Here is a 144,179-nt window from a genome sequence, read left to right as displayed (position 1 = left end):
ATTTATCGCTATCCAACATCAGCATAATAAGTAAACAACTTATATCATTACTTCATGATCTGTTAACTGAAAATAGACAATACAATATAAAGACTAATGAAGAACTGTGAGACAGTGTCACCTAAAATCAAGTGGCTGTGTAAAGACCTAAGTGTGATCAGAGATGTTCCAGCAGAGGGGTACAAATTAGGCTGGGTAAAAGAGAGGTAGACAGTGGTGATGGTCACAACAGGAATTCAAACAAATGACTTTCCAGTTAGAAAAAAAAGTGTGAAGAAAGGGAAAGTCAGAGTTTCATGAAATGAAGGATATTTTCCTCAAATCAGAAGGGTCAAGAATTTTGGGTGGAGATCTGTTTGTATTGATTGCTCTCGTGAGCCGAGTCCACATTCAGTAGGCTAAGATGAATCAAATCCTGGGGAACTCAGAGGCTGGCAAAAGGACACACTGGGGAGAAAGCGGGGGAGCCATGGCATTGCATGGGAAGGCAAGAGAGGCAGGACCCTGTTTTGTTCACTCTGAGAAACTCTTGGGTTTATTTCTTATATTTATCCCTCGGTTTTATTTTTTAGTAAATGATAAACAGAATCTCAATAAAAAGTTGAGAATTCAGAAAGGTTGTTCAAGTCTGAAGCTAGATGTTGTCATTTAACAAGGCTGATCATCCCACAGGTGATAATGTTTTTGCACATGGAAATAAATATGTATTTGGTACTGATGAATAAGATGAGTAGATTGCTCAGAAAATGAGAGATCTTTTGGTGCATAACAACAATTTTTCTTGGGAATCTGTTTATCAGATAATACCACCACTATCAACATCCTCACAAAGAACTAATTAGTTATCACTTCCTGGCTTTGTTGTTTTCTTGTCAACAAACTGCCTAAAGCAATTCCTCACATAAATTGATTACAGTAATAAATAAATATAAGATTATTCTGAAAGTTTCATCACATTGCAATTGCTTGTAATGTTCTCTGTTTCTGAGCACATTTCCTGGTTCTTGCTTTATTGTTTTGTACCCAGAATAAAGCTATGATCAGACCTGGTCTGTTTCTGCTACAACCTAGTCCTAGTTTCTGTCCCTCTACACGGGGACAGGTGCTCCATCACCTTACACTTCCAGCTAGTCTGACTTGGTCCATCCTGTTCATAGGCCACACCAAATCCAAGACCAAAACACATTTGGAATTAAATTATCTATCAATGACTGATCCATAACTGCCACGATCTTAGCCACAGTTCTCACCATCTAAGATTGCTAAGATACACTTCTACTGCATTTCTCTAATTTAACCCTGGCTTTGTAGAGACCCCAAAAGAGTCTTTAAATCCTCAGTGCAATAATACCCTTATTTATCACAGTGCAGAAGCTCCTTGCTTTCATAGTAAAATCTAAGATCCCTGCACCATGCTTATGAAAGACCCTACAGACCCCCTCCTCAAAACCTGCAGCAGCCAGCCTGCTCTCGTAAGAACATCCCATGTGCTTGAGAGAGCAGGATGAGATAGGAAGACTGCAAGGCAGGATATCAATTACATAGGACATCAACAAAGCAGGTTGACTGCCAAACAGGATATCTATAAGATAGGAACAGGATGACTTTTGCTGACACCCATGCTGAGAGAGGAAACCATTCATGCCCCCGCCTCATTTCAATAACCATGCTTTTGCTTCTGTAAACTTGCTTTTTGCTCTTCCCTATAAAAAACCCACCCTCCAGTTGGCAGGCGCGCAAGTCCTCCGAAAGACTTTGCTGCCCGCAGGTACCTGTGTTTACCCAATAAACCTCTTGTGATTTGCATCCGTATGGTCTCAGCCTGTTCCTTGGCAGCGGGGAGGTCTCCTCCTGAGAGAAAGTCCTCTTCGAGGGTCTTTCACTTAAAATCCTGTTTTCCTACTGTTATTAAACACTGTCCTCGGAGCATAAAAGCCACCATGTTCATCAGAGCAGCTGTGACTATATACAAAAGAACCCTGAAATGGGGCCTGTTGACTTATGACATTCCCTTACAGCCTGGGATGGTTGGAAGAGTCATTGGACCCTCCCTTGAGAGTCTAAGCCACTCTCCACTATACCTCTCAGCCAGTGTATGTAATTCTCTGCTAATTTTGAGTAGTCCTGTGGTCCCAGGAGATGCTAACGTATATAGAGTGATGAAGATTAATGAAAAGGAACACTCCTGCATTGCTGGTGGGAATGCAAGCTGGTACAGCCCCTTTGGATGTCAGTGTGGTGATTTCTCAGAAAATTAGGAAACAACCTTCCTCAAGACCCGGTAATACCACTTTTGGGTATATACCCAAAGGATGCTCAATTGTGCCACAAGAACATGTGCTCAACTATGTTCATAGAAGCTTTGTTTGTCATAGCAAGAACCTGGGGACAACCTAAATGCCCTTCAACCAAAGAATGGATAAGGAAAATGTAGTACATTTACACAGTGGAGTATTATACAGCAGAAAAAACAACAACAGCTTGAATTTTGCAGGAAGACAGGAGCTAGAAAACATTATTTTGAGTGAGGTAACCCAGACACTGAAGGACAATTATCACATATACTCACTCATAGGTGGTTTTTAAACATAAAGCAACAAAACAAGCCTTCAAACCACAATCCCAGAGAACTTAGACAACAATGAGGGCACTAAGGGAGACTGACATAGATCTAATCTACATGGGAAGTAGAAAAAAATAAGATCTCCTGAGTAAATTGGGAGCATGGGGACCTTGGGGAAGGATTGAAGAGGGGAGGGGAGAGGTACGGAAGGGAGAAAAAAATTTAGAGCTCAATAAAATCAATTAAAAAAAAGAAAAGGAAAATTCATTTAATACAGCTATATGGAAGTTAACATCCACCCAGTGATGAGAGTGTTTTGTGGGGTAACTGGTTAAGGGTCACCCACTATAGGCAGATGTTTCTTTCCCAATGCCAGACACCAGTGCCAAATAACCAAAAGAGATGTAATATTACTTATAAATGCTCAGATGATATTTCAGGCTTGCTACTACCTAACTCTTACAATTTAACCCATTTCTACTAATCTGTGTGCTGCCCCAAGGTATGTGGCTTTTACCTCTTTCCCATTTTGTGTGTCTGATTTGTTTTCTTGTTCGCTGGTGACTCCTGACTCTGCTCTATTTCATCCCATCATTCTCAATTTGGCTTTCTTGCCTAACTTTATCCCATTAAGCTTTTAACCAATCAACTTATTTATTAAACCTGTAATAGCTACATATCTTCACACAGTGTACAGAAGGATTATTCCACAGCAACCCACGGTACTGCAAGTCACTTCTTCACTTAATTTCGATAAGTAACTTGAATAGCCTCAGCGGTTTTCCAGATTGGACTTCGGCTGTAATTCTGCTTTCATTTGTCGTTGGTACTTTCTAAGCATGATACTCTGCTTGCCTCCCAATTTTCTTGCAAAACCTTCTGTCCTCTGTACATTTGATAATATAACCATTTATGCTCAGAGTTCTCTCTGCCTCGACGATCCACATTTATTCCACCCAATGCCCTCATGCTTATGAAGCTTGCTCTGAGCTCTGTCTTGTTCTCCATGTCACATTCTAAGGCACTATGCTCTCACCAATTTACTGTGTTTGGTTTCCATGTTCCTTCTAGAAGTTCAAGTCTGTGATAACAAGGTTTCTGTGCTGCTCCTGTTCTGTCCGTTGCCATGCCCTAGCACGCATTCTCAGGGAAGAAGTCTGAGATTAATAAGCATTTCTTGAATTAATAAATTAATTTATATTTACTCTGTGGAATAACTTTGTAATAAGATTGAAAAGGACTTCTTTGGGCAATATGATATTTCCCCATATAGAAAATTCAGCTATACAGCTTGTTTAATTTGGACACATGTTTTGGTGATATTAATATTAAGCATATAATTAGACCCCAGGGCTCTAAAATATTTTCATTTGTAAAGTGTTGTGATTCTAATCAATCAGGAGAATCAATCACAAGATCATCAATAGAATGAAATATTAAATATGTATTCAGTAGCTACTATATGCTGCTCAGATTTTCAGAACTGAGCTGTAGAAAGAGGAGACAAATTCTACTTATGTCTAGTTGAAACCAGAGACAAGGCGGGCAATAGGCAAATAAAAGAATACGATCGTGTTAGAGAGAGACAGAGAATCTCTATTGATGGAGTGAAAGTGTAAGGTATCAGAGAGCACACCAACTTTAACACAACTAGTTGGGCAAAGAACAAAATCTGGGATTCTATGAGTAGCCATAGCCAGTTCTTAGGGAGAGGTAAGGGGAAGGAAGGGCAAGTACATAAAGGGAGGATAGCTTGGTGTCTCTGAGGTAAAGGAAGAACCCCTGTGGTTAGAATGAGGAATGTTGAGGGAATTCAAGAAGGTCTCTAATCTTTTTCCTTTTAGGTAGCTGATTGTTTGGAGGGGGTGTTTAGTATGAAAGAGAGCAAAACAATGCAAAATACATTGTGTGTATGCCTGTGTTTTAATGGTACACTGGTCACTATGAAGTCAAGACATAGTGAATAGCATAATTAATAGTTTCAAGTTAAGATTTTTATTTTTGACACATGGTTTTATTCATATCTGAAATAAAACGGCTCTTTCAATTTTTTTCCTAAGCTAGATTTACTTTTCTGGTGCGAAAATATTCTCCCTTATTTGATATTTTTTTAGTCAAATGTGCAAAAACCAATCGTCTACTGTATGTAACTATTTTTTCTGAGCTTTCCAAAGAAGGCATTATTCTCATATATCCTGAATATTTATTTGTAAAAGTTCTATACGGAAGGAAGGAAAACCACAGAAAATTTTGAAGCGAGAGATGAAAGGTAAACACAGTAGCTTGTTGAAACATGGTTAACAAATGACGAGGACAACTGCAGAAAAGGTACTGAGAATTCTCTTTGGACATGGAAAAATTTTGAAGTTGAGACCCACAGATTGATAAATTAGGGAGGGAATGTTTAAGTTACTGTAAAATAAATAGTTTTCAAGAGAAAAGAGAAATTGTGAATCTATTCCAATTTTGACTTTCAAAACCAGACAGACCTCTTCATTCCTCACATAACTCAAATTAGACATTTTGAAATACATTTACAAATGCCTTTTAGCCTTCAATATTACTAAATTATACAAGACAATAAAATGTTTAAATTATTTTTTCGATATTCATTATTTTCTCGAAATAGTATCTTGCATTATAAAACAGTTTTTCCTAAAAGAATAAGAGAATTGGGGCTCGCAGTAGTTTAAATGTCATTGGCTCTGATAATCTCATAAAGACTATTAGGAGGCTTGGCTTTGTTGAAGTGGGTGTGGACTTTGAGGATTCCTATGCCCAGTGTCTCAGTCAACTTCCTACTGCCAATAAAATGAAGGACTCTCAGCTACTCAGCACCACAGCTGCCTGCATCCTCCCATACGTTGGTGTACAAAAGAGTTTCACAACAGCCCAGAATGGAGTATAACAAAGGTTCATTTGTTTGGGGATAAACTTGTAAAAAGACTGTCTATCCTCAGTCCTCTGTGTGTGCTGGGAAATGGAATGAAACCCAGCAACCAAGACGCCCACACATGCTTTTCATCTGCATTTATAGTACATGAGACTATTCCCAACGTGGGCCAGTATCTTAAAGGCCATTAGCTAAAGGAGTTCCAACAGTACCCATGCTCCCTGCCATGATGATACTGAACTAAACCTCTAAAATTGTAAGCAAAGTCCCTCAATTAAATATCCTTCTTATAAGAGTTGCCATGGTCAGGGTGTCTTTTTCACAACAATAAAGCCTTAAAACTAAGACAGGACTTTTAAAGAAAAGGACAATATGTTAGCAATAAAATGTTTAAAATCAATAAATTTGCTTTAAAAATAAAGATAGCACAATTAAATTTTCACTAAGAACAGTATAAGTATAAAAACTTTTAGTCTCAAAAATCTTATGCACTTAGTATTTTTCTTAGACATAACTTTACAATTCAGAATAGACAAGCTACTCATACCTAGACAATAGAGTTTCACAATCCATATATTTGTCTAAATCTATATGGTATTTTACTAAATTCTATAAATTTCTATGTTTCCTTCCTGATTTCTTCCTTTTCTCAATTTTGGTAAAGTAGTAAGATGGTGAGCACCATGATTTTGTAGACTTTCTGCTATTTCTCTTATTGTTAATATCCAGATTAAATTCATAGTAGTCTGGTTTCAGGTCATAGAATTCAAGATGTAACTTCAAATTTCCTGTTTGCCGAAACTTGGTTTTTCTTCTAATATGTGGTCTGTTTTAGATAAAAGCCCATAGATGGCTGAAAAGAATGTGTATTCTTTAGTGTTTGGGTGAAATATTCTATAGAAGCCTGCTAGGTTTGCTAGATTTATGATGTTATTTAACTCCAGAGTTTCCTAATTGCTTGTTTTTTTCCTAGGTGACCTCCTCACTCAACTGTCTAAGAGTTGATCTCTGGCTTTAAATCAGTGGGGGTTTTTGTTTGTTTTTTGTTTTTTGTTTGGTTTGTTTTTGGCTTATTTGTTTGGTTTGATTTTTAAATTTGATGATTAGTATTAAGTGTATATATGTTTAGTATTGTTACATTCTGTTTTGAGAAGTGCTTTTACTTTTAATGACTATAAGGCATAGCTCTTCTGAATACACTAACTAAATATCAATTAATTTTTATTTTAAAAAGTATAAAAATGATATAAATAAACAAAGTAAATGCCAAGGAACAGAATCTTACCATGGACATTTATCATGCTTTTTTATTAATTCCCCAAACTTGAAAGTAACCAAGATATTCTTCAGAAAGTGAATATCTGAATAAACTATACTAGATCCAAACAACAAAATGTGATTTGATCTAAAATATTATAAACAACTAAACCATGAAAGACATGGAAGAGCTTTAAATACATTTTGCTAAGTGAAATAGGACATGTATAATTCCAACTCTAGACGATACGAAAAATATTAACATCAATAGACTTTATGAAGAGAGTTAGGATAAGAAGAAAATGGAAATTTAGTACATGAAAGTGCTCTGTGTAATATTCTAATAATGTATGCCATTTTACATTTGTTTAAACCCAAATATATAAGCATGAAGGATTACTCTAGACATTGTATGATAATACATTGTCAAAGCAGATTCACCAATTGTAACAACATGCCATTGGGTGAGAATTGTGATTATGGAGAAGGCCAGGCTTGTGTCCCCTCAAGTTTGTTATGACGTGATAGAGATAATAAAATGCTTATTCTTCTGCCCACATAAGTATTACTCTAATCCCTCATGAAAGACGCTTTTTTTTTTTGGCAACAAATGGAGAGTATGTCAGAGAGCCACAACTGTCTAAATGCAGGGATTGACTACATGTTGCCTGGCCCAACTGTTACAACTGCCATGCAACCCCTAGACACAAGAATCAGGGAAAACTGCCGACTAGGAAGCAGAAGGAAGGTAAAATCCAGAGTATCGTCCCCACTGCAACTAGGTAATATCCTCCAGATATGACTAGGAAATCACAGCCATAAAATCTCAACAACAAGGTTACTTGAACAAGACCTACATTTTGACATCAGTTGAAATGCCAATGTAGACAGAAAGAAATCCACAAGGTCCCTCACCTAGATTTAGAACTACAGTTGGCAAATGTCTGCTGAGAACAGAAGAATCAGTTTCTCCAGGATCCTCAACTCAATCCTGTACACCTGTACATATGAGCAATGCCCAGGAGTATCAATGGGTTGTACACCCCCCCATACATAGACACATACACACAAGAATGGTAACTAAAGAAGGGACCATGAATTTTGGAGGAGTCAGAGTTGGGGAGGAAAGGACAGCTGTGATATATAGTGTATAAAGTTCTCAAAAAATAAAATTTTATATATGGTTCTAAGGTGACTTAAGATCACTTTTAATATTTTACTGTTAACTTAATGATATTTTTAAAAGCAATCTAATTTGAAGAGAAACTCAGAATGTAGTGATTCATACCCTCTCAACCCACTCAGTGAATAAGTTCCCAAAGAACAGAGACCTCCTTACCAAGATTAAGTCTTTTTGAAATTTGTATAGGTGCATTATAAGGACTTTATGGATATTTTTGACATTAATTATGGGAAAAACCAAATGAATCTGTTTAATAAAACATACAGTAGATCTGGCTCCTGTACAGTAATATGTACCTCAGCCATTTACAACCCCAAAGGCTTATTATTTTAAGACATAGAATTAGACCTTGACATACAACCATGGCTGATACAATGGACTCTAAATACAATTTTGTTTTTATAGTCATGGAAAATATTCATAATTGATTTAGAATGCTTCTTTGCTACAAGCTGCAACATTATACAGTAACTGTTCAGCCATCTTTTCATGAGCGATTTATCAGAACTAAGGGATCTGATAAAAAGGCTAAACCAAAAAACAAAGGGTTTTTTGGTGTTATTGCTTTGTGAATCAAGTGGGTTGTCCTCTGCTGTAGATTTTTCACTCTAGCTGACTTCCCTTCTGTTACATATTTGAGAATTAATTCCCACAGTTCAGAACTGTTTCCTATGCCTTTGAGCTCTTTGTGGAAACAGTCTCTCACTGCCAGGCCTCAGTTTCTCTTTCCTAGGAAAACTGAGATCTGCCTTCCTGCAATTATCTTTATCAGCTGGCATTTGGTCAGTGCTTAGGGTCCAGGCAGAGAGCATCCATTTAAGATATTCACAGATCTCCAAGTACCTAGAATTGTCTCACTTAAGAGATTCTTAACCCCTTATGCTCACCTTCACCTCAGTTTACTGATGATTTGAATTCAGGAAATTCATGGCTTGTCCTTTACAATCAAACACAGCAGAAGAGAGAATTAACTGCAACCTAGAGAATGACCCACAACACCCATGATCAGAATGGCCGATAAAAGCAAAGCCTGGAACAGATAATTTAGAGGCCTGGGTCTCTTCTTTGCTTAGAGCAGTAAGTCTAAGTCCAGACCTAGTCCTGTAGAAACTACAGCACCTGGTGTACGTGCTAACTGATCAAGAGCCATCAGCTTCCCCCTGACTTATTACATATGTTGACTGATGCATACTGATTTAAACAATCCATGCCCAATTCGTAATATTACTGAAAATAAACCTTTCTAACCACCTAAAAATGTAGTGTAGTGCACTAACCTTCCCCCAATAGAATAAATATCCTGATTATTTAATTCCTTTCTTAACTAACGTTCTCCATTAAGGAGTTCTCCACTAGCCACTCCCACACCTCTCTCTCTCTCTCTCTCTCTCTCTCTCTCTCTCTCTCTCTCTCTCTCTCTGTGTGTGTGTGTGTGTGTGTGTGTGTGTATGTGTGTGTGTGTGTGTGTGTGTGTGTGTGTGTGTGTAAACCCTTTTCTGATTTTCTATGAGGCAAAAGAATTCTGGCCCTGGAACCTACTAGGGCTGGAGAATTGCTGGTTTTGAAGGTATATACGGCTGGAAGCATTTTAATGGGTAGAATAAGGCAGAACAAGAAGGAACAATGAGAAATGGTCGATGGAAGAGGAAAGAATAAAGAAACATGCACAGATGATTCCTGGTGTGAGTAGACTTCTTACCCCTTAAATCTTTACCCTCACATTTTTAGCCACTCTTTAGCTCATCCTGGTGTCTTTCATTGAACTCTGAATGGAAGCCTTGAAGGCTAGAAATTTAAGGCTTCTGTAACTTCTTATATATTTATATAGTGGTTTTAAAACTGCTTATTCTTGTTCTGCACTTAAATGCTCTTAAACTTTCAATTCAGAGTAACCTTTCTGAAGAGGCAGGCATTGTACTTCAGCTTTCTAACTTAGTTTAACAAGTTGAAGGAAGACTGAAAATTCTTTACTGCTATTATCATCTAGCATTCTTTAAATACCTGTGAGTTAGAACAACAGTACATATCATATAGTTCCATTCCTATGCTTATCAGCCAGTCTTCTTTCTATACAGTTCTTATATTCTTGTCTTCATGGGAAAAAATGGAATAAAATAACCACACAACACACAGAAAAGTTAAGAAGAATTTCCCATGAGCCAGTATAAGACTGCTTCTTCTCATCAGATTCTTCTTGGATCACTTGGAGAATCTTAGGAAACCTGAAACTTATCTAATTAGAAAGTCTTGGATCCATATACAGGCAAATGTTCAGACTTGTACTTCTCCTTTCTTTGAAGGCATGGTAGATTGAAAGGGATGGAAGAAATATTTAAAACACTGTTTTGAAGGAAAAAAACTGATTTAAAAAAATTATGTGAAAAATTGACATTACTTATGAGTGCTATCTAGAATGCTGAAAGGCTAAGATTTTACAAATATTATTTCAGATCTGAGCAAGGAAGAAAACAACTGGCTGGGTTGTTCTGTGGATATAAAGACATCAGAGTACACAAGCCGGCATCCTTTAGGAGAGTCACTGAATGAATCCCTGTGGTCATCAGCATACAAGACAATAGAATTTAGAGACAAGGTTACTCAGTGTAGGTGTGATCTAGTCTATTTGTATTTGTGAATATTCATTCATTTGCTCAATATCTGTCAAGTAAACAGAACACCGATAATACAATAACTAGGGCAGCTGTGGTGTATGCCTACAAAGTTTAGACTGTGAGTCTATAGGACTAGGTCAATAATATCATCTTGATAAAATGTGATTTTAGGTCACATTTTAGATATTCATTTTCAGGATTCTGGATTAAGTTCTGCTCATTAGTAAAGGGAAACCTTCACAGAAGGTAGCATACAAGATAGAAGATGTTGTTAGGAAATGTCAATACAAGTTTCTTTCATCTCCCAGAAGCTGTCCTCAGTTCATAAGGGTAGTGCCTGGTCATTGCCACGATATAGGAAACAACCCTGGTTATCAATGAAAGAGACGATTATAATTAAAATATAGGCTTACCTCTTACTCCAGATTTTCCTAGTGATGTGATGGCCTATTTTATTTAAATGAAGTTTGCCTAGGAAGTAATCTCTCATTGAAAGCAATTTTCAATTCTTTAAAGTCCAAGTTCTGTCAAATTTCTATGCCAAACTTTATGGCTGAGCCTCTGCATGGGAACGTGGAGCAATTTGTTCCCTGCCTAGCATTGGTGGAAGAGGCCCAAAAGGATGAGCAGCTTGTAGATTTTACAGAAATGACTGTGGTCCTGTTATTCACAGCTCTCTTGAACATGGATGGAAAAGAGGAGCTTAGAACATACTTGTTTTCTTACTTGAGCGTCCCAAAAGATGCTTGACTCTCCACGTGTCCCTTAGACTAGACTTATACCTTCAGTAAATGAGATTAGGAACAAGCTATTAATTTCTTATCACTTTTATTGAGCTATACCACTAATTAATTATAGCAAAAATTGCCAATGCAATGGATCAAGGTCTACTTTCTCATATGAAAGACATTGGTGTCCCATTCGAAGTCAGAACGAATAAGAACAGTGTGAGCGTCCTGTAATTTACTCTCTGTATTTCTTACTTACAACTTGATTCTTTTATAAGCAGCTGAAATTCTTATCTAAAATTCAGAAAGCTCCTGGAAATAAAAAGGTTAAGGAAAATCTCTGTAGGAAAAGTCACATCTTCCTCCTACAAGGATCTGATCTCTTCTGGGTTCAAAGTAAATAAACAAAAACAAGCCTGTTAATACTTTCTTTGCTCTCAGAAACAAATGTAAGATCAGCTCAAGCTCAATTCTGTGCCACCATCTCCTCTTATTGGGTTACCTCACTCAATCTTGATATGCAGGTTTGTGTCTAGTCTTAACAAAATTATGTCATGTTCTGCTGGTATGTTTGGGAGACCTGATCTTTCCTGAGGGAAAACAGAAGAGGTGTGGATGGGAAGAGATGGGACTGGGAGGAGAGGAAGGACAGAAGGCTGTGGTCAGTTGTAAACTATGAGAGAAGATAAGTAAATAATAAGATTAGCAAAATTCTAATTACTTATTTTTGTGTTTTGATTTACATTTTACTATCTAAATATATCATATAACTATATAATTCATATAAATATAAATATTATATAATTCTATATTACATATAATGTATTAAATTTTATTTTGAAATTTATTTAAAATACTAAATTAAAACTATATACTATTCAAAATAGAACGATCAATCAAAGGCATTCTTATTTTTAGGGTTTTTCGATTGAGAAGTAAAATCGTAACTATGTGGAATCTAAAATAACTAGTGTTTAATTATCTCTTTGCCAAAGACCTCCAAAAAAATGGCAATAAATGCACACCATTCTCCTAGGTATTTAGCGTATCTTATGACAAGATTAGTCAAAATATTATAAACATATCCAACAAGAGCAAATAAAACATTTCATTTGATGAACTGGTTTATATGGACCAATACTAAGTAGCCAAAAGTTATTTGAATACCTGAAATTTATTTTGTATGAAACAGACCTCAAAATAGTAATATAGCTTCATGTGATGTCTTCCTCAGGTGCTTCAAATATTCTGGTTGTAGAACCAATTGTGGCGCAGGCCTTTTATCCCAGCATTCAAAAAGCAGAGGCGGGTAGAGCCCTGTTCTTGAGAGGCCAACCTGTCTCTACAATAAGTTCCATATCAGCAATGGCTACACGGTAGAGCCTACATAACAAGAATAATAATAGCAATAACAGAACAATATGTTTTGGAAAATGTGAGCAGAAGTCCCTTGGATGCAAACACCATGCTCTCACTCCGTCTAACAGACCTGGCTCAGAACACAGACACATTTGCAACTCTCCGTTTTTCCACATAGCATTGTATTGATTCTCTGGGAGGTTCACATCATGCACCTGCAAGATCCTTTCCCTATCCTTGCGTGTCTGCACTCCCTTCCGGTTTCCCCCACCAGAAGAAGCGAAAATAAGAAGGAAAATGCCCACTTTCTAATATCTATAAAGTCACTGGAGCATAGTCGAATTCTCAATGGCCTGCCCCTTAAATAGAACTGAGTCCTTCCCTTCCCACAGCCCTTCCAGAGGCCATCAGTTGTGGAGAGCTACTATCTATCATCTCTTTTACATTTTTTAAGCTCTCTTTGGTGGCTTCCCATCTGAGCTTTTACTTTGGGGTGGAAGAGGGAGTTGGAGTAGGGTAGGGGTTGTCTCAGAAGCCTCGTATTTGCAATCTGTTTTGTGGGCAGAAACCGCATGGAGGCCACTGATCAGAGTTCCCACTGACTGTGAAGGGAAAGGAGACTACTTTTGCTGTGATATCAATGACCACAGATCTGCAATTCGTTAAAACCCATTGAGAGGTCTTGTGCTTTAAGAAGCCTGAGTTTATGCTTGGGGCTCTTTGATTTTCTTGAGACTCAAGTTTCCCCTGAACTTTCCAGAAGAGCATTGTTTTCCCTGTTCAAGAACACGGGACATATCTCTATATTTATATATCCCATAAAGCTCAATTTATCTGGTTAGAAAAGCAAAGGCAACGTGAATCAGTTTCCCTAGAGCCTGGTAATACACATCTAATGACAGCACACAGTAGAGTTTTCATAGGTCTCCTATCCATGAAGAAACAACATACACATCTAATAACAACACACAGTAGAGATTTCATAGATTCCTTATCAATGAAGAAACAACATTTCCAAAGCACTTAGAAGTTTCCAGATTGGACCAACTACTGTGAAAAGTAGTTAGGAAGTGAGGAAAGTGACTGCTGAAGGAACAAAGCAGCCTCACAAAATTACAGAAGTGATTTGAAATGCAGGTTTGCACAGAAGTTCCCAGGGTGCCGTGGCGCAGAGTCCTGGCCTGTACCGCGGGCTGTCCTCGATCGCTCTGTTTCAGCTGTCTTCGGTCTCCAGCCTCCCTGCCATCCAGACACTATGCACGAACAGTTTAAGGAACATGATTCTCTAAAGCATGCAAATATTGATAACTGTTCTACAACTCGAAGAGTAACTGGCCCAGCAGAAGCACACAACCAGGTTTTCCTGCACATCTATTGTTAGTGGAGTCATTTTCAAAGTGTGGTTTACACATCAGCTACCTTGAAAGTCCAATAACAATGGGGGGATTAGACACCTTTTATCTATTAAGTGGATTATAAGAAATAAATCTTTTTTTATTTAGATGTTTCGGTACTATGGAAATTATTTGTTATAAAATTAAATATTTGAACACACACTTAAAGAAATGTTGCACAAGCAATGTTATATAAGACAAATACCAGCATAAATATTGACAATGCATTTTGCCACTCTGACTTTTCACTATTTTTATATTAAGCCCTTTAATTATTTTTGTAATTTTTACAAGTTAATTTTTTTCCTAGTAAAGAGATGCCTTTATTGGAATGAAGAGTCACACACATAGCACATACACACACCGAAAGACGTTCTGCAAAGCAGAGGGGAGCAGGGACTCACAAAAAACCCAGAAGCCCTCTTCTTGAGGGCGGAGGATTTCTCAGTCTCGGAAGGGTCTTCCTCCCCTAATTTAGTGTTGGTCATTTTGAAGAAAGACAGGATGGCTGATTGGCCCACTATCGTGTAAACCTGTCCTGACCAACCTTGAACATGTTGAGACAGTCCCGTCAGCAAGGGAACCTATTAGAAGGAGAAAAGTCCTGCGATTCTTTTGTTCCAAGTGGCCAAGATTTTGTCTCCGAACAGGAGGATGAAGAAGCAGCCAGTTATGTCTGAAGTTCTCCGTTACCTGGTCATGCATGTCTCCTCCTAACTGTCTGCCTACAAAGGAATCTGGTTATTTACTGGTCGCCGGTCCCCCCTCTCAGAGGTCACCCCAACTGTTGTTAGGAACTTGGAGACACTGGCCTGACAACTCGAGCAGTCAGAATCGCTCAGAAGAGGACTCGTCTGGGGGCTAAAAGAAAACTGGAGGCAAAGATGAAGACCGTAAGACAGCTACTCGGTGGTAGAGTATGCTCTTAGGCCTTTATACGTCAGTGGGTAGGACCTCGATACAAAACGTGAGCCGGCTAGTTCACTTATAATTGCTTCTCAGAGAGTAGTTAGGGAGATTTCTCACCTTTCAACAAAGGCTGCTTAAAATGAGAGCAAAAGGAGGCACTAATGAGAAGGCTGAATGCTCCCCCTAGTGGCCGATACACGTTTAGCGTCCCAATGAAGGGATTTTTTTTTTTTTTTCCACCTTATCTTTAGTGGTGCCTGGCACCAGACTACTGAGCTCAACTGGTCCTACTAAGAATTTCAGTTTAGGAGAACAAGTTACTTGTGCTTTTCTTGGGGGGGGGGGATTTTAAAATTATGTCAAATATCTGTTTTCATATGGATGCTCAACAATATTGAAAAGTCGTCTTTTTTTCCTTTTATTTATTTTTTTTTTTTGCCTGCCTCTGCCTTTCCAGGTTACTAACTGGTAATTAAACCAAGTTTTTAGTCTGCTTAGTGGCACTTTCCTGCAGTACCAACTGCTTGTTAAGCTGAAGGAGAAGGTTTACATGAATCCAAGAATTCCATCCAGACCAAGCTGAGCAACTTAATGAGACTCTGCCTCCTGAGCAACAAAAGAAGTTCAGTATGGTTGCGTCTCTGGGGTATGGTTGTATAACGAGAGCGTCTTTGAATGTTCAAGGAGCATACGCACATGTTGTGATTAAACAGTATATTTGGAAAGTAAATGATATATAGAAAGAAACTAACAAAGTAAAACTTTAAGTGTGATTTTAAAACATATGATTTAAGACAAATTAAGGACGGGGGAGGCTAGAGGGATGGCGTGGTTGTTAACAGCAATATCTGCTCTTCCAGAGGTCCTGAGCTCAATTCGCTGCAACCGCACTGTGGCTCACGACCATCTATAATGAGATTTGATACCCTCCTTTGCCTTGCAGACATACATAATAAGTATCTTTAAAAAAAAAATTAGGAGGTAGGGAAAAGGTGAACTCCACTGTTCAAATGACTGTATTCAAATCTTGTGTAGCGGAAGCTACGATAAACGTCGGTCTTAATTCATACATATGGATGAACATGAGTCACTAATCCCTCCGCAGCCCCCTTCCCAGTTGCTGCGGCCTCTCAATCACAGCTGTAATCGCTCCTGCGGAGTCAAGCAGAAGAAAACTGGTTGCCTTTAGGGTACGTCAATTGCACACACCTCATTTGTTTCAACTGTAAATATTGCTTCATGTTTGAAACTAATAACCAACTCATCATAGTGTGATTTATTGTTTTGGTTTCCCTTGCAGAGTTAAGAGGTTTAGAATACGGAGTCCACATTTCTACGTGGGAAAGACGTGGACAGCACTTCCTCTACCCCAGCCACGCTCTCCCTCCTTCAGTGCTGCTTCGCCCACTTAAGCCGACGACCTGACTTCTTAAACGCAGTGCAATTTCTTGGTTGGGCGTCACACAACGTGAGGAACTGTATTAAACAGTCGCCGCGTTTGGAAGGTTGAGAGACGCTACTTTAAATGATTGTGTTGGCATCTAAAAACGGTCTGGAGTCACTCCAGTCTGTCGGTCCTTTGAACCAAGTGTGATCGCGTCACACTCTTGGGTATCAGCGAAGCCAACAGCCCTGTCTCTTTTCCTCCCTCATCACTTTTCTCTTGGACAGTCTGCACTTTACCTGACGCTCTTTCTTCCATTGCTCTTTTTCTACATTCCAAACGCACATCTCCTGTTCCACAGACCTAGGCTGGCATGTGTGCCAGTGTCTCTGGATCATTGCTTATAGGCTGAAAGACCCGAAGATGCGTGGATTGCCCTAAGAAGGGGAAACAGATGAGATCTCCTGGGTAAACTGGGGCGGGGTTGAAAGGAGGTGATAGGAACACAAGGGAACAGTTTGATTGAATTCCGGGAGGGAAGGAGAGGGAGAGTAATGAAAGAGATATCTTGATAGAGGGAGCTATTATAGGATTAGGGAGAAACGTGGGGCTAGGGAAACGCCCAGGAATCCGCAAGGATGACCCCAGCTAAGACTCCTAGCAATAGTGGAAAGGGTGCCTGAACTGGCCTTTTTTAAAAATGTTTATTAAATTAAAAAAAATACCAATACAAATTTCCTTGCACTCCCCTTCTCCCATTTCCTCCACACACCCTCCCACCCCAACCCATCCCTCTAATTCTAAGAGAAGGTAAGGCACTTTGCTTTGTGGAAAGTCCAAGGCCCTCCCTACTATATCTAGGCTGAGCAAGGTAAACATCCAAAGAGAATAGAATCCCAGAAAGCCAGTATATGCAGTGCAGATAAATCCCAGTGCCACTCCCAGTGACCCCTCCGTCTGCTCCAGCCATACAACTGTCAGCCACATTCAGAGGAACTAGTTTGGTCCTATGCTTGTTCCTTCCCAGTACAGCTGGAGTTAGTGAGCTCCCATTAGTTCAGCTGAACTGTTTCAGTGGATGAACCTCTCATGGTCTTGACCTTTTTGCTCATATTCTCATTCCTTCTATTACAGTCCAGTGCTCCAATGTGGGTCTCTGCCTCTGTTTTCATCTGTTGTTGGACGAAGGTTCTATATATATATATATATAGATATATAGATATATATATCTATATATATATATATTTAATATAGTCATCAATCTGACTACACACACAATGAACTGGCCTTCTTTAATCAAATCGTGACTACCCAAACTGCCATCATATAACCTTCACCAGTAATCGATGGAAACAGATGCAGAGAATCACAGTCAAACACAGCACCGAGTTCCGTGAGTCCTGTCAAAAAGAGGGAGTAGTGGTTATATGAGCAAGGGGGGTTAAGTTTCATGATGGGAAACCCACAGAGACAGCTGACCTGAGCTCTTGGGACTCTGGACCAACAGCTGGGGAGCCTGCATGGGGTCAAACTAGGCCCTTTGCATGTGGGTAACAGTTGTGTGGCTTGGTCTGTGTGTGGGGTCCCTGGAAATGGGACCAGGATCTATCCCTGGTGCATTAACTATCTTTTTTAAGTCCATTCCCTATTGTGGGATGCCTTGCTCAGCCTAGATTCTATGGGGAGGGGCTTGGTTCTGCCTCAATTTTATGTGCCAGGCTTTGTTAACTCCCCATGGGAGGTCTAACCCTTTCAGAGGAGTAGATGGGGAGTGGGGTTGAAGGAGATGGGGGAGCAGGAGGAGAGGAAGGAGGGAGAACTGTGGTTGGCATGTAAAATGAATAAAATAAATAAAGAAAAAATTCAATTACTAATTACAACTCAGCTGGTATTATTGTTGGGAATATGCCACTTGGGAAATCCTAATAACTTTGCTCAAAGAGAGTAAGTCAAATGGAGGGATATGAAATTGTTTAAGAGTTGTTGACAATGAACCAAAATATGAATTCACTCTATTCAAAATATATATTGACCTTTTTGAGTAATAACTAATCCAATAAACCTTAAGTGTAGCTCACAATGGAAACTATAAAAGAGAAGCCATAACTGGATATATTTTCAATATGTTTCATTACAGATGCATACAATGTGATATGCTGACATTAATATTCTTTTAACAAACAGCCAGGCTCCTGAGTCTTCAGTCCCTCTTTCTGTGTGCTTTCCTATAAATCCCTACATTAGTGAGACCCCCCTACCTTAGCTTAGTGAGGATCCTATTTCTCTGATACCCAGTAGCCCTTATTATCTTGTCAAATTCTTCACCCATCTGGCAGTGTCTAAACTCTCTAGGCTGAGTGCATCAAGAATCCTGTTAAGGAAATTACCCTTTCTCTTGATGTCTCCCCTTATCAATGTCCGTGCGCTCAGCATTCCTCCCCTTAGCTATGGATTCCCACTGTCCGTGCTGCATTTGTACTTCTGCCCAATCTCTCTTCCCCCACCACAAATCCTTTCACTATATTCTGCATCACTATTAACGTAGTCCTAAATAAAACTGTATTCTCTCTCTTTTAGCAATTTCCATTTAGTATTTCCAATAAAATGTTACTTCTAACAATCTGCACTATAAACACAAATACAGTATAAGTATCTATCCAATTTGGAAATTCCAGAAGCCCATAATGAGTTCATAGACGGCACAAGCAGCATCACTGGAATCCGCTCTGTTCTTTCAGACATAGCCATAGAATGGACTGGAGCAGATTGGGTGGTAATACGTTCTGCAGCGCCACCTGCTGTTTCATTGTACTATTGCATGCTGCTTTTATTTTTTTCCCTTATTTATTTATTTATTTATTTATTTAAGATTTGTCTCTTCCCCACCACCGCCTCCCCTTTCCCTCCCCCTCCCCCAATCAAGTGCCCCTCCCTCGTCAGCCCAAAGAGCAATCAGGGTTCCCTGCCCTGTGGGAAGTCCAAGGACCACCCACCTCCATCCAGGTCTAGTAAGGTGAGCATCCAGACTGCCTAGGCTCCCACGAAACCAATAGGTACAGTAGGATCAAAAACCCATTGCCATTGTTCTTGAGGTCTCAGTAGTCCTCATTGTCCGCTATGTTCAGCGAGACCGGTTTTAACCCAGGCTTTTTCAGACCCAGGCCAGCTGGCCTTGGTGAGTTCCCGATAGAACATCCCCATTGTCTCAGTGTGTGGGTGCATCCCTCGTGGTCCTGAGTTCCTTGCTTGTGCTCTCTCTCCTTCTGCTCCTGATTTGGACCTTGAGATTTCAGTCCGGTGCTCCAATGTGGGTCTCTGTCTCTGTCTCCTTTCATCGCCAGATGAAGGTTAATATTCAGGAGGATGCCTATATGATTTTCTTTGGGTTCTCCTTCTTATTTAGCTTCTCTAAGAACCCGAATTATAGGCTCAATGTCCTTTATTTATGGCTAGAAACCAAATATGAGTGAGTACATCCCATGTTCCTGTTTTTGGGTCTGACTTACCTCACTCAGGATGGTGTTTTCTATTTCCATCCATTTGCCTGCAAACTTCAAGAAGTCCTTGTTTTTTACTGCTGAGTAGTACTCTAATATGTATATATTCCATACTTTCTTCATCCATTCTTCAATTGAAGGGCATCTAGGTTGTTTCCAGGTTCTGGCTATTACAAACAATGCTGCTATAAACATAGTAGAGCATATACTTTTGTTGTATGATAAGGCCTCTCTTGGGTATATTCCCAAGAGTGGTATTGCTGGGTCCATGGGTAGGTTGATCCCGAATTTCCTGAGGAACCTCCACACTGCTTTCCAGAGTGGTTGCACAAGTTTGCATTCCCACCAGCAATGGATGAGTGTACCCCTTTCTCCACAACCTCTCCAGCAAAGGCTATCATTGGTGTTTTTGATTTTAGCCATTCTGACAGGTGTAAGATGGTATCTTAAAGTTGTCTTGATTTGCATTTCCCTGATCGCTAAGGAAGTTGAGCATGACCTTAAGTGTCTTTTGGCCATTTGAACTTCTTCTGTTGAGAGATCTCTGTTCAGCTCAGTGCTCCATTTTATAATTGGGTTGATTAGCCTTTTACGGTCTAGTTTCTTGAGTTCTTTATATATTTTGGAGATCAGACTTTTGTCAGTTGCGGGGTTGGTGAAGATTTTCTCCCAGTCAGTGGGTTGCCTTTCTGTCTTAGCAACAGTGTCCTTTGCTTTACAGAAGCTTCTCAGTCTCAGTAGGTCCCATTTATTCAATGAGGCCCTTACTGTCTGTGCTGCTGGGGTTATACGTAGGAAGTGGTCTCCTGTGCCCACATGTTGTAGAGTACTTCCCATTTTCTCTTCGATCAGGCTCAGTGTGTTTGGACTGATATTGAGGTCTTTAATCCACTTGGACTTGAGTTTTGTGCATGGTGATAGATATGGGTCTATTTTCATTCTTCTACAGATTGACATCCAGTTTTGCCAGCACAATTTGTTGAAGATGCTCTCTTTTTTCCATTGTATACTTTTAGCTCCTTTATCGAAAATCAGGTGCTCATAGGTTTGTGGGTTAAAGTCAGGGTCTTCTATTCGATTCCATTGGTCGACTTCTCTGTTTTTATGCCAATACCAAGCTGTTTTCAATACTGTAGCTCTGTAATAGAGTTTGAAGTCGGGGATGGTAATGCCTCCAGATGTTCCTTTTTTGTATAAGATTGTTTTGGCTATCCTGGGATTTTTGTTTTTCCATATAAAGTTGATTGTTGTCTTCTCCAGATCTGTGAAGAATTTTGATGGGATTTTGATGGGGATTGCATTGAATCTATAGATTGCTTTTGGTAGAATTGCCATTTTTACTATGTTGATCCTCCCAATCCAAGAGCAAGGGAGATCCTTCCATTTTCTGGTGTCCTCTTCTATTTCTTTCTTCAAAGACTTAAATTTCTTGTCAAATAGATCTTTCACTTTCTTGGTCAGGGTTACCCCAAGATATTTTATGCTCTTTGTGGCTATCGTGAAAGGTGATGCTTCTGTGATTTCCCTCTCTGTTTCTTTATCCTTAGTGTATAGGAAGGCAACTGATTTTTTGGAGTTGATCTTGTATCCAGCCACGCTACTAAAGGTGTTTATCAGCTGTGGGAGTTCTTTGTTAGAGTTTTTGGGGTCGCTTATGTATACTATCATATCATCTGCAAATAACGAAAGCTTAACTTCTTCCTTTCCAATACAAATCCCCTTGATCTCCTTATGTTGTCTTATTGCTATTGCTAGAACTTCAAGCACTATATTGAAGAGGTATGGAGAGAGTGGACATCCTTGTCTTGTTCCTGATTTTAGTGGGATGGCTTTGAGTTTTTCTCCATTTAATTTAATGTTAGCTGTCGGTTTGCTGTAGATAGCTTTTATTATATTTAGGTATGACCCTTGTATCCCTAGTCTCTCCAAGACCTTTATCATAAAGGGGTGTTGAATTTTGTCGAATGCTTTTTCAGCATCTAATGAAATGATCATATGGTTTTTTTCTTTCAGTCTATTTATATGGTGGATTACATTGATAGATTTGCGTATGTTGAACCAATTGCATGCTGCTTTTAGTAAATACTGAATTTAATAAAATGCTGATTGATATTTCAAAACCTAACTTTGCTAAATAGAGTTACAGTTAACACTGTACAAAACATATAAACATCCTATCTTTATTTGCAAAAACCCTTTTCAATCTCAAGCAACGGTAAGCCATTCTCCACCTAACAGCTCAAAGAAAGAAAAGTCTAGGATTTCATTTTCAATATTCTTTTTGAGAACAAACTTATCCAAGGCAAAAAAAATTAAGTGAAATGCCATTAAATCCAAATTGGTTAATTAAATTGTAGAAAATTTCTTCAGCAAGAGGCATATACAGCATCTAAGCAAGAATGTGTTTCAAAAAGAGAAACACATGCGAGACCACACATATCTGAGGGTCCGGCATTTCTAACCACACGTCACTGTCTTCAGCTGAGCCCCGTATATGGTACAATTTTGATGTGGGGTCTCTGGAAAGAGCACATCCAGTCTTCTGGGCTATCAACGGAATAAAAAGTGAATTTTAAGATCTAAGTGAGTGGAGGTGACAATGGTCAAAACGGGGAAGTGCAGAACGCTGTAAATGTAAGAATTGTTCTGCATGGGGGGGGGGGGTTCCTGCGATCTTTGGCAAAACCACCTCACTTTCCCAGGTAGTGTGTCATGTGTTCCTCCTCTTTACAGCAAGCATTACTTCACACTGTGGTTGTTGGCGGGGAATGGAGCAGCGGGAGCAGTGTGTGCGGCTCTGAGCCGCCGGTGCCTGGAACGCAGCTCATTCCATCTTCTGGAGTGTGCCTGTGCGACCGGGACAGAGCAGGCCTGGATTTCTATCCTAGCTGAACACACACGGTCTGGGATTTTCCCGAGGTGAGTTCCTTGTGCACAGAAGACTTGTTATCCTCCATCTGTCCCCTAATCTCTCAGAGCTTCTGATCTGGCCTGTCACTAAATGCTCCCAGGCCCCACCTTTGCCATGTTTTGTAACTAGTCTGTTCTCTGTATTCTCCACAGAAACTTCACTCAGGATTCTTTCCCTTATCCTGTGACAATCCTTTCTTTTTGTGCATGCATTATTCTTACTTACATTTGTGAATTTATGGTTAGAATAACATCTGCTCCTCAAAATAAGAATATATGCCTTTTATTATGAATGGGCTAATCATTATCTTATAACTGGTACAAATGTCATATAAAATTCAAATTATTTATCTTAATAAATATTAAATTATTTATCTTTTCATAATGTACAAGTTTGACAGTGAGCCTTCCTTTAGCTCACTTCCCTTTTCTCTGTCTTACTTTTTCCTTCATCCCTTGAAAAAGGATGCTAAAAAAATAAATCCCACACTAGCTCAGAATTTAGTATAATAATAGGTTATTTATTTAATGGCAGACTCACAGATCACAGTCCTCTGCTGGAATGGGTGAAAGCAACTGAATCCCACAGCCAGGAAAGAGGCCAGACACATGCTTTACATTGGCATATATAGTATAAGAGGCCACGCCCAAGTGGGCAGGTAACTCAAAGGCTACTGGCGGTAGGAATTCCTATTGCACCAGTGATGCGGGATTTCCCCTCTGTGTGCTGTGATTACCATTGGTTAATAAAGAAACTGTATTGACCTTTGCAGGGAATAGAAGTAGGATGGGAGAACTAAACTGAGTGCTGGGAGAAAAGGAGGCCGACTCAGGGAGAAGCCATGTAATCCCCACTGGAGACAGATGTCAGAACTTTAGCCAGTAAGCCACAGCCACATGGTGATACAAACTACTAGAAATGGGTTAAATTAAGATGCAAGAGTTAGCCAATAAGAAGCTAGAGCTGATGGGCCAAGAAGTGACTTAATTAAACGGTTTCTGTGTGATTATTTTGGTTCTGAGCAGCTGGGACAAACAAGCAACCTCCTTGCAACAATCCTTCTCTCCTCTCTCTCTCTCTCTCTCTCTCTCTCTCTCTCTCTCTCTCTCTCTCTGCCTTTCTTGCTTTTTTTGTTGTCTTCTGTTGTCATTTATACTGGGGATTGAACGCAGACCCTCATGCATGAGCCTAGGTAAACCTCTCAATCCCTAGCCCTTGTGTTTTTAAGTTTTATTTTTGAATAAAATCTTTATAAGTTGTCCAGGCTTTTTTAACACATTTTATATTCCGGGTCATCTTGGAATATATGATCCTTTTTCTTCAACCACCAAAGTAGTTGGGATCACAGGCTTCTTCTCCGCAGGCCCAGACAACTCTCCATGGTTTTTAGATCCTTTTCAAAATAGACACACGTTAGTCTCTCCTGCCTGTGCCGTTTCTAACAACAAACAGACCCACCAGACTTAAAGTCTGCTCGCTAGCTGCAGCCTCCCCCCCCCCCATTACAAACCATCCTTAAAAAGCAGCAAACACCTCTGGATTTTTTTCTTCTTAATTCCCCTTTCATTTCTGTTTACAAATGTTACAATCACTTTGTACTATTATGCCCAGATAGCAGGGTCCCCCAAAAGCTATCACAGAGGAGTCTGCACTCGTACCCAGAAGCAAAGAGACTTTATTCCATCTCGAGGTTGGACCCTTCGTCCATGTGACTTAGTGGTGAGTTCTGAGAGCCATGAGCCTAGTTAGGGTGGGGTCTTTAAGGTTCAGGAGCCCTGATTGGCTGATATGTGTCTGGTGTGTCTTGGTGAAAGGAGATGGGTGTACAATGAGCTAAGAGACATCAGGTGATCCTATCTTTAATGATTAGAATGTTAATTAATTCTTCTTGGGTGATCTGTTCCAGAGTGGCACCTAGGTGGTCTCTATCGAGACTGTAGAACTAGGCCCTACAGTACCAATGACTTGGATGTTCTAATAAGGAAAAGGCCTTTTCCTCCTTGATTTTTGAAACTTCCTAGCTTCAATCTCTCATCCTGTGAAGTAACTGGTCTCTAACATTCCTGTTTCTTATCCTACATTTCAAATTTGAAAGATAAGTTAAATTAATCATAATTGAATGTTTTACAAATTTCAGTCAGATATAATGGATGCACGAATCCTTTGATTTTGAGCTTTTATTACCTGACTAGTTTTAAGATTATTTGAATGCATGTCTCCAAACAATTTGGATTTCACCTCAGGGTATACTGGAACACTACAAAGACAGTGCAGTAACTGAGCTGAACACAGCCAACTCCATTTTTCAGGCATCACTATCCTATGCTGCTTGTGAAAGTGTCATTCAGTAATTGAGTCCTGAGTCTAAAAACACTAAGAAATGTATATATTGTTTCCAAACAGCAAAATATATTACCATGGATAATCAACTGATTAACTGTGATTTGGGATTTTTGTTCTAAAAAACATTTATAAAAAATTAACCCTGTTACAGTAATTCTCCTAAACTGTTACAGACTGGGCTACAGACCCAGTGAGTATCCTGGGTGTATTATGTACTATAATTCACAACGACATGTATGGTCAGCACTCAAGCAAAAGTAAAAAAATAAAACCCCATCAAAACCTCAAAGAGAGGGTAAAATTAGAGAGACTTTTCCATATACCATGTATCATTGTGATATTAGATAGTCACCAACATTAATGAGGCCTAACCACTTTTGAGCGGGGTGAAGTACAATTCCTATCTCAAGGTTGTCCGAATGTTCCCTGAAAGCCTAGGTGCTCTTAACCAGGAAATCTCACTTCAGGGTTGGAGCAGTGTACCCCTGCTAAATCTGATTAGGATGATAATTGGTGAAAGAGGCCCTGACTTTTTGTGCCCTTGATCTTAGTAAACTCAGCATACAGGGTTGTCTTCCCCAAGTCAATGATCCCCACCTTTTCAATTTGAAGAAATATTTTGTCATTTTCAGTGCCAGAAGCAACACTTTTATGTCTTTTCCTATTAAGAACACCATAATTTTCTTAAACAAAGCACTATGATACTGGGAAGATCCACTGCTGTCAATGGAGAAACTGTAACTTACAGACAGGGAACATAAACTACATGGACGTGTTTGACCAGGGTATTTCTGACTAACTCTTATCTTAAATAAACCCATCTTCATTAATCTGTGAATCGCCATGAAGCTGTGTCTTACCGGGTGAAGTTCAGGTGTCTGTCTCCTGCAGGGCTACATGGCTTCTCGCTGACTCTGCCTTCTTCTCCATTCAGTTTAGTTTTCCCCGCCTACCTCTATTCTTCCCTGTGCAGGCCTAGGACAGTTTATTAACCAATGGTATTTACAACATACACAAGGGATCCCAAATCACCTGCCTTTTTTGTTTAAGCAAAAAGGAAGGTTTTAACTTTAACATAGTGAAATTATATATAACAAAATAGTTATCAAGCAAGAATTACAGTGACAATATTTATATCTACTTTATCTTATATCATAACTAAGGAAAACTATAACTATCTATTCTTTAACTTCATCAAAGACTCCAGAAGGATATAATATTACCTAAGTTAACAGGTAGTGCATTATAAGCAATTTCCAAAACTCTAGAACTGACAGAGACATCTTGCTATCTGGACAGTCACCCAAAGTTGTTTTTTTTTTGTTTGTTTGTTTGTTTTGTATTGTTGGAGCATCCATCTTTAGCCTACAAGCCCATAATATCCATCAGACTTTTTCATAAAGCAGGAAATTTTAAAGACAATTTTGCCTAAGTTGGCAGTTTGTCAGTAACATTTTTTGTGTTTCCTGCAGAATGTCTAGCAGACTCTTTTATAAAGTAGGAACCCCAAATGATCATCTCACCTTTAAGCAAGTTTCACAGTCATTTTTCTGTGGGTTCTGCATGTCTGCTTCATACGGCATAGCATCATACAGTCCAGGCAAGAGCAGTTTCTTGCCCAAATGGCTAACAAATTCCATAAAGAGCCTCTTCAATGCCCATCTTTCTCTTGAAGTAGATTGGTGCTGCCAGGAACAGATGTATCTAATTGTCATGATTAGTTCTAAATTCTTTTTTTTAATTTATTTTTTTATTTATTAAAGATTTCTGTCTCTTCCCCACCGCTGCCTTCCCTTTCCCTACCCCTCCCCCAATCAAGTCCCCCTCCCCCGTCAGCCCCAAGAGCCCTTCTTTGCCCTGTGGGAAGTCCAAGGACCACCCTCCTCCATCCAGGTCTAGTAAGGTGAGCATCCAAACTGCCTAGGCTCCCACAAAGCCAATACATGCAGTAGGATCAAAAACCCATTGCCATTGTTCTTGAGGTCTAAATTCTTAAAGTATTTTAAATGCCATATTCTGAAGGTCTCTGAAAGATTTGAAAAATACCTATATAACTGAAATATATCTCTATATAATTAGAAAACCTAACTAAAAGGACTACAAACTTGACTACTATAGATAAATATGTGTTAACCTATATTTCTTAATTATACATTACATTTTTAAATAAGCTGCATAAACACAATACCTCAATCAAGAGCAGAAATATACACATGTAACTAAATTGACCTTAAATTTGTATCAATAAAGCAAGATTCATACCAATGCAAATCCCTATAGCATATTACCCATTAAATGTAAACAAACATTTATAAACAATATCCTCTTGATGCCCTGCGTCATGGAGCTCTTGCAACTTTGGATCTGAAAGATTGGCACCGTATTACATGCTTCTACAGATCATAGATGAAGTGGGCCAATTCATAGCCCTTGTTCAGAGCCTGGCTGGTAGCTATGTTGTCCAGCCCACCGGTTCTCTCTCATCCTTGTCACTGGCATGAGCTCTCCAGCACTGCCCCAGCTAGCTCGCCCTATGCAGCAAGCAGCAAGAGGTGGGGCCAGTTCTCCCGTATTCACACCCTTGAGCTTGCTCGCTGGCACCTACACCATCAAGTCCAGCTCTACTGTGTTGCCTAGATAAGAGGCAGGGGCCGCTTTCCCATGTGCTGCAGCTGGTGAGGGGCAGAGCCAACTTTCCTTCTACCACAGGTGGCTAGGGGAGCTGAATGGGATGGGATCTTTCCCTCACCAATGCCACTGCCTGGCAGATGAGAAGTGAGGCCACAGTTCTTTCGCCCTCAGCTCACGCCCTCAGTGTCAGCTCACCCATGCCCTACCAGTACAATCAGTTCCACTGTGCCTTTCAGGCAAGGTTCAGTTTCTGGACCATGAGAGATAGGGCAAATTCTATTCTCATGACTTCAGGGCCAGCTCTCCTGCCTGCCACAAATGGTGATGGGTAAAAAGCAGGGGAGGGGGGAGGGGAGGGGGCATCAATTCCCTGACCATGCAACCATATATCAGATAAGGAATGGCACCAGGTCTCCCTCCTCGTGTCCTTGGACTGGCTCATCCCTGCCTCCATCAGCAGGGTCAGCTCTAACATACTGCTCTGGCAATGTGCAGGGATTACGCTCCCAAATGCTATAGTTGGCGAGGGACTGGGTCAGCTCTCCCACCTGCTGCAGGGGCAAGGGGCTGAAGATTTGATCTAAATCTCAACCATTTGATTTTACCAACAAAGACTTGGGAACCAGATGCTGGAGTGGAACTCTGATAGCACAGAGGAACAGAGAAACCAACCGGCTGAACTTCCTCCTCCACTGATGTCTCAGAAAGACCTTCTCCTATGCCGTCTTCAACAGTACTCAAACTGAGTGCCCCTCCCTTCTACTTACTGTTGTCTCTCTACCCATTCTCCTGACTCTCTGTTACTTTCTGCAGCTTCTTCCTGTCAGCTGGTTGTTTGTTCTGCCTCTTAGCCTGTGTTTGACTTTATTTAGTCCTGGTTGCAGTATCCAAGCAGAAAACTCTTGTATTAAAGGTGTGTTCTAGGCCTGAGCCACATCACAACTAAAAACAAGCTTTTCCAGAAAGTAATGCGATCTCAGGCTTCACAGTGGGATCAAATATCCTGTAGCAAAGGTGTACTCAGAGGCTGCTCATTTGTTCCCGGCTTCCCAGACCCAAATTAACCACACAGAAATCTATATCAATTGCAATACGGTTTGACCAATAACAAGCGTATTTCTGTCTAACTCTCATATTTTAAATTAACCCATTTCTATTAATCTGTGTATCTCCACATGACTGTGACTTACTGGCCAGGTTCTGGTGGGCTCCAGAGGAGGTTTCTGTCTCTGGCGGCAGCTACATGACTCCGCTTTCTTTCTCCCAGCATTCAGTTTACCTTTCCTTGCCTAACTCTATTCTGCCCTATCACAGGCCAAAGCAGCTTGTTTATTCATTAACCAATAAAAGCAACATATATACAGAAGGACTTCCCACCTCACAAGGGGAAAGGACACATTGTGGAGTTTTCAATATAAAACCCTGTATCAAGCACATTGCAGAGTCACTATTGCAGAGACAAAGATCAGAGAATGACAGAACAATGAGAAGAGGGCAACGTGTTATAAAACAAGGAAATAATCTATTACAGGGGAATAATTATTGAACTGAACTTGCAACTCTCTTTGTGGTTGAGAGGCATCAAAAGTTTCAGTCCTCCTAGATCTCCAAAAATTGTACTAACAAGGAGAAAGACACCAGCAACCTGCAGGAACCTTAACGGTAGGCTACTGCTTTGTGGTAATGCATGGATAAATAAAATAATAATTTAAGATATAAGAGCTAGACAGAAAGGTGCCTAAGCTACTGGCCAAGCAGTATTGTAGTTAATATAGATTCTGTGTGATTATTCAGATCTGGACAGCTGGAAACCGAACAAGCTGTTTCCACCTACAAAATGGCTCCTATACATTTGGGGATCACCCACGTGGAAAGCCACACAGTTCGAGTCTGGGCGCTTGTATGTCTGCTCAGGGGGAAAATAGTTGAGAGCATGCCTGCCGCACAGTACCTGCACCTGGGAAAGCAGCTGGGTCTTGTCAGCTAGTCGTACAGAGCAGAAAAACATGGCAGATTCCCACCGCCATACATGGAGACATTTCCAGGCCACGCAGCACACTGCATGACAGATTTGGGTTTTACTCAGACTAAAAGGGTTTATGTGCTGCACAGTGCTTCCCAGGGTAGAGATGGTGAGCACCCAGAAGTCCCAAAGCTGGTGGTAAATGTACCTCTGCCATATTGAAAGGCCAAGAGAGGTGCAGCCAGCATCCAGGGCTGTCACAACAACATTTCAAATGTTTTAAGGACTTCAACTTTTCTTGACAGTGAGACATGTCTGTTTCTGAAAACACAAATTACTTCAAGAGGAAGTTGGGCATTGAAGAGTCCCCTCATGGAGGTTGTTAGCATTTGGGCAAGAAATTGTTCTTGCCTGGACTATTTGATGGTATGCTGTATGAACTGGACAGGTAGGACCTACAGAAAATGATTTCTGAACTTGCCTAAAAAAGGTAAGACAAACTTTCAGGTTTCCTGCTTCATAGAAAAAAACCGTCAGACATTTTACAAGATACAGAAGAAAACAAGTGATGAACTTTGCCATTACAAGGCAGAACAGACCTTCAAATTTCCTGCTTCATAGAAAAGTCTGTCAGATACTATGGGCCTATAGGATGGATCCCCTAATGTTCCAGAAGAACTTTGGGTGACTGTCCAGACAGCAAGATGTCTCTGTCAATTCTAAAGCTTTGGAAGTTGCTTAAAATGTGCTTCCTATTTACTTAGGTAATATTGTATTCTCCTGGGGTCTTTGAAGAATTGAAGACAAATAGTTATATTTATAGTTATCCTTAGTTATGATAAAAGATAAATTAGATATGAAACTTTAGACTCACAAAGATAGGATAGATGATAGAATATTTTCCCACAGTTTATCAAATGTAAATGAGCTAAATATTGAAACTATGATTTTTGCTTGACAACTGTTTTGTATAGTGTAATTTTACTATATTAAGGTTAAAACCTTTCTTTTATTTACACAGAAAAGGGGAGATGATGTGAGAGTCTCCTCTGTAGGCTTGAATATGTTTTATTACTATTGGTTAATAAAGAAGCTGCTTCAGCCAATGGATTAGCAGAGTAAAGCCAGAAATAAGAAAAGAGAGAGAGATTAGGTGGAGTCAAGAGACGATGAAGGAGACAGTCGCCAGAACCTTGCCAGAACCTTAGCAGTGGGCCACAGCCTCATGGCAATACAAAGATTGGTAGAAATGGGTTCATTTAAGAGGTAAGAGCTATCTAGAAAGATGTCTAAGATATTGGCCGAGTAGTGTTGTAATTAATATAATTTCTGCATGATTATTTGGGTCGAGGCAGCTGGGAAATGAACGAGCAGTTTCTGCATAGAGTCAAGGCAGGCTTTGAGGCTTTGTATGCCCACAATATTTCCCGGTATCTCAGTCAACTTCATGTCGCCTGCAAGACTGGCACTCTCAGCTACTCTTCCAGCACCATATCTGCTGCATGTTGCCGTGCTCCCTGCCATTATGATATTGGACTGAACCTCTGAAACTATATGTAAACTGTCCCAATTAAATGTTTTCATTTATAATGGTTGCTATGGTCACGGTGTCTCTTCACAGCAATAAAAACCCTAAGTAAGACAACAACCATAATATTTATGCAGAGAGCCTAGGTCAGTCCCATGCAGGCTCCCTGGTTGTCAATTCAGTCTTTGTGAACTCCTAAGAGCCCATGTTAGTTGATTCTGTGGGTTTTCTTGTGTTGTCCTTGACCCCTCTGGCTCCTACGGTTCTTCTTCCCCTTTTCTGGAGGATCCCCTGAGATCAGCCTAATGTTTGACTGTGAGTCTCTGCATCTATTCCCACCAGTTGTTTCATGAAGCCTATCAGACAGCCTTTGGGCTAGGTACCAATTGATGAGTATAGAATATCACTAAATATTACATTGACATTCCTTTTTCTCCAGTGGCATCAGTGCTTGCTGGGGGCCATGTCAGAGAAGCAGTAAGTGGCAATTTATATCCCATAGGCCAGACGGATTTTAAGTCAAAAGTTATGTGGCTGGATTTAAGTCCCATTTCCTCCACTGGTAGTCTTACCTGTCAAGAAACTAGACACCGAAAACTAAATAATCTAATTTAAAAGGGGGAAACAGATATAAATGGAGAATTCTCAACAGAAGAATCTCAAATGACTGAGATGCACTCACAGAAATGCTCAACATTCTTAGCCATCGGGGAAATGTAAATCAAAACAACTCTGAGATTCCACCTTACACCTATAAGAATGGCTAAAATCAAAAACATACTTGTGTCAGCTCATGCTGGAGAGGATGGGGAGCAAAGGCAACATTCCTCCATTGCTTGCGGGAGTGCAAAGTTCTGTACCCACTCAGGGAGTCAATATGATGTTGCTCCTAAAATTGAGAATCAATCTACCTCAATACCCAGCAATACCACTCTTGGGCATATTTGCTCAGCACATGTTTAGGTACTCATCTTGGTAAGACTTTATAGGTGTAGTTATTGACATCCTAAAAAAACACAGTCTCCCAGAAAACTCCCTGATCCTCTGGCTCTTATAATTCTTCATATCCCTACAGCCAGTGTTCTGTAGATGTATCCATTGTGACTAGTACAACTCTGCATTTTGTTGTGGTTTTCTGTAACAGTTGGAATTAAAGTTTTCTTCATTCCAGGTAAGGACCACACTTACGTGTGGATATAATGACAAATATTTAGAGTGTAATTAGGGATTGTGTTCCTTGGAGAAGCATAGAGGGAACCCAAGAGGCCTTAATGCTACAAAGCCAACCACAGGCAGCCAAGAAACGCTAAGAGCAGTAAAAATTGTCTGGACAAGGGAAGAGAAGTTTGTTATCAGTTATCAGATGGTCAACCTTGAAAACTAAGTAACATACAGACAGAGTAGGTTGTACTTATGTATTTAGGATGTGTATGTGTGTGTTTCACACAAGAATTGATGATAAAATATGAAATTAATATTAAAAAGAGAAGAGTATTCATGAGAGGCTTTGGATTAAAGAAAAGGAAGGAGAAGATTATATAATTGTAATCTTAAAATAAAAGAATTTATTTAAGATTATCCATAAAACATTGTCTGCTGCCACTAGATGGCAGAAAAGAGCTGAGATCTCATATTAAAGTGTTCTTAATTCACTGTATACCAAAAATCTCAAAATATTGCTAATTAAAATAACACATATATATATATATATATATATTTATAAATTCAAAACAAATATTTTAAATACAGAAAAATAAAATGCAAAAACATCAACACTGTGACCTGATCCTGTCTACAATATTCTTTCTGGCATATTCAGTGGCTTCCCCACATGGTGCTCAATAAATACACAGTAATAAATAAAAGCAAAAAGATATATTTTTTTCTCTCCTACATACCAAATGTATGCACTCAGTAGATTCCGTTTTTTTCCTAATTGTATCATTTTTAAAATGGTAGCAGAATTTAGTTTCTTAAAACTGGCAGATTAGGCAACAATTATTCTCAAATTGAAATAAAATTGGATAGTAATAATATAGATTATTTCTATATTGAGTTAAAATAAAGAGGGTTCATTTCATTCATAGATAATTTTCTATCCTCTCTTTTAATTTGGGTACATTTTATTTGTTTTTCTTATCTGATTCTCCTGGACAGTATTTCTAGTACTACACTAGATAGTAAGATCAGGTGACCTTATTTTCTTCCAAATCTTAGAGTAAAAATTTTTGGATTTTACCCTTCAAATACTATTCTGCCTGTGCTTCTTATTATGCTGAGGTAAATTCCTCCTACATCCAGTTGTAAAGAACACTTTTTTTTTGAAATTCAAAACTTATGATATTTATTCTTCTGTAAAGAATCAACTTTAAAGTGTTCATTAAACTACTGACATTCATGAGCTTTATAAACAGATTCAGGCATAGATATTGTCTGTAAAAGAATCTATGTTAAAAGCATTTTTTAGTTGGAGGGTATTTTTTAAATTATTACCATTTTCAAATGTTTCCTTACTTTTTTTTCCAGGTTGACAAAATTATGTGCATTTCAGTTATGGACAGGACAAAGTTTGGGAGAGTTGCTATTCATTGTGAGATCCACATTTCATGAGTAGTGATAGACCCTTGGTGATGTTACTGATCACCAATGGGAAAAAAGACACATTTAAAATATAAATATTTACTCTGAAATTTATCAAAATTTTACAAAATATAATAATTTTTAACTATTTCTTGAATACATATCTTCAGATAATACATACACTTGTAGGAATACATGTGTGCACCTACAAATGTTTATGTTTTCAAAAAGTTTAAGAGAAATCAAAGTTTCAAAGGAAATGAAACTCTTGATGCTAATAACAACCCACACCAAAAAAAAAAAATAAAAAAGCATCAAAAATCCCACTAGGCAGAAAGGACATAGCCAAACTGTCTTAAAATTGGATTATCTCCTTGGAGGCCACAAAAGTTAATTTGCCACAAGATGAAACCTCTTCAATAAAACATTTTTAATTAAACTAGATATTATAGCATCCCATTACCCTATTCAAAGAACTAGATGCAATATTTACAGATACTTAAGAACTTGAAAAATAGATGCCAATAGTCATTAAATTCCATGCTCAAACAAAACTTCTGAGATCCAATGCATTAAGGGGAGTTATTGTAAGAAGGGACTTCTGACATGTTAGTCATTTTTCAGTGGTTACACTGAGTGACCCTTCAAGCGCCATGAGAAGACAAAGCAAAGACATTTGGAGCATTCTTTTGCCAGAATTATGCCTCTGTTGGTTGCCACAAACCATTCGTTTAAAACCAGAACTTCACATAGTGATTGCAACAGTAACCTGAGGCTTGACTCTTAAAGAACACTTTTTTCAAGCAGTAGATTACCTTCTTCTTCAGCACCTCTTCAGATGAGCCTGACATTATCATCTGCAGCTGTTAGTGTGATTCATTTTGTTAATTGGTTTATATATGCTGAACATTCCTTGCATCATGCTAAATCCCATTTTCTTTAAATGTATAGTTCTTTTTATATGTTGCTTATTTCTGCTTTCTATCATTTTGTTGAAGATTTAAAGATTTATTAATTTGTGTGTGTGTGTTTGCAGTGTAGGTGGCATATATATATATATATATGTGTGTGTGTGTGTGTGTGTATACACATAGATGTGTAGTTTTATAAGGTAGAAGGGGGCTTTGGTGTCCTCTTTATCAGTCTTCATCAATTATTTTATGTAACTGGAGACCATGTGCTCCTGACCTCCCAGACCCAGATAATCACACAGAAACTATGTTAATTACAATACTGCTCAGCTTTCTTATTAACATCTTAAATTAACTCATTTCTACTAATCCACCATGAGGCTATGGCCTACTGATAAAATTTTCGCATCTATCTTCTTCAACAGCTACTTGGTGTCTCCCTGACTCTGCCTACTCTCTCTCTCTCTCTCTCTCTCTCTCTATAANTATCTTTTCCAGCCTGACTGAAGTCTGCCCTCCCATAGGCCAAAACAGCTTCTTTATTAACCAATGGTAATAAGATATATTCACAGCATTATCTGATTCTGGCTCTTTTGGGAGTCTCCAAAATGTCACCCAACATCTGAAACATGGATCCACATAAGACCTTTTTAAAAGCTTTTTAAAAAGGGTTTTTAGACCCACAAAAGCAAGAGCCAAGCACAGATTCTTGGTAGCCGCATTTCTTTTTAGATAGCTTCTGTTTTGCTGATGGTGAACAGAGGTGTAGCTCCTTTAAGAGAAGGCTTCCCAACTCAGCATTAGCAGCAAAAACTACATGACTTCTTAAAGAAATGGTGGCTTCCTGGTTCATGCTGACCACACAAACATTGGCTCTTTGGGGAGGCCCTTCACTTAAATAGGGTCAATGAGCAATGTACTACAAGTTCCTTAATGGCAACATAGACCTGCTGCATCCCTGGAGCTGGGGTGGTGAGTATGGCTAGCAGAGGCAGTGAGGTAGCTTCACCATGTTGGATGGGATGGGGCCAACAGGCAGAGTCATAGAGTTGGTCCTAGCCTCGCCCACTTCACCAAAAAAAAAAAAAAAAAAAAAAAAAGAAAGACACTCCTGGACAGAAAATAATTACAGATACACAATAAGACAGATTCAGACAAAATTTTGGATGAATGTACATGGACTTATGAGAGAGAAGAAAGAGTATAGAAAGTCATAGTTTAAAGGAGTAAAGTTATTTAAATATTACAAAGTAATAAGTTTTTTAAAAGCCATGTAAAGATGAAAGATACACAGAATCTGGATTATGCATATTGTGATGTTTTCTTTGAATTTTTTAGATGCAGAGAGACATTTGATTCTGGGGGCTGCTAAGTTAAACTGACATATATATTTTAAATGAACCTTGACTTCAAAATTTGAACCTAAGGATATGTTACTTTGGAAAAGATGTTCTGCTTTTGTTTCCACAGAAGATGAGAACCTATGGATTCCTTCCAGGCTAATGTAGTTTGATGGAACAAGATTCCCCCTCCCCTGAAAGGTCTCCATGAACCCTAAAATTACTTTGCCCAACAAACAGCAGTAAGTAGTTTGGAGAAAACTACAGCCAAATTTCCAAAATTATTGTTTATAAATGTTTGTTTCAATTTAAAGGCATATGGTGTGGAAATGAACATTTTACATTGGTAAGGATCTTGGTCTATTGATACAAATTTAAGGTAAATTTTGTTACATGGTGCATGTGTATTTTTGCTCTTGTTTAAAGTATTGTTTTTGTGCAGCTCATTTAAAAATTTAATGGATAATTAAATACAGATTAATAGATAGTCATCATGTTAATTAGGTTTTCTAGATATACACAGACATATTTCAGTTTGGTAGATAACTTTGAAAGACTTCAAAGACCTACAGAATATGGCACTTAAAATTTTTAAGAATTTAGACTTTTCTCTACTGGGAGACATGTACTTTTCTGACAGCACCAAACCAATTACTTTAGAGAGTTTGATGGGCGTTGAAGAAACTTGTTATGGAATTTGCGTTCAATGTGACACGGCTAGCCATTCAGACAAGAAACCGGTCTTTGCCAAGACTGCTTGACTATATGCTGTTTGAACTGGATACGCAGGACCTATAGAAAAATGACTGTTGACCTTGCCTAAACAAGGTGAGACATTCCCTCAGGGTCCTGCTCCATGAAAGTGTCTACATCCTGCAGGACCCAGAGTAAAGTAACTGACAAACTGCAAATATAGGCAAAATAGTCTTTCAAATTTCCTGCATCATGGAAAAGTTTGCCGGATACTATAGGCCTGTAGGCTAAATATGGGTGCCACAATGTTATATAAGAACTTTGGGTGACTGTCCAGGCAGAAAGATGTCTCATGAATTCTAGAGTTTCAAAAGTTGCTAACAATGCACTTCCTTTTTACTTAGGTAATATTGTATCCTTCTGGAGTCTTTGATAGAGCTGAAGATATATAGTTATAGTTATAGATTTCCTTAGCTATGATAAAAAATAATTTAGATATGAAACTTTAGACTCACAAAGAAATATTGTAACTATAATTCTTGCTTGATACCTGTTTTGTTATATGTAATTTTATTATGTTAAATTTAAAACCTTCCTTTTTATTTAGACAAAACAGGGCAGATAATGTGGGATTCCCCTCTGTAAGCTGTGAATATGTTTTACTACCATTGACCAATAAAGAAATTTTGGCCTATGGCAGGACAGAATATAGCCAATATAGGGAGAGAATACATGGAGTCAGGGAGACATTATGTAGCTGCCAAAGGAGACAGATGCCGGAACCTTACCAGCAGGCCACAGCTTCATTGTGATACATAGATTAATAGAAATGGGTTAATTTAAGATGTAAGCATTAGTTAATAAGAAACCTAACCTAATCAGTGTTGTAATTAATACAGTTTCTGTGCAATTATTCAGGTGTGGGAGGCTGGGAATGAACAAGCAATCTCTAGTTACAATTCTAAGGTAGGGTCTACCCTTAAATCTGGGACTCTGATTTACTAGTTTAAGCTGCAAACTAGTGAGCCTCAGCTATATTTCTATCTCTTTCTCTCTTAGAGCTGAGGATCCATATGTACAAGGCACGCCAGGCCTGTCTCTCTTAGAGCTGGGGGTCCATTTGAATGTGGGATGCCAGGCCTGTTTGATGGGTCCTGGAGTCTGAATAGTTAGTCCTCATGGTTACACAGTACATGCTTTTAATCACTGAAACAACCTTCTTGTCCCTATTGAGGATTTTTGCATAAACTTTGTCATGGATCAACCTAGGGTTTTCACATATCATGATGTCTTTGAGAAGCTTCAGAATCAATGCAATGCTGCACTCAGAACTCTAAGAAGTGCCCTCATCAATGTTTTCAAAGAGTTTGGAAAGGAATGATATTAATTCTTTAAGTGTTTGGTAGAATTCAGCAGTAAACCATTTGATCACTGGTTGTTCTTTGATAAGTTGTTTTGTTTGTCTTCTGATCAAATCTACTTGATACTGAACAGCATAGGTTTTCATTTTATGACTACAAATCGTAGTAGATTTTATGTTTCTGGGAATTTACCCATTTCTTCTAAGTTACATAATCTGTGGTAATTGTTTATGATTTCCGACAATGCTTTTGGCTTTTATCAGTAGCAATGTCTTCTTTTCCATTTTTGAATTTACATGCACTTTCTCTCCAGTTTTCTTTATCAGACTAAAGATTTGTCAATTTTACTTACCCTTCAGAAAAAACAGCTGTTGGTTTTGTTTATCTGTGTGCTGATTTCAAATGCCATGATCATTAAGAACATGTCCTAAAGATAACAAGACTCCAGAAAGCTGTTGTTAAAAGTAAACCAGTTTAATAAAAGTTCAAGTCAGAAAATTAACACAAAAAGTCCATTGCGTTTCTTTTCACAGAACTACCAAATAAGGAAATAAAGAAAGACACATTACAACTAATAGGAGCAACAGAAAAAATGGAAAGCCTGCATTTAACTTCTTTTCTTCCAATCTGATTACTACATCTTTTCTTTCTTATATTATTTCTCAGGATAAAATTCTAGTACAGTTACAGTAGAGTGGACTCTACCTCTAGGTGGAGACATGTTTTTGCTAGACCTTAGGGTAAGATTGGCTGGTACCTGACTAAGGTACTGTCCCAAGAAGGCAATTTCATCCTTGAGATAATGCACTTTTTCTCCTGCCCCTCACCCCTCAGTGCTCCTGAGAGCTACCCTGGTGGCCAGCTGTGTCTGCCTGCCTTCCTAAGTCCTAACTCATGTATGTGTACCTATTATCTATTTTCCTCTTTTGTCCTCTTCATTCAGAAGGTAGCCAAATCCCCAGTATGTGTTTCCTACCTAGTCTTTGGGCTTCCTTACTGTTCCTCTAACTCTCCCCTTGATATCATGTGGCCTGCTTGTCTGCCATGTAACTGATTCCATGCTGACTTAACTCAAGCAAATTAACTTCTTTCTCTTTCTTTCTTTCTTTCTTTCTTTCTTTCTTTCTTTCTTTCTTTCTTATCTCCATTCTCCTCTAGGCAACTGCCAAGATTTACAGCTTATATTCGCTAAGGCTTTTCTTTTGAATACTAATTGTCTTTGAGTTTCTCAGCCCATTCTTAAATTCTTTTACATTTTTATAGATTTATTTATTTTTATTTTATATGTGTGGGTGTTTTGCTGCATGCATGTCTGTGTAGCATCTGTATGCATGATACCCACTAAAGCCTGATGAGGGTGTTGGATCCCCTGAAGCTGGAGTTACTGAAGATTGTTATCCACTGCATGGGGGGCTGAGAATTGAACCTGGAACCCTTCGAAAATCAGCAAGGGCTCTCTGTCTTCCCAGCTCCTTAAATTCTTTTTTTTTAATTAGACTAATTATCCAAGAGCAGATCCCAGTTTTTCTGGTATTGTTTGGCACTCTGCTGAGACTCCCCAAAATTTCTAGTTTTGTGTATTCATACCCAAAACACATAAGGTTACAGTAAGAAATAGATCTGGGCTTGGTGGGACACACCTTTAATTCCAACACCTGGGAGAAAGATTCAAATGAAATTCTGTGAGTTCAAGGCCAGTCCGGTGCAAATAACTCTTTTCAGAATAGCCAGTGGTATACAGTGATGTCATGTCAAGAATGATAATAAAATAAAGCAAAAATGTATAAACAGAACTACATCAAACTAAAACATTCTGTACAGCAATAAACAGAGCAAAGTGAAAGGTCAACCTACAGACTGAGGGGGAAAGGAGTGAACCATTATCCCTAAGACAACTGCAAAGCACCTACAACCCAAATGCAAAACACAATGATTGACTACAATAGGCATTCCTCCAAAGAGAAACGTGTTACTATCTGGAAATCAACTATTGAAAAGCAGTTACTTGGGTACTAACCAACAAGAAATCTTCCTGAATATTGATGTTAAATGAATCTATTTCCTACAGAATAGCACAAGTGAAAAACCACTGTGTCTTCAAGGGAACTGTCTCAATAATGATTCCTGGAGTACATGCCTGCGGGAAGGAGGCATTCTCGTCCTCCCTGACAGCCTGAGACATGTACAGAGAGCGATGAAAGACAGCAGGAAGGAAGCTGGGGCCTGCATTTCTTTGAGCCTTGAGCTCTCATCTCTAGCCTTTAAAGGCCAGGAAAAAAACAAGCTGGCTCTGCACATAACTCTGGGGTGTGGGGTTCCAGTAAAACCTCAGTTCTCAGCTGTGGCAAATCTCTTCTACCAAGGTCAAGACCTTATTTGGAAAGAAGTGAAACTTGGAATCAAGACATCTAGAAGGCATTCCGCTTGAAACGCAGTCTTTTCTGAACCCCTTAGCCCTGTGGAAATGGCCCAACCCACTCTGGAAATAAGTAGTCTTCTCCATTAACTCGAAGGCAATGCCTTGAAATTTACTTCGCAGGTAAGTGACAACTGACTTTCACGTTCTCGCCTGGTTACCAGACTATTAACTAAAGTCCAGTGGACATACATCCTCATGGGGGTAGAGTTGATTTTGCCATGGAAGAAGAAATGTATTTTAGTCAAGTTGCAAAATGGAGCAAGCACAGACTACTAGGAGCTTCAAGGGGACACATGAGATTAACTCCTGAGGATGCTGAGCTTGACAGATTTACAGTTCTGTTACAAAAAAACTGCTAAGGGACTTCATCAGTGTGAGAGTAGAAACTACGAACCTCGCACAAATCACAAGGGATAACATTTTACAACTAAATTTCCCTTTAAGATGGAAAAATAAAAGGGCCTCATGAACTTAAGTAAAAATGGAATTTTTTCACAGAAAATAGACAAAAGCAACAAAATGATTTTTAAAAATGTGATTATAAATAAAAAAATATATTTAAAAAAAACAAGTTATCTGTTGCCCATGCTCTATAAGGGAACCCAAAATACTACATTATTCAATATATCAGTAGAGAATTCCTAATGTTCCGTGTCCCTGCTGAGAATCCCAGGGGGAGCTGCCTTCTGCAAGCCAACGGTGGCAGCACACATTTGCCAGACTCATCACAATTGCATTGGGGATGAAAGCATGCTAATAAGACAGAAACCATGCACATGAAGAGGCAAGATCTAGAACAAGCCATTAGAAGCAGTGTGGTGACATTGAAGGCTAGGAAAGTCTGTCCCGATGCAGGGTGAGGATTCTCACTAGGGTAAGATTCTCTGCTCCACACAGCAGTTTGCGGCCTGCCCAACTGTGCTACTTCTACAGTGAAATAAATTAAAGATCTCTCAACCTGAAGTTTAAAGCAGATACTCGGATAAGAACTCAAGCGCTCATGCCCAGGACCCGTAACTGAGGTAATTTGCAAAATTTATCACTAGAAGAGCAGCTCAGTTCTTAGCAGAAGGAAACTGGCTTCAGTAGTACCTCTGCACAGGCCTTTCTTCAAGGGGAAAATCAGATCTTTTTTATTTGTTTTTGTTTCTTTCCTGCAAGTGATGATTTTAAGTGAGGGAAATGAGTCACTCTATCACTGTACACAAGGTTTAAGCTGAATTTAGTTTACAGACTTGGTGGCATCACCCTGACTTCAGAAATCTGGTCCTGGAGGTCAGGTGAAATAAACAGCCTCTGGCCAAGTCAAGCTTAGCCCCAGTCCAAGGCAATGGTGAGTAGTTCATTTCCACTTGCTGAACATGTCTAACACCCAGACCCATAATCACATAGAATGTGAGTTGTTAAGCACAAAACAGTGTTAGTATTCTAGTCTGTAACAAAGGTAAAAAGCTTTGAAGCTACCCACTCCATGACAAGACAGCGTATTAAAGACGTCACAATTTGCAGATAGATGAACCATGACCTAGATTAGTGCTACTCAACATACTTAGAGGGTGGTGTGGGTACCATTATAAGACTTTTCACTACGAAAATCAGAATGAGAGGAAATAACCTCAAACTCTATGCAGAAATAGCCACACTATCAACAGCTGGGCAGAGTACAGCAGTTGTACTAGGGAGAGCATCTTTGCCCTAGGTGCGTATCGTGAGAATGATGAGTTGAACAGTGTTCATTATGCCCATCTGAGAAAAGGTTCCTGATCCAAAGAAGACAATGGGTGGGGTCAGGATCTGTCCCTGGTGCTTGAACTGGCTTTTTGCAATCTACTATCCATGCTGGATTGCTTTGCCTAGCCTTGTAAGGGGAGGAGCTTGGTCCCGGTTATCGGAACTTGATGTGCCATAGGGAGAAGTTTGGTCCTGCCTCCACTTGATCTGCCATGTTTTGTTGACTCCCCAGAAAGGCCTGCCCCTTCCCGAACAGAGAAGGAAGAGGAGTGGAGTAGATGGGGAGGGGCTAGATGGGAAGTGGGGAGGGAGGAAAAGGAGGAGGGGAGGAAGGGGTCAGTATGGAAAATAAATGAAAAAAATAATTAATAAAAAAGAAAGAAAAAATACAGAAAATAGTAAATGTTTGTGGTCCCATATTTCTGTCATAGTAAGTCCAAGGGAACCATGGCTGTTGGGATATAGAGGCACGCTCTCCCATTGTATCTGCAGTGGCACGCTGATCATGCAGTTATATAAGGTAAGTAAGTTACAGGGCTTGATAAAATATATACACAATATCTCGGGAAGAGTAAAATCCACACACTTCTGAGAACAGTTACCTCAGGTGCAGTTTTGACTCCATGCATTTTGATATATTATGATGCTACCTTAAAATAGACAAGGAAAATTATTTCACTTGGTACTCCCCAGTCAACAAGAAAATAAACAAGCAAACAAAAATCCAGCACCTTTAACTATTAGGCTGACTTATTTTTTAGGTGCGTTCATAGGGCTGAATTGCAGATCCAAACTGTCTTCAGTAGAGAGTCCTACAACATTTAAAATGCAAAAGAAAAAAAAAGCCAGAAAACAGAACAAACATGCTATTTCTAAAGAGATAATAATAAAGTATCCATATGTGAAATTTATTAAATGGCTATGTGGCCATATCATGCTAGTTCTCACAGGCCAAATAAGACAAAAACTGGGTGATGTTGACAACAACACATAGCAGACAAAAAGTATAAATATGTCTACATCAGCCATGTTAGTGTCAGAGGACCCAAGTGAGCCCCAGGCTTTGGTGTGTCCACAGCCTGTACACTATGTACTAATAGTCTATATTCAGTTACATAGGTGTCCTGGGTATAAGAGAAGAGAAAAGTCTAAGTCTGTTTATTGGCTGATCTTTCTTGGTATGTGGATGCCAACAGAAAGCGGAGCATTGCTGGCACAGCTGGTCAGAAAGCCACAACAGCCACTTGCTATTTCTCTTTCTATTTTTTGTTGTTTTTTTTGGTTTTTTTATATTTTTTTAATTTATTTATTAATTAATTAAAGATTTCTGTCTCTTCCCCACCGCCGCCTCCCCTTTCCCTCCCCCTCCCTCGTCAGCCCAAAGAGCAATCAGGGTTCCCTGCCCTGTGGGAAGTCCAAGGACCACCCACCTCCATCCAGGTCTAGTAAGGTGAGCATCCAAACTGCCTAGGCTCCCACGAAACCAATAGGTACAGTAGGATCAAAAACCCATTGCCATTGTTCTTGGGGTCTCAGTAGTCCTCATTGTCCACTATGTTCAGCGAGACCAGTTTTAACCAAGGCTTTTTCAGACCCAGGCCAGCAGGCCTTGGTGTGTTCCCGATAGAACATCCCCATTGTCTTAGTGTGTGGGTGCACCCCTCGCGGTCCTGAGTTCCTTGCTTGTGCTCTCTCTCCTTCTGTTCCTGATTTGGACCTTGAGATTTCAGTCCGGTGCTCCAATGTGGGTCTCTGTCTCTGCCTCCTTTCATCGCCTGATGAAGGTTAACATTCAGGAGGATGCCTATATGTTTTTCTTTGGGTTCTCCTTATTTAGCTTCTCTAAGAACCCGAATTATTGGCTCAATGTCCTTTATTTATGGCTAGAAACCAAAGTATATGCTCTACTACGTTCATAGCAGCATTGTTTGTAAAAGCCAGAACCTGGAAACAACCCAGATGCCCTTCAATTGAAGAATGGATGAAGAAAGTATGGAATATATACATATTAGAGTACTACTCAGCAGTAAAAAAACAAGGACTTCTTGAAGTTTGCAGGCAAATGGATGGAAATAGAAAACACTATCCTGAGTGAGGTAAGCCAGACCCAAAAAGAGGAACATGGGATGTACTCACTCATATTTGGTTTCTAGCTATTTCTCTTTCTTGATACCCATTTTGCATTATTTTTTCTCTTGGACAGAAGCTCTATGGCAACTCTGAAAGTTCTGCTTTCATCCAGTCATTCTCTCTGTTTTCAATATTTATCTGTTTTCAATATTTATCTAAATTAATATTTATCCTCCAAGTACCAGTCAGTAAGCAATGAATATATGCTAAAGAATTGTAATTTTCCATCTATTGCAGGAGAAAGCTTCTCTGATCATGGCTGAGCAAGGCATTGATCTATGAGTATAGCAGAATGTTCTTAGGGGTCATTTTATTGCTATGTCCCTATAACAGAATAATAGTATTTGGTTTTCTCGTAGCCCTAAAGTTCATGCAGTCTAAGGTTCATGTCAGGTATGGGTTCCTATTCATGGAATGTGTGTCTCTGCTTGCTAGTTTTTGTTTGTTTGTTTGTTTTCTTGTTTTTTTTTAATTCTGGTGTTTTGATTTGTTTCACTTTGTTTGCCTATTGTTTAAGAGAGAGAGAATAAGGTTGGTGGGTTGGGAGGTAAGAAGGTCTGGAAAGAGTTAAGGGAAAGGAAATAACAATCAGAAAGTAATATTTGATATTTTTAAATAAGGAAAAATTAAAAAAGAATTGAATTTTCAGAATATTTGACCTAGGATAATCCTATTTGACTTAAGATATGCCTATTTATACAAAACCCAAGTAAATGAAAATTACCTTTCCTTGCATTGCAGCTGGTAATAAAAGCAGAAATTTTCAGAATACCAAAGATATTGAAGTTTGTTAGTATGTAGGACTACATAGTCCCCATGGAAGAGTTCTCAAATAGGGGCTGGAAAGATGTCTAAAGAGTTAAGAGAACTTGCTGATTGATCTTGTTGAGGACCCAGATTTTTCTTCTTATCACCCAAACCAGGTGGCTCACAACTGTCTGTAACTCTAGTTCCAGGTAATGGAACACTCTCTCCTTCAGTGCTAAAGGCACTTGTACACACACGGTTAACATATAGACAAGGAGACAACACCCATACACACAAGTAAAAACAAGTTTATCAGGAAAGTGGACTGTTGACAGATAAGAAATTGTCACACACGTTTGACCTTGTCTTTCAAAAATAAACATTTCCTAGAGGCCTAATGAAGAATTTAGTATTATAACATATATTTTATTTTCTAAATTAATTCATGCAATGATCACCATTTTTAATTACATTTAAACAGTTATTGAGATATCATTATAATCTGAGTACAATTTCAGTCTATTTTTTGCCTGCTTATTAGGGTATCACAGTAACTTTCTTAAAGGCACACAAGCAGATCTTTATGACATATAAACCTTAGCACAGATGCAGCAGTAAAATTCAGATGCATCAAATCATGTGACAGGCTACACAGGTACTTGGATATGTTGAAAACCCTGGTGCTGTTTTATTGTGAAAAAGCTGTGTTTTCAAAGACCTTTTCAAATAGAGCAAGTGACATGAGGATATAGTGACCTTTCTTCTAGTTAAAGTCAAAATGTCTTCTGTTAAAATTATTTTCTCTTCTTAATAGTTCAACATCTTGACATCCCCGGTCTGGCCGTTGAATAGATATTACATTCCTGTCACTGACGAAAAGAAAAACACTAGATTAAAACCTTAGTAAAAATTTGAATATTAAGTATTAAAATACAGCTTGGTTAATAAAAATAATGCCAATGAAATATTGAACAATATTAAGATTATTGTTATTGCTACTATTGCCACATATGTTTTAAAACTTATTAATTATAGTGAAAATGATAGTGCACCCCATGATACCAGGTTCACCAATAATTAACCAAATAATCTCAACTGCATGTTCATGGGATTATGTATAATGTATGAGAAAGAATAAAGATGAGGGATTTAGATTAAATTAAATTGCCTTAAAATCATAATAAGCACATATTTGTTTCTTCTTATCATTGCATTCTGCCAATGAAATTCCTTCACTCTCTCTTAGTAAACTGCATGGGGCCACTTGAACCCTTCAGGAACCCTCTTCTCCACTATCACTAACATGGTACTGACTCCATTTGTCTAGGTCCTGAAGAGCATTCTCATTGGGAGACTAACAATGAATATTAACAACACAGTATTTGACCATAACCATTCTAAGTGACCATAACCATTGTTGGAGCTCACAACTGAAGTGAATAATATGCCTGAAAGTCACTTAAGATTTAAGACTGCCAGCCTACAGTGTAATCGAAATATTTGCTTAGCCTGCCTTTAAGGGAACATTGTAACAGCCAACTTTACTTGCTTTGAACATCCCATGTATCAACTTTCCCAACCTAATCTAAGATAAAGCTGCAATCTTTAATTCTATACTGCTCCATGCCCTGACCCAGAGTAATGTGTATCATTTCCTAAAAACAGCAGGTACAGAAGTTTAAAGTAACTTCCCAAACTCTAGCATAAGAGTTAAATGCAGCCATTCATAGCTGTCAACGGATAAACAGCATTATTTGTTATCTGGGCCAGTGAGGACCAGTTGGAGTGACTTAATCCCTTGCAAGAATATGTTAAAGGTTTCTGTAGGGCATTCATTTCTTCTCCCATATGATGTTTCCTATGCTCTTCAATAAGTATAGATTGAAGATCTTTGTCAGGGACAGATAAACACAGCACACACACACACACACACACACAGTCTATACAACAGATAGACACACATAGAAATAGCCATACATAGACAGGGACAAACAATTTCACAAAACAGGTAGGCACAGATTGAAACTCAGGTAACAGAGAACCAAAGACTCAGGGAGCAAGAAGTAAAAGTAGGGAATTCAAATCTGAATTCACACTGCTTAAACAACTCCCGAAGGAAGTGCTTTTATCTTTTTTCTTCTTCGATGTGACATAGATGCACTATTGATGACCTGGAGTTAACTGCTAAAGTGTTACAAAAATCTGGGGTGGGTTAGGGGGAAAGGTGGAGGGAGCGGGAGATGGGGAGGGAGTGGGAACAGGGACTGGTATGTAAAATGAGAAAAGAAGAGAGTGTTTCTAAAAATTAAATAAATAAAATTTTTAAAAATCCACCCAGAGAAGCAATCCACAAGATAATATGCATTGTATATATGGTAGGTATATACATATTCAAGCCCTAATGAAACATTCAAAATAGTCTAACCCCAAGCCACTCATTAAACCAAAATACTGTAATTTAAACACTTTGTGAGGGATTTGGGAGTGGAAATGAAGACTCTGATACCAAACTACTCAGATGTGAAACCTGTTTCCATATTTGTCAGTTGTGAATCTTATATAGGGTTTTTAAAAATGACTCTCTCTCTCTCTCTCTCTCTCTCTCTCTCTCTCTCTCTCTCTCTCTCTCTCTCTCTGTCTGTCTGTCTTTCATTCATGTATGTGAATTGGTATTTGTCTGCATGCACATCTGTATAAAGGTGTCAGAACCCCTGGAACTGGAGTTATAGACAGTTATGAGCTGCCGCGCACCGCGCCCCCTTATCTGCACTCTGTGCGCTGACACCCAGTTAGCGAGCTTCGGGCAATGAGGCTAAAATACACAAACACACACAGACAGAGAGACAGCGACACGGGTCATACTTGAATTCCCCAGGAATGCCCCCTTCATTGTGTTCAGGGGCAGATTATATAGAGATAACCACGCCCCAGCCAAACCCACCAGAAACCACTCTCCTGCCATCAGGAACTCCTGAAGGTCTCGTGCTCAGAGCAGCTGTAGGCACTCAGATGAGGGAATTACAAGAAATTCAGGATCTGGGGTCTTACTGCTCCCAACAACGAGCTGCCATATAAGTGCTGAGAATTGAATCCTGGTCCTCTGGAAGAGCAACCAGTGCTCTTAACCACTGAGTGTCTCTCCAGCTCCCCTCCCCATATAAGTTTCTTGTCTTTTTTCTGTATCCTATCTTCAAAGCAGAACTGGTAAAGCAGCACCTAGCTCCTAGGATGGCTGGAACTTAACGAGTTTATGCATGTATGCCTTTATATAAATTCCTGAAAACTCTGGGGATTCTTATAGGTAATTCCTGATAGAATGGTAGGAAGTTCTCTCTTCTTGTTCTCTCTCATGATGAATTTAGAATACAGTGTGTGAAGTGCAGTCCTAGAATCAACAGCCTTTACATAGTTATCAAATAAACACTACATGAGGTTAGGGTTGAGGGGACTCAGCTGCCACATGAAATGTTCTTTGGGATTCATTATCAGACATTGCTTTTATTCCTATCGTAAAGAGGCCATTAGTTTAGCTGTGCTGATAGTTTTGGAACTCACTGGTCAATCATTGGTAAACTATTGTATTTTGACCAAAGGGTGACTTTCCAAGTCCTCTAAAACGGCTTCACAAATTCACTTTGGTGTATAACATTGGGGTCCTTGTCAATAATACACATTCACTTAGGACTTCATATGTTTCTTACACATGTACTCAGGACTTCCTTCATTCTGCAAATATTCATATAACCATAACAATATGCTATGGATGGCAGTTTATTAGCTTGAGGGATAAAATCGTGGTTGCTTATGGAGATGGAGAGTAAAGCTTATAATACACATCTGAGTTATTAGAGGCATAAAGTGGTTTTTCCATTATTCCACTCTCGTCAATCCAAACTTTTGTTTTGGGTACAAGTGTCAGTAACTCCTGACAATAATGACAGCTACAGATTACAGATGAAGAGACAGACTGGTAATGTGTGGGAATTAAACAATGAAATTATGTCTCCAAAGTAGTCCCAAACTTCTGCCTTTCTATACCTTCCACATATGAATCAAACAGTACATATGGTTAACCTCACTTCCTATTTCATTACACATAAGACAGAGATACAGAGACACACGGAGATGGAGTCCAGACGTAGAGCCTTATGCTATTTTAGGACAAAGATAAGTTATCACGTGATGTCCTCTATGCTGTTTTACTCTCCTCTCTCCTAAATTGTGCTTTTAAAAAAAAATCTATGAAAAAAACAGGTTGTACCTGATTGCACATATTGTTGTGATTAATCCCTTAAACTATAAAATTTACTTTCTTAAAGGTTACCAATAATATCTTAAATAGAAAACCCCCTTTAATCAAACACAATTTGAATGTCTAGTATTTATTTAAAACAAGGCATAATAGTTTAACAGGCATCCCATACTGTCTTCAGAGATGTTTGTAATAAGGTTATCAGAGATCAGTGTTATTATATATGCTGGTAATTATTTTCTAAGCACAGTGGAGACACGTACATTCAATAGAGTTGATTCAGAGACTATGAATTCTATCCTCCTTTTTTAAAAAAAAGATATTTGAGAAAGTTAAGTGGGTCAGAGTAATCTAAATTTTGAAAACTACATAACCAGCATGTATTTAAAGATGTCCTTTACAAAAGAACAAGGGCCTGACACATTGTGACAGAGTTACAAACCGCAAATGTCACGACAGTATCAGAAGTGATGAGATATATTTGGGGCTCTCAATGCTTAAGGACAGTGAAGACATTTTTATCTCTATCACCCAGTGAGTTTGGTGGTATGTTTTTCACCTCAAACCTTTATGTCCTGTAGGAAAAACTGGAATATGATTATTTCTATCCTTATAAACTGATAAGGAATGAACATTGGAATGCATTTTTGCTCATGTGGGCTTAGATTTGTAACAGGTTTCTCCAATGTTATTCATGAATAGCTTGTGTCAATATGAAATAGAAATGGATATAGTATTTGAAAAAATTACAGAAAAAAAAGAGTAAGGCAAATTAGGGGTAATTTCTAGGCCTGAAAAAAAAAGATTAATTAAGGGTGTTCAGGTAAAAATGGAGATTAATGGAAGATAATAGAAGTACTTGAAACTAGTTAAATCAATAATGAGGTCTGTGGATTTTTGAAATATACATTTCAGAAAAATGTGATCACAAAAGGAAGCAATCGCTATTAAAGAGTAAAATAACTAATAATGCATATGGATCTTTTAGCATAAATGAGCACCTAGAGTTCCCTTCCTCAGTATCTTTAACATAAAGAAAACTTGACAGTGTGATACGGATCACTCAATAACGCACTGTTATAAATATTTCCATGTGTTAAAATCAGGAGCTTCTTCTTTCCAGTATCCATTGCATGTCCATCATAAACTACTGATGGAAGAAATAAATTTATAACTATTTTATTCCAAATTTTTATCACTATATACAGTTGTTGATCTTATTAACCACCTCATAAATATTAATAAGAAAAATGCTTTACAATATGTTCTATTGTCCCAGAGTCCTTTATAAATCAAGAAATCTGACAACAGGGTACTTAACTTAATACTATTTACCATTATTAAATAATTATTTATAACATTCAGAAGGCTTCTTTACAGTTTCAAAGCAGATGTTCAAACTGGTTAAAACCTCACTCAGTTCACTGATTACTGTTACACAGTTTCACCAGGATTCCTAGAAGGAGCATGTAGTACTACCTTCCTATTGGATTTCTCACAATAGGCTTAGAGAACTCAAAATTGGGCCAATTCTTTTCTAAACTGTGTGTGTTATAGGGACCTGAGTAGGGGTATATAAATAGAACATTGATTATGTGAGGAGTATTTTTGAATTGGGTGGATATGTGGAGGTTAGCATCAGTAGACAGACAGACAGTCAGTCTCCTTCCTAAGGTTTGTATGATCCCTAAACGGATGAATGAAGTCAGGAGAAGGCCTTGAGAGAATAGTGGGGAAAACAAATAGCAGCGACTACCATCTCAGGTCTTGCAGTTAGGCAGCAGAAACAGGGCAAAGAAATGTTTTGATGAAATCTGCAAGGGGAAAACTTAGCATAAAAAGAGGTGATGAGCAGAGGGGGGGCATCTCAGCACCTCGAGGGTAGAGCAGAAGATTCTGAGGTTGCTTTTTAAGAGCCCATGAGAGCTTTTAAAAGCTTTACTTTTTTAATTTAGTGCGTGTGTGTGTGTGTGTGTGTGTGTGTGTGTGTGTGTGTGTGTGTACAGGTATCCATTAAGACCAGAGGTATCTGATTCTTGAGAGTTGGAGTTACAGGCAGTTTTAAGCTAATGGTTGTAGGTGTTGGGAACCAAACTTGTGTCCTCTATAAGAGCGATATGATCTGTGAACTACTAAGGCATCTCTCTAAGCATGTCTGAGAGAGCTGTAGATCTAATTTTGTTCCTTTTTATTGTTTGAGAAGGATGCAGAGATATCACAGTTCAAAGTGAGAAGACAGAGATGTGCTGGAAATTAGGAGAGAAGGAAGGACTATGAAATGGCACCATTCAAAGTAGGAAGGTTAATTTACTATGAATCTATAGTTAGTTAGTGTGGTTATGTTGAGCTGTCATTCAAAAGCATTGTCTTAAGTTGCATTGAGTTCAGAAGACAGAATTACATTATTTTCCTAGGAAACACAGGGCAGCTTAATATTGCCACACAATAAACTGATCCATGGATTTCATTAAGACTGGAGAGTTTCCCTAAACGAGTTTAAATGAGATGGTGAAAGAAAAAAGTGAAAAGATTGTTGGTGGAGTCAAGATGCTAGACAGTAAATCCCAAGATAGATAGAAGCAAAGTGCAACATGAGATGAATAATAAGGAAAGAAAATGCATGGCGTTCTGGAGATGGCTCCAGGGTAAGAGCCACTGTACTGTGGTGAGCCCACAAGTATTATACAGTTTGAGTCTCTTGTACACAGTTACATGCTGGCCATGGTCAAGCATGTCTCTAATCCTAGACATGGGGTGGAGAACACATAACTCAGAGGAATCCCAACGTCAACTAGTCAGCCAGCCTAGCCATTGAGTTCTGTTCTCCAAAACTAAGAAAAAAGGTGATTCAGAAAGATATCTAACATTGACATCTGTCTTTCATATGCCCACCCACATGCACGCGTGCATGCACACACACACACACACACACACACACACACACACACACGGGGCGGGGCAGGCCAACAGAAAGGAGAGATAGAAAAATGCACAACACACAACAAAGAAAAAAATTAAGAAGTATGAAAATCAACATAAACGAGAGGGGTGAATTGATAAACACCTGAATAATTTTTAATCAAACTGGAAAATAACCAGGGAGGATATATTTTTAATCTGTAGTTTTGAAAGTGTTAAAATTTTTCATCGCAGTAAAGTCTTGAGGGTAGCCATAAGAAAACTTGTCTAGACTAGGGAGAATGACTAAAGAGGAAGAACAAAGGAATTATAGGACTGATTGGTCATGATATATGTTGGCCAATTTTTTGATGAAGTTTCATATTCCATGAAAGATGCCCAAGACACACTGGGAAAGACACGTTGGAGCCAGAGAGCAAAGCGTTCAATTAGTTCAGGGGTAACTTGAACAGGAATAGTGTTTGTAAGTGGTACCTATGTCATAATATAGTAATTTGGAGGAGGAAAGAAATGTGCACAGGAAGAGGAAAAAGGAGTTAAAACTAAGTTAGTGATTGTCTCTACAATCCTTGAGCTATTAGGATGTGGCTGCACATAGAACTTCAGTGGTAGTGCTCTGCAAGTGAAAAAAAAAAACCCTCTGTATCAGTGAAGGCAGAAGAAATCACGTGGGCAATGCACAAATGCATGTGCCTACGACATGATAGAGCAAGAGTGAAGGATGTGTAGGCTTCTGTGGAGGTATTTAACTTAGACTAATAGGGAGAATCAGACACTAAGGGACTGTGGCACTGTGAATATGCACACAAAGTCCTAGAGTATAAGAAAGGCAAGAGAGAGGCACGCTGCCCAAGTGGAAGGAAAGGTTGTGAAACATCTTGGAGTTTGTAAACCAAGTTCTGTGCCAAGATAAACATGTGTGATGTTTCTCCATTTCCCATCTAGAAGCAATGCAACTCCTTTGTGTGAACACTCATGCTAATTCCTGTGCAGTTTTCCTAGATGTTCTACAGCACAGGAACTTTGTAGATCCCTGAAATTCTACGGAACTTACTACATGCAGTACACAATTGAGAATGTATCAAGCGCCAGCATTATTCCTTCCAATATTTTATTTATTTTTCTCCTAGCTGAAATATGGCCTTAGAAACAGTGAAATTCATGTTCAATATCTCCTTAAAACTTTCATATACTCTAAAATGACCTTTATAGTTAGATATTGAATAGTCATCCATTGAATTAATATTATTGATTGTCTTGGTGTTGACTTGAAAACATTTTACTTGTCAAAGATACTGAACCACGTATAGTTTTAGACAAATCTATTTCTGTAGCATCATGGTTTAAAGCAATTCTTTTAATGGCAATCTACGTCACATCTCCTCTTCCTAAGGTGAAAAGGGACAGAAAGTTTGTAAAAGCCAGTGGATGGCTATAGGACAGTGTTTATTAGACACACATAACAGCTTGGCATATAAAACCACAGCAATTGGCAAAGCACATACAAGAGCTGCACATGATAAAGCCAGACCAAGTCCCAGCAATGAGAGGGAAGGTGGTCATGCAGTCCCACTCCTAGCTGAGGAGCTATTGACACTCCGTGGTCTCTAGGAGAGGAAAAGTTAATTTTCTCTATAGACACAGCTCTCGTGGGGGCGAATCATGCCCCAGTAGATAACCCTTCTTATACACATATTTGCAGCACAGTCTGAGAAGAAACCACCTTGGTTTGAGAAGAAATACTGATATTCCCAGCAAAAGGATCTAGAGGGGGATTTGTAGCAGGAAGAATGGGAAGGGTGGGTTTGATAAAACCACATCGCATGCATGTATAAAATTCTTACTTAAATAATAAAAATGCAATAAAAAACATATACTCAGTGAATATCCCAACAGAAACTTGTTCAAGAGACAGTTTGACACGTGACAAGTATTCATTGAATAAGTGAGTTGCATAAAGATGAACAGGCACCACAGTTACTCTTAGCAATGACCCCGCTAGATTATCTATGTAATTTAATTTCACCTAAAGAATGAAAAAAAGGAGACCCGAAAGCTATCTCAACAATACCCGAAATCATTTTGACCTCTACGGATGTATCAGCACTGTCCCTTGCTTCCTCGTTGACATCATGAGCATCAAATCATGGAAAAGTGGGTGGGAACTCTACCCCCTCCAAGGTTTGCTTCCCCTTCGAATTGAATTTACTAAACTCTCTGTTGAAATATGAACGGCGGGGCTGTGTCCCCAGCACCCCGGCCGCTTGGCTAGCTCATGCCCGAAATAACAACACACAAACTGTATTCATTTAAAGACTGCTTGGCCCATGAACTCTAGCCCTTACAGGCTAATTCTCGCACCTGGACTAGCCCATTTCTAATCATCTGTGTAAGCACCCCAAGGTGCGCTTACCGGGAAGATTCTAGCCTCCGTTCATCCTGTCTGGGAGCAGAGCAGAGTCTGACCTCACTTCCTCTTCCGCCCAGAATTCTATTCTGTTTACTCCTCCCATCTATGTTCTAAGCTATGAGGCCAAGCAGTTGGTTTATTATAATTAACCAATGACCTTCCTCTACAACTCTCTATTCTGTTTATGAGTTCCTATTCACCAGCTCTTACTCACAAGTGCTTTTCTGTCATCTAGAGTCTAGGAAATGGAAAAAAATAAATACTCTGAACTCTACACTGTTTTTTTTTTCTTTTTGTCCTTACTTTATCATTTCCAGGGAGCAAGTTTGGTCTTGTATTCAGTCTGAAGCCAATACTCAGTGAGTCTTCATACCTATTACAGAACATATTTGAAACATTTACTTTACTCATTAACACAAAATACGTTTTTCCATGCTAATGTAAGAAAACAATGAATGATATAACAGTCTACTTTTATAAATCACTAAGTATACCTACCCTACATATGCAACACTTAGACAGTGTTAAAATTAGCTTTAATAGCTTCTGATATGTTATCAGAACTGGTTGTGTTTAAAGTTCAGACTGTAGTGCCTATCGTTAGTGTTTTATATTATCTCTTACATAAATAAGTAATGTGTTTTGATGGTATGCTAAGAGAAATTTCTATAAAATACTATATTCTTATTATTCTAACCTGAATTCACCTTGTCATTGAATAAACAAAATGATTTATAAAGTACAATGATATTACTAGTAGTAAGATACCAGGACTATATTATAATTCTCATTTCAAATCTGACTTTGCTGTCGGCTATGATCCCAGACCTAGAAGTGTGGCCAATAAATATTGATGAGCAAGGCTACTTTAAAAATCGATGTGAAATTTACAGGTAAGATTTAACATTCCAAAGCCCCAACTGACATTACCTATATCTAAACTTAAAATAGATTGAATCGCTGAAGATTCAACTTGTAGAGCCTCAAACTTCTTTGTCTAAATCACTAAATCTGCTTTACCTTGGTCCCTGTGCAGCTTCCTTTTCAGTGAGACGTGGTTGACTCTGCTGTCTGTGACAGTGAGGAAACAGTCGGGACCAGGCAGGAACACTGGAAGGAAGGAACCAAATGCAGAGTGTCGGTGCAAGGGAAACTCGGTGCTCCCTTTTCTTCCCTGTCCTCTGCTGCTTTCCTTTGCAACAGTGAGTTCTCTTCTTCTTAGACCATTAAGTCCACTTACTATTATTTGTATGTATAAGAATGAAGAAAAATTTACGGGACATGTATAGCCTTTCAAGGACTGCATCCCTGAAGAAACTGACTCCCCCAACCCAACGCCAACAGCAGTGAATTGCCAGGAGCTTATCAATTAGGGATGGGAAATGCCTCCCCCCGCACTGCTGCAATTCTGGTTGGCTTGATCTTGTGCAGGTGTTATGCATACGGTCTCTGATGTTGTGAGCTCTTGTGTGCGCCGTCCCTCCCATGCGCATCAAAGGATTCTTACATTTCTTTCAGCTGTCCTCTTTTTTCTTTCTTTTTTTTTTCTTTTTTCAAACCTTCTTGTTAACCGTTCCTTCACCTTCAAATCATGTCACTTTGTCTTTCAGAATATACAGCCAACTTTTCAGGATAAGGCCCATGGTTGTAAAAAATAGATTCGGATGAACGCAGTTCCATTGTTTTGCTTATGAAAAGGAGAACCAATCACCCTTGGTGTAGATAAAGTGTTTTCAGCATCTTTCCTTTATTTTTGCTTCCAATTACTCTTCAAAAGACCATTGTTCTGGCCCTTTCTCAGCAAAACTTTCTCTGTCCAGTTTCATAGAAAGATGCTTGCGTTTCGGCCACATCCTTATCACGCTGCTCTGCGATCTGATTCTTTCTCTGTTAAAGGATGTGTTTGTGCAAAGCACACACTGTCTGTTACTATGTCTGTGTGTTGCTCACCTCTCCTTACCCCACCCATGAGATATCACAAGATGCTTACTGGGTTATTTCAAGCTTTCTCTGATTACCCTTCAATTGCTTTGGTCTCTTTGTGACTGCTGTCTATCCTTCGATAAGCAAATATAACCAGGGATCCTGACCTTGATTATGCATATGGATAGTTAAAATCTCATTTATGATCATTTTTAAAAATCAAATGGCTCTAAGCTAGAATCATTTCATCAACAATTTTGGTAGCAGATATTGGCTTTCAGGCAGGAAGATCTTCCTTAGCACTCAAAATCCACATGTAAAGCAGTTTTCATGATGAAGCATGAAAAGCAACACAGAAATTTCTCCCAAGTCTTTGTCTCCATTTTCATCCTTTTTCGAAGGCATACTTGATAGTTTCATTATAAACTGATATAAAGGGAAGCAACAAGGAAAATCTTACTCTTTGAAGAGGCACCATGCAACTGCGTACAGACACATCACGAAGAGCACCCCCGTTAGAGTGAGGGCTGCAGGAAACCAGCTGTCGGGCTTCCAGTAGTGTGAGATCTTCCTTAAGACGGAGGTAGTAATCTGAGGGAATGCAATAAAAACGTACTAAGCATCAGCAGTGCAACTGTCAAAAATATAAAATACAATGTATACTGAAAGGATTTCTTTATATTCGTTTTCTTTATGATTATTCCTGCTAGGGAATAAACTCTTTTTGAAGAAAAAAATATGTCTTTGTGGAGTCTATGAAAATCTTGGCAGGAACATTAATGACTGCTGGCTAAATGACATAAAGAATGAGTCAGCAAGTATTATTTCAAAACGAACCGCAGCATTATTGGCCGTTTCTGCCTCCTGCCAAAAATCTCAGCATGTTTTTCCTCCCAGCATATAAATTCCCATTACTATCTCAACTATGACCATTAAGAAACCACTAAGAAGGAGAAGATTTTCATGGATGTTGACTATGGCCCTTGCCTAAGGAACAGTGGCATCCAGCAGATGGCAGTGTAAGCTAGGGTAAGCTTGCAAACACGCGCATTAGGTGTGACATTTAAGGTAAAGTAATATATAAAGCTAATTTCACAAAGATGGCATGGAAATAGGGAACGCCAAAAATGGAACTTAAGGGAGACCTTTGCCAGAAAAGATCTGTCAGCAGGAGAGGTGGAAGAAGTCTCATTGCTTATCTGGCTGAGTAAAAGGAACCCTTTCACTGTTGAAAGTGTTGAATGTTGGTAGTTGTCAAGATTAAGCATTATATGACTAGTCATTCTGCTTTACAATACACAAGTGTGGGCATGTCCAAACAAAGGAAGATGGGGAAAACAGATTAAGCTTAAGAGATACCCGTTAAAATGCTGTGATCTAATTTTCATGAATAAATAGTGTCGTGCTGTATTTCTAAATAAATAGATTGAAAGGTTGGCAATTTGCTCGTCACTTAGTCATATAGCTTTATTTTCAGATCGTTAAGAAATAGCTCGGTGTGATGCCACCCCCCCCCCTAGAGTTCCAACTACTCCAGAGGCAGAGAGGCTCAAAGATTACTAGTGCCAAGGAGTTCGAGTTCAGAATAATAATGCTCTCACAAATACATTTTCCACCGTATAAGAAGATAGATTCTAACTTGCACTTGCTCATTCTTTCTCTCTACTGCCCTTTTCCCCTCTCTTTCCTTCTAACAAGTGCATATTGAATATTTGTTCTGCTCTGGGAATTAACTGATAAAGGTCATACACAATCTGAATCGCAGACACAACATTTATTTACCAACCACTGTGAACCACAATTCAGCAAAACACTTTTAGCTAGTTATTCTCCTAATTCTCATCTCAGAGGAGTGGGGCTCACTTGGAGGAGGAGCTGAGCTGAGTGGTACCAGGCATCCTGGACAGGGCCAAGTTCAAGATGGCAGCAATGGAGTTCACACAAGTCCGCATGTCTCCAAAGACCACAAGCTTTTTACACATTCTCAAACATGTGGCTTATGCTACATACTCTCAAACTTAACAATTTTAATTTTAAAAAGTCCACCCTATAGCAAGGCACTAAACTACCATATTTCAAGAGCTGTTGTAGCTCCCTCTTACACACAGCCATCTGTAGGAAGTTGACAGTTCTTGACACCTGGTGTGTGTCAAGCTTACTTACTTGACAACAAGCAAAGATTTTTGAAGTGGTTTTTATTTTCTCATGTGCTTACATAAAATTTATATAATGCTTTTTTTTTTGCAAAATGCCATGCTTCATTGTGAAATATGTCAGTCTTCTAAGGTGAGTCAGGATCATACCAAGATGTGGTAAAAAGAGCAAAATCTTTCTACAGTTATTAATACAATGTCAATGGATTGCATTTACATAACATGTTTATTACAAGACCTTTCATTTCTCTGGCTTCATTTGATACTTATAAAACCCTTTGTACAACACATAGATTTATTCTAATCCATCTAGTAATCCCTGTACACTCAGTAAATATTTAGAAGTGTATTTTGTGTTGGCTGGACGCCCTTGCTACACCCTTCCCATGGTGTGACTCAAAACAAACTTGAGAGTACTGGATGTAGGACTTTATGTTCTTATCGCCCTCGCACAAGGCATATTAAGCTATCACTTTATGTTTTAAATATTTTCAAGTTTATTGGCGACACCAGAGCCCAGAAGTCACAACAGAGATCAGTGCTTGCTTGAACTTCGGTTGTAGCACCTTCCTGTCTAACTTTCTTGTCTCTGTTCCTTTTCTTCCTTTTTCTTCCTTTTTTTTCTTTTGCATTTTGCTGCTCTCCAAGCTTTGTTGATCTGCCTAATATCTTCGTTATCTCCGTATCAGACCAACCGCGCTCTCCATCTCAAGACGTACCTGGTCATTCTTTCTTCTTTTATGAATAAACCATGTGCTCTCGCATCTACCTTTCCTCATCTGTGGTTGTTGCTCTCGCATCTACCTTTCCTCATCTGTGGTTGTTGCTTAGTGTCTGCTCTTCTCGTTCCGTCCATCAAGACCTACCTAAAATTCCACTATCTCTTCTGGGACTTTCTCGGATCCTTCAGGCCAGAATTTGATATGATGTCTGCCCTACGTTTGTTTAGAGTGCTTGTCAAAATGACTTGTAACTTAATTTGCTGGAAACCACCCTCTGGACTCATGGGAACGTCTTGTATGCTAAGACCACTTTCTTCTATTTTATACCTCAGTGGCTACACTGGTCATATGATTCCTCAAACTTCAAGCTTCACTGTTTCTTTAAGGATTGCTATTGATCTCCCTGGTTCTATCATTTAGTAAATCTGTGAGCTTTAGAAAATAATTTAACCTCGAGAAAAGAATTTGAACTTTCAGCATTTCAGTTTGAACTTTGTAAAGAGACAAAAACCAAATCTTTGTGTTTGATTAAATAAAATCACTTTTTAAATGTGAAAACTCAAATACAGATGTATTTAGAAACATAAATCTCGTTACTAGATAAGAAGTCTCATTCAAATATTAGTTACACAATGTTATACGAAGAAAACTGACTTTAATTATTAAACCCCAAACTTCACAGAATTCATCTTAAATTGTGCATTCATTGTTGTACAAAGTGCATGGTTTCTATATTTGTTTAGAAATATAGCGTGGGAGATTTTCGAATGCTCCCAAGTTTGCCTAAGCAGACAACCCAAAGGCACTCATAAACTTAGACACTGGAGTGATGTCTCCTCCTGGTGAAGAAGCTGAAGACTGAGGCCACGAACTGCTCAGGACTGACAGACCATGTGTGTCGTCAAACATTTATCTCACCTGAAGGTAAATCACTGGTGAAAACAAAAGGATCCCATCTGTCACTCGGTTATGCTCTAAGCTTCTCACTGCTGCATGCAACTAATTAATTTTGTTTCATAACCTTAATTACTTTACAGAAAGGACAATAATAATGGTGTTCCCTGTCATGGAATCTTTCGCCAGTGTTCAGAATCAGAGTAACAACAGTTATCCAAAGCTGCCTGGTCTACCGCCTTTCATGTTATTCCACTTAACTCTCACTGAACAACACATTGTAGAAAAGATGTCAACAAGAATTTTTTTATTAACTTTTTATTCTCAAATATTTTATTAAATACAGACTAGATGTCTACTGAAAATGTCAAGTAACATTGAACAGTAAAACTGCTGATTAGAGCAGAAACTGGTTTTTTTTTCCACTTCCTTAGAAACTTACCACAAATAGTAAAAGTTGTGAAATTAATATTAGAAAATTTTAGTATTATAAAGAAAACATGGAAACTTGTTTTTCCTTAGTGGCAGCTGTAAATGAGAACTAAGTGGTTTGTGCCTAATACTTCAAAACAAGAAACAATCTATTTCTGTATGTTTTCAGTTAATAAAATATATTATAAAGCATGCTATGTATTAATGACATCTTGTGTTCTGGCCAACACACTGGGACAGGTTGAAGACATCTCTGTTCATAATCCCTATGACAAACTGGAAACTGAGGGGCAGTATGCTAAATGACTCAGCACAGGTTTACACGGTGATGGGAAGGGCAATCTAAGAGTCAAGCCAGGACCTGCCTCATCACTAAGGCCACAACCTGCCCCTCCATTTGAACCTAAGATTGTTTGCCATCAGGATAAAACTATTTTAGCAAAATCTACATGACCTGAGATCATTACATAGTCTTTCATTTCAATCTTTATTTTCTCTTAACATGGGGAACCTGGTCATAATATGAATGAACGGCTATGCTGAACATTTTCAAATTTAAAGTTACAGGTGTTTGCTAAGAATTCTTATAATTAAAAGAGACCTTCCAAATGGATTTTACATCTTTTAATAATAATAATGGTATTCAAGCATCTTATCTACCCTTCTATTTTAGGTCCTAATTAAATTAATACATTCCAATAATGGAAAATAGCTGCATGAAAAGAAGGAAGCAAAGAGCTTTAAAACATAAAGAAAGACACTTCTTCCAGAGGTCCTAGCAGCTGGGAAGCTGAGATGGATTCAAGGCAGCCCACCCCACGTAGAGTTTGTAGCCATTTAGAACTCTTGTTCTCTTACAATTCCTAAGTTCATTCCCCAGCATTCCCTTGATATCTGAAATCCATTCTAAGTCCACTTCCAGAAGAACTAATGTTCTCTGACTTCTGTGTATGCCAGGCATGTATGTCGTCCACATACATACATGTGGGCAAAACACCCTGTCCCATATAAGAACTAAATCTTAAAAAAAGAAAAAAAAAAGAAAAGAAAAAAAACTAAAATGAAAGTTTGAAGCAAACCTGGTCTACATAACAAGATTAGTTAAAACAAAACACAGAACAAGAATTGAAAGCAATGGGGCTGGAGAGATGGCTCAGTGGTTAAGAGCATTGCCTGCTCTTCCAAAGGTCCTGAGTTCAATTCCCAGCAACCACATGGTGGCTCACAACCATCTGTAATGGGGTCTGGTGCCCTCTTTTGGCCTTCGAGCATACACACAGACAGAATATTGTATACATAATAAATAAATAAATATTAAAAAAAAGAATTGAAAGCAATTAATCACCCGTCTTCTTTTTCAAACATGAAAAAAAAAAAGGACAGGAATATAATGTTTAAGAAGTACAATGAAAATGATGTTAAATGAAGTAATTTCTTTTATTTCTCGAGTTCCTGATTTGTCTCACTTTGGTGGCTGTCTTAGTCTATTACTGTGAAGAGACATGGCCAAGGCAATGCTTATAAAAGAAGACATCTACTTGGGGCTTGTTTACAGTTTCAGATGCCTACTGAACTATCACCTTGGTGAGGAGCACGGTGGCAGGAACACAAACAGGGTGCTAAAAAAGCAGTTAAGAGCCACATCCTCCTCCACATGCAGTAGGAGTAAGAGAAAGAGAAAAAGACAGAGCAGAGATAGAGATAAAGACATGTCAGAGAGAGAGGGAGAGGGAGGGAGGGAGAGAGAGAGAGAGAGAGAGAGAGAGAGAGAGAGAGAGAGAGAGAGAGAGAAACTGGGCTTGTCATGAAAAACTTCAAAGTCCACCTCCATAGAAACACTTCCCTCAAAAAGCCACACATACTCTAACAAGGCCACACCTCCACATCCTTCTCAAATAGTACCACTTTTTGATGACTAGAGTTCAAAAATATGAACCTGGGAGGGCCATTCTTATTTAAATCATTATATGTATCACCATACATAGTCCTCACTGAAAAACACATGACATTGTCCTATGCACTCTGTACATATTAATATTAAACACTGCTAAGTTGAGTTGATGTAACCAGACACAATCTTCCTGGGTGAGGATACTATTTTTTCTTTAATTTCTTCAATAAATGATTTTATTTTGAATTCTTCTTCTTATTTTTTGAGATTATAAAACAATTACATCATTTTCTTTTTTACCTTTCTTCCATACAACCCTTTCTATATATCCCAATCCCAGTTCTTTCAAATTCAAAACTATTCTCTAAATTTAAAACATTTAAAGCAGTTAGAACAACATATAAAAGATTAACATAAGGAATGTTCTCTCTCTTTCTCTCTTTCTTTGTTAGGGAAGACTCTACTACCCTTAAAAAAAAAAAAACTAGGTGGATTTTTTTTTGTAATGATAAGCCCAGTGGGACTTAATTTGTACTTTTAGGCATAGGAGTAATCAAGTACAATTATTAAAAAGAGAATTAGATATCTTTTCTCTAGAATGTAGTTCACTTATGAAAAAAAACAGACATGACAGATATATATCTGATTTTTTGGCTGATTTTATTCTTTTTTAAATCATTTTTATTGAGTTACACATTTTTCTCAACTCCCCTCCTTTTCTCCCCTCACCCATTTTACCCTCTCCCTTAACTCCCACACTCCCAGTTCACTCAGGAGAGCTTGTCTTTCTCACCTTCCTATGTAGATCCATGTATGTATCTCTTAGGGTCCTATTTGTCTAGTTTCTCTGTGGTTGTGCCCCATGGGCTGGTTTTTTTCTTAGTTTTATGCCTGAAAGTCACTTATGGGTGAGTACATATTATATGTGTCTTTCTGGGTCTGGTTTACCTCACTCAATATGGGTTTTCTAGATCCATCCATTTGCCTACAAATTTCAAGTTATCATTGATTTATCACTGTGTAGTACTTCATTGTGCAATTGTATCACATTTTCTTTATCAATTCTTCAGTTGAGGAGCATCTAGGTTGTTTCCAGGCTATTACAAACAATGCTGCTATAAAACATAGCTGAGCACATGTGCCTGTGGTAAGATTGAGTGTCTTTTGGGTATATATTTAGCTGGGTCTCTAGGTAGATTGTTTTCTAATTTTTTGAAAGAATGCCATATTGATTTCCAAAGTAGTTGTACAAGTTTGTACTCTCACCAGCAATGGAGGAGAATTTCCTTTACCTCATATCATCTCCAACAAAAAACTAATATCAGCGTTTTTGATCTTAGCAATTCTGACAAGGGTAAGATGGAATCTCAGAGTTGTTTTGATTTGCATTTCTCTGATGGCTAAGGATGTTGAGCATTTCCTTAAATGTCTTTCAGTTATTTGAGATTTATCTGTTGAAAGCTCTCTATTTAGGTCTATACACCACTTTTTTATTGGATTATTTGGTATATTGATGTCAAGTTTCTTTAATTTTTTTTTTTTTTTGTATATTTTAGAGATCAGCCCTTTGTCCAATGTGGGGTTGGTGAAGATATTTTCCCATTCTGTAGGCTGCCATTAGGTCTTGTTGATCATGTCCTTTGCTCTACAGAAGCATCTCAGTTTCAGGAGGTCCCATTTATTAATTGTTTCTCTCGGTGTCTGTGCTACTGGGTTATATTTAGGAAGTGGTCTCCTGTGCCAATGTGTTCACGTGTACTTCCCACTTTCTTTTCTATTAGGTTCAGTGTGGTTAGTTTTATGTTGAGGTAGTTGATCTTTTTGGACTTGAGTCTTATGCATGGTGATAGATACAAATCTATATTCATTCTTCTACATGTTGGTATCCAGTTATGCCAGCACCATTTGTTGAATATGCTTTTTTCCATTTTATATTTTTAGCTTCTTTCTCAAAAATCAGGTGATTGAAGTTGTGTGGTTTGATAGCGGGGTCTTTGATTCGGTTCCAATGGTCCTCTTGTCTGATTTTATACCAATACTAGGCTGTTTTTATTACTGTAGTTTTGTAGTAGATTTGGAAGGTAAGGACTGTGATGCCTTCAGAAGTTCCTTTATTGTACTGGATTGTTTTGGTTATTCCGGGGTTTTTTGTTTTTCTGTATGAAGTTGAGTATTGTTCTTTCAAGGTCTGTGAAGAATTTTACTGTAATTTTGATGGGCATTGCATTGAATCTATAGATTGATTTTGGTAAGATTGCCTTTTTTACTATGTTAACTCTACCTACCAATGAGTATCAGAGATCTTTCCATTTTCAGGTGTCGTCTTCAATTTCTTTATTCAAGGATTTAAAGTTCTTGCCATACAGGTCTTCTACTTGTTTGGTTAGAGTTACTCCAAGATATTTTATGTTATTTGTGGCTCTTATGAATGGTGATGTTTTTCTGATTTTTTTTTCTAAGACCATTTATCATCTGTGAACAGGAAGGCTATTGATTTTTTTTAAGTTAACCTTTTATCCTGCTACATAACTAAAGGTGTTTAAGAGTTGTAGACATTACTTTGTAAAAATTTTGGAGATACTTATGCAAACTATCATATCAGCAGCAAATAGTAAGAGTTTGACAAATCTTTTCTGATTTGTATCACCTGGATTTTCTTTTGTTGTCTTATTGCCCTAACTAGAACCTCAAGTACTATGTTGAATAAATATGGAGAGAGTAGACAACCTTGTCTTGTTTCTGATTTCAATGGGATCACTTTGAGTTTCTCTCCATTTCATTTGATGTTGGTTGTTGACTTGCCATATGTTGCCTTTTTTATGTTTAGATATGTTCTTTGTATCTCTCTCCAAGACCTTTATCATGAAAGAATGTTGTATTTTGTTGAAGGCTTTTTCAGCATCTACTGAGATGATCATATGTTTTTTTAATTTTTTTTATTTTCAGTTTGTTTATATGGTGGATTATATTGACAGATTTTCATATGTTGAACCATCCCTGCTTCTCTGGGATGAAGCCAACTCAATCATGGTGGATACTTTTTCTGATGTATTCTTGGACTCAGTTTGTCAGTATTTTATTGGAGTATTTTTTTTCAACAATGTTTGTGAGGGAAATTGGTCTGTAATTCTCTTTCTTAGTAATATCTTTGTATGGTTTGGATATCAGGGTAATTGTAGCCTCATAAAAAAAGAGTTTGGCAGTGTTCCTTCTGTTTCTATTGTGTGGAACAATTTGAGCAGTATTGGTATTAGTTCTTCATTGACAATCTTGTAGAATTCTATGATGAAACCATCTGGTCCTGGGCTTTTATTTTGGTTAGGAAACTTTTATTGACTGTTTTTATTACATTAGCAGTTATAGGCTTGTCTAATTTGCTTATCTTGTCTTGATTTAATTTTGGTAAGGAATATTTATCCAGAAAATTGTCCATTTCCTTTAAGTTTTCCAATTTTGTGGAGTACAGGCTTTTGAAATATAATCCCATGAAAAATAATTTCTTCCATGTCTGTTATTTCCCTGCTTCATTTCTGCTTTTGTTAATTTGAATATTCTCTCTCTCTCTTGGTTAGTTTGGATGAAGGTTTGTCTATTTTGTTGATTTTCTCAAAGAACAAACTGTCTCATTGATTGTATTGTTTACTTTGTTTCTATTTTGTTGATTTCAGCTCTTAATTTGATAATCCTGCTGTCTAGTCTTTGTGGGTGAGTTTGTTTCTTTTTGTTCTAGAGTTTTCTGGTGTTCTGCTAACTCACCTATGGAGGTCCCCAATTTTTTTTTCAGTATTGTCATTGTTTTTCCAAATAGTTCCTTTCATACATTCCTTCAGTCATTCTGTATTCATTTCTTATGAGAGTTAATGAGTACTGAAGCTAAGAAAAGACTGACTAAAAATGCACAAGTTATGCATGCATATTTTTGTATTTGTTTTTCTTTTTTTACAAGCCGGGATTTTTTCTTTGTAGTCCTGACTATCCTACAACTAACTTTGTAGACCAGGCTCTCCTCTTACTTGGAAATCAGCCTGCCTCTGCCTCCCAAGTGCTGGGATTAGAGGCATGTACCACCACCCAGTTATGTATCTTATTTTTTAAAAAATGGTTATTGTGGCATAACACATATAAGTGAATTCTCATTCACTTGTCTAACATGTAACTTCCCAATATAGCAGAAAATGAAATGTTTTCAGGGTCTATAAGAGCCTACTCACCAGGTACACCTGAGAAAGAAAGGTGCATTTTTTTCACAGTGCTCATATCTGCAAGTTAAGAACAGTACATAGTCTGAAAAATAGATCTTGAATACTGGAAGGTTAAAGCTATGTAGTAAACATTTCCACCCGTATGTGCTCAGGGTACCTGTTATTATTAGTTGTACGATAAAAGCAACTCTAAAAAATCAGAAAAGCAAAATCCTAAGAGGTGGCATTTGTCTACTGCTGCAGTATAAGCTCCTCCACCCTGATGAGTTTATTAACTTCAGTTTATACCAGAAACCAGGAGAAGGACATTAATTGCATTTGGTTTATGGGGTCCATATTAATAAGTATTGCTTTTCTGGTGATGGGGACTCAGTCTTGGAAACACAGTGTGCAGGTGAGCACTGCGGGGAAGCAGAACACAGAGCTACACGTGTACAGGAAAGGCTCAGTATTCATTTTTAAAGATCAGATTCAGTAAAGGCCATAAAGATTCACAGTTTTTGCCACTTTGTACTCTAACGTCTTTTCTCATTTTTTTTTTCCCTGATAGGATAAAAGCCTTTTCATTATACTGATGTGCACCAGGAAGTGTGGATGTGCTACCCAGAGCTGATGACAAGACCGGACAGTCATGCACGGGCTTTCTCTTTTCTATGAAAAAAGAATAAAGATCATAGTTACAAATGAAGATGATTTAAAGTCCCTACCATCATCCCTTCTGTCAAAATAGACATTAGTCCTGGAATTTTTATTATGGTCTCAATTTGCTGCACACAGTCTCTGGAATTTTGATTCATGATTCCGTTGGGGAATTGTATTTGCAGGAAATAGTGTCTAGCCGGTTACCTCACTGTCTCTTTAGACAACATGCATTTAAGCTGAAGAATTTTATTCACTTCTTGAAAGATGACTCAGTGTCTCTCTTCTCTACCTTCTCGCAAAAGTCTGAGTGAGGTTTGGGGTGATCGCGGGACCCTTTACAACGGCTCTGTTTATTTTCATTGGTCCATGTTCCGGCTCGTTTGCTATCAGCCCTTTATCTAACTTGCTCCGTAGTTGAAGCCATTCGATCTTGCTTTCTTCCCTTCTGGAATCGTGTTACTTATTCTAATGTCTATCTTGACAAGTGTTACCACCTTTAAGGAGTGTTTTATAGTGCTCTCAGGGGCTCTGTACCCTGTCTTCTCTGTTTTCTTTGTTCCAAAAGACATATATTTGTTCACTGAAACCTTGTTTGTTGTTGTTGTTGTTGTTGTTGTTGTTGTTTTCACAAATTCACAGGCAGGGAATGCTGTGATGCTGCTTTCTTTAAGGGGTTTTGAATCTGGGTTCCAAGGATGATCTTTTACAAGTCTCTGAAATTAAATGTAAAATTATGCCAATGCAGGCGTATTTTCTGCATAAAGGGAGCAAAGATTTCATCTGATTCTTCATGCACCACCACCTTTCTCAACTAAAAAGTGCCACATACTTTTCTTTTAACATATAGCTTTAGTTCTTTGACCATACTTGTGCCATACTTGGCACTGTAAAATATGCAAAAGTCTGTGGAATGTCCTCAGTGTGTTGCAATTTCTGAGATACCCTCTATCTTTTTTCCAATAGATACAAGAAACATTTGTCGATCTCTCTCTGCATTTACAATGAGTTTCAGACTGAAGATGCACTCTAAAGTACTCATAACATAATTCAATCAAATTAATTCCTTTAAGCTTTTTATCATCCGAACCTCATTTCTTTAGAACTCACAGGCAGACATTGTTAGCGATCTGATTTTAAGAAAGTTCTATTTTTATAACTTGTGTTTGCGGTTGTATTTTAGGAGCAGATAAAATTCTGGCAGTGTACTTTGACCACTTAGAAATGTTTTTAAGTTTTCATATCTAATTCAACACACTAAGTAAAAAGATCTGCTTTATCATCATCATCATCATCATCATCATCATAAAGATATAGCTTATTGCTATTTAGAGAAATCCTCTTTCCGATGACATATTATATTCATATTCTTTGACCTGTTCCTACAAAAATGCACGAAAAACTGTTTCATAAACATGTTTTTGATGTAGCAATGCAAAGAAAAGACAAAGGTCTTATTTTCCAGGCTCCTGTATCTAAATCATTACTACAAACGACTAATCGCTATTGTGGGCATTTCTTCCACAATCTGCCAATATTCACTTAGTATTTTATGTACCCTTATTAAACCCTACCAAATATAGAAACACCGTGTCTGGCACAAGTATCTCCACATCTTTCTGAAGACCCTCCATAATGGAAAATAGAGTCAATATGCCTTAGGCTGGCACATGTTTCAAAATGCTTCCATGGGAGTCTGCTACAATGCTGAACACAATGCTACTATTGAAACCATATCTAGTCATGTCTTTTGTTATCTATTTTTCTTTAGCATACTCAACATTGTATACTCACAGCTAGCCCAAAGTCTGCTGAAGAAGTAAATAAGCAAACAGCTAAAGGCACGGGTGAATTTTATCTGATAATTTTATAATATCTTTAAATGAAATAGTAGCTAGCTAATGATCCTTTTAACAAAACTTTAGAAATATTCTATTTTAGAACTATATTATAATATGAAGTTGATTTTGCATATGTGTCTACCCACTCTCAAGCTAGCATATGGAAGTAGAATTGTTTGAGCAGCATTTATTTTCTTCCTCTATAATAAACAAGTTGGACTACAGAACTTAGAAACTTATTTCTGGTTTGGTAAAAATTTTTCTGCAAAAAAAAGAAGTACATATATCTCCCTGTGGAGATCTGTGTATTATGTAAGTGCACATACAAACATTAACACTGATATGGCTTGCGTGGAAAACACTTACTTAGTGGAAATGACTTCGTAGATTACAAGTGGGAAATCACTTCCAGACAGCTTTAATTGCCCTACCTCTCTTAGAAAGCCTAATGTGTATCACCAAGGGAAGTGTATAGATTACAATACCACTTAGCTCTACTACAAAAAAAAATATCTTGTACATTTTCATGTAGAACATCTTTATTTTATCTAATACATTTTACTATAATGGCTTCTGCTTTGCTAGATGTTGGCTTTCAGCCTCTTGAGTGGCAGAAATGTGGATATAAAAATAAGTTTGGATGGACGTATTTATCCCCAACAGCAATGTAGCCTAAAATAATCTCTCAGAGAAGAGCAGGATCCATTAGAGTAGAATGATTCAGAACAAAGAGGTGAGGTTCACATTGACCCAGGAAGGAGAAACAATGCATTTTAACCCTTTGAATGCTACTCTAATGTCTGACCACATTACCAACAAGATAGGCTTCTGGCAATGTTTGCCTGACTGATAAAATCACAGCATATTTGTGGAAATTCTATGAACATATATCCTGGAGTGAGAAGAGAGACTAAAAACTAATTGCTTATGACCAGGTGAATATTCATATTTAAAGTAAAAAATGATGGAGTTTAACTGAATAAAATGTATGACTAGAGTCCCTGAAGCAGAAGACAGAGCTTCAATCAATGAGTAAAACCTGTTCAGTTATGAAGGCTGCATAGGAAGGAAACTCAAGCACTTAAATACTAATACTTTATAATAATGCACCTCACTTCATTAAACACTTGGGAGGACAGTTAGTACTGTTCCATCAAAATTTCATTTATTTTCTTTAAATTTAGAATAGCAAAATTTGAATTACTATGTATTTCTATAGATAACACAAAAGTTAATTATGAAATCAAGAAATATTTTCTAAATTCATTCAACAAATGACTATTTTCTTTCAAGTGTGTCTCTTTGGGTTAGTATTGTTACATAGACAGTATCAAAGACATGTTAGTAAGATCACAGATATGCAAAGGGGCTTGGCTGTCGCAACTTGACTTGTCTGAAGTCATACAAAAAAATCAACTCTACCACATTGACCTTGTTTCTTTGAATATTATTAAAGTCTACCAAATACTATGGATTCATCTTCTCTGCTGTGAAATGGTTGCAATTTCAGGTCTTTTCTAATCCCAGCCCTCTCAGCTTCAAGACCTCCTGTGTTCCAATAGTTTACATATATGCCAAGCATGATCTTCTTCTTTCTCATTAAGCTACATGCTCAACCCTCTTTGTCCTGAAAGAGAAAATAGCTTACACCATCACTGCCTTGGGATTTATTATATTCTTCCTGGGACAATTGGTGCCTATTTCTTGAAAATTTTTTTTCTCTTTACGTAAAAATAAGAATTATATATTTTTTTAAAAAGAACTACATTTTTATTTTCCTGTAAAATGGAGAACTAACGACTTCCCAGGAAAACTTACTTTGTTTTCACCTCAACTACTGAAACGGGTGTAGCAAAATTTCAGTGTGTAGTTATTACAAAATATATTAAAATTACTAACTTCAATGTGTTGAGGACTGATGCTTGTGTTTCCCCAAAATGCTTTGTTACAATCCTAACCAGCAATGCTTCTTAAAAGAGGAAGCTGCCAAATGTCTTTTCTAAGCATAAAATGACACTTTTACCATAGCAAGTTATTCCAGAGTACTGATTTAAACAGAAAAAAAAACACACTATGATATGAATAAACAACACTGTGGCTGGAGAGATGGCTCAGTGGTTAAGAGCACTGGTTGCTCTTCCAAAGGACCTGGGTTCAATTCCAAGCACCCACACGGCAGTTGACACTTGTTTGTAGTATGAGTTCCAGCGGACCTGACACCCTTCTACAGACATACATGTAGGCAGAGCTGTAATGTACACTAAAGAAATAAATAAATCTTTAAAAAAAAAAGATTGACCGGAACTACTAGGAATTCTAAACAGCAAAGACTACAAAAATGATCATGTTTAATATATTTGCCTCACTTCAGCACAGATGGCTAAGAGCTACAATAGTTTGCCTCTCGTGTGAGGATGAGAATGCAACTGTATTACTGTAACTGTTTCAGTTCAAGTCTTTCAATGACAAAACAACAGGATAACTCCTATGACTGTGCTCAAGAACTTCCCGTTTGGACTCATTCAGAATTACAGGTCACCAGTGTTACTCACTGTAGTCGGAGCTGGGCTTCTGGAAGAAGCTGGCTGTGCTGTGGTCCAGGGAAGCACATGAATGATGGCTGTAGCGGTGGCCGTCAGCTGACTAGCTGCACTCCCACCCAGTTCATCGGTGACTTCAATAAGCAACTGGAATGTCACAGCATCTTGAGCTCCTTGGGATAGATCATACTGGAAATCCTGCCTGGTGGCCAGAAACGGAGACTCGGCACCTTCTCTCCAAAGCGTGAACTGATTATCTGTGTTTCCTAAGAATGGTGAGTTAACAAAACAAAGGGAACTGTATTATGAAAGCTCATTTTCATTTGCTTGCTTAAGTTTTTGTTTAAACTATATTTTATGGTATGTCCTCAACAGCCTCAAAGCCTCTGATGAGACAGCATGCAGGTAACCAATGTCAGTGCCCACGCTTTACCTGCTACAATGGAATAGCTGAGATGATCCTGGGGGGAATCCTTGTCTAAACAGTTGAGGCGAGTGAAAGGACCCCTAAAGTTGGCATAAATCTGGGTTTCTAAGTGTGGTGGTGTGCAGACAGGAGGTTCATCATTCACATTCTACAACAAAAGGATATTTTCTTAGATTAAATCATATTTCAAAACTACCACCATGTATAATTAGTCAGTTCTCTAACTTTTATTGTGTATAGTGTTGGCCTAGATAATTTCCAGTGAACTATAGAAATACATCATACACACACACAGAGACTTATAGTGACTCTGATTCTATGATTGCAGAATAATAATGGTCAATTAAATTTTCAAAGCTGATGTCCACAGGATCCCTCACTGCAATTTTTATCCAATGTACCTCTTCACAAAACCTTTGTTTCAACACATATTTTCTACTGGTTTACTCCCTTACCTTTCTCTTGTCCTTGAGTTACTAGCTTGTGAAATGAGACGTATACACTGGATAGCTGACGCTACTGGTTAGAGCCAGCAATTGTTCCTTCTGAACAGCACGTATGAAACAGTGCTACTTAAATTTCAAGTGCTCATGCCTAAAAGTCCTGTGATGGTGCTAAGGAGCACCATTGTCTTTATTAAGGCTTATAATTTCAAGTTATGAACTGATAACCAGAATAATCCAAGTTACTAGGAGAAGAGTAAAATGGTAGGAACAGGAATCAATAAATTGATTTGAACGTATTTGGAAGGGTTGTGGTTGTCCTTAAATATTAATCTCTGTTTTTAACATAGCAAGCATAAAATGATTAACAAATATAAAAAATAAACATGTAATTTTAAAAAATACAGAGCCAAGCAAATATTTTTTCAGAAATAAATAATCTAAATGCTTTTACAAATGCTGTTACTATCATACACTGCTCACACTTGTTGGTGGACTCCGCTCATCTCTAAATAACCTGCCGGGACTGTAGTTCTCCACAATCATTTTGATATTCCCGTTACAGTTTGAAGCTCTGGGAACATTTTGGAAGAAGGAACTCCTTAGTGTTCCAACATTATGGCCAGATTTTAAGCTCGCTCTTAAATTAAGCAAAGGGGGCTCTGCCAACCTTGAATCATCAGTTTCTTATTTTGAGGTGCTTGCTGTTCCTATGGCTTGGAATTTAATATATCATTCCAATCTTGCTTGCCAGAATTAATTTTGGCAAAAGACCATCATTTTCTTAAGTAACTGGATCTCTCCTCACATTAGAACATAGCGTGTTCGTGTTACTAAGTTATTATTCTGTATGGAAATTGGACCAATACAAAGAACACAAGAAAGCAAAACCACGGCTTTAGTTGTTCATGTGACTAAAAAACTAGAATCACCAAAATTCTGGAACAAACATACGCTGAAATCTTATGACATGTATTTATTGACTAAATTTCAATAAATAAAAACAAACAGCCAGCACATTTGGTAAGTTCTTTAAAACCTGTTCCCAATTAAAGAGAAATAAATTGAGTTGCAATTATCTTCGAGTAATCTAGAAAGGCATTTTCAAGCCCTGTTTTGTTACATGATTACCTAAAGTGATCATTAAATAAACCATACTATTTAAATTTTCTTAGTTCCTAATAAATAAAATGTAGTCTTAACACATAAATCATAATTTAGCAATATTTTTCACTTTTATTTCACTTGGAATAGAATACATTGTCTGTTGAGGACCAGCCTTAACAAAAAATACCTCTTTCCAGGGTAGAGGGATGGAGATTTAGAAAACATTAGTAAAGAATATGAAGACGCAAATAAAAATAAAACAGAAACATATAGAATGGTATAGAGAGGAAGTTCCAGTGAGTACTGGAATTCACCACCTGTGTTTAATTTTCAATTGCTTAAAATACCCCTGACCCCAAAAGGTAGGAGTAAGACAAAAAATAAAAAAAAATAAAAAAAAAATAAAAAAACCTGCATTAACATGATACAAGGAAATTAACATACCAATTAAAGGGGGGGGCGGGTGCTACCTCCAAAGTTAAACTTTCTGTTGCTAGAACAAACAAGTCGTGCTCACGCAACAGACTAAAACATTCTGTAGGCATACCATCCCCTGGGTGGAATCCAAATTATCTCCTTAAGGGAACTGGAACTTAGTGGGATCCATAGACTTTTGTTTGAGGTAGAAACACATCTACTTCTCTATTCTTGAAATACAAGGTCTGGCTATTAACCACACCTGTTGACAATAACCTTGAGAGAGCAGAACTCTCTGGTCTAAATCTAGGTGGGACCTTTGTCTGAGGTTGAAACACGCTGACTTTGAAGGAAGAGAGGTAAGTTCCAACTCTCTGACCTTTCATCAATGTGGAAATAGGCTCACATTTTCCAGCCTCCACAACTGTCTTCACACACAGAAGCTCACCAAGCTTTTCATTGCAGGAGGTGGAGCTGTGGCTCAGGAGTTCAGAGCCTTCACTGTTTCTTCTGAGAACCTAGGTTCAGTTCCCAGCACCTATAGGATTTAGTGGATAACTGGAGTTCCAGAAAATCAAGAACATTCTTTTGATCTACTGGGAACCCAGGCATACATGGTGTGTGTGTCTATAGAAGCAAACATGAATACACATACACTAGAAAACACAAGTAAGTAAATCTTTTAATAAGTTTGTAAATACAAATATAGTAAATTTGGACAACTCAGGAAGCTGTGGATCATATACTCAATATGATTTGGACTCTAGATTTTAAAGTAAAACAGAAACAATAAGTGGATCAGTCATGAAGGTGGGGACATATTGTGATGTCCCCTTGTGGATTTTTTCCTTAATGAGGATATAATATCCTTCCATACACCTTCTGATTAGAGCTGGGTTTGGAAGTCTATTTTATCAGCCCTGGCACTGAAGGGGAATTGGTCATAAGAATCCCTTCCCTAACCAAGAAGCTATTTACAACTGACACCTGCTGGGAAAGGGAACATTTCTTCAATGAAGGAAACTGTTTTTATTTACCACACTGCAATTTAGATCTTATGCCCCTCTCCTCTCTCTCTCTCTCTCTCTCTCTCTCTCTCTCTCTCTTTCTCTCTCTGCACACTGACCTCACCAGGCTTGTGCACCCACCCCCAATAAATTCCTAAGCTGGTTTGTTGCATGTTCCCCATTTCCTTCTCACTCACACCAGGTAATTTCAGATACCAGGTAAGGTGGTTAAGAAAGAAGGAAGTATCTAAGAGGAGTTGTGGTAGGGGAAAACATGATAAAAAAATTATTTAAAAATGTAAATATAAAGCAATTAAAAGAGGAAGAAAGGACAAAATACTTGGTAAAAATAGTCATGGGTGGGTACAGGTTTGTAATGTTGAAAAGAATTTATACCCTTAGCAATATTTACTTTTTTTGTATGAGTGTGATCTTAATGTTTGGGTCCAAATGTCACCCCAGGCCCCCTAGCATCTACATATCCAAGGAGTCTGGAATATTTGGTGGAAAGTTCCATTCCAAGGCCCCTCCCCTTGGAGTTGCTGCAGTCCAGACTCCACCTCTGAGAAAGCCTGCCAAACAATGACCCCTCCCCAGAGAGGGTCAAGACCACTCCCACAGGCTATTTAAACTGCCCCCAGAGAACAAACACGGGTCTTCCCCGTTCTCCTCCCCCCCCCCCCCTCCCCCCATCCCCACCCCAGTGTTTCTCTGTGTTTTCTCAGAGGGCCACCCGGGAGCACTGGCATCCATTAAACCTGGGCTTTTTCTAATTTGGTTTGATTTGGTCTGATTTGGATTATTGTGTTGGCAGAGAGGTTTGTCGAGCCGAGCCGAAAAAACTTACACTTAAGCAATTAAAAACATAAAAGCTCTCTAATAAAATGGCTTGCTAGCTCTTCTTGAGTTTTAAAATATATGTATCTATTTCAAGAGAGGAGAAACCATCACATGTAAACTTCTGAAATAAGGAAAGAATGTTGGAGTACAAACAAATTGTCATGGAAACCATATTATGTAGACATACCTTGATGGTAAGCTAATAATTGTTAATTGTCCACTTGCTGGAATCTAGAATCTTCTAAGAAAAGAAGCCTTCAGGCACGTCTGTGAGAAATTTTATATTCTTAGCTTTCTACTTCTTGATATTAGCTACAGTGTGGTCAGCTCCTGCCTCTGACTCCACACCATCACGGACTCTATGGAGAACTGTGAGCCCAAACAAAGCCTGCCTCTTTTCACTTGTATATGTCAGATAATCATATTACAGCAACAGATAAGTGACTGAGACACTTTTCAACACATTATTTTTACATACAATCAAAGGGGCCTCACTAAGGTGACACAGTGGTAAAGGTATGGGTCTTCAATCCCAACAACCTACGTTCTATCCCTGGGAGACACGGGGTCACTGAGGAACACTAGTTTAAGGTGTGTTGCATTTGTTTATGCTGTGGAATATGTCTTTAATGATGTAAAGATGTGTTGCATTGTTTTCTCTTGCATTTGTTTAATTCTGTGAGGCTGTGCTACTTTGCCTGTCTAAAATGCCTGATGGTCTAATAAAGAGCTGAGTGGCCAATTGCGAGGCAGGAGAGAGAGATAGGCGGGCTGCTAAGCAGAGAGAATAATAGAAGAGAAAAAGGGAAGAATGACAAAAATAGAGGAAAAAAGACACCAGGGGTCAGCCACCCAGGCTCACAACCAGTCATGAAGTAAGAAAGGTATATAATAGAGATGGTAAAAGCCCAGAAGCAAAAGGTAGACAGGATAATTAGTTAAGTTAGAAAAGCTGACTAGAAACAAGCCAAACGGAGGTTGGTCGTTCACAAGTAAGACTAAGACTCCATGTATTTACCTGGGAACTGAGTGGGCAAGACCCAAAGAGCAAGAGTAAAGAAAAGACAACTGCATACGATAGAAGTAAAGACCAGACTCCCAAGTTGTCCTCCACAGGCACTCAGCTGAATGCATACGATAAATAGATGTTCATTAAATTAACAATAAAGATAAAAACAAAAATTATGTGAAATTGGGAATTTCATGTCCATTTGTATTTAGAAGCTTGAGTAATAAAACAATAACGCCATAGTGTGGTTAAAATCCCCAAAGCTAAAGTATGTACTGATAGTGTGTATATTAAAGAGGCACATGAAAGTAGACTCAAGATTAAAGAGGCACATGAAAGTAGACTCAAGTTTAGACTGAAGCTGTTAGGAAAAGTTCTCAATAGTGATGCTAATGCTAAAATTTATTAAGCTTTCAGTTATTACCCATGATTGTCTCTTATGTTCTGTGAAGGGAGATCTGGAATTCTCGTTCCCTGACTCCTCTGTGCTGCCTGACATTCCCGAGGGCTTTAACACAGGAAAGTCCTAGCGGCAAACTACCAAGCAACACCCACAGAAAGAAACCATTTCCTGTGTTCTCATCCTGTGTTTACTGTTATATGGCTGAGTGTTTTGTTGTGTGTGCGTGTATGTGAGAGAAGGAGAATTCAGCATCATGTACTTTTAGTGTTTTTATTTTTGCATTAATTCCAGTACCGTCACATATGACCTCTTCACTGCCAGGTAGCACTCCTTAGTTGGTGGCTCCAGTATGGTCCATGTCCTAGGTGCCCCCTGGGCTTTGAGTAGCCTCAGTGGAACGTATCTGGACAAGCCCGCTGTCTTACCAAGTGCTGCCTCTGAATCTACAGACCAGGCTGGTTCCTTCTGCTCAGTTTCCTTTGCATTCTTTATCTTTCTCCCTTTGTTTGAACTCACATTCTGCCTGCCTCACCTTCCCGAGTGCTAGGCTTTGCTCTTCCATTGATTGTGGCCGGTTGTAGAACAGATAACTGGAGTACTCTGCCCTTTGAGGTGTTTTCTATCCAAAAAGGAGGCCGTGTCATCATCTCACAGTGCCTTGACACACATCTCATTGTCCTCCCTTACTGTGCCTTGAGGAGGTGCCTTTTTATTTCCACCACTACTTTGGAAACACTTTACATTCCTTTTAGCACCATTGTAGCTGGTCTGCTACTTTTTAATTCTTAATCAGATTCTGAATATTATATATTCAATAGTGCAATGTCTACTTTAGTTAGCAAAGTGATTATTGATATTCAGACTGATGTCTACAAAGTATAAATATATTGTCCTTTATATTAAATGCTGCTTATTTTTGTAAATGGGCTTCAATTTGCTTCATGCCTTCTTAATTGTTTCCTGGGTAATTTTTTGCCACTGAGAAAAATGGAATATGTAACTCAAAATAAGTAGAAAAAAAAAAGGTCATCAGAAACGGAGAAAAACGTAGAAAAGGAAATATAAGCATAGCTGGTAATGTGTTAAATAAGATAATAGAATAAATTATGAATACAATAACAACACTAGTGAATGTAAAGACAAATACAAGAATAATATTAAATCATAAACCATAAAATTACAAGAAAATTATTTAAAGGCAAAAGTATAAGGGTATGGGTTAAAAAGTAAAAAAATAAAAGAAAGAAAAAGAAATAAACAAAAATGACAGAACAATATTATTCATAAAAATAGTTGGCTGTATTCACAACTCTCAGCCAATTTGTCATTTAAATGAATATCACTGTAAATTGTCAGTGATCATCACAAAGCTATGAAGAAATGCAAGCTAAACACCAGTGGTTAGAATAAAATAGTGATAGCAGCAAATGATGAAAAAGTGAAATTGATTTCTTGCACTTCATAGATGGGTATAAAGTAATCCAACCACCTTGGGAAAATTGTGAAGAGTTTTCTGATACCCAAGAAGACATTTCTGGGTGTGTCAGTGAATTTAACAGACGAGTTTAACAGATCCTAAGATATGTAATTAGAAATACCCAGTCATGAGGGTGACGTTATTCAATCCACTGAAGACTCGGGTTAGGAAGAAAGGCCAGGGGCTCATCTCATACTTTAGTTGGGCATGAGAGCTCCAGGTTACTTAGCTTTGATTGTTCAAAACTAATCCAAATGTCCCCATTCGCAACCTTGATTCTCAGGCCTTTAGACTGGTGTTAAATGAGACAGTGGTACTAATCCTGCAGGCTTCCCCTCCGCGGTCTTGAGTCTTCAGGGAAAGAAGAAGTGTGAAGCCCAGTTTCAGCAAGGTCTTGTTAGCTTCTGCTCAAGAGAACACAGCTTTTTTCCTCTCTGACTTCAGATTTGTCCTAGTCTTATAGTTGGCGAACCTTAAAGAGAAGTGTATTATAAATTCTCACAGCCTGGTCTGTGAAAGGGAGTTCCAGGACATCTAGAGCTACACAGAGAAACCCTGTCTTGAAAAACAAAACAAAATAGAGTAAGAAACATAGGCTACTTTCGTATGTGTTCATACTTCTTATAGTTTATGATAAAATCACTGATATCCAGTTTTCTTGAATAACTCCAAACTATGTGGCCAAGGAGATGGTTCGGGGGTAAGAGTACTTGCCACCAAGCCTGAGCATCCGAGATCAAACCCCAGAACCACATGGTAGGAGAGAACCAGCTCCCAAAAGTGTCCCTCTGACCTCCACACAGAAATGATGGCATGTGCAATGCTCAGACATGTAGGCACACACAAAATAAATAGGTAAAGAAATAAAAGTTCATCTGCAAGGAGATAGTTCTCCAAACAGAAACAACTCTCTCTTTGATGTTCCTATGGAGGCCATCTGCAACTTAAATGTGCTACCATCTAACAGCATTACTTGTAGAAGAAAACACAAATTAAAATTTTATATAATACAAAAATCTAATAATGTATGCCTTCACTTTTTCTCTGTCTCTGTCTTTCTCTGTTGCTGTTTCTCGGTCTCTCTCTCTCTCTCTCTCTCTCTCTCTCTCTCTCTCTCCTCAATTTTCTTTTTTGCAAGTAACAAGACAGTGTAGGAAGTTGTGTAAGATTTGCAAGAAAAGTTAGAAAAGGTCCTTGAGACACTTGTCAGATCCCCCCCTTCAATTCAGTCATACTTTTTGGAAGTCAGGATAAAAGACTGGAATATATCCCTTAACTGGCACAGTGGGATTCAAAACTCATTCCTTTATTATGTTTTTCTTCATAGTTTATGGGATCAGTTTCTCATATGGTATTTGTAGTACTTACAGGAAAGTTTATATGTTGGCTTTCTCCCTTGTAAAACATATGTTCTTGAGTTTTTGGACTCTGAGTGTACATCCTCAGTCTCAGAGGACACCCAGGGGCCATTTTCATGTTATCTCCATGGTCTAAGCACACACTACCTCTAGCCTCAGTCTGGGCTTTCACTACTCAAGAAGACTTTTTTTCCGGGTGGGCACAGACCTGATTTTCTTGTCTTTTTTTTTCTTTTAAACTCATTCTTACCATTTCTGAGCCAAATAGCAACAACAACAACAACAAATTAATATAGTTCCTACCCTTCTTTTTGTTGTTGCTATGGTGATTTGCTGAGCTGGAAAAATGACAAGCAGAGTAGTTCGTATTAAACAACAGCAACATTGGAATGGAATTAAGCTCATTTACGGTGTAAAAAATAACAGAAATAAAAAAGCAGTCCCCTTCAGGGTTTGTTTCTGCATTTTCCTGTTTTGGCCAAAGAAGAAAGAGAAGACTCTGAAAAGCTCTCCTGTGGGTAGACCATCCGATGTTGCTGTCATGCCAGTGTGCAGAATCTCAGGAGGAATCTTGGTTTCCACGGCAAGTGTAGTTCTATGTCTGCCACGCTGCTCGAGTACAAGATGGGATGGATGTTGACAGACAGAGAAGTGGCACTGTAGCCAACACAAGAGTGTCTGCTAATCACAACCTGGAACTTGCTTTGTTATGGTCTGGCCGACTTCCAAGGATCAAACCAAAGTAAAAAATAGTAACACTACTTGGGGATTCTTGAGCCGTCCTTGGTCCCAGTCTGTCGCAGGTCCCCTTAGCTTTCCAAAACTAAGCTGCAGACTGTCTCTTCATTTTCAGAATACAGCCCCACTTATTTTAATAAAGTCATCTTGGGTTTTCAAGAGTAAGTTACTTGGAATTTAGCCCTTAAAATAAAATTGCGATAGTATGTACCTATTGCATCTTTTCTAAAATATGATTTCTCATACAAGTAACATCCATTCACCTACTCAAGAGCATCCCATTTGGTTCTAAATTGAACAGTTATAAACAGAGATGCCGTAGACATCAGAACTTTGCTTTGAGGGGGCCAAGCAACTCCAGTTAACTAAACTAAATGTTACTGAGTGTTCCTTCCAGATGATGCTACTGAATATTCTTATTTCATTAGAAAACGTTGACCTTTTCTAGAGTAGACACACAGCTTTGACCGCTCGTAAGGACCACAAGAGCCTGATGTCCCACAGCTTTGCCAACATTTAGGGGTGCCCGTGTTTCTATTCTCACCATTTAAATGTATATCTATTAGTCTTTCATTATAGTTTTAATATTTAAGTTTGTGTGATCACACTGTTGGGAAGATTGTTTTATGCTTACTTCCACCTACAAATTGTTAGAAAAATACCTGCTCAAGATTTTTGTTTCTGTTGTCATTCATGCCTTGTTAAACTATCTTTTGCAGTTTTGGAATACTTTGGACAATAGTCTTAAAGCAGGCAGGTCTCTTACAAATAGTATCTCTCACCCTGTAGCTCTTCTTTAAGTTTTTGGACATCACCTTTGAGAAGCAAAACTAATGACTTTTGGTGAAGCTCGGTTGGTCAGCACTTCCTTGTGTCCCATGTCCATGCTGTATCTTTAAAACTGGTACTAATAGTACCCCTGAATTCTTCTACATTTCCTAGGAGTTTTACATTTAGATGTTAAACCACACAGAATAAAGGCTCTCAAGAGCATGAGGTCTTCGCCTGGCCTTGCTCCAACGCTACTTACTGTAGACACTGTCTTTGCTGAGTGCTTTGGCTTTTTCCTATTTATTTCTCTGTTCTTTCATAATAGGACACCATCTTCATTACTATGGATTTATATATTTTTTGAGCCAGCACTTCACACAATAGCTATGTAGACTAAGCCAGCCCCAAATTCATGGAAATCCTCCTTGTTGGGTCTCCCAGGTGATGGAATGAGAGGCATGAGCCACCAGAGCCTGCTGCATTGTCATAACGATATAGTTCATATCCTTCAGTGTTTCATTCAAAGTCTTTGACTCTTCCAAATTGCTTGTCAGTATCCCTAAAGCAAATATGTGAAGTTTTTATTGGATTGGATTGATTCTTTGGAGCAAATTGTAAATAACTGATATGCTAAGAATATTAAGTCTTCTCTCTGTGAACATGAAATAGTTCTTCATGCAGTTCTTTTTATTTTCTTCATTTGAATTTTTAAATTTTCTTCATGTAGACATTGAACCTATTTAGTTATCTTTATACACAATGTTTCATTTCCTTGAATTTTTATGTGAATAATATTATATTTATGATTTTAAATTCTACTTGCTCCTGGTAGATTATTAAAAATTAAATTTCAGAATATTATACTAATATCTAGTGAGCTTTTTATAATATATTCCAACTCTAGGACCCTTAATTTACTCTTTCATACATTCCAAATATAAAAATAGCTCACAGAAACAAAAGCAATTTTATATTCATTCCTCCTTGTGGTAACTAGGATTTCTACTGTAGTGTCAAAACTAAGACGAGAAGTTACATCCTTAAGCTATTAAGTAAAATATTAGTTTGAAAAATTTTTTTGTTTATTAGATATATTCCTTCAGGTCAAAAAAAATTTCTCTAGTCCTGCTTTGTTTAGAATAGTCATCATGAAGCAGGGTCTGATTTTATCAGATGTTTTTCATTTTCTGTCTTAGAGACACCATGATCATGGCAAATATTATAAAGAAAAATATTTAATTGGCATGGCTTACAGTTTCAGAGATTTAATTCATTATCATCATGATGGGACATAGCAGTGTGCAGGCAGCCATGGTGCTGGAGAAGGAGCCGCGAGTTCTATATCTTGATTCACGGGGAGCAGAAACGAAGACTGCCACAATGGGTGTGGTCTGAGCGTATATCAGACCTTATAGCCTGATGCACACTGGTACACTTCCTCCAACAAGGCCACACCTACTCCCACAAGGGGGTACCTCCTAGAAGTGCCACTTTACATGAGCTAAACATTCAAACACATCCAAACCACCACACCATCTACTGGTGTCATTGTGCCAATTGGACTTGTCTAGGGTAGACATATAGTATATAATACCTATAATCTAAATAGTACATAGGTATAATGGATTATACAAATAGTCAACTATGTTTGCATGCCAGGAATAATTACGTGATCATGATGTGTGAGTATCTCTGCAAATTTCTGAGATGATTTGCTGTATTTGACTGCAGATGCTTGCCACCATCATACTGTCCTTTTTCTGATATTTTTCATCTGTATCTTACAAGTCATTTTGCTACCCTATTCAAAAAAGTTCATTTTTTTCCTTTTCATAAATAGAATATATAATTCTTATGAAGGGCTTCTGACATTATTGTCCAAAAACTAGACAGGAATGCTGATTATATTTTCAATTACAAACAAGACAGGGGCCTGTATATGCTCTGAATGCAAGAAATGGTTTATGAAGGCACAGCATTTCTCTATATCATCTTTGAACCCATAGGATACAATAAGGATCAGAGATATCTTCTCTTTAGGAAAAAAAAAAACATTTTGCTGATGGTATAGTACTTTGAGCATATGTTTTCAAGGTTGAGAGTTGCTAATTTCTCACTTATAAGAGAAATTTATCCAATTAATTTATCCAATCACCAGGTAAATGCTAAGTATCAAAATATTGTTTGATGGGAATAATAAAAAATGAAATCTAATCATTTTCATGTTTTTGTTTATTTATATTGCTTCTTTTTCCTTTTTGTGCTCACTGTGTAACCGTAGATGGTATATAGTTGATCTTAGTGCCTCTCTCTCTCTCTTTCTCTCTCTGCAAATTTCTGCAATGTTCTTTGCTTTGTAAGATCTGGATAAGCAAAATCTAGTCACCCCAGATTTTAGAACTATTTCTTTGATACCCCACGAGGTTCTAGAGATAATTGCTTAAATAATTTTTGACATTCAATGTGTACATATTCAAAGCTTCATTTTAACTTGAACACATTATTGTTTTCTTTGGACATCGACAGTCACCTAGTTTTACAAGTTCTACAAACTTTGCCTTTTTAAAGTGTTCACAGATATTTAGATATTTGAGGCCACCAGTCATGTCTCTTGATATTATTTTAAACTCCTCTTTCAATACAGCAGTTGACTAAGATGGCATATGTAATATGTAGGCTGATTTCTGTCCCTCCAAAAACATTTCATTTTGTATTCTTAAGTGATACAGCCTGAAATCATGTTGGGATGATGTTGGAATTTAGTCCAATATGTCCTTCCTTCTTATAAGAAATTTCATTATTTAGTTTTGATTTTCTTTTTTCTTGCTTTAAGTCTTTGGTTTTTTCCTTTTTTTGAAATATGGAGAGATGGAATGGGAAGACCGTAAACTGGATTGATAGATGGGATCCAGGAGTAGTTGGGAAATGGAAAAAAATCATGCTCAGAATATATCATATGAAAAAGTTAAATATAAAAAGACAGAACATAGATTAAAAAGAGAGAGATTGGAATGATATGTTTCAGAGCTCAATAACACTGAATATTAATGTCTTTCAGCGGAAGTTAGAAGAAAAATTTAGAATATAGTATTCCCTAAAACATACTCAGAAAACACTGCTTACTATCACCTTGAGATGCCAACTCTCAAAAGATAAAATGCATTGCTGTTTTAATATACCTCGTTCCTGTCACTTTGTTTTGGAAGCCCTAGAAAACTCGGAAGTCTTCAACTAAATTCAGTATCAGAGTTAATTAGTGCATAAACTCAATATAGCTATAGAAATGCCACGGCATTATTACAAAATAGTTAATACAAAAAAATAAATCCAATGTCCTAAGTCCACCATGTAATTGAAAGAGTTAAAACTAACATATATAAAACTAATATTTTATAAGTTCTATTTAGAAAACAAATATCCAAGTTGATATTTTCAAATGTATTATATATGTTTTCATTGTTCTTAATTTGCTGAAATTTGAAGGTAATAAAGAATATTGGGGTGGAACACATGCTCTGTGAATAGAGACGGTGGAGAAGAAAATAAGGTGTACAGATAGGGTTAGGCAAATCAGGAAACATACAGAAACTGACCACTTCATAACATTATTGAAAATCACATATTTGATAAAGAAAACTGTAACAGATACCCAGTAAATGAGTAGATAATGCTGAAATTTGCAAAGGAGAGAGAGAGAGGGGCACTAAGATCAACATATACCATCCACATCTACACATGAGCTCAAGATCTACAAGAAGGAAAAAATATAAATAAACAAAAAGCATGCAAATTATGGTCATTTCTGTTGGCTTCTTACTCAAACTAGCTGGTAAGACCCTACTGCAGAAGAATGAGAAGCCTTCTGTACCTGAGGCTGGAAGTTGCTATTCAGTCAGCTTGGAGGGAGAGACAGTAAGGTCTTCCCCAGTCTTAGACATTGTGTACTACAACAGCAATTTGCTACGCAAGAGGGGCTTACTGACACAATAGTCAGGTGACTGCTATGGGAATAACCTCTTGATTTCTGATTGGATGGGGAACATTCTTCCTAGGCATATGTTCATGTCTGTTACTATGGACTTGCTCAAGGGCCCATGGCTTCAGAAATCATAAAAGCAAGGGATGAACTGACTACTTCTGTTTTATTAAGTGGACATGTGGCTAAACTGCTTTCTAAATATCTATTTTTATAACTGTAAGCTAGTGTTTTCATCAGTTTTGATCAAAGGAACTTTGCAGAGAATGTCATTAATGCAGAGGCTCATGGTTGCCCGAGTTACAGAGAACAAGTAAGTGTTGTGTGCTCTACGGCACATCCTTATAGCCTCCTCCAAGAGACAGGGCAGACCTTGGGAAAGAACACACAAAAAATAGAGGGCAAAATGATCAGAAGTATAGCTAGTAAATGCTGGTCTGTGAGTATGATATGGCTGAATACTCAAATTTGCATCAGTTATGGTTACAGCCTTCACAAGACTGAGCCTGAGAACATTCGGTCATAGATAGAAGAGGGGATCTAGGTCCCTGTCCTGTGCAGGGTTATGAATGGCAGTGGAGGGTCACTAGAGGAAAGGAAGTCATTGCTTTCAGTGATGTAGTCATTGCTGTGTTACTCATGCTTCAATAGGTACATTTGTAGCCGTTCCCGCATAAGAGACCCTGATTAAACCCAATGGATCAGCTTGGAGCAAGCAAGCGAACAAACAAAATAAAAACAAAATAAGAACTAACTAAACAAACAAAAAATAACTAAACAATGACACTAAGATAAGAGAAGACTTGGGGCAGAAGATGGTGGGAGGGAGAGGTATGAGATGATGGAGAGAGGCATGTAATCAAAATTACATGGATTAAATTGTCAAAGAATAAGTTAATTAAAAGATCCTTCATTTCTTTCCATAATACTTTGTGGGGAATCATGTTTGTGATTAATTCTAACTTTCATTTGCTGATGAACTAACTCTGGGCAGAATTTTAAATGCTAGCCAGGAAATACCATTTTATATTCATCTTTGTATCATGGTTTTATTTGAAGTAATCATCAGATTCTGTCTTACTTGATAGACAGAGAGGTACAAATGTACGTGCTTAAATCTTCCCCATGTATGTTTGTGCATTTTCTTTTTGTATATAATCAAGGAAACACATTGTATTAATACAATTATACATGGTAAACTTGAGTTATCATAACTTGAACAAGTCTTTCACTAAAAATAATAGATGAAAGTCAGAAAGAATGCTTATTGGAGACAGTTGGTCTTAAGGAGTGATGCGGTGGGTCTGAGTTTCCATTATGTATATGGGAGAAGTACATTTCTGTTCAATATTCTCTAGCTCTAATATTCTCCTTCTTGTGATAACATTTAGGGTTCAAGGTATTTATTCTAGTCAAACTTTCTTGCCACACTTCCAATATATACTCCAATTCCAATATGTAGGTAAATATTTAAGGAAATACTTTGATAATTAGATAATGGGCTTAAGAACATAATAAATTAAAATTACTCTGTTATAATTTAATTCAGAAGGATCTAAATTATACACACATATATATAAAGAAACCTGGGGACACTGAAAAGAACGATTACTATCCAGCTCAGAATCTACCACGATGTTTGGTGTTTCTGTTGTCTCCTTCAGCTTGCATTCCTTTTCCCATCCAAATGTGATCTTACACAACTTATAAATAAAATCTGTAGTAGGTTAGCTCTTTATGCTATATTTTAAAATTCCCCAAACTCTGCCATTCTTAGCGCATGAAAGATATTGATTTATAGTTTTTACAGTTTAAGTTTCCTATTAACATAAACAATTCAAGGAACCGCGTGCTCTAAAAGATACCCAAGATGGGGAGCATTTCTGCTCTAGCTTTAATCCACAATCTGTAAAATCAAGAACATTTTAAACATGTTTGCCAGTCATAGCTAAGTAGTTTCTAGCTTTTATTTTATGGAAAAAATGATGAAAACCTCATCCTGATAAAATACGTTGTGCCAATAGAAAAACAACGCCAATGGGGTGTTTCTCCATCTGTGGAGTGATCCTTGTTTGTTTACAAAAGATGTGTACAGTTTTCTCTATGAGACTCAGAGTGCTTCCCAGAGTTATGTTTAAAATTCAGTTATGCTGAGGGATTACATAGTGTACCCTCAGCATTTTGTGATGAAGAAGCAGTTTAAAATGTTTCAATAGCCTGTCCTATTTCCACCTTAGTAAGCGGGAAGGCTGGAATTCAAACCCAAGTTAAGCCTTTTAAATCTTCACCCCTTGCAGGAACAATGGGTATAAGTAAAATTAGATGGTGTGTTCCCTCAACATGGGCTTATTATAGTTCCCATGATACAGGTTCACAGGTTCCATAAAGATCTCTGTATATATTTCACTAGCAGAAACGTACAATGTATGTGCAAACCTTCCCACTTCAGAGGGTCATTTCTGTTTAAAAGAAAAGTTAGTAAAACTCCCCTTCTAAACAGGTAGCTCCCCCTAAAGCCACACCAATTTTGTGTGGACATTGCATGCTGTCAGACTAATGGCTCCCTACAGAATGAGTTTTGAGCCTGTGACTACTCTTTACAGACAATCATTTCTTTTAGGCATTATTCAATTATTATTTGAGATGTAAAGTGAATGGCAAACCTTTGCATGTTCCAGAAACGGAGCATGCATCTGGCTTGGGACAGCCGCCGTACTTAAGTCTGGAAACCAAGGGCATATGTTTGGTAACAATTCCTTCAGAAAGAATCACGAGAAAGACAGTGATGATTTAGAAACCATCCTCCGAGGAAATCGATCACGCTCTTTGCAGGAGACAAAACAGCCTTCAGTTTTGTGTGCAAATTCTTGTCAGCAAGTACATTATGGTGTAATACACAATATATGATCATGCTATGAGATGATTTTTGCTTGGGGATTTTTTTTTTTTACTTTGTTTTGTTTTTACTTGATTCAAAGCCTCGACTTTGGCTTGCTTCAGACTCTGGCAGGCACGCTATTGGTATACAGCTTGATTTGCTTACCTTGAGTGTTAGGAATACAAAACTTTGGTCTTTGGGTGGACAAGAATAGTGTCTTTTAGGGATTTTATTGCTCTGAGGATAGGCTCCTTCTATCAGTTTTCCAACATGAGTTGTTGAGTTATTCTACCTATTTATATACTAATTCATCGCTTAACCTCCTTCCATTTACCTATCCGCATGTTTGCTAAGGATGTAGATTTAAAATTATATCTTTCAATATTTTTTCAAGCCTCGGTGGGCTGCCATAACAAAATACAAAAGCCTGCCTGGCTGAAAGAACAGAAATCGACTTTCAGCCATCGTAGACAGTGATCTGTTGGGGCATCTGTTCCAGTGAGTGCTTGCTCCAGTCAGATTTTCTCAGGACTTCTACAGAGTGGAGAAAGTGTACTCCCTGCAGAGATCATTATCCTCTGAGTTTACTAATCCCAGCAGACCGGACTCCACCTTCCTGTTTTCACTCACCCAACGACCTCCTAGTAGGAATGCAAATAATGCCAAACAAATCACACTGGAGATCAAGACTCAACCTAGAAACCTGGGTGTGTAAGGCCATTCAGTCCAAAAGAACGCTATGTTTTCAGTTCACAAGCAGCATCGATTTTTGTTAGTTCATCCTGACAAAATATAGATGCATTCTTATGCTTTGATTTAAGTAATCGAACCCAACTACATTTATCTTCATTATGGGATTTAGTCTCTGTTAAAAATAAGGAACTATTTTCAAAACCTGTGCTTTTAGAAATTTTGGCCTTCCCTTACTTTCTGAATAAAATATTAGTAACTTTCAAACAGTGTCCTCTGGAATATTTTCAGTTTAAAGGGTTTGCAGTTCTAAGAAATGTACAATCTTTGGCCTGATCTCATGATACCAAGTTTTTTTTTTCCTGATTGTATCTTTCTAATTCCAATAAAGAAAGATATAAGAGTGCTACATCAATGAAGAATATAGCAGGGGGCTGGAGAGATGGCTCAGTGGTTAAGAGCATTGCCTGTTCTTCCAAAGGTCCTGAGTTCAATTCCCAGCAACCCACATGGTGGCTCACAACCATCTGTAGTGAGGTCTGGTGCCCTCTTCTGGCCTGCAGACATAACACACAGACAGACTATTGTATACATAATAAATAAATATTAAAAAAAATAATATAGCAATCCTCCCTACTGGATCTTAGGCATGTCCTGTAGAAGGCAATGGCAGTAGCAGGTTTAGAAGTGCTCTCACTTCGGTCCTGCATGTATGAGTAGGCTAAGGTGTATTTCTGGAAACTTGTATCATCCAGAAGTTTCGTGAGTTCATTACATCCTGAGTCACGGTAAAAAGCATTAAAGTCACTTCATTAAATTTCTCTCTAAAAAGAGTTTGGCTCGGTTTATTGCGTTTTCCAGTCATAGCGAGGCTGTAGTGGGGATTACAGCATGAAGCCATAGGCACCACTGAGAGGTTCAGCTCACCACAGCACATGTGAAAATATTCACCTCAAAACATTATGCAAAGGCTCTACTCAATGTCTGCGGCTTTAAATCATCATATGTTTAGAAATTCCTGCCTTTTCTCTGCCATCCAGGGTAGAGAAAATCTTACAGTTCTCAAGTAGCGAAAAAGAATACAATAGCTTGAAAAAAAAAAGGAGTCTGGCTCTCTTTATAAAAAATAATTCATTTTTCTGCACATTTCCACCAATAAAAGTGATGTATTTGGTTATATTGATGTAAAACTCAAACACGTCAGGTCAACTATATTCTCACAGTGATTATTTAAAAGTCTTTGTGTCTATACTTCATGCTATGAAACTCTGACTGATATGTTAGTCTCTACTACGTAAAATATGAAGGTAATCCCACACCAAAAGTAAGATACGGAAAAAACATTAAGATGAACAAATACCCAAATTAAAGTACATCCAAGTAGGCTCCAAAATCTTTAACTATGTTTATTTGTTTACAAAAATATTCTGTTATACACTTATATTTCTAATAAATTAAGTGTAACTTGTGATACCAGGCTCTTTCTTCATACAAATTCTGATTTGTGATTCATTAACACTGTATTTTGAATGTATTGACAGTTTTACCATTGTTCGTTGCAGTTAAAAAGTAGTGAGACCACACATATCACTATGAACTTAGGTCAATATCTAAAGACTCTACCAACCATTCCCAACTATCCCCTCTTCTCATGTTCTGAGAGTACGTCTGTCTCTCTTTTTTTTAATTAATTAATTTATTTATTAAAGATTTCTGACTCCTCCCCGTCACCGCCTCCCATTTCCCTCCCCCTCCCCCAATCAAGTCCCCCTGTCTCATCAGCCCGAAGAGCAATCAGGGTTCCCTGCCCTGTGGGAAGTCCAAGGACCACCCACCTCCTTCCAGGTCTAGTTAGGTGACAAGAATACCTCCAGCATTGATGCATCCTTACCAGAACATGAACGGTCACCTGAGCAGTAACGCTTCTCTGCCTGAGAGGGTCAGGAAGGGCATCATTGGCCACATCTGTGATTCTCACAGCTATCTTATACTGAGAAACTGCTTCCCTGTCTAGGGAATCCAACAACTTTATCATTCCTAAAACAAAACAGAGAAAGGTTGTTACCTAGGTATCACTTAAACAGTCTCAATCAATGCCATATTATAACCTATATAAATGAAATCTTTGTTACAGTAGAAAATAGGATTTACACGATATAATTGATTTTCGTTACATTTTCGTATCCTTGCTTCCAGAGTCGAATCATGCCAGATGTTAATTCCTGCATTAGTCACCTACTGTACCTTCTTAGGCATTTGGAAGAACATGTGTGCGAAGGCTTTCTGAGCTTCAATATATCAAAGATCAAAGACTCCGTGCTCCCTCTGTGGTGGCTAAGAATTATGGATACAGTTAACAAAGCAAGGTGAGCACTATATGGCTCAAGGGAAGGTTTCTGATGAAAAGTTTTCATCAGAATAAACTGCCTTCCAAATGAGATGCTTATTTTTCATTTTAACTTCTCGGAGTTTCAGACATGAGTACACTGTGTTAGTGTCTTTTAAACCTTTCACTATTGTTCCTCTGACTCCTTCCATATCCCTCTCGAGTTTATATCCTTTTCTTTTATAACTATTATTGTTGCTCATAAATACTACTTACATATTGCACTTATATAGATTCATATACATATACACATGTGCATATATACACAAATACATCTGTATGTATATAATCTACTGAATCCAATTAGTGTTACCTGCATGTACATGTGTTTAAAGTTGACCAATTAGGATTAGGAAACCTATCAGGGGATTGGCCCTGGAGAAAACCTATTCTCCTTTTTGTTTTTAACTAAATATCATTGCTTTTACAATTACCTGTATCTGGTTCAATGTAAAATTTGGGTGGTATTCCAAAGTTGCCTCCAACAATGGTATAGTGTACATTGTTAAATGGCCAGTCTCCATCGGTATACGTAATTTTTCCAACTAGTGTATCAATTGGGCTATTTTCAAATACACTGAAGGTGAATGACATCATAGTTCCAATAGGATTGAATTCATTTATACGGTTCACTCTTAATATGATTCTAATGATTGCTATGGAGAAAAAGTTCAGGAGAGTAAATAGAATGATGATATGTCCTCTTCAATAATTCTTGTTTTTTCTTCAAAGCAAACATATACTATATATTATATGTGTAGATTTCACAAACATATTTATGTTTTATTAGTAAATATTTACATTTAGTTATAGAGTACTGAAAACTAAGTTTAGCACAAAAGTACTTCATTGACAAATTTGTAATATTATCCAATGTAGAATAAACTGACTCTTTGCTCAATATTTTAAACATGCAAATATTATAGGGAGATTATATTAAATAGTTTTGAAGTGGCTGCAAAGTTCTGTATTTAACATTTGGGAAGCATTATTTCAAACTAATTCTAGTTTTATCTTGGCTTTCAGTTTTTAAATAGTAATATACATAAACTAAGTAAGATAATTTAAGTATAACTATATAATGCACTATTATATGATTAGAGCATTTTAACTATAAAAAATCTAAGAACTAATATTTAAGATGCTGTGTATCTTATTTAATTCAAATTATTTTAATATATTGAAGTTACAATTTCTTACTTGAGAGCATGGGAATTCCTTCATCAGAGACTCTTACAAACAATGTATATTTAAAGTCCATTCCTGCAAAAACGGTATTATCATAATCTAGATGTGTAGGTCCAATCTGCAAATGAAAAATAACATGCCTTCCGTTTTGAGTACACTTCAATTTTGCCAATTATGGATCCAGAGAGAAAACAGTAAACCATTAAATAAAAGTGTACAATACAATACTACAGTCTAGTTGAATATCCTATGAGCCACAAGGGCAAGCCATGTATGTAATTTTAGCTTAAAAAGTAACCATACTAAAAATTAAAAACATATGTAATTAATTACAATGAATGCACTTTTTTCTATTCAGGCAATAGTTTATTTTAGGCACATACTTTATTTGGGCAAGCATTTTTAAAGTGATATTGTTTCAAAAAGAAACAAACGGGGAAAATACTGAAGGCATGTGCACTCATTTGTTAACAATAATCTAGTTGATTTCATCACTTACTTCACAGTTGCAGTGCAACCAAGAAAAGTGGTATTTCGGGTGTTCAAGGATGTGCTTAGACACTGGCTTCCACAGGAAAGTTTGAACTGTTCCTGGCTAGCTATCTCTACAAAGCTGCTTAGTAGAATGCACCCAGCCCTCCATCAGCCATGGCACCATGAGAAAAATTCTACTTTTCTGCAGCACACCATGGTGCTAAAATATGATGAACCATCGCTTACAGAAAATGGACTTTCAACTTATGAAATGTTCAATTTAGAAATGGTTAAATTAGAACTTAATTGATATTAAGTTGAGGGACATCTGGAATTACAGTTGTGCATTTAAGATGTTTGCAATGACATTACAATAAATTTGTGTCCTTTTTTCAAGAAATGAGTTAAATCTTGATTAGAATTAATGAGGATAATATCTCAAAAAACAAGACTAAACTAAAAACTACAAAACCAAGCCAATACAAACTTGAGAACGACTCTCCTAAGGGGTCTGAGCATGCCATATTTTTGTCCTATAGCTTTACTCTCCTAGGATGGGTGCACAGGGCAGAAATGGTGTCATCAGATTGTTTAATAACAGTAAATACACAGGCAAAGCAATCTAAAAGTCTTCCATCCACATATCTTGTGCAATCATATAATCCTCACAGAGCTCACAGCCTGGACTTCATCTGAGACTTTCCGAGAGCATAAGGAGAGCATGTGATTGCTGTTGGCGTCTCCAGCTTATCTGAGGTCCATTCCATGCCATAGCCGTGTCCATATTAGCTATTTTTCCTAACAATAAACATTAATTATTCCAGAAAATTGTGTGTAGCATTCAAGTGATTAGTTGGCACAGAAATATGTTGCTTTTTAAAGATTCCACAATTTTCCAAGACTTACAAAAATAAATAGCTATGAACATTAACCAACTGCAAGAGAAGGAGTTTCTTTAGAATTTAATGAAGATATTAGGTGGCATCTGAACTGAAGCCACTGTTAAAATTTTATAGTCTGTGTTCTAAGTAGATAACGGCAGGTGAAATAAGTAACATCAAAGGCAGTAGCATCAATAACTCAATTAATTTGTAATGGTTGTGCTCCACTAAAATTATTTCCTCTGGTAAGCCTTTTTGTGTTTTATCATACAAAAAGTAAAAATAAAATGAACACAGAAAGGAATTATAGATACTGTAAGAAAATAACCAAGGCTAGTACAAACATTATAGAAATTCTACGTGTGACAGCGATAACACTGAAGGCCATTAGAGAATTATGACTCTCAGATTCAAGATTTGAGATTTCAATATTCCCGAATGACAAGAAGTAAAGAATAGAATTTTTCTTTTCCTCCAAACTACAAAAATCCATTTCTTTACATTTTGAAAAATGTAAAATTGAAAGAAAAATCATTTCCTGTGCCAAGGTGCCCAAGGCTATTTCACACTTTCTCTTCTATGAGGTTCAGTGTATTTGGATTTATGTTGCGACTTTGATTCACTTGGCTCATAGGGGCTCACAGAGACTGAACAGACAACCAGGGAGCCTGCATGGGACTGACCTAGGCCCTCTGAACGTATGTGACAGTTGAACATATGTGCTTGGTCTTTATGTGGAACTCCTAAAAGTGGGCACAGGGGCTGTCTCTGATTCTGGGGGGGGGGTTGTTATTATTGTTGTTTGTTTGATTGGTTGGTTGGTTTTGGTTTTTTGAGACCGGATTTTTCTGTAGCTTTGTCTCTGTCACTTTTACTGGCTTTTGGGAACTTCCTCCTCCTCCTGAGTATTGTTGCCCAGCTGTAATACATGGGGAGGTGCTTAGACCTGCTTTGTAAAGGTGTACCTTTAATATTTGACATTTAATATAAGAAGCTATATTTTGTAGCTTATTTATTTATTTAATGTATATGATTACTCTGATGTGGGAAGTCCTTCTCTATATGTATTGTTTTTATTGGTTAATGAACAAAGAATCTGCTTTGCCCTGTGATAGGGCAGATTAGAGCTAGGTGGGAAAACTAAACTGAATGCTGGGAGAAAGTAGGCAGAGTCAGTGAGAAGCCATATAGTCACCACCAAAGGAGACAGAAGCCTGGGACCTTTACCGGTAAACCACAAGCCTCATGGTTTAATATAAAATAATGGAATTGGGTTATTTTAAGATATAAGAGCTGGCTAGAAGAATGCATAAGCTAATAGGCCAAGCAGTGCTTTAAATGATGTAGTTTCTATGTAATTATTTTAGGTCCAAGTGGCTGGGAATGACTGAACAGCCTCTGACTACATTATTCTATTATTGTACCAATATAGGGCATCAAACCCCACTACAGATGGTTTTGAGTGATTGCTGGGAATTGAACTCCACTTCTCTGGGAGATTTGCCAGTGCACTTAACTGCTAAGCTGTCTCTCCAGTCCAAAGTACTTAGTCTTACTACAACTTGATATGCCTCAGTTTATTGATACTCAAGGGAGCCCTGCCCTTTCCTAAGCAGAAATGGGGGAATGGATTGGAGGTAAAAACTGAAGGGAGTAGGGTGGGGGACTAGGAGGAGAGGAGGGAGGTGAAACTTTAACTGGGACATAAAGTTAATTAATTAATTAGTTAAAAGGGTTGGGCAGTGGTGGCAGACATCTTTAAAATCCAAGCACTTGGGGGGGGGGGGCAGAGGCAGGTGGATCTCTGTGAGTTCAAGGGCAGCCTAGTCTACAGAGTGAGTTCCGGGACAGGCTCCAAAGTTACCGGGGAATCTTGTCTCAAAAATCCAATAAGTAAATAGAAAAACAAACAAAAATATAAAAAGAAAGAAAAAGAAAAAAAGACCAATTATTAAAAGCTTTATTTAAAATGCAAAGGCTTATGTATAGCAAAGGCACCATCTTTCAAGACTTGTGACAACCTATAGAGCAGGAATAAATCTTTACCAATTGTATATCTGAGAGAAGGTTAGTTTCTAGAATGTATAAAGAATTTAAAACCTGTACATCAAGGAATTTATTCAATTAAAAGTGTGTTAGAGAACTAAACAGAAAATTCTCAAAAGATGAACCACAAACAGCTGAGACAGATTTTCAAAATGTTCAGCATTTTTGGCTATAATGGAAATGCAAATTAGAACAACTTTGTAATTTTATCTTCCCTTGGTCAGCATGGCCAGAATCAATAAAACTAGCAACAGAACATATTGAAATGGTTGCAAGCCCAGGATAGCACTTAGTCATTGCTGGTGGGAATGCAGAATTGTACAAGGGTAGAAGCTCTTTAAAACACTGTAAATTGCTCTACTACAAGACCCTGCCACTCTCGGGCATGTACTCAAAGGACTGTACATCCTCCTACAAAGACACTTGCTAACTCATGCTCATTGCTGCCCTCATCACAACAGTCAGAAATTGCAAACAGCCTAAACGTCCAAAGAATGAAGATAGATAATAAAAATGTTGTACATTTATACTATAAGATATTATTCACCTACTAAAAAATTAAATTATGAAATTTGAAGATAAATACATTGAACTAAAAACAATCATTGTGAATGAGGCAACCCAGAAGACACCCAATGACAAATATTGAATATTTCCCTTGTGTGTGGATGTGGCTTTTAAGCTGTAGACATGTGGTTTGAATCCAAATAACCAGAGTTGAGATAGCAAGGGTCCACACGAAATCCCAGCGTTGAGAACGGGATGTAGATACAAAGTTCCATGCTAAATAACAAGTTGTTTGCAATTGATATGTACTGGGAAGGGGAAAAAATTATGGGATATCGCTGCATTTATCAATTGTACTCCAAGACAGAGCCATGGTAGAGGAATCCTTGGCCTACACAAAACAGGCCTCACCTGTGGCTTTGTTTGGGTGTGTAGGGGAAGCTTTTTGTTTCTTGGTTTGTTTGGGGGTAGGGTTTTTTTTTTTAATTTGTTTTGTTTTGTTTCTGCCTTGTTGTTTCTTTGATAAAATTTTTTATTTTTTGTTTGTTTTTATTTTGTTTTGTTTGATTTTTGGTGAGAAAGAAAAGGACTGAAATTGGGTGAATAGGGAGGGGGAGGATATGGGGAGAGTTAGAAGAAAGGAAGTAATTTGATCAAAATATATTGTATAAATTTTTCTTTTTCTTTCTTCTTCTCTCATATAATACATCCTGACTGCAGTCTCCACTTCCTCCCCTCCCACCAGTCCCCCACACCCACATCCCCTCTTTCCCAGAACCTTTCTTCTGCCATTTGCCTTAGAAGTCCCACAAGAACCCCAAGCTAACCAATCACAGCAGATATGCAGAAGACCAAGGGCAGAGCCATGTAGGCCTCATGGTTGCCTCTTCCGTCTCTGTGAGCCCCTTAGTTGATTCTGTGGGCTGTGTTTTCCTGGCGTCCTTGACCCCGCTGGCTCCTACTAAAACCATATTTATTATTTTCATATAAATTTTTAGTGAGAGCTCTTAGGCTTAGTTTTGAATAACTGTTAAAGCTGTCTTCCGTTTTTCTGTACCATACATACCATTTTTGGTTATCCGATAGCTCATCGATTTTAGTTTTACTTTTAAATACTTTATATGTAAATTATGATCTTCTTGTTTAAGAGTTGAGTATTGTTGGAAATCTATGTATGTTTTCTTTCTATATTTCCATAATTATATTTAATTCATTAAATATTAAATTTGTACCATTCTCTTTAACTGGTTTCTCTTCCCTTCCTTGGAGAAGGATAAGAATTCGGGCATTTTAATAACCTTTGAAACCTTATTACCCTTTGAGGAAAGCACTAATGTTTCTATTCCAATTATATACCAACTGGCAAAAAAAATAAAGAAAAAAGAATTGTGTAATCAATCAGTATGTTTAGTTGTTGTATTTGATTGAATGGCTTTACTCCTATAAATTGAATATGATTGTTTTCAGGAAATTAGTAAAAATTAGAAAGAACTCAAAACAATAATTTGGTTGTTTGTTCATATATTTTGTATCCCCATTAGAATTCCTTGATCAGAAATAATTCAAAGAATTGTAAACATTTCCATCATTTTCATATTTTCTAGAATATTGATATCGTATATTTCTAGCATTATCAACTTATAGAAAGTCTTAGATTGCCAAGATCTATTTTCATATTGTGATCATATCCACATTTCCAGGTATGAGACTTTTGGAAGAAATGTATTGCAATACCCCACAAACAACTACAGTTTTCTCCATCATGAATTCGGTCAAAAATTAATAGATATCTAACTAGTAGTAGAGAAGTTCCAGACACTCATTTGATATTGTAATGTGCTCTTTCACTGTCTAACTAGGGACATTTGAAATGTTTAACTAGTGCCACAGAGTGACAGACATGAAATGTTGAGAAAATCTAAGGAGAAACGTGTGAATATGACAAAGGGCAGAAATGTCAGAAATGGATACATATGAGAAACGTCTCCAGAAACTTTTAAACTGTACACAAGTACATGCAATGGAGGCACAGAAAGGGAGGGGTGGGTTTTCTATCTGGATGCACGGTACAAATCTCAAAACTGAAAGACTTCTGATTTAAGATGATGAATGTGATTCTCTGCAAGTCATTCACAGCACATGAAGGCACAAGTACAATAGGGGTTTGCATGAAATATATCCTGAATGGTCAATGCAATGGAATCCATATCAAAACAAGATGAAAACACGCAAGTTACTTCCATCTTACTCCTGCAGAGAACATTGGGCTGTTCATGAGCCGTTGTTCTGATGAGCTGTATTTAATTATTTTTGAGCACAATGCCTAACCTTATTATGCCTATTCTACTTTTAAAATGTATGAATGTAACTATATTTAGCCTGACTTATACTTCAAATTGTATTGGAAATAAAACACACACACATACACACACACACACACTCATATATCTATCTGTTTTTCTCTACACACACACACACACACACACACACCTAATTAGTGAAAATATTTGAGCTGCTGCATGCTACAGTAAACAAAAATAAAATGGCATCTCTGTTCTATTCATAGTCTCTGCTAAAAAACATATTTAACTTATTTATCAAAGGTATTTCAGCACATTCCAAATGAATACACAATATTTAACCTAAAACTATTGTTCTAAGAAATTAATAACCTTCTGAGTTCAGCACTGGTGATGAAAATTGCATTCCAGCACTCATCCTGAAGCAAGCTAGGCTTTCGGCAGTTTAAGGTTCAGTTAAAAACCCAGGAACAGATCCTGCCATCAGCTATTTGAACTACTGCAATTCATTAACAATTTTATAATAATAAAAATACATTTCTTTCTATCTCAGGTTAATCACAGGGCCACAGTCAGAGGGTGACTTTATGATACTTACTTTCAATTCATTGTTTGTAAGAGTAAAGGTTCTATTTGAAAATGTGTCTTTAATCAAATGATAAGATATGTTGTTGTTGGGAATAGTTCCATCCCGATCTGTACAAGTTAGGGACACTAAGGTGGTGTCAACTGGGATGTTCTCAGGAAGTTCAATTCTGCAATGAGACAAAAAAAGTGTTATACATTGAACTTGATTTAGGCAGATGATTAAATTTAATATAATGCATCATTTGAAATGCTGTGCTTATAATTTAAAAAGCCATTTTGACAATAAGTATTTTATAGTATCCATGAAAAATTGCCTAAGATATGATTTATCATTTATGATAGGCCGGGGGAAATGGCATTGTTCTTATGCAAGATTTCTGAACAGCAAATTTAACAAGAGGAAATATAAAGAACAATGACAGTTTAATCCTCCTCAGATTTAGAGTGAAGACTTCCAAGCTGTACTCTTTAAGTTGTGGCAAAACACAGTGTGTTACAGTTATCTATAGTCACTGTACTGTGTATTAGCCTCCCAGAACCTCTGTTTCTCCCCGCCACTCTCCCAGGCCTCCAGCAACGATCAGTAACTCACATCTGTCAGACCACAAGCATTGACTTTTACAACTCAACAGAGCAGACCTATTCATTTTATGTGGAGGCTGGTACTGTGTCCTATTACTTGTAAGTGATCAAGACATGTCTGCATTATTTATACTGAAGGTCTTTTATAAGGGAGAGGAAAATTATTCAAGTGAATACTACCCTAATCCCATCACAAGGTATAAAAACATTGTTTGTGCACTGAAAGTAAAAATTTCCAGGAGTCAGGACTGTTCACTCTTCAGCCTATAAGACTATTTGCCCTTCACTGTGAATAGCTGGCTTTATTCTTTACTTGCTGTTTAAACACTTTAAGTACACATTCCTAACTTTCCCATGGGTTTTCTGCATATATTCCATATCTGGAATCATGTTGGCTTTCTAGACATTCTAGATTTTGGAGAATTTCAGCATTGATTTTTACCTTTGTGTCAACAAATGAAGCAAGTCAACTTGTCTGCGCAGTTAAAAGCACAAGCTGTGCCACATGAGAGGAGAAAGTAAGAAGAGAAGGAGAGGCTCCTGCCTCTCTTCTAGGATAACTGATGGCCCCTCACTCATTTGTGCTGTGTCTTCTTTCTACAAATACATGAAGACCCAACAATCAGTGGCATAACTTACACGTAAATGTCCTGTGAGCACCGTGGAGGGTTGTCGTTGATATCCCGCAGAATCACTGTGAGTGTCCCAGTTGTTGAATGCGTTCGCTCACTGTCATAAACTCTAACATACAATACCCAAGATTTCGGGGTTGTTTCATCTTCATAGTCTAAAGGGTAGGCCACAGTGACATCTCCCAAGTCTGAAAGGTAGGCATATGGATGTGTTTGCCATCCACGAGATAAAGGAGATGTGCATTAAAGTCATGACAAGAATAGAGTACCCCTAGGGATAAAATAACGGTCAGTTGCCGACCTAAAGAAGTCACAAACAAGTCACAATTGTGAGAAATAACTGTTGAATGTATGACAGAATAGAAGCCACCTGTATTACACGGGTCGTCTCATGGGACATCATGACAGCTTCAGTGGGAAACAGTGAAGCTTAGAATGAATGTGGGAGAGTGAACACGGGGCAGGCAGGAAGAAAACGGGGGGTTCTGGAGAGGGTGGTGTTGGGAAAGCAAACAACAACACAAAGCAAAAAGGGTATTAATTCAGCTGGGAATTAACTTCCTAAATACTTGTGTTACATCTGTACTGCAGCACGTGCAAGCTTTAAGGGTAGATGCTGATTTACAAACTATAGGTGTGTGAAGAACTGATGTATGTCTCTATGGTGCTGGTAAATCTCCAGCAGAATGACCTCCTTATCCCTTACCTCTCTCTCACCACAGCTTCTCTGTGGAGTCATTGTTTTTCCAGATACCAACATTTTAAAGGACTTATTTGTTTGTTTATAATTATGTGAAGTTGTAGAGAGGGCAGGTAGGGGTAAAGAGCATGTAAGCGTAAGTGTCCAGGAAGGCCAGAAGAGGACATGGAGTCCCTTTGTAGATGGCTGTTAGTCGGCGGTGTGGGCGCTAGGGCGGAACCTCTGTAAGACCAGCAAATCCTCTGAACCACTAAGTCCTCTCCCCAGATAACATGTGTAAGCTTTGGAATTCACATTTTGTGTTTTCAGTTTTCCTAAATATGCTACTTTTTGATCTTACAAAATAGGTGCCAGAAATAGGAATAGATGCTTATAATCTAATCAATTCTCTTACAGTAAACAAGGCATTTTTACCAAGACTAAAACAATTATATTTTTTTAAAAAAAATAATAATTAACTTGTAATAGTTTACTAAAACGTCTACACTGATTTTCACTGGAAACTTGCCTTTAGAAAAGACCTAAATTCCTGTGTTTTATTTAGGCATATTCAAGAAAATATGTCTATTTTCTTGAAGGAAGTTCAAGTATTAGCCATGTTTGTCTTTTACTGACTTTTCAGGAATTTTATAATATGATCCAAATACCTTCTCTTCCTTTAAAAGCTATCATCCCTCTCTGGGAGAGGAAGGACCTCCCGCAACACCTCTCTCCATTGTGGTTATTTTTATGGTGACTGTATTTGTAAATAATTAGAAGTTTGTGAAACTTCTGAACAAAAAGAGGTTAAGTGCATGACCTAAAAGTTTACTCTGACTGGAATTTGCATTTCCCAAACCGAGGTATTCTCCAACATACTTCACTGATTTTCTCAATGTTTTAATTTTAAAATAGTTTTAAAATACATAGTTTAGAAGCATTCCTTGTCATGTCTCTTTAGTCAGCCTGGGTGGTTAAAAAATAAATCCATTTACCTCTCGAGTTTCCTAAAGATATGTATTAAAATGTTAAGTTCATCCTGATACTGTCGATTTTAGTTCATTGACGTATGTTTCCTCCAAATTTCCCACTTTCCATTTTTATGAGGCACATCCCAGAAGGAAGAACCTAGCCTTTGCTCATGCTCTGCCTCTCTGCATAGGCTCTGCCTTGCACCGCTTGCATCCCTTCTATAGGCCACCTTCCTATTCATTCTACACTCCGTGGGAATCTTTGCATTGAGAACAATGGGAAGTGAACGTTCAATTGTATTCTGTTCGTGTGTGGATCAGTATGTTTCCTCCTAAAATGAAGAGAAATATTTCTTTCCTCCATGTCCTAACCTCATGCCTAAATTGTCAGAGACACAGAAACCGCTGTATATCTGAGAATCGTTTACAGTCCGAAGTGTCTGACTCACAGCCTGACTGAACGCAAGTTTATCCTGTGTATCCCGAGATCCATTTAGAGTCAAAAGGTTCGGACTGACAGCCTGGACTCAAGTTTATCCACCACACAAAACTTCATTGTATGTGTTTGGGCTGGGGATTTGAGCAGCCCAGTGAGAGGGCATCTGTAAGGCCCTGCCTCTGATCTCTTCTCTTCCATGGTGATAGGAGGTAGAAAGAAAAGCTCCTCCCAGGACTCCCTTTCAGATGGAGACTGATACAGGAAAAACTCAGTGACTTTTATGCGTGTAATGTACTTACAAGAATGGATGATATAAAATAAATATTCCATTTATGATAGCTAACATTCTCTTTTCCATGGGAAAATTGGTTTCTCAGAGAAAGGTCATTAAATACGTTTCCAGCCCAAACTCACATATCTGAATGGGCGAAAAGTCTGCAGGGCAGAAGGACACAGAGAATACGTCTAACAAGGAAGGAGGGATTACCGTTTCCGTCATAAAAATATGCTAAGTGCTTTCCTTCATATTTTGAATATCATTCCATCCGGCTATAATGACTTCGGAGCTTAGTTTAATGAATAAAATAATGTATAGCATGCTTTCTGAAATGGTTAGCCATAAAAATTATTATACCTTCATCTATAGCAAAGGCTTTCTGTGTACCTATAAATTCATAATGTACAGCATCCTCTATATCTTTGTCTGTTGCCGTGAACTTGGCCAACTTTGTTCCAACAGGCAGATTTTCATTAATATTTATAGGTGCATCTGGTCTGTATCTATGGGACAAAGGAGAAGTTCTTAGAACTTGACGTAAACAAATATCTCTTTTCATCCGTCACAGGGAAAATACTTTAAATTTCACGAGGTACACTTTTGTGACAACGTACAGACCCGAATTCAAATGACCTGAAACTTGCTGTGTATACATTAGCGATTGTGGATGTATTTACACACTGCTTAATATTTCATCCCTTCTCTTCCTTTCGTCCTTCACCTGATTGAGAAATTATAAATCATAACAGAAGGGAAAATGCCATAAACACTTCAGCAACAGCTTTCATATATATATATATATATATATATTTGGACAGATATTCATGGCAAAGCTATTTACTACCCCAATCTTGAGTAGCTATATTGATCTCAAATTAAGACCATTATCCATGTTCATTTCTATATTACTGTTCTTATTAATCATAAATAGCAGAAGCAGAAAGTTGTGATTTCTATTCCATGAAAAAAAATGATCACTTTCTGTGGTTTCAAGAACAAAATACGAATGGAGTTGATCTCTTTAGCGCAAGTGAGAGAAGAGCAATGCTATAGAGTTCATAGATGTTTGCTATCTAGGGCACACTGACATTATAAGAAATTTTGCAATGAAAAAATAATAGGACATTGAAATTTGTTCTGCAATAAAAATGTTTCAATGGTTAATCGAACATTTAAATATTTAGATTAAGCCTTGCTTACATCAGAACAGGACTCTCGTCATTAACATTCTGGATGTTTATGGTGACGGTGCCAACACATGACTCCAGGGACACGCTGTTCCTGCTTCTCACAGCGATGACCAACTGGAAAAGCTGAGAACAAATGAGAGAATGTTTTAGCTCTTTTCTCTTTTGAGGGCAAAGCACATACAACTTCCTTTACATTAAAAATAATGTTTCATAAATTAAATGAAAGAAAAACTGGAAACACAAACCTTTTCCATCCCTAATTACCTTAACATTTTTTGAAAGGAATATATATATATATACATATATATATATGTATATATATATATTTCACCAATATTTCTGCCTTCTAACTATCATAGATTTTAGGTTGTATTTTAAACATCACTTTATTACATTATAGCAACATATCTGAATTCAATTTTTTACAGTACTAAAATCAAATGGTGAGCTAATTCTCATTATTCAAAAAAATCTGAAACATATTGCACTTTTAGAAAATACCAGTAACAAAGTTTTTTTACCAATTTTAAATGTGTAAATTTTTTTTAAAAATATGATTTCTAGCAAGCCAACAATTGTGAAATATAATCTTATGAGATAACAAGTCTGAAAAAGTCTAATTTTAGTTTTTATTTATTAAAGTTAATTCTGTAATCATTATGCAGATTAAATATGTATTTAAAAATCTTCTCAAAAATGCACTAAATGAGAACCTGCCTTACTGAAACCTCTACTGGAATATTTCAAATCAGTAAGCAGAAACAGAAAGTCACCCCACTAAATTCTCATTTGACTATATTCCTTTTCTCCTTTATATCTTTGTATCCTATCTCCCCTTCCTTGGAAAGTTAAATGGATAAAGACAGGGGGGCAGAGTAGAGAGGAGAATCTGGGGAAAGAAAATAAAATTAAGGACCTTTTAAAATATTTGTATAGAAAGCTGCTAAGGGCTCTTCCGCTGGATGTATTTCATCACTAGACAGGCGAGGCAGGCAGATCTCTCTGAGTTCAAGGCCAACCTGATCTATAGAATGAGTCCTAGGACGTCCAAACTGTGTATCAAAAGAACATTAAAAAAAAATAAAAGAAGCTTTGCAAAATAAATACAGGTGATGGCTTTTGTCTTATCTTACTGTGTCTTGTTTTGTCAAGTTTGGTTGTTGTCTTTGGACAGGGAGGGAGAGTTGACATCTAGGGGAGAGGGAAGGTGTGGGGGAGAGCTTGGAGGAAAGAGGAGCTGGTCAAGATGTATAAGAATCTAATTTTAAAATTTTAAAAAGAATAAATAAATGTGAAAAGCTTATAGATGTCAATTAGTCTCAATTTAATTTAAAGATGAATGCAGCTAGAATTAAAATACCAATGTAAAGTAGGATTAGGGAAAGTTGTGTGCTCCACCAGACAGGATAGTGCTGGGCAGGACCCGAGGTGGTGAAGAAGGTAAGAAACTCCTGAAAGGGGAGGCCCCGGTATCCAACTGAAGTCAGACCCAGAGACTCCTGGCAGACTAACAGCTCTGGGTCCCTCCAGGTCTCATGGGAGTTGATGTCTTCTCTAAGGAAGTTTGCTTGCTTCTTTCTCTCTATGGCTGTTGGTTTTCTGTACACGCTATTAAGGCCATCTAGCTACATCTGATATTCACTTTCCTGGCATCTGCAGTTTCTGTCACTTTCACTTTCTCTCTATTGGTCTTCTGTCTGTCTTTGCCCATCCTAAAAAATGTACTGGATGGTAGGTAGCCCTTGACGATCATGCCTCATCCCAAGATCCCTGTAACAAATACATCAAATGTGCTTCTCCACATGGTCTTAAATGTATTTCTATTGATCTAGATGAATTGGATGGCTTCTTATGCTTTGTTTCATTTTAAGTAAATTCCAAACATTTTGATTAAAGCATAAATAAAGGCATTTGTTATTTTTTTTAAAAAAATTGCTCATTCTCACCTTTGGATCTGTTTCATAATCCAAAAGAGGTTCTGAAGTTTTAGAAATGACACCACTATGTGGATCCAAAGCAAAGTAGGCAGTGGCATTGGTTGAAGAATTTAATATTAAAAACTAAGAACAAAAACCACAAACATGGCTGATATATTATTGTTAAAGCATGAATTTTGAACTGACATTTTTGGTGCTATTATTTGGCAAAAGCTCTACTCAGCTTTATTTTGTGAAGACAGTACCCATAAATAAAATCTGAACTTGCTTTTGTATCCAGACTTCAAAAACAATACAAGCATTCCTTCACGTTTTCAGCTATACTTTTTCCATATTTTGTTTTGTACTAAAGATCTAGGGCATTTTTGGTAAATAGCTGTCATTGGCTTCACAATTAGTTTACTTTCTAGTGTTACATTAACAGCTTTTTTCAATATAAAACCCCATTCCCTCTTGCACATTGACGAAGTGTATCTAAAGAGGTACACACAACAGCGTTCGGTCTCATCCCAGTATTGACTTTAGGCATGAAAAAATAAAACAAAATAATACTTTAAACAAACAGATTGTTTTCAAGAGTAATGGAATCGTCTTCTCCAATGTTATTATAACACTTATAACACAGTAATGGGGCTCAGACTTTAGAAAAATATTATAGAATGCAAAGCTAAACTATACAAAAGCAAAAGAATTTACATCCTGGTTTTAGTAAAAAGAAAAAAAAAGAACCTTGGGATGCAATGATTAATGCTTCAAAAGAGATATGACGACCATGTTGATGGACACATTGAGTTACTTTGTTGATGGACACATTGATATACTTTCCTTAGCTGTTTTTGAACAAACAATCAAAGTCAGTTTACTTTAGATTAGAACCCACTAAACATTTTTATGGGAAAAAAAATCTTTTATTTCTTCTCTTATTATGGTGGTTTTGGGTTTGATGAAAATAATTACATTCAACATATTTGTGTTTTTTTCTCATTTTAATGACTCAAACGTCTTAATTTCATTTACAGAAAATATGCATGTTTACATACAAAATACACATATTTACACATATACACATTCATACATATATGAATGGATATCCCACAGCCTCAAGTACACAAGACTAGACTATATTCTTACATTCTCCCCTCCACCAACACAATACACTATCATAATTGGGGCTTTTGAGTGCAACAAGTAGGAATTATATTTTCCTGTGTGGTTTTCTCGGTCTAAAAACTTGATAAGGAAAAATACATAAATCTGAGCATGCTTACCAATGGTTCTCAATCAAAACAAAGTAGAAACTCTATAAAGTCTCCTGAGAGCTGCCCTCTCAAAGTTTAGCTTTAGAAGTATTCCCAAGTTTGTTTATAAGTCAGTTTTACCAGCGTGAGCAAATAGAAAACTCTTATCCAGCCTATCAAGACATTGTCTAAGCTACTAAAAACAGGGAAGAATATTCCAATCTGTTAAAATGATTTGTTACACTATCAAGAAACTAAATCTTTTCTTAGAAATATAATTGGGTTATGGGCTACATTACACCATAAAATGTTTGAGAAAACACAATGATAAATTTCTTTCTTCCCCCATTAAACTGTAACTGTTTCATCATCTATTATTCATTAATTTTTATTTACAAATCCTTGCTGAAATCAAAAACAATATGAAGACCTAAAATATCCTTTATGAAAGCTCTGAGTCTAGGAAAGCAATATAAATGGAAAGAAAAGAGGCAGGAAAGAACTAGAGTGTAGAAGCATCATCAGTGATAATGGCTCACTCTTACGGTGTTTTCAGACCATTTTCGGTCTACGGACTTCCAATTTCTCTTCATTTTGCTGCTATATTCACAGCTTAAATTCCCCCTCTCACTTCAGTAACCATCACAAAATACAAAGCCTAGTTTAATTAAAGCCTGAGGAAATCATTTTTTGCTCATTGAAAATTAAGCAATGCATTTTGCTTTTCCCATTTTGGAAAAACATAAAAGACAATTAAAGACTTACTTCAACTTCTTGAGCCAGATCTGGATCTCTTGAAAGAATTGCATATATGAAAGCAGAGGAAGGGATGTTTTCGGGAACAGACACTGAAACACCTACACAATCACACAAGTAATCAAGAGTAATTAAACAGCACCTGCCTCTGTCTTGTTTTGCTTCATGTGGCCACTCTGAGTCATCAGGCTGGGTAAAAAGTCTCTAGTGAGTAATTCCTTTCAGGATAGTTTCTCTAGAAAACACTACAAGTGTTTATTCACACGAACATCAATAGTAATCTTTTTCTTTAACTTTATTTATGTCTTAGGGTAGGGACGATTGCATGTTTACTAGTACAATTGCCCACATGAACACATATAAGACCAGAGATGGAAGTTCCTGTGTTATCCAATCATTCCTTGACCTGATTTTTTGAGACAAATCACCTCCCTTACATGGAGATCTACTTCAGCTGTGCTCTCTGGCCAGTGAGCCCCTGGGGTTGCACTTCATCTTCCCAGTAATGGGTTCATTGATGGGCATTGTCACACCCAAATCTTACGTATGCAATAGGGAAATAGCACCAGGTCTTCAAGCTTTCAGACACAGCACTGAAGCACTCAGCCACTTTCCCACCCTATTTACGTAAAAGGACAGGAAGCCTCGCTAAGCTTGCCAAGCTGGGCTCCAATGCCTGAGTCCAGGCAACCCTCCTGCCTCAACTTCCTGACTATCTGATCTCTAACCTGAGAACACCCAACCCAGACATCTGCTTTTAAATTTGGATATTTAAAAGAATCAACATAATTCAGATATTCATTTTTAAATTTAAATATTTGGTTGAGGTGGTAAATGAGACATACCTTCTCAGTGTCTGAAATATTAATGCTAACAGGAATACTTCCACTTACATTCACATATGCTGGAGTATTGAAGTTTTTATTTTCCCCAGTAATGCATAAAATTAGATGCCGATAGTGAAGTAAAGAAAAAATGTGTTTTAATTTATGCTGCAGTACTATTCTTATATGTACAACATAGACAAAGTACACTTTAAACATTAAGGTAGCTTTCAAAATTATGGATAATGTGTACAAGTCTCACACATCTCAACAAATCCTACTATCTGCACACTCTGCCCTTTATCTTGTTTCTAATGTAACCAAGTGTGATTGGGTCTCACCCCACCAAAAAACCAAACTAGCAAACAAACAAAAACACATGCACACAAGAGTATGTAAATGTTGTTAGTTTCTTCATATGGTGAAAAACTGATCCATATTTTAAAAACATATGATAGATACATGTATGCATGCATGCACATAGTCACACCATATGCATAAACATAAAAAGAAGGAGCAAAAAGGAAACACATGGAGAGAGAAGAATGCAGAGACAAGCAGAAAAGATATAATTGCTGACATTCAATAGATCCAGCAAGAATTAAATGAGTTAGTCTATGTTGCTTAGGGCTAACTATATGCAAAGTTTTATAACATATTCAAATATGTTATAGCATTCTCTACTTGAGAATTCTTACTTCACACATCAGTCTAACACCAAGTCTGGTGGATTTTTCAAAGATTTATTTATTTATTTTTATTTTATGTTTTTGTGTAAGCACCTGAATATAGATGGATGCACTACATGTATGCCTGAACCCGAGAATGCCAGAAGGGTCAGATCCTCTAAAATGGAAGTTCCAGGTGGTTATAAGCCACTATGTCAGTTCAAGGAACAAAACCCAGGCCTTCTACAAGATCAGCAAGTGCTCTTAACCACTGAACATTCTCGTGGGTTCTGGGGCTGTTGTTTATACTCTATTTTGGTAGTCCCACAGCATCCTCATGTTTTTTGATATTTCTAGGGGTATGACCAGAACAACTTTGGGGTAAACTAGGACCAGTTCGTTTTGAATCTTTGCTCTACACTAGATGTATGTGGACAGATGTTCTGATGTAGTGATTCACTCTGGAGAGCTATGACCTCGACACAAGTAGAAGCAGTGAGGGAATTGATTATACAGGATGTCAAATCAGCAGGATGAAAACTGTATTAATGTCTTTTGGGGTAAATTCATGGAATTTTACCCTTTGTTTAATTGAAAGTGAGTTTTTCATACTCTGTCTCAGTTACAAGGATCCACTGATGTGATGGGACAAAGTCTTCCAGATCTCAAGTGTGCCTCAGCAGTTCAGCCAAGTCTATGGTGGAAATCGGGTCATAATGACCTTGAGATCCATGCTCATCTTTTAAGGATTTACTATAATGTGGAGACAATAAAATGAAATTACCAAGAACATCAAATCGTTTCATAGTCATCCAAAAGATAATATCTTCATGAACACTTAAACAGAAAGCTAGTCTGCACCAAGATCCATGGAAGATTTGCTTTATTCTTTAACTATATTTTTTAAAATTGAGATTTTTAAATAACATCATTTAATCTAATAACATCATTTTCCTTCTTCCCTTCCCTCCTTCCAACTACACCATATGTCCCTACCCACTTGTTCTCGATCAAATTTACGGCCTCTTTTTTATTATTTCCTAGTATGTGTATATACATGTGTGCCCATGTGTGTGTGTGTTCCTAAATATACGTACACTCTTCACAGTCTATGCAATGTTACTTATATGTATATGTTTTCAGTGATAACTACATAGGATGGAGGAACCAACCTGTGTGCTTTATCTTAGGGAAAGACTATTTCTCCTGTTCTCAGTAGTCCTTGGTTGCCATTCATTCTCTGTCTAAGTTTGTGTCAATTGCCTGACTGGCCAAGCTACTCCAGAGACCCACCTATGGCTGACTTGGCAGCAATAACATTGCAAGCACAAAACGCCAGCTAAGTTTTTGTTTGTTTGTTTGTTTTTGTTTTTCCATGGCTTCTAGGGGATTTAATGCAGATCCTTACTCTTGCAAAACTCACTCACAGATTGCACTATCTCCCCGGACATAAGAATCATACCTCCCTCTTTAGATTTTTATACATTTGGCAAGTTGTGAAGAACATATTGACCCATATGTTATAGATTCATTTGGAAAACTATTTCTATTCTTCTTCTCCTCTGTGTACCATGTAAACTAATAGCTATAATTGGAATTTGAACTACACAGGTGTTATTTTATTTTTATTATTTTTACTCTTCTTTTATCTCAACTTTTTCTGGCTTTTTATTTTGTTTTTTAAAAATATAACTCCTTTCCTCTTTTCAAATACTCCCATATACCTAGTTCTCCTTGTTTTCAAGGTATAGCCTCTTTCTTCAAGGATTATTGTTAACAAAGTTTTTCAAACTTAGTAGCACACAGTTAGAGAGTGACATATTAGCACACAGGGACCCAGTAGCACACAGGGACATAGTAGCATGCAAGAACGCAGGGACGCAGTAACACACAAGTGACACAGTAACAGACAGACGCAGTAGCATACAGGAACGCAGTAGCACACGGTGACAGAGTGGCATCACAAATTCAAGTCTAGCCTGAGTCATGAAGTGAGCCTTTGTTTCAAAAACCTGAGAAGGGCAGCCATAGCTCAGTGATGGAGCATACCACTACATACATAAAGTCATGGGTTAACTCCTTAGCGCTCTTCACACTAAATCAAATCACCAAGTAAACCCAGCTATGTTTCCACTGTACTTCTTATAGGACAGCGTTTCTGAATCTTTGAAATGAAACAGACTTGGAATATACCTGCACCTGTTGCAAAATACGGATCACAGGAGACAGGATCATCGACATCCTCCACAAAAACGGTGAACACGTACGAGCTGGTGTTGTTGCCATCATCCCTGGCCTCTATTTCTAAAACATAGTTTCTGGAGCTCCTTGGGTTGTCAAGATTCAAAGACTGAAGAACAGTGATTATACCTGTGACTAAGAAAGGAAAAAACTTTTAAGCACAATTATTTATTCCTATGTCAGTTTACACTGATGATATTTAAATTTATGTAAAAATACAATTCTCATTTATAAGAAAGGCTATATTTGCCAAGTATATATCCATTGCAAATATGTAAAGCTTTCTTTTTTTAAGGCCACAAAAAAGCTCCCAAGTCATGACACAGAGATTTCTTATTAGTTATGAATTCTCAGGCTAGTTTAGGTTCATTTCTGGCTAGCTCTTTTAGTTTAATCTCTTTCTCTTTATCTACCTTTTGCCTTGGGGTTTTTAATCTTTCTTTTTTTTTTTTTCTGTGTATCTTACATTCACTGTTGTGTCCTGCTATCTGGTAGCTGCCTGTTTTCCTGCCCTGGGCATGTCCCTCTCTTTAGTCCTCCTTCTTTTCTTCTTCCTGAGCCTAGATTTCTCCTCCTACTTATTCTTTCTGCCTGCCAACCCAACATATTCCTCTCTCTGCCTAGCTGTTGACCATTCAGCTTTTTATTAGACCAATGAGGTGTCTTAGGCAGGAAAGGTAAAACAAATGCAACACATCCTTACACAAAAAAACAAAGGTGCAGCTGGGCAATGGTGGCGCACGCCTTTAATCCCAGCACTCTGGAGGCAGAGGCAGACTGGTCTTTGTGAGTTCAAGGCCAACCTGGTCTACAAGAACTAGTTCTAGGACAGCCTCCAAAGCTACAGAGAAATTCTGTCTCGAAAAAACAGAAAAAAGAAAACAAACGCAGCATAAACAAAAGTAAAGCATCTTTACACAGTTTTGTAATATTCTGCAGCATAAACAAAAGTAAAGCATCTTTATATAGCTAAAATAGCATTCCACAACAGTGTTTTCTTTACTACATGTTTGTTTTAAAATAATTCTTATTAAAATTATTTCATTATATTTCCTCTAAATTTCTAAATCATCATAGAAAGTATCATTTCTGTTCTAAGTATCAAACGCAGGAGGTCACATTTGATATTGATTATAATAACATATTTCTGTAGTGAGTGTGAGAGCTAGTCCCAATCACTCATTGCTTCTGATAATAAGCTCAGCCATTGTTTTAGACACAAAGGTGGAAGGAGGATGAGGATGAGCTCAAGGGTCCGACGAAGGAAAGTTTGCTGAAAAGTGGTGACTGTTCATCCCTGGTGCCACCCCCTATTTCCCTCTAGGACTTGCTTCTTTTTCTCTGGAAGGATCTACTTTGACCTCATCCTGCAGATCTTCAGCACGTTCACAAGCCTTTGGGACTCTACAAACCTCTTCTTCCATCCTTCTACTAATACCTGAATTTGAAGATTTGTGAACAAATCAAAAACTATGGGTTCAAATAAATCTCAAGTAATAGCTGGTGAGAACTAAGGCTTTGTGATGTGCCAACCTGATGAGTCTATTTTCGTGTGCTCCTCATGTTGGTGGTCCACAGAGAGATGCTTGACCAACAGGGAGGCTGGAAAAGCCACAGCAGTCTTTCAGTTTGCTGTAATTTAGATTCCTATGTAAATTTCGGCTGTTCTACTATTTTACTGCTGAGATGAACTGGCTACCACTGAATCTGTAGCCACTTTATCTTCCGCTCAGCCTTTCCAACATTTGCACATTGTTGCAACACATTATACTCTACAAAGCCCATGCTCAAGAATCAGGCAGTAGAGTTATACAAAAAAAATGGAAACACACACACACACACAAATCCCATGTTTTAACTAGGTTTATAATTTTGCGTTACCATATTCATAGCTACACACAGCCTCAAACTGACCACACCTGGAACAGCTCTCAGCTTCCATTGACTTCAAGATTAGGTATGCATACGAAGTCTGAGACTAAAAGACCCAGCTTCTGTAGGACACCAACACCATCAAAGTCAGAGGCAAGAAGAACTCTCACAGGCCAAGACTTGTTGATGGAATCCCTCTTATCTGTTCGTGTTCTAACGTACCTTGCATTTTTTCACCCTATGCCCACTTTCCGTTTCTGATTTCAGGTTCTAGAATTAAATAGCAACTGCAGCTATCTGAAACTACAGTCAGGTTCCACAACATTTTCTTGTTGCTTCTGCTTTGTTGTTCAGTTACCATATTTGATAATACCATGTGTAATGAAACTCCACAAGAACAATGTTTCAGAGCAACTATGCTGTCCACATAGACACAATTCGATCCATAATCAAATATTTAACGTTAAATCACCTGGTAAAAGTGCCAATTTTTAAAATTACCAAAGAGATAGTTATGTGTTCCACTGATGCATTCATGCTATTTCTGAAGGGCAATGCTCACGATAGACGCGAAGTTTTAGGTAACTCTCAATTTCATGAGACTGTCTTTTAACAAATAGGGAAGTCATAAGTATAAATGCCACATGTTTCTGCTATGTATTCTACTCCGTGTTTAGTTTTAGAAGAGTAATTTTAGCAGCCCAAGCTCTAAGGGACTGTAGAGCTAGGTGCATGTTTAGCTAATGTTTTCTAGAAGTATTTATATAAAACTTACGTGGATCCAAAGCGAACATTTCCTGCTGGGTTTTAAAAGAATACGTAATACTGCTGTCTTCATCATGGTCTGTTGCTTTTACTCTCGCTACAAAGTCTCCAACGGGTTTCTTTTCAGTCACATTAATTGAATCCATAGGAAATGGCCTAAGAATAAAATCATGAAGAAACAACTCTTACAATGTAATTACTGACTATAAGTAAAGAAACCTCTCTATTTATAAAACCCTTGCCTCTTGTCAAGAATTTAAAAGTTCCTAATGATTCCAATGTTGAGAAAATTTATTTGGGGAGCAAAGTTACATAGATTTTTTTTTAATTTTTTTTAAAGATTTATTTATTTATTATATATACAACATTCTGCCTCCATGTATGCCGACACACCAGAGGGCGCCAGATCTCATTACAGATGGTTGTGAGCCACCATGTGGTTGCTGGGAATTGAACTCAGGACCTCTGGAAGAGCAGCCAGTGCTCTTAACCACTGAGCCATCTCTCCAATGTTGAGAAAATTTATTTGGGGAGCAAAGTTACATAGATTTTTAAAAATACGATTTTCCTTTTATATAGTTTCTGCTATCAGGCCAGATTATCAGGAACTCCATGGAATAAGGGAGATGGAAAATGAAAAAGAGAGTGGAATAATGCATCTTCATTGTTCCAGGAAGCGGACGCATGGAATAGTTGGCAAATGAACATAATATACTGGACGCATTCACCCGTCTCATAATCTCTAGGATGAAGGGCTGCCCAAAGCTATAACTTAGAGCAAGATACGATGTCAATTTCTGTAACATTATTCATTACCTCTCTGAGTTTCACACAATGTCTCTGATTATCCCCAGAACATTTCTGAAATGTCAGTCTCTTTATTTTGCATCTTTAAGGCATCATACCTAACTGATAACTTGGGTGCCATGTGAGCTCCAAAGACGAGAGAGTTGAGTGTACGATGCTGTGCTCCCAAACAGCATTCTTGATCACATCTCAATACCCTTCTCTCATATCAAACATAATAAATACAATGTCTCCTATAACAATTATATTCTGGAACACTTTAAATCTCTTTCTTTTCTGTCTCCCTGTTACTTAATAGTCTGTGTATCTTCAGATATGAAAAAAAATTTAGAAACTAAAAATAATTTGGCCATGGTTCATATATACTTAGCATAAATTATGTTATATAGGCAATGATTTCTATTTATTAAATGCTGAGAGAAGCAGAATATTATTCTCAAATCATGACGGTACTTTTACTACAGATATAGGTAGACTTTCAGATCGATTATTTTCATATATAAGGGATTATTAAACCTCTAATTTTGCTTCAGTCTCTCAGATACTCTATCCAGGTGAATTGAGGAACTCGATAAATTCTTCCTTATAGTTATGTGGAGACACAGCTTAGAAGCAGTAGGAAAGTGACCATAACACTATTACATTTTCTCTTTACTAGTATAGGAAGTTTTTGACTTCTGTCCTATTATAGTAGAATATTAAATTAAACTACTACATTTTAGAATATGAAAGTTACCTACCCACAATTTACAAATATGTCCCCTTACATTGTACTTGGGAATATGAAAATAAAATATTTAAATATTTTATACACTTTAAGGTCACTGTAGTTATGAAAAATGACCATAAGGGATTTGAAAGTCTTGGGAATCTTTCCATCATATTACATAACATTACAGGCTGATCACTTCTAAACTTGGTTCGAGTATTTTCTGATACACAATGTACTCTGTATCCATGCGTGTATCAGCCGTGGGTTATACCAACATGCTTTTGACAGAAAATGCTATCATTTTCCCCATTATCACAGACTACTTATTATCATTTGTAATATATACAAAAGGGTTTTTTAACCATTCCCCTATGCTTACACTTTGAAATGAATGTGCTTACTCAAATAGAGGCTTCTCATCATTTACATCTCGAATATTGATAATTATCGTCCCTTGACAGAATAATCCCACTGAATCTGTTGCTCTCACTGATAGCTGAAAAGTCTGGAAGAGAGACCTTGAAAATTTATAACATATCCTTTAATAACTGGCATATCTATGTACTTTGTACATCTATTACATATATAGTATACAAATATATATGAAGAAAACACTATTCTGAATGACTCTAAATTATATTATATATAATATATACCATTATACGACAATAGTATAAATATTCCTCAACTGCACTCACAATACATTTCAAAAAGCTTTATTTTATATGCCATAAAATTTAACTTGGAGGTCTTTGTCACTGGGCTACTCCCTAAATATAGAAGCAATTAAAGCCAAAACATGAATGAATTCTATACTTAGCCACAAACCCAAAATATAATGAAGTGAAGTTATGAACAGAGCCAGCTGCTTTAGGCTGATCCTTAAACACGGGACCTCACGCTATTCTTTCAGCTAAGAACGACTGCGGTTTCTGAAGGACTGAGGATGTCACCAGACTTGCGTGTGCTCCTAGTGGGCCTGTCCCCCGCTCACCCCTTAGATAACATGTGTTCATACTTTCATGTCGCTTTCAGGACACATACGAAGCATTGCTCACAGAGTAAAGGGTGCTTAGAGACTTTGAACAAATACCCATGAATGCCTACAACATATGAGCTTCCCTGCTGAATGAGAGACAGTGATTGTGTGGGTGACCATACGTGCAACCTCATGAAATTAGTTGACGAAGCGTATAGTGGGGATGAAGAAGGGAGTTCTAGAAATCTGCATGTGTTGTGTGGAATGTACAAGCAAAGATGGGAGAGAGGCAGGGGACACCAGAAATGTCAGCTCTGAGCTAGTGACATACACATCGAAGTAGTATTCCTAACTTTCAACTCTTTTCCATGTTTCTTTAATCTAATACAGTACCCATAAAATCTGTCATTGGCCAAGATCTCCTGAGTGAATTGGGAGCATGGGGACCTTGGGAGAGGGTTGAAGGGGAGGGGAGAGGCAAGGAGGGGAGCAGAGAAAAATGTAAGCTCAATAAAAATCAATTAAAAAAAATCTGTCATTACCTATTCTACGATTCTGCAACACTCAACATTTCCAAACTGAAGTTTAGGTAAGATTCGTTTTTCTTCAAATGAGAAAGGGGAAGTCATCTTCAACTACGCATCTGCCTCTTAAGTAGCATCAGCGACTTCCGGAGTTTTGTTCTAGAGCAGCGATTCTCAAGCTGTGGGTCTCGAGCCCCGCTGTTGCATATCAGATATTTACGTTATGATTCATAACGGTAGCAAAATGACAGCTGTGAAGGAACCACAGTATAATTCCATGCTGTGGTGGCCACAACACGAGGAACTGTAGGAAGTGGTCACACATGAGCAAGGCTGAGAATCGCTGTTCTAGAGTCTTCCTTTTTCTTACTCTGTAGTTTTCAACTGCACCATGAATTAGCATATATGGTGTCATCTCCAGAACAGGAACAGTTTTGCAATAGTAGTAACAGCAGTAATAACTACCTTCATCTGCCCTTCACACTCAGTTATTCCAATGGTCATTTAACTGGGTTAGCTTTGGTCATTTTGTCTTAAATGTCTTGAGTAGCTTTTAGGTAGTTAAAGTACTATCCCTACACTTTGGTAATTGTAAGGGTTATGTCTACGCAAATCCTTGCAAATGAATCTTGCAAAATATTACCCTTTCTGTAATGTCACATGTCTCTGAATTTTCATGAGGAGTTCAAAGTTACTTTTGAATTCTATCCCATTCTTAATAGATAAATAAATAAATTTAAATTACATGATATCCAGCATCAAAGTCCAAGTCACCTATTAAGCTAACAACACCATTTACAGGATCTACTCCAAAGGAGTTTGCTCCCCTCTTCGGTCCAGATAACTCTGTCACAATGCTGTACTGGAAAATATAATGTATATTACTTACTCCAAAATGAATCAAAAGGCACAGAAATATTACTAATATACAATAATGGGACAAACATAAAGACAGTTTCTTATTTTTTCATAATTATCATTCTTATGAGCTAACTGCTATAAAATCACTGGTATATTGTCATTTGCAGTATAAGAAAACCAACATACTTGCTTATACATTCCCTTTGCTGAAGTTTAATAGAGTTATATACCACATTTTCCTCCCAGAATCTGATAATGCCTAATTCTGATTCTACAAATTATTTTGTATATAAAAGGATATTACATACAGAATAAATTTATTTCCAGTTTTTAAATTTCAAAAATCAAGATTTACACACACACATTTTAAAATCTCAATTATTAATACAATTATATATTTGTTCTTAAAACTTCACTGAAAGTTCTCCAGTAATTCGAGGAGAGGCTAAATTAGATAAATCTGTTCTCAAAAGTAGCTACCAATGAAGTAAAATAAAATAATAATTTATTAGGGAAAGGTCCAGTTATTATTCTGTTATTTTTAAATTGACTTGAATCCTATATTCTAACAATTTAACTAATTCTCAAAACCCTATATTTTGAGACTATCACCCACCGGTTCCTCTCATATTCCTACAAATGGCAGACTGACAATACTATCTTCAGCTGTACCATAGGTTATTTTTATTTTATCTACTGAAAAAAAAAACATTATCAAAATGGAAATATCTCGAATTTCTCATTGACTAGTCTATAACAATATGACTTTGATTAATCCACAAGGAATTGCATTTACTTTAACAACAGCACTTATGTCATTGAGGGGTAAGGAAAGAAAAAAGTATCTTCCCATTGAGGATATCAAAGGCAGGAGAGATTATATGACTACCCCAATGTCACCACACTGGTCTGGGAAAAACAGGAACAGCCCAGGTCAGCTGACAACCCAGCAGCCACTGCGGCTCCAGGACCTCACCGTGAGAGCTACTGAATTAGGTGTAAGGGCTGTCACGCTGTGTTCAAATGGAACAGTTGCCTGGCAGTGATGGCGCACGTCTTTAATCACAGCACTCAGGAGGCAGAAGCAGGTGGATCTTTGTGAGTTCGAGGACAACCTGGTCTACAAGAACTAGTTCCAGGACAGGCTCCAAAGCCACAGAGAAATCTTGTCTTGAAAAACAAAAATCAAATAATAACAACAAAAACAAAAAGGAACAGTTGCCGGAATATCATGCCGACTTTAAGAGTTTCTGGAGCACACTCTCCAGAAAGAACTTTAGGCTTTATTTTTCTTCTTGACAAGTCTATGAGAAACTGTATAACCATGAATCAATTATGAGAAAATCTATCTCTTTAGGTTAGATACTTACGAATTAGAAAGGCAAAGCATCAACATCACACACAGGCACATACATACATATATGCTGATTTATAGTAGTATATGTATATACACACACATTTTATTGTATAATTACATTAAAAACAATCTATTAAAATGTTTTTTCAACTTTAACACTAATATTGCACTGAATGATTGGCTTTATTCATTAAACTACATTGTCTACTCTAGTAAACAGTCTCAGATACTTGGCCCTGTGTGTCAGCTTCAGAAGAAGATGCATCGCTCACAAAAAAAGGCCACCTACAGTCAGCCTGTCCCCATGTGCAGTGTCTTCATCTGTAGCCTTCACTTTATAAATGGGTCGAAAGAGTGGATGGTCCTCAGCAATTTCAAATGTAGCTGTGAGGGAAAAATCAAGACTATTATAGCAAAAGCAAAATATTAATTATGTTCATGTGAATCTTGGGTCTATTGTGGGGCTGGGCTAACGATTTACGACAACTAGTTTTTCTTTCTCCTTTTCCTCTTTTTCTCTTTGGCTTCTTGTCATCTTTCCTGCCCCACAGAGTGCTTCTCCTTAGTACTATTGGACGCAACTATAGATTAGTAAGAAAGAACACGGCACGAGGATCAAGTAGGGTGCCACAAAGGATTTCCGTGTACGCTAGGTTCTGTTTCTTCCAGAAACTTTATAACAGTTTCTCACAAACTTTATAACGTTGCTTTAAAACACAGGCTTTAAATAATGCAGAAAACTTATTAAAAATGTGTCATTGATGGGATGGATGGAGAGGGCTCAGGAAAAGACAGGTTAAATGAATTTGCTTTCTTCATTTCTAAAATGAGTACACCTGTGCGCGCACACACGTGTTTCTGTGTGTCTGTGCGTGCGTGTATGTGTGTGTATGTGCATTATGAGGGTTGTGTGTCTGTGTGCTGATCCACTAGAACTTATTGAAACTTGAACTCAACATCAGTGACAAGGCATTTTTAAACTTGCTAATTCTTATATAAGTGATAAGCTTAATTGAAATTTATAATAAAATCAAACTTTACTGAACTGTTCAACTAAATTTAAATTTTCTAACGTTTAAAGTCAAACTCTAGAAGATTTTGGCATAGCTGAGGATAATGCCATTACTTAGGAGCATGTCTGTCAAATATTCTCCAGAAGCAAAACAACAAGGAGGAGAAAGAAGAAGTAGAATAAATACCAATACTCAAAGATTCACTTTAGCATAATTTAAAGACATGTCATCACCCAATTTCAAAGTAATAGATAAAATAAAATATGAAGAATAAAATCTTTTCTTTTTTTTTTCAAGACAAGGTTTCTGTGTAGCTTTGGAGCCTGTCCTAGAACTAGCTCTTGTAGATCAGGCTAGCCTCGAACTCACAGAGATCCACCTGCCTCTACCTCCTGAGTGCTGGGATTAAAGGCGTGTGCCATTACCACGAGGCTAAAAAATAAAATCTTAGTAAACTTAAAAATTGTCGTAAGTTTTCACTTCACTATGATGATATATGCCAAGAAAGAAAACACTGTCAGTAAGAGAAAAAAACGCTTACACCAGGTCTAATAATTCTGTGAAGCTGTTACCACAAAAATTAAATCTATTGAAAGTGCAAAACAGAAAATTCTGTTCAAAGCATCATGAGTGTACAGTAATGAAATACAGAAATACTTTAAAAAAAACTCTGAAAGCTTGTTTTTTACTTAAAGTCAAATAAATGATAACAAAGTTACTTTGAGATAATGGTTCAGATGTAAAAGAGATGAATGAAATACAGCCTAGCTAGACAGATGCAGGCATCTAGAACTCAGCTTGGTTCAAATAATCAAAACACTGGACCTAATGTCCTTTTGAATTGTCCAAATGTTGGCCAATTGTTGGATTTTTTGAATCTTTATAAGCCCAAACTATTATCAACAAAAAGAATTATTTTTTTTATTAAACTTATTTATTTATTAAAGATTTCTGTCTCTTCCCCACCGCCGCCTCCCCTTTCCCTCCCCCTCCCCCAATCAAGTCCCCCTCCCTCGTCAGCCCAAAAAGCAATCAGGGTTCTCTGCCCTGTGGGAAGTCCAATGACCACCCACCTCCATCCAGGTCTAGTAAGGTGAGCATCCACGAAACTGCCTAGGCTCCCACGAAACCAATAGGTCCAGTAGAATCAAAAACCCGTTGCCATTGTTCTTGAGGTCTCAGTCGTCCTCCTTGTCCGCTATGTTCAGCGAGACCAGTTTTGACCCAGGCTTTTTCAGACCCAGGCCAGCTGGCCTTGGTGAGTTCCCGATAGAACATCCCCCTTGTCTCAGTGTGTGGGTGCACCCCTCGCGGTCCTGAGTTCCTTGCTTGTGCTCTCTCTCCTTCTGCTCCTGATTTGGACCTTGAGATTTCAGTCCGGTGCTCCAATGTGGGTCTCTGTCTCTGTCTCCTTTCATCGCCTGATGAAGTTTAATATTCAGGAGGATGCCTATATGATTTTCTTTGGGTTCTCCTTCTTATTTAGCTTCTCTAAGAACCCGAATTATAGGTTCAATGTCCTTTATTTATGGCTAGAAACCAAATATGAGTGAGTACATCCCATGTTCCTCTTTTTGGGTCTGTCTTACCTCACTCAGGATGGTGTTTTCTATTTCCATCCATTTGCCTGCAAACTTCAAGACGTCCTTGTTTTTTACTGCTGAGTAGTACTCTAATATGTATATATTCCATACTTTCTTCATCCATTCTTCAATTGAAGGGCATCTAGGTTGTTTCCAGATTCTGGCTATTACAAATAATGCTGCTATAAACATAGTAGAGCATATACTTTTGTTGTGTGATAAGGCCTCTCTTGGGTATATTCCCAAGAGTGGTATTGCTGGGTCCATGGGTAGGTTGATCCCAAATTTCCTGAGAAACCTCCACACTGCTTTCCAGAGTGGTTGCACAAGTTTGCATTCCCACCAGCAATGGATGAGTGTACCCCTTTCTTCACAACCTCTCCAGAGCATTGAGGATCCAGTACAATTAAACCTTTAATAATTCTTTTTGCAAAATATATAAAGAACTCAACAAAAAGAATTATTAAAGGTTTAATTGTACTGGATCCTCAATGCTCTGAAGCAATTCTTCATTAGTGCTCTCTTTAACTTTCTACATTACTTCAAACTTTGTCTTTTCCCCATACACCCTTAAGCCCCTATTATCTATCTTGCAGTCCAGAGAAGAACTCTCAAGGTATCACAAAGCAAACAGCCACTTAGGCTAGTAAGAGCTGAGCTTCCCCCAGGGGTTCCGCACAACCTCTACAGCTGGCAATTCTGTCCTACAGGAAGGGAAACCATTTCTCCGCAAGGGGCAAAACTGCTCACTGTTTTGCAAGCACCTCCCTTGCTCTTCCTTCTCTTTCACCTCTGCCTACTCCTCTGTAGCACACCAACACACGCATTCCTGAGCCTGCGGCCCCAACTCTTTCCTACCCTTCGTTGTCGGGTTTATATGATCTTTTCCTCTCCTACTCAGTCTTAAATCCATTCTCCAGCAGAAACAGTTGCCCCCAAAACTTATTTCTATGCCCAGGCTTGCCTGACAAATGGACCAAACGTGGTATCTATGTTATTAATTTTCCATCAACATTTATTCAAGTGATTCTTTAATCACTTGGCAGACACGAGAGCGCCACGAGGAAGGAGTTTCTCTAAAACTCCAGCATCTATGGAAAACATCTCCTGGGAAAATCAAAGTTGGCAATCTCACGAGTAGCTATTAAGTTTTTGATAAGGTAAAGTGCGGGCACGTATTTTTTAAATCGTGTCCAACAGTGCATTAACAGCCCATGGTATCTAGTAACTATTTCCCTTAGTCTGGCATTATCAGGCACACATCTTTATCCTCTTGTGGGCAAGAAGGGAACCCAAAGTAAGAAGTGGGTAGTCGTCACGCTCAATAGACATAGGAGTTTGAGATTCAGAAAGGGCCCAGGAACTCGGGTCGGAGGTGGAGAGAGATCAGGAGGGCTAATCTGGTACCTCACTTCTTGACTACAGTAGGAAGGGAAAATGAAACGCGAAAAGATCACAGTTAATTCATTAACTATACAGTCAATGCCAGTGAAAGTGTGTATGTGTGTGTGTGTGTTTGAAACCAAACCAAACTGCACATAACTGCCAGGGAGCGTTTTTCATAACAGTAAAAGAAGTCAAAGCGTGCAATACATTTCTCCATGTAATCAGGCTTCCTAATGAAGTAAAGGCAATAGCTGAAGGCAATATAATACAGGTACTTTCATATACAAAAATCCTGAGTTATTGTATGATCATTTTTTAAAAAATTAATACGGCTCATTTAGTAAATTGAACACTTGATTTTGCTTTGTATATTTCAAACCTTAAAAAGGTATATTCAAAAATTACTTTATGTTTCCAAAAAAATTATAGTTCAAATTCGTGATCGTCAAAATGGAGGTAAAGTAAATTATCTTTTCATGAGCCTACACTTTAATTGCAGTGATAAAGATGTCTTTCAAGTAGATACTCAAACTGACACACTCGGGTCACTAGTAATGTTCTCAGAATGTAGAGTACAAGTATAATTTGAAAGGAGAAAATATAAAATTTCAAGGCACTTCTTGATTTGATAAACAGAAAATAAATTAAAATGATAAATAAAGACATATAAATGTTTAAAAGAGAGATGCGAACAGTGATAGATGTTTCATTAATTCCAGCTGGGCTTTTTATCCCACCCATTTGTCCTTCCCGTCATGTGTGCTCAATCTTCCATTTAAATGAATTCTCCCTGTTTGTTTGTAAAATTACCCCATGTCTTCTTTTTAAAGAGAAATAAACCAGACAGGAGCCTTGCAATTCCATATAAACCAGTCACTGCCTTCTCTCCAATTTCATACTGAGATGTCTAAAGAAATGTTTTCTTTTCTCAGACTCGCTAATCAACCTGTAACACTCTGGCTTCTGCTTTGTGACATGGTAAAACATTTGTTATATTTCCTCGTGTTATGTGCGGGAAAGCAATGGGCATTGCAATTCCCCATTTGAGTTAACTGTACAATGCAATTCTACTAAGCAAGCCTCTGACATTCTTCTGGGATGTTCTTTCCCCGCCGTTCATGGCATAACGCTTCCTTTGTCTACCACCACCGCTTCGAGTCCTCTTTCTTTCCTTGGCAGGCTAACTTTCTTCCCCACGTCATTAAACGTTGTTCTTCAAGAGTTGGCCCTCTGCCTCCCTTTTCTCTAATTCCCCACTGTGATTGAGCAATTTCATCCAAATCCATGGTTTCAATTACAAAACATGCATAGCCCTATACATGACCTCTGAGCTCAACTGCTGACTTAAATCCCTACTTTGATACGTGTAACAAGGGCATATCAAAAACAATGTGTTATGTAAGATCGCTTGCATGTCATCCTTACACTCTATTTATTGCCTAGGCCCCCAAAACACAACCAAATAGCGTGTTCAAAGTGATCTCACAGTTCTAGTCAAATGGTGTCTGTTTCTCGGTTTCCCTTTTATGCTTGAGGATATCTGCCTCAGTTTACCAAATCAGAAACGTGAGTGCTTTCCTTCTTCCTATTGTATTTTGTTTGTCGCTGGGTTTATTTGTTACTTAACCATATCAAGACAATGCTTTACACTTATCTCTGTCACATGCCTAGCCGAAACGCACCATGCGCTCCCTGGGTTATGACAACAGCCTGCTGGCTGGCCTTTTTCCATCTGTTTTCTAAATTGTTAAAATTATTCATGTGGGTTTCAGCTATAGTATGTCTGTGTCTCTATGGTCTATGAACTAAAATAAAATTAAAAGTCCCAATAAAAGAAAATAATTGAAACACACAAAGAAGAGGGACGATACATTGTGACGCCAGAAAGGCTGTACGAAGCTGATGTTCCAGCATTGGTGTCTAACAGCAATACACCTGCTTGCTGACACAGCTGAGCACGGCTGCATTGCTGCTGCAGGAGTAGAGCTGGTCGATGGCGAACTCATCAGCTCAAACCATACCCCAGGCATCCGATTCTCAATAACTTATTTTCCTTCCTACATCTCTTCCTTATAATAAGAAAATAAGAAGATACAATGACTGACATACTTTTAATGAAGGTGAACTAATTTGTTGTTGAAAAAAAATTTTAAGAAAGTATTTCTTAGACAATCGTTCGATAATTAAAAGAATCTGATCCTTGACAGAGAACACAGACTAAGCACTGATCACTTAATTGGAAAATCACTGTCAGAAGGAGTATACTTTCGATGAACTATTTCATGATGGCAGATTTTATTCACAAAAAGAAATAAAAATAAGAATATAACCAAAGCAGAATTCTGAAAGTCTCACTTGTTAGCCAAGAAAGAAGAGTTATTCACTAATACAATCACTTATATTTCTATCCTGTCTTCCTATCTTACTTCTCTTAAAAATGTCCTTAAGAATTACTTTCCTAATTTTAGTATGTTTGCTTTCTAACATCACAAATGTAAGTGAAAATTGCTACTTAGCCAATGCATTTTCAACCTATTCTTTTTGAGCATTTGTGTGTTTTCTTATATACATATATATTGACATGTTTTTGTATCCTTGTATCTATTACATTATCTAATAATGTTATCAAATATTTCCATATTAAACAGAAAGGATGTCTCATTTCTTTCACTGTAGCTTCTATTGAAACTAAATAATAGGAAAAAGTAAGATTCATACCTGAACCTGAAGAAAAGAGGGGGTCAGCAGTACAGTCTGGAGGTTCTGGAGCATCGATTATATTAATGGTCAAAACACTTCTCATGGTCCCTCCAGTATCTACTATAAGCAGAAACCTGGTTGGATCAGTTTCATAATTAAAAATGTTTGTCGCCGTGATGACACCAGAATCTAATAAAGAGACAATTAAAATCATAAATGCTGTCTATCAATCTAGCTTGTAGAATATCTATCTATAAAAAATATACCTGAAATGACTAGAAAACATGTCAGAATTGGAAACTGTAATTGTTATATAAGTGAATTAAATTGAAAATAATATGATCTAACCAAGCTAGAATATTAATTGTCATTCTATAAACTTTTCATGAAGAACAGAAAAAAGAAAATAGGTATAAAAACATTACTTACAAAGAAAACATACAGGCAAGTAGATATAAATGATTCACATTTTTTGGTCTGATAAGTTGTGTTTTTACTAAAACATTTTCATTGAAAATCATTTCCGAAATCACAGAGGCTATCAGTGGCAGAGATTTTATTACCCTCATAATCAGTTGGTATTAACAAAGAAAAAGTAAATTATTTATATAAAGCCTCACTAATTATAATAACTTGACCCTAAATCCATGATATAAGGTCTTTATGGGTTTGATAATGTGGGTGTGGGGCAGTGGTTACATGAAATTGATGTTGGTGTCTTCCCCGGTCATTTATTACCTTGTGTTGGGGCAGGATATCTCTCCATTTGAGTTAGCTGACTGGGTACACTGGCTACCCAGCATGCACCGTGGGTCTCTCTGTCTTTACCCTTTCCTACCTCCAATGGATTACAGAAACCCACTGCTATGCCCAGTTTTTACATGGGTGCTAAGGATCTGACCTCATAACATTCATGTTTATGTGGCAAGTAGTTATCAACAGAACCATCCCTTTCGTCCCTGTGGTCTGGGTTTTGGAGACTTTTGACCTGAAAAGATAAAATTTGTTACCATGAACTCCATGTTGCAGAAGGAGATATATCGCTCCTGCTGGACTAATCTGATTCTCAGGATTAACCTGATCAGTTAAATAGAGATGAGTAGAGACAATAAAGATGAAAATGAAGAAAAATATAGACAGTTTAAAGCTCAAGACTATTTTGAAATGACTTACTATGCAGCACAATGAAATAGAAGACGCATGCAGATCTAAAGAACCAGGTCAAGAATTAGAAACAGGGGCATGAGTTCACTAGTATAGGTATCTACACTACAGAATCAGAAGCAAGGCTTCTGCAATAGACTTAAGCAATACAATCTGATAGAGGACAGTAAAGACTTACAGCACATGGGGAGAGTGGGGCATGATGTCAATACTCCCAAAGGGAAAGTGCTCTAATTTAAGGTCAGCTGGGACTACTTAGAGAGAATATCTATGGAGGAAAGTGGAAGGGAATAGAAGAGAAGGGAAGGGAGGAGAGAGAATGGGAGGGGAGTTGACAGATAAGGGAGGATTTTGTCTAAAGTTGAGGTCAGAAGGCATTCTAAACTGATGTCCTTTACTTTTTTTTCTCAACTGAAAAATCAAAGAAGTGAAGGAATTGTTTAGGGAAAAAGCATAAACCAGTGACATGATAGGAGCAGAGCCCAGAGCAAAGGCTATGCATAGAAGACTTTGACTCATACATAAAACATGCAACCAGAAGTGTTATCTTTTAAAAACAGAAGTTAAAAAAAAAAAGAGCCACATTTTAAAAAGACTTCTGAAATGGTTTAAGAAGTTTTTCTTTTTATCTTGGGAAAATAGGAGCCTATCAAATAATTATGTGGTATAACATAGACAGGTATCAAAATATTGTACTAGATGATCATATTTGCTTTTTAATAAAAGGTCTGTCAGTAACAGAATAATAGTGAAAGAAATCCAGAAGCAAGAAAGCTGTGGTGGAGACTGGTATGAATATTAGATGAGATGTGATGAGGAATGGCTTGGAACGGTGATTTTTTAAAGACAAAGATTATATACTAAAAAAAAAATAGAATCTAAACAATTTGAGATTGATTCAATCAGACAGAAGATAGAAGCTGTGGGGAAAGTGTGTAATCCACAGTTGTCACACATTTTCTGAAGGGTGCACAGCAGCAACTCTAGCACACATCGTGTGTGTGATGTTCTGCAAAGCAGTAGCAGTGCTGGCCACAGGGTCCTTGAAGGTTATATGGTCCTGTAAAGGATTGTTTTATCTCAAGAGACTAAATGTATTATATACAAAACTCACACAAATGTTAAAAGAGAAGTTGGTTTTAGGAAAAGCTATTTAAGCCATATTTAAATAATTAAATTTAAGGTGTCTCTGAGTACGTCTTTGCAGTAGATATGCTGATCTAGAGGCAATTGATTTTGCTAGCCATCTAATGTTTGATAATATTTGGACTTTGTGTGTATTTTGTGATCATTCAAATATATTTTACAACTGTGATAAAGTGATAAAGAGGTGAGGTTTTAGTCAAGAGATGCATACAAAATTGAATAAGTAGACATAAACCAACATAGTACCAAAAAACCACAATGTACAAAATAAGCAAGGAAAATACTGGGGTTGTGCAGAAGATGAGGTGGAGGAAAAAGTGTAGTGGGGGTAATTCATAGACTGCAGTGCTGTAGGAATCAAAAGATGAAGATGGAGAGAGCTCAGCAGTTAAGAGTACTATTTATCCAGAAGACCCAAATTTTAGTCCTAGCATCCACATGGGACATAACGACCATCTGTAACTCCAGTTCTCAAGGACCCAACAGCTTCTTCTGGATTCTAGACACAGCATGCACATATGGTGCATAGACATACAATGTAGGCAAAGTACCCATACACATAAAATAAAAATAAATGCAACTGTAAAACATAAGTGTGCGGGTTGGGCAGTTGTGGCGCACGCCTTTATTCCCAGCACTTGGAAGGCAGAGGTAGGTGGATCTCTGTGAGTTCTAGGCCGGCCTGGTTTACAAGAGCTAGTTTCAGAACAGGCACAAAAGCTACAGAGAAACTCTATCTTGGAAAACTAAAAGAAAATGAGAGAGAGATAAGTGTGCTTCAAAAAGCAAAGGGTAACTTTTACTTCCAACAACCAAAATAAGATTATATGAGGTAAGAACCAAACTATATCTTTGAAAGTATCATTAAAGTAGAATGATGTATTTTGGTGGAATTGTGTTTCAAACTGAACTTTATTAAAGAATATATGACAGATGAAAGAGTTAAGAGCAATGCTAAAGAGAACTCTTACAGACATTGGATAATTTAATGAGTATGAGATGGTTCGTGGGCACACAAGCTTCACTCAGAATGGCGACTGAAATGTACCAAAGTGAACAAGCAGATGAAGAATATAGAAGAAAAGGCTGATCAGAATGATATAAAAAAAGAAAATACAAGAAAAGATTGATCAGATAAAAAAGTATAAAAAAATTCAGTCAGGGTCATTACTGAGAAGGGGATAAAAATATAAGGGGAACGCAGAGGAATTTGAAAGAAATGGTAACAGGTTAAAGAAAGTACACCTGGGACAAGAGAACAGAGAAGGACAGTTGTCTATAATGAACCAAGGAATTCTACAGATCACTTATATTCTTTACCCAATATGTGATGTGAATTAAGTTGACAATAAAAAAAATTGTAGGTAAGCTGGGCGATGGTGGCGCACGCCTTTAATCCCAGCACTCGGGAGGCAGAGGCAGGCGGATCTCTGTGAGTTCAAGACCAGCCTGGTCTACAGAGCTAGTTCCAGGACAGGCTCCAAAGCCACAGAGAAACCCTGTCTCGAAAAACCAAAAAAAAAAAAAATGTAGGTATATCAGAGGTTTGAAATACAGAGAAAGAAACATGGTGGTCAATGAAAATGGATCCAACTGAGCCATTTTGGATGATCACTCACACACCTTTTGAGCTAAGGACAATTTAGGATTGATATGATGGTTCATGTGATCTTTCCCAAATATTCCTTGGCCCAGGAACAGCAGAACAACAATTGGGCAGTCAAATGGATGAATTCTCTCAACCAAAATTCCCAAGAACTACATGGTTAGGGAGGGATGGGTAGAGGGATTATAACCACCACAGAGAGCAAAGGGATACTTTACAAAAAGAAAGAACACAAATCAGTAGACTTGGGCATTAGTGATTAGTAATTCTGCATAAAAAGTTTGAAAAATAACTTGAGTCTGAGATCGTGAAATTAAAATTAAAAGAAAAAAGACTGGAAGGTTGCTCCATGGTTAAATAACTTGTTCAAGCTCAAACATCAGAGTTCAGATTCCCAGAACCCACATTAAATCTAGGCAGACATAGCCCGCCTAGATTCCCAGTCTTGGAAAGTAAATACAAGGGTTTCCTGGCAGACACTGGTTAGCCAGATAAGCAATATTGGTTTGCTATGAGTTCAAGTGAAAGACCCTGCCTCAATAAATAGGTCAAAAACAGTGCAAGAAGATACTCACTGTCAACTCTTACCCCCACCAACACATGTGCATGAGCATCTATGCATATGCAATACATAGAGGTGCATATATATGCAGCTATAAACATGTGAACACACATGTGAACCCAGAAAAACAAAATTGTTCTGGGTGTTGATGAAGTTCTGGCTACAACCACAGGGATGTGTGGATGGCAATTTATTTTAAAGTTATACAGGGTTTTACACCGGCTCACATAAGGGATTGAGCATTTGGGACACTGAGTAGGATATAGGCTGAAGATCAAAGAGAAGAACCGCTGTGGCAGAACATGAAGTAGAAAGAAGCAGTATGAGTGACTTCATCAAGTCCCCAGAGAAATGACTACTAGGGTGTGGGATGAAAGAAAATATCCGGAGCTGAAAATAAGCAGGGGAAATTCCAACGAGGACCGCAGCCACTCAAGAATCAGTTTTACAGACAGAGAAGTTTGCTGATGCCCCACTTCCTGACCCAGAGATATGAGATCTGGGGGAGTATGAGTAATATCAGCAGAGGACATGGTACGTTTGTCCCTGAAAATGAAAATTTTGGGATAAGGCGAGAGGCAGAAAAACATCAGATTAGGTTAAAAAAAAAAAAAAAAAAAAAAAAAGAAGGATTCTTTTTTTCCAAATTGATCTTTTCATAAGTGGAACACATGGGGGCAGAAGTGAAAGATCTGGGGACACAAGACTGCATGGCATTAACTTGATGAAGAAGCTGGGTGGGATGCTGACGAGCATGGAGGTGAGGATAAATGCTTGTTTGCAAGAACTTCCATCTTAGGCAATAGCAGGGACCAGGAGATGAGAGATTACACACGCATGTTTTTGATAATTCGATTCGGGTAGATTCACGTTATAAAGAAATGGTGAGCAAGAAATATGGAGTGATCATCAGTCCTTCAAGTCAAGATTTACACTCTCACTGTAGCAGAAGTCAAATAGGAAAAAAAGAATGTCTTGGGTCAAATGTCAGAGGTCCAATAAGAAAGAGTAGCGGGCAGCTGAAGAGGCTTAGGAGGGGGTCTTGCTGCAATCTGACTAGGAAAAGACAAAGACCACCCGGGAAAATGGCTCCGTAAAGTGTTTGCACCACTAACCTGAGGATCTGGATTCAGATCAACATCGAAGACGAGCTCAGGCACATGTCTCATAATGCCAGAGCTGAAGAGGCAGAGGCAGAGGCAGAGGCAGGAGGATCCTTGGAGCTTTCTGAACAGTTGACCTAGTCAAACAGATGAGCTCCAGACTTAATGAGAGAGCCTATCTCAAAAGAATAAGGTAAGGAGCAGTTGAAAACGATTCCTGATGTCAGTCTTTGGCTTATACAAGGACATTTACAAATGCCACACGCAAATGATAAGAGTGAATAAGTAAATCAGAGGTCCTACTGCCCCAGAAAGATTTCTAGACATACTGTAGTCAGAATAAATTAACTCTAAATTTGATGTTTAATGTAGAGTCTCAGAAACTGAGTAGAAAAAGAGGGTCTGATGAACAGAAGTTGGGAACGACCTCTGTGCAAATGGGGCTGTTAAACAGTGTAGAACGGGTGCTGGTCTCAGTAGAACATTCCAAAGAAGACACATGGCTGGCAGCTGAGACATAACGCGATTTCTATTTTTAAAACCAATTTTCTTACAATTATGAAAATTATGCTAGGCAATGCTGCGACATTTCTTGAGTATAATGTACAAATAAATATGTACATGAACTTTAATAACTCTGAAATATTGTAATTTTGAAAAACTGTCAGTTTACAATTAACGCTAAGTTTATATATAATTATAAAATCATATAATTATGAAAAAATCACATTTTGAACAAAAAGCATTATAAATAAAAGCAGGCTGATGATCTTTTAGCAATCACCACTAGGACCACGTGTATCCCAGAGACCTGGAACATGTCTCCTGTATTCCCAGGGGCCTAGATCACATCACCTGTATCCCCATGACCTAGATCACGTCACCTCTATCTCAATGGCCTGGATCATGTCACCTGTATTCCTAGTGACCTGGATCACATGCTAATTGTGGAAAGGAATGAATTTTGCTTACTTCTTCAGTGTTTTAACTGAGAATCCCTTCCTATTACCAAGTTACCAAGCACGCAATCTACCTAGCTGGGCGTTGCCGTAAGTGTGGGAAGCAATGTGTGCTCCCTGCCTTAACCGATGCTTCAATACTCCTCCTCATAGAGACACATTCAAATTATTGTCCAAAATGTTTCCTTGAAATTGGCTCAAAATATAGATCCCAAATCTATAGAAAGGAAGGGAGACTAAAGCCGGAATGTAAAATAAATAGATTTATTTTTTTAAAGAAGGAAAGAAAAAAGAAATGAGAGGGCTATGCTGAGCCAGCTCCACCCTTCACTGTTTGCTCTGAAAAGGAAGAAAGAGAAGCAGATTAATGGACTCAGGGAAGAACACTTGGGGCAATCAATGTCTCATTTGAAAGTGGAGTAAGACGGAGGTAAACTGTAACTATCTGAAGCAAAGTTTGAGCAAACATTCTAATGCACCACTGAAGTAGAACTAAGTCATTATTTTCAGAGTCTTACTTAAAAGTAACAATTATAAAATAAATAAAAGTCCATAAAATGCTAATTTACTTGCATCGATGACAAAATGTTTTGTTTTGTTCAAAAAGCGATAGGCGTTTGGTTTCCCGGCTACATCTTTGTCGTAAGCCCGGCTTAGTTCTGTTCCAGGAAGCTTATTTTCAGGCAGATTCACAGGGTTGATTAATATCTGAATTTCTGCCACAATATTGGAAATCACTAGAGCTGTAAGACAGAAGGAACTTGAGTAAAACCAAGACGATGAAATTTTTTTCCAATGATCACTTTGTAGGTTTGTAATCATCAGTGCATGCAATTGAGGAAAGTTTGTATGTAAAACCAAACTGGCGTTGGTTTTCCCTTTAAATGACATTTTAATACACTTTTTCTGTTGGGCCTTGCACAAACTATTTTGACTAAGTTGAGGTTCAAGCCTTATTTCATCTTTAATTATGTCTCCATTCAACTTGGTTATTGAACTATTACCGAATGCAATGACTGTTCTTGTCCAAAGGAAATTTCACTAATTTCTTCTTTGTTATTGATCATTCAAAGAATTTTGTGTGTTTGCTTAAACTACATTTTAATAGAAAGTTTATTGTATTTTTATTTGAAACACCACTTCAAAACATCACTTAATATCTGTTCTGGTTTTATTTGCTTTCTCATTTTCAATGTTTTTCTTCATCGTGAAAGATAGACTCCATTTTGCTTTCAATGTGACTCACTATAGATTCATAACACCACACCTCCTCAGCAAAAAGCAGAAATAAAATATTGTAAACTCACTCCCAAATTGTGAAATACAACACAAAGGATAATATGTTAGCATGTACAGTATCCAATAAAACAACAATCAGAAAATTAGTCATAAACTTAAAAAATGTATCATATGATACTGTCACATAGTAGACATGAGGGTAAAAGGAAATACCGCTGCAAAAAGAGGAGGCTGGAAAATACCAATCGGAGTTCTGCTTGAAATAACCCAAGGCCATATTAAGTTTTTCTCCTTACTCGTGCACACATACGTGTACTCAAGAATAAGTAAGAAGTGAAGGAATGTTGACAGAATCTAAAAGGATGCCCGCACAGATCCAAGTCTTCATACCCAGAGTCTTCTAAAGGCAAGCAATTAGCAAACTTAAACTCACCTCCACACATTAACACAGTCTTAAAGAGATTCATGCTCATGCTGGCTTCTCCAACGTCTACAGCAAGAACTACTAACAAATGCACAACTCCGACTATTTATATAAATCTTACAAATTAATCCAGCAGGTCAGTCAGCTGTTACTCAACCATGATGACAGTAGATTTGTTTATCTGAGTGACTATGCCCAGGTCATATTTCAGCTCCTGTGTTTGTTCCCACACAAATCTGGTAAGATTATCAGCAAAGCCAGGATTGTTGTGTGGCATGCATTTAGTGTACATCTTTCCAGTTGAGGGGTGGTTTCCTAAGGAGAATTTTTGGTGAGAAGCCAGGTGATCTCTTCGTTAATCCTTATTGATCTAGAAACCCTATGCATTCTTTCGAACCCTGCCTGAGACATTGCAGCTGGCCGTGGCTGTAGAATCACTTCCGTACTTATGGCTGCTGAGTAGTTGCTTGGAGGAACAAGACCCATACTTAGGTAGCTCATAACCGAACTAACATAAAGGATGGATAAAAATAACTGTAGCTCCCAGAGGGAAAATAGGGTCTCATAAAAAAGCATGAAAGCTCAGGTCAGAAAGAAACACTTAAATAAAAGAAAAACCCTCAGAGAGATAGCACTACTTTACAACAACAGACTCCTAATATCTTGTTAGAAAAAGGCTCGTGGGGCTGGAGAGATGGCTCAGAGGTTAAGAGCATTGCTTGCTCTTCCAAAGGTCCTGAGTTCAATTCCCGGCAACCACATGGTGGCTCACAACCATCTGTAATGAGGTCTGGTGCCCTCCTCTGGCCTGCAGACATACACACAGACAGGATATTGTATACATAATAAATAAATAAATATTTAAAAAAAAATAAAAAGGCTCGCTTATGCTTCCCAGTACTTACGTGTTTACGTATTTTTAATTATTCATATACAATTTGGCATAATTTAGAGTTATCCTCACAAGCTAGAATAAATGTAAAAGAGTAATATAATTATTTGAGTATTATATTACATTGTAACACATTTATGACCATAAATACATTGAAAATGATGTAAATATGGCATGATAAAATGTTTTAGCATTGCTAATGCAAATGATGTATTTTATAATGTGAATTATTACTATTTTGTAATATTAATGAAATGAAAAATGAAGTAAATAAAAAGCAAATAATATTTCTGTAAAAACACATTTCTAGGAGACAGTAACCATTTTCCTGGGTAAACTGTGGGAAAGGGAAGAAGGCAGGGATGGGAATATGACAGACCAAGAAGACTGAGTTGGGGTAGGGTTGCGGGGGAAAGCAATGAAAGAGATATCTTGATATCTAGAGGGAACTATCATGGGGTTTGGGAGAAGCCTGGTATTAAAGAAATTCTCAAAAATCCACAAGAATGACCCCAGCTAAGACTCCTAGCAATAGTAGAGATGGTGTCTGAAAGGACCTTCCCCTGTAATCATATTAGTGACTGTGCTAATTACCATCATAGAACCTACAACCAGTAACAGGTGGAAGCAGATGCAGTGACCCACAGCCAAGCACTGGGCTGAGCTCCTGGAGTTGAGCTGAAGAGAGGAAAGAGGGATCATATGAGCAAGGGGGGTCAAGAGCATGGTGGGAAAAACCACAGAGACAGCTGACCCGAGCTAATGGGAGCTCATGGACTATGGACTGGCAGCTGAGGAGCCTACCCGGGACCGAACTAGACCCTCTGAATGTGGGTGACAATTATGCAACTTAATAGTACCCTGGCAGTCACTCCAGGACCTATCCCAGGTGAACAAACTGGTTTTTTGGAGCGCATTCCCTATGGTTGGATGCCATGCTCAGTCTTGATACGGGGCCGGGCTGGCTTGGTCCAGCCCCAAGTTTGTATGCCAGACCTTGTAGACTCCCCAAGGAAGGCCTTGTCCCCTCTGATGCGAGAATGGGGGATGGAAAGTGGGGGAGGTGGGAGGCAGAAGAAGGGGAGGGAGGGGGAACTGGGGTTGGGATGTAAAATGAAAAGGTAATTTTTAATAAAAAGTATGAAAAAAAGATTCCAAAAAATGTATATCTATTTTGCTCATTAACTGTTCAAAGGGAATTTTATTTACTAAGCATTTTATTAGCTACATATATTTCTGTCATATAAAATACAAAGTTTTAACAGCTCATTGTATGCCTTAAAATACTTAGATTGAAAAATTGACAAACATCCTAAATAAAAGTGTGATTTTTATGTTTAATATAATGTCTTCTATTTTTAACAATTTAATACATGTAAACAATTCACCTTGAATATAGGAACACTGCACTCTCCGCTCCCACTCTGGCTTGCCCTAACCACACTTTGTGTATCCCCTTTCCCCCATGGCCTATTTTTTCTCATAACTCACTGAGTTCAACTAATGCTGCCTGTTGGAATGTTGACGGGTCTTGTCGGCTTGATCTTATACAAATAACCATAGCTGCCAGTTCGTGAGTGCAGGGACCATGCACAGAAGACAGCATGTCATAGCCGTCTTCCCTGTCATCCAGTTCTTAACATGACTTTCACGATTTCTCGCTGAGCCTCGTGTTAGGGTGGGGATGATAATATAAATGACCAATTTCGGATTGGATGCACAATAGTCATTTATTCTCTGTGTGAGTGAATGTTATTTTAATTGTTTAATAGATTGATATTTTCATAACTGATGCCAAAGCTCATATACTGGAGCTAGAGAGTTGGCTTGGTAGTTAAGAACGCACGCTGTGCAATACGTGGTACTAGGGCTTGAATACCTATGCATATGGCAGACCAGGTGTCTTCACATTGGTAACTTCAACTCCAAGCAGGATACAGACATTATGTGATCATTGGAGTTTTCAGGCTTTCAGGCTAGCCTAGAAAAGGAGAGCCTCATGGGTAAGCAGAGACCTTATTTCACATAATAGGCAGGGAGCCATAGAGGAGCCATACAGGGCTCTCTTCTGGGCCTCCGCAGGCAAAAACAGGATGTACCCACTTGTGCACGGGCATGTATGTTCACACAGTAATTAATTAATATTTAAAAATTTTGATTTTGCATATCTTGGAGGTTACTACAATTGGAAAGAGTGCTGACCATGTCTCAGAAGTACAGGCATAATAGAAGATTTGTAGTATTTGACACACAGCAAACAATATTCAGAAGAATTGAGTTGCACCAGTTAAACAGTGATAACAATGAGAATTCACTGACATATTTCATTCAAACTTCCCTTGCTGTGTGTCTAGAGCTCAAATTTACTGTGGTGAACAAAGGAGGGTGGACTCAAAGTCCTACCCTCTAAGATACTTCCTGCAATTAATACCTGCTAGCAAAAGGACAATTGGTTTGTTCCAATGGAGTGTCACTGGGGACATCAACCCCACTCAGGGCAGACTCTGTACCCAGGAAGCAGAACCATGGTTTTCTTGTCGTGTTTTAGTTAGGGATTTCTTAACTAGTTGCCTTTGTTTCTTTTGGCCATTTTTTGTTATTTTTTTTTTTAGGCAGGGAAAGTCAAAGGGGGGGTATGAAATTGGGTGGGTAGGGAGGTGGGGAGCACTTGGGAAGATTTGGAGGAGGTGATAAATACGGTCAAAATACACTGTGAAATACTTAATAAAACTTAAAATAGAATGGTTTTTTATATATGTAGAATGATTGTGTGTGTATATTATATTTCAAATATGCCTTCTTGTCATAGGAGTTTCCTTATACAATGCACTTGCTTTTCTACTCCTCCTTAAATGAATGACACTTTTTTTTTTTTTTTTTTTGGTTTTTCGAGACAGGGTTTCTCTGTGGCTTTGGAGCCTGTCCTGGCACTAGCTCTGTAGACCAGGCTGGTCTCGAACTCACAGAGATCCGCCTGCCTCTGCCTCCCGAGTGCTGGGATTAAAGGCGTGTGCCACCATCGCCCGGCGACACATTTATTTTTAAATCACAGATACAATATAATTTTTTTATAATCACACACAAGCAACTTGAATATTATGGAAAATAATAAAATATAATCTAAATTCACATTTAAGAAGGTTGTTTAATAATAAATATAAGACTTGGCATCATATGGACATTGAAGAGTTAACTGTTTATTCTAATCTTTCTTTTGCTGTTGGTGTTTTGTTTATGTGTGTGTTTCTGCCTTATTTGGCACAAATTCTAAGCATGTTGCTAATTTTCTCTGAGCTTTCCCTCGCTTCCTTTGCTTCACCCCTGGATGGCACTGGGTTCAGGTTTGCTGGATGTCTTCTGGAGGTGCATTATCACTGTTTCAGAACTAGAGGGCAATCTGAGTCCAAGTTTCTCTCCTCTGCCCTCTCTGTGCTTATTCCTGAAAGAACCCAGAGCGTGCCTAGGGAGGACGCTCTGTTCTCATGACCTAACCCAGGGTCTGAGCACAGACCCAGGCCTGTGGTCACGAGTGTCCCTCTGCTGTGTTTTACCATAGCCCAACAATCTATAAAAAAGAGCGTGCCATGGGAGTCATACTAAAACCTTCCCACTGAAGTGGACTTTTCTCCAAGACCACAGCACCCAGACACAAGTTATCTGGCTGGGGTAGAAATTCTAACAGCAGGGGCTATGTGCTTTCCTCAAGCATTTGAGCTGTGCTAGATGCCCTGGGCTGAGGCTGATGCAAAGGGGTCACTGTCAGGATCTCCCAGGGTAAGGTTTTATTTGCTGCATTAGCACTACATGCCAGCTTCAAGTCTTGCGTTCCTGCCCTCTGTGAATGGACTATAGTATGCTGCTATGCTGCCGGAGGTTTGGGTAGTGTTGATTAAGACTGTCCCTTGCCAAACAGACTTTTGCTATACTGAATCTTGCATGTTTTCAGTTGTGGGCAAAACCCACACAGTAACGTAAGTGGCAGGCCAAAACATAAACCCATTCAACTGGGGCATCTCTCTCTCTGCCTGTTTCTTGGCCAGTTTTAGGGCTCTATCTACATGCACGGTCTGGATGACAACTGTGCTGCTCAGGACGGAGAAAAGGAAGTGGAAACAGCCCCTTGTGCACTGTAGCAAACCTCCAGCTAGACCAAGGATCTGGCCATTCTCGAGACAGGGACAGATGTACTATAAACTTCAAAGAAAAATAAAAACTGATTCAGGCAAAAATTGCAGTTGATTTTATCAATGTACAGGTTTCCAAGTGAAGTCATAGCAACTCTAAAAAACTCCATTTCTGAGCTCTGATCTAAATACGAGGAATTTCTTTTTCTATTCGGTGTTGGCTCTTTTCCTGACAGCCTTGATTAGGAGTCTCCACCCCGTTGTTCCCTATCAAGGGGGAAATTCCTTCCTGCTCTGCCACTCCAACCTGCAGCACCACTGAAGGTTATCAATGTTGAATTGACATAATGTCTTGGTTTATTGAATAACTTATTAAAAATAGCATTTCCATTTTTCCATTCAAGACCCTGTGAGCACTTCAGAATGAGCAAGGTTCTTTGATGGTTCAAGCAATTTGCTGAGTCAGTCTTCTACTGGGACCTGAGACAGGTACAGGAGGCTCAGCTTGTCACAGTGCTATAAGTCCTTTGAAACATAGCTTCAACCAGGATGTCAAAATCTCTATGATAAAATAAAATAAAATAAAATTTGTTAATAAATGCAACAAAACCATGCAAGAATAAAATCAACAGACTTGCATATGGCATGACCTGTTCATACATAGCTTATCATGGCTGGCCCCCACAGAAACGTGGTTTATATTAGGAATCCAGGAGCAGCTCTTGGAAATACTTGTCTAGGCAGTCTTGTACGGGATTTTGGGTGTATAATTAGGGCAGTTAAGGATGGTTCTATGTCCATTATCCTGAACAGACTCACTTTGAGGGAGATGCTGCAAGGCAGTTCTCCAGGTTTCTATCACCTCTACTAACCCTGTTAACTTAGTACCTGTCCACACTGGTTGTTGGTTCTCCTTGAAGACAGTCTTGTAGGGCAGCTTTAAAAGATTCAGTGTTATCCCCTAGACTGGCTGTGGTGGCGGGAGTTGTTCATTGGCCAGGATAAGAAAGTCTCCAGCATATGTCATGGTCAGTCACACTTCTAATCGTCAGCTGCAACTTGTAAATGTGCAAGTTCCCCATGCTTACCCCATAGCATGTGATTGCATCATTTGGCCTTCTCTGTCTTGCTTTCAGGGACATGGGACGCAATGTGGAAGTCAAGCTAAATTCTGATATTATCATTTCTGAGGTTTCCATAGAAACAATGTCCTTTGTGTAGGACCTGAGAGTTTCCCAATACCCAAGGAAAGCTAAGTTCTCAGCTGGAAAACAGGACAAGACATCAGACCCTTCATGGGTTTTACCATGAAAATACCGATGTACGTTTCTAACCACAAGAACCTTTTATCTCAGCACAAAACCAAAATCCAGGTAAACACCTGTAGAAATATTTAGAATGTAGCTGGGGATTAAACTAGTTTAGTCAAGTGATAGTTGTAGGTTCTCCTCAAGGTTCATTTATGGCTTCAATAGTCAAGGGCAGTTGGCTAGGTTTTCAGTATCACACATAATTTCCTTCTTGTTCAACAGGTTGTAATTCCAATTAGAGAGTTAGTGGTGGAAACCAAGTGTTTATTCAATACCCAAGGGTCAGTCTTGAAACAAACAAACAAGTAACGTACAGAATGAGCCGGCTGTGCATATGTATTTAGGAATATGTATGTTTGTAGGTAGGTAACCACAATTAATAGGGGAAAAAAAATCAATGAATTTGAAAGACAGCAAGGTGGATGTATGGGAAACACTGGAAGGAAAAAAGAGAAGGGGAAAGAAAAAATTATAATCTCAAGAAAATAAAAAAATTAAATGCAGAAAGGAAAATATCAGATGTGCATCATGCCTTCATGATGAAATATTATGAACACCAATATGAGCTAAATTTTTACAGAAGTAGCATAACAGCTCATAGTCAGTGGAAAGTACCAGAGTCTAAGACTCTGCTCCATCTATGAGCTTACTGCTTAAGCTCCCTTGATGTCAATTTTTCTCTTTATAGTATATGTAAGTTAAAACCATGGCCTCAGAATGCTTATGAAGAAAATATGATGTCATGTGTGGAGGCCGAAAAAACGCAAACCCATTTCCACCTTCTTGGACAGTTTGGAAAGTTTGGAGATTGACAAGCATTGTTCTACCTCGCAGCTTGGTTACTTTGAAATGGAAGAAAGCTCCATGCCATCCTGACAGGTGGTCAGGATATGCAAATGTGCTTCTGCTCCTTCTTTTGGAACCATGAGGTCACCTGGGGTGGGGCATCTTCAGGATACTTAACCCAGAGCAGCTTTGCTACCTAGACAACAGAATGCTAATGATTTGATGTCTCAGAGGGATAAAGCCATTGACTGTGTGAGTTATCCTTTGTATCGTGTTAGTAAAGCCTTTCATTACCTTCCCCCCTCACCTGTTTATGTTGGGTATAAAAAACTGGAAAAATAAACATGCCTGATTTCAGTCACTGGAATGCCTTTCCGATACTTTCTATGGTTTCTATCTTATTATTTTTATGCACCTTTATATTTTTTACTTAAATTTCTAAAATTCCCATGCCCCTACCCTGGTAAGTCATATTTTTATCGAGGCTGGTCCTCGACGGTCATGGATAAAAGAAGCTAGCACAATTCAAGGTATGTGAGAATCATTCCACAAACATTCCCCCAAAGCTATTGCTTTGGAGTTACTTAGGGTATTTCATTAAAAATCTCAAGTTCTACAGTGTAATTTTGTATTCCTTCATACTGTATACCCCATGAGGCCATGATTTAAATATTTTCGGAAGTAACCTACCCTATTCTAAGCTCTGCTCTATATCAACAATAGCAGTGGGATTTCTATGTCATGCCATAAAGATTCCGTAAAGAATGAACAGCTCTTTATCCAAGGGTGTGCAGGAACCTCTTATGGACAACTGAGAACTGGAGATGGCTGCCTGCATCCTGCCATCCACCCTCTGCGCCCATCATCAAGCAGTTCCACTTTGAAAACCTGACTATGTTACTTTTCCATTCAAATGTTCTTCCTACAAAACACTCCACACAACCCTGAATGTAGAGTTGTGCTCTTCGCTTGTTTTCTTTTACCTTCCCAGGTACAATGCACTTGGTGGGTTCCCTAGAGGCCTCCGTGGATCAAAGGGTGGGAGACTGTGGCTGGTGAGAGATGGACAGATGTGCCATGCAGAGAGAGAGAGAGAGAGAGAGAGAGAGAGAGAGAGAGAGAGAGAGAGTTTGGGTAATAGAGTTCATTTAGTGGGTCATGGAATGGAAAGGGAAAGGGGGGGGGGAAAGAGAGAGAGGCAGAGAGAGTGGGGGAGGGGAGAAGAGAGAGAGGCAGCCGCTAGCTCTTCAGAAGAGGAACAGAAGAGACAGAGCTCAAGCGGGAGGAGGCAGAAGATTCTCTAGCCTCAGCAGAAGGGGGAGAGGGTGGGGCTTGCTTCTTAAGGGGACAGAGTACCCAAGTGACAGGACAGAAGATAACACAGGATAAGAGGAATGATCCCACAGGATCTCCATGACTAAGGGCAGCTATGGGATGACCGAGAGTTTTATGAGGATCCCATATTGTTGGTGTGCTAGAGTCCTGTGGCCTTGAACCAGATCAATGACTCACCGCGAGGAACATTTGCAAGTGAAGCTGATTGGACAATTGGTGCACTGTGTGATGGCCTCGGCCCTCAGTGAGACTTCTCAAGGAGAATGAAGAGGTGCTGGAGAAACGGGAAAGGCTGAGGATGAAGGCAGTTTTTTGTTGTCGCTGTTTGTTTGGTTTGGTTTTAGTTTTTAAATTTTCTTTTCTGGGAGACACTGCAAGGGTGAAGGGAGGATATGGGGGTCGGGGTAAAGGAGTGGAGCTCGAGTACACGGTGTGAGATTGCCAAAGAATCAATAAAGACACTATAATAAAACAATAAATTATGCCAAGAGCGCAACTAAATACCTTCTGTCCTCTCAATATTATCTGCTAGTTTCTTTGGAATATAATATTTTTAAATCATCTTTAAAAGTCAAAGACAACAATAAGGAAACTTAGGGTATTTTAAAGCCAGTCAATTGGTCTGTCCTCTAGAGAAGCTGAGAAGAGCGGGGGAAATAGGGAAGGGGAAGCAGGCCGGCTCTGCTATCTTTCCTGAGTCGCTGGTTGCATGCCTGAAAAAATATAGAGCTTGGTGAAGG

General features: G+C 37.9%; 1 protein-coding gene across 2 annotated transcripts; it reads right to left on the bottom strand.

Moving 5' to 3' along the window:
- Positions 1 to 45,613: 45,613 nt before the first annotated feature.
- LOC126500162 (protocadherin Fat 4-like) lies at positions 45,614 to 135,035 on the bottom strand. Of its 2 annotated transcripts, XM_050139853.1 has the most exons (21): positions 135,002 to 135,035; positions 133,899 to 134,066; positions 126,808 to 126,978; positions 120,397 to 120,491; positions 118,635 to 118,751; positions 116,788 to 116,891; positions 114,878 to 115,023; positions 112,183 to 112,365; positions 108,507 to 108,598; positions 104,577 to 104,689; positions 103,734 to 103,879; positions 101,018 to 101,198; positions 99,807 to 99,963; positions 93,013 to 93,118; positions 92,247 to 92,468; positions 91,318 to 91,463; positions 72,319 to 72,460; positions 71,898 to 72,151; positions 57,032 to 57,162; positions 55,669 to 55,758; positions 45,614 to 45,936 (listed from the first exon to the last, which is right to left on the bottom strand). In XM_050139853.1, exons 1-21 carry the CDS (start codon positions 135,033 to 135,035, stop codon positions 45,831 to 45,833), a joined length of 2,904 nt encoding a protein of 967 aa, XP_049995810.1. In that variant the 3' UTR covers positions 45,614 to 45,830. The 2 variants fall into 2 exon arrangements, 1 of the variants encoding a protein (XP_049995810.1); XR_007591262.1 differs by lacking the exons at positions 57,032 to 57,162; positions 71,898 to 72,151; positions 72,319 to 72,460; ... (14 more) ...; positions 133,899 to 134,066; positions 135,002 to 135,035 and adding an exon at positions 54,952 to 55,021 and having other exon boundaries at positions 45,833 to 45,936.
- Positions 135,036 to 144,179: the final 9,144 nt, after the last annotated feature.

This window comes from Alexandromys fortis, unplaced genomic scaffold, assembly GCF_014885135.2.
Source record: "Alexandromys fortis isolate MF-2015 unplaced genomic scaffold, M_Fortis_MF-2015_v1.1 scaffold_38, whole genome shotgun sequence".
Lineage (NCBI taxonomy): Eukaryota > Metazoa > Chordata > Mammalia > Rodentia > Cricetidae > Alexandromys > Alexandromys fortis.
The sequence above is the reverse complement of the archived record's forward strand: the minus strand, read 5'-3'. Positions and strand labels throughout refer to the sequence as shown.

Bases quoted from the DNA above. Each gene is read 5' to 3' on its own strand.
- LOC126500162 (XM_050139853.1), bottom strand. From the start codon at position 135,035: ATGAATCTCTTTAAGACTGTGTTAATGTGTGGAG. The intron at 112,366-114,877 runs GTAAGTTTTATA...TTCCTTTCTTAG, and splicing joins AATGTTCGCTTTGGATCCAC to TCACAGGTATAATCACTGTT. The intron at 91,464-92,246 runs GTAATTGTAAAA...GTTTTGTTTTAG, and splicing joins TTACATTGAACCAGATACAG to GAATGATAAAGTTGTTGGAT.